Here is a 144,179-nt window from a genome sequence, read left to right on the forward strand (position 1 = left end):
TATATGTCCCATGGGCTTCAGAGGTTTTGATGCTGACAGCCAAATAATCTCTTCTGCTTACACAAGCAAATGGTAATGAACCCTTACTTCTGCTAAAGTCTTCACTGCAACAAAACAGTTTTCAGAGACTTAAACTGGGAATGTTGGGTTGTGTTCTGCATACTGTAAAGATACAGTTCTTCTGCAGCTCAGATGAAAACTACTTTGCTCTACTAACTTTGTAGAGGAACATACATTGAGTCAGTTCTAAAGCATCAAACTCAGCACCACTGTCCTCTTCCACCAAGGCTGTCTCCTGATGACACTTGAACAACATATTATGTCTTTGTGACTTGCAGGAGGACTATCGTATATGGGCTCTTGGTTCATACATCTTAGTATTGTCTATACTGCCCACAGTGGCTATCCAGGATTTCAGAGAGGGGACATTACCACTTCTGCCTAGAGACACCAGGGACTGAACCTGGCTCCTGCTTGCAAAGCCAATACTCTACCACTGAGTTATGGCCCTTCCCCAATAAGGGAAATATATTTATGGCACATATGGATCACTGACCTATGCACAGTTATCTTGGACACAGATACTGGACATCGTATCTTCAAGGTATTTATGTACCTTGAAGGTATGGTGAGGAAAGACTTCACAGTGGACCTTTCCTTTATTCTCTCTCTCCTCTACTTATATTCTTTTCTGTCTGCTGCATTTTGACCTTCTACATAGCCTGTTGCCAGTTGAAATTTCCCAGCTTACAATGTTCCTTTTCAGCCTTAGGCCCCTCTTAACTTGTGAACATCCTTAAAACCTGATCTTTGTTTGATTCGATGGCTTTTGAACATCTGCATGTTCTCTAGTTAGAGGTTCATTTGGAATGGATTCATCTCCCATCCGGTACAGATGACCAAGCTGAGATGTCTGAATGAGAAGAGTAATTGACTTGGCAATAGTGCTTTCTCAAGCATTTCAGCAGCGACTATTTTGGCTTCTCCTTTAATACACCGGATATGCTGAAGGCAGTCTGTTTAGAAGGTGCTGCATGATCTGTGATCAGTTCCAGGTTCTCCTGAATTAAAGACTGCTCTGATGATACAATTCACTATTATTATTGAATTATTAATCACCTTCTAAAGCAGCATCTCAGGGTGATTTATACATCAGATAATTATAAAGAGTTAAAAGCACAAAAGCAAAGCTTTTGAAACAAGACTAAAATGCTAACAAGTGGACACTTGTGCTAGACACATTTATCTAGCTGGGAAAGCCAGTCGGGACAAAAATTGCTTTCTGAAAGTATGGATAATATCTTGACAGCAATGTTGTTCCACAGCACAGAGGCAGCCACACTAAAAGCCCTGCTCTGAGTTACAGTGGAGCAGGCTGCTGAGATGTATAAGACAGGGGTCAGCAAACTTTTTCAGCAGGGGGCCGGTCCACTGTCCCTCAGACCTTGTGGGGGGCTGGACTATATTTTGGAAAAGAAAGAAAGATGCAAGAGCACCACGAGCTCCGGTGGCTGCTTACCTGTGTCTTGCTAGCAGCAGGGGCTGGCAGCGGCGGTGGAGGGATGATGAGTGGCACGCAAAAGGGCTGCTTAAAATGGAATCTGCTCAAGTGCTGCTGCTGCTGGCACCAACAAAGCCCAGTCCCCTTCCTCCTTTAGGCAGGGCGGAGAGAAGCCAGGAGGAGGGAGGGAGGAGGTGCCACTGCTGATGTGAGGGAGAGGGAGGGAGAGGGATGGAGAGGGAAAGAACGCATGCGCTGGCGATCCATGTGGCAATTCCCTGACTGTCCGTGGGCTGGATCCAGAAGGCAATTGGGCCTGATCTGGCCTGTGGACCTTAGTTTGCCGACCCATGGTATAATAAGAGATAAGACATTCTCTCAAGTAACCTGCTCCTGAGCTGCATAGGGACTTACATGTGAGTACCAACACCCTGAACTTGGCATGGTGTTTTTTTGCAGGGAGTTATTTGCTGGTGTTAGTTTGGCCCCACATGCAACCTACCCACTGTGCTTTGTGTCAGCTGCAGCCTCTGGAGCAAGACCTGCCTGCCCAGGAGGAAAACTGAGGCAGCTGCCATGGGGCCCCCTGCCATCTCCACCATCAGCTGAGAAATGGTGGGGGGGGTTTCTGGAGAGGTCTTCCCCAAAGTCTTGTGAGATCTCACCAGAACCCATTGTCTTCGCTGCCACTTTGCCACTGTGCAACCTGCAGAGGAAGCGGGGTGGCAGGGGAGCATCACCTTCCTGTTTTGCCTCAGGTGGCAAAAAGGGATGTGCAGCCTCTGCTCCGGACCTTCCCCAAGGCTAAGCCCATATCGAGCGCATTGCAGTAATCCAAATGTGAGGTTCACAATGCATGGAAAACTGTGGTTAAGTTATCCTGATCTAGGAATGCCTACAGTTGTCTTACCCACTGAAGTAGGAAAAAGGAGCTCCTAACTGCCAAGGTGTGCAACAATGGGAAAGGGTGTATTGCAACGAATCTGATGATAATTGTACTACCTGTTTATAGGAAGCTGTTTGCAATAAAATATTTTGATCTTACAGCCCAGTCCTTTGCATGGTGACTCTGAAATAAGTACTGATGAATTACATACAGCTTACTTCTAAGTACATGTGCATAGGATTAGATTGAAATCCCATGCTCACACCCTTAGAAGTAAGTCCTAGTTGCATCAGTGGGTCTTATTTCTGAGTGGATCTGGATTATACTTTAATTGTCAAACACATTTCCTCCAGGTAAGTCACACTGATTCTACAGGTTCTACAGAGATGATTTAAGAATTATGATCACCATATAACAACCATTTCTAAAATTTGCTATATCAAGCAATTGTCCAGGAACATTGTCTTTAAGTCCCCTCCCTGCTGATCTAATTCAATAATTCCTCCACATTGTTCCACTGTTAAATCTATTATTTCTATATACGCATATAAGTTAAAGCATGGTTAAGTGCACACTGGGATATAACAAACTCAATTAGAAATTTGAATAGTGCAGATTCAGATAATGATGGTTACTAGATGTATCTGCTGAGCTTCTCAAAACAGCACATAGTAATTGCTTTGACTGAATCTAATATATTTCATAACCCATCTTTTCTCATTCAGCCTGCACAGCTCTGGGTGGGTCATCAGTGTTAATCACTACAATCTGCATGCAAGTCCAATATTCAAAGCACACACTCACATGTCTTTGAATTCCTGCTACTGCACTTAACCAATCTGACCTTTATCCATTACATTTGAACACCAGAAGGCACCAGTTTGGATCACTTCCCTATTGGTACGTTTCCTGCCAAGAGAAGAGTTTATTTAACCTTCATTTCCCAGTAATCATGATGGCCTCTTGCGGGTATGTATTGCAAGAAAACAGTAATTCCTTTCCTTAAGAGTCTGTCTTGGGTAATGAGCATCCTGTTTTTCATTGTCTCGATTTTTATTTTTATTTTAAATCTTTTTATAAGAGGGAGTTTAAGAAAGTATTTTTAATACCCATGGCAGGTTTTGGCCCTCTCCCCATTTATAGAAGCCTAGTTTTAGAATTGCTAGCTATTACCTCCAGTTTTTGATGGCCAATTTAATGATTACACTATAATCATTCCTTTTCACATAGGAAGAATCTTGGCCAGTTTTGCTCTTTAAGCCCCAACTATCCAGCTGCAATACTGCCACTGGTTTATTATTATTATTATTATTATTATTATTATTATTATTAGTTCCAATACTACAGCTTTCCTTCTGGAATTGATTTTTGGTTTTTTTAAGTCAGTATCTTCAGAGACTGAGGAAGGATTTGGGCAGAAAGCTTATAAACTCTACTTTCATAATGTTCGTTTGGAGATGAGGATACCACATCCAAGAGGCAAGGTCAGCACCCCTGATGAAGATGTGGAATTGGAAAGATACAGATACACAGTTTATTGAAAGGACAGGAGTACTGGCAATAGCAGGACCAGCCTGTCCATGTGGCAGAGCAAGGCAGCTGCCTCAGGCAGAAAATTCTGAGGGGTAGAAAGTGGCTAGAAATGTGTGCCATGTGGTCTGCCCTGCAGCCTCTAAGCCAGCTTGCTGCCCTAAGGGTGTGGTGGAGGCCTCAGTTCCATCACCATCAACTACCAGTCTGGTTTCTACTTAGATTCTGTGGAGAGAATGGGGAATGCACCATCTTGCCCTTCACATCAGGCGGGAAAATGGCTTGGGCCGCCCTGGACAACTTTGTCAGAATCCACCCCTTAATTGTTCTAATGGAATCTGGAAAATAACAGTTGACTAGCGGGTTTAGAGGAGTGACAGCTCTCAGCACAGCCAGGGTGACTTTTGGGTAATTATTTTGGAATCATCTTCATCATAGCAACAGCAAAAATCCTAAATGGAGTTATAAGCTGTGAAAATGCAGACAGAGGGTAGTTGAAACAAAATAATAATAATAATAATAATAATAATAATAATAATAATAATATAATAAAAAATTCCTTCCAGTAGCACCTTAGAGACTGACTAAGTTACTTATTGGTATGAGCTTTCGTGTGCATGCACACTTTTTCGGATAGAGAGGATAGTTGCCACTCTTCCGAAATACAAAGGGGGCTCTAGAAAAGGCTTAATAACAACGCACGAATGATGAGCCAAAATGCTGAAGCCGGTGGGAACGGGAAGAGCAATCGTGCCTGTTAAATATTTACCATGCAACTCTCAGAAAAGCCACTGACTAGAAAGGTGAGTCGATGTATTAATCAAAGTAAAGCAAACAGGTGAGCAAGTCCCTGGGAAGCAGCCAAGAACAGAGATGGAGAGAGCGAGAGGAATCTGGCCCTGGGCGCACACGCACATCCCTCAGGATGACTTCAGGGCAGCCTGGTTTGCATCAGCTGAAGCGTCTCCTTCGTCCCCCCATTGTCAAGGCAATCACGTCTCTGCCTCTGGTGTCGCCTCTCCCAGCACTGTCGCCACCGGCCCGCATGGCCCTGCCTTCCCCATCATTCGCAACCCCTCCCCTTCCCCCCTCCTACCCCGGCAGCATCCGAATTCCCTCCTCTGCTTCCGATTGGAAGCCACGCTCCGGGCCGCCGTCGCGATTGGCTGCGTTCCGGTGACACTCAAGAGGGCGCATCGAGGGAGGCCGGCGCGAGAAGCCGCTGCTCGCCTGCTCGCCGCCGTCCTCGTCTTCCTCCTCGCCTGCCTATATCCCCTCACGGAGCTGCTGCTGAGGCGGCGTCACCGCGCGGTCGCAGAGAGGCGCTCCGGCAGGCGCGATGGTGAGTGCGAGGCGAGAGGCAGATGCGCCACAGGCTGCCGGGTCGCCTTTATTCGGGGAGGGGGAAAGCGGATATTTTGGCAGGGATGGGAAGGGAAGGATGCGCGATAAGAAGCGCGGCGCAGGGGACGGGAATAGCTTCGGAGTGCAAAGCGGGTCGCGAGCGGGGAGATGCGGCCGCAGTTGGGGCTCCCCCACAGCCGCGCGCTTTTCTTTCCTGGGCACAGTCCACCTGGAAGAGGAACGGGGGTGTGAAGGGGGAATATTGGCACTCCGCTCCTTTCCCTTGCAGAGGAAGTACCCGGGTTGGTACCCATCCCCAAACCCCCCTCCTTGGCTTTGTGGTTTTGCCTGAAGCTAGGCGCTCCTGTAAGCACCATCCACCTGGAGCAGGTGAAACGGGGGGGAGGCGGGGGAGAGAATAATCGCCGCCATCCCTACCTTTCTTCCCCGTTTCTCGAACCCAACCCGGATTCGTCCCCGTGTTTCCACGCACAAGCACATCACAAGCTTCGCCCCCTTTGCGCATTTGAGAGCTTTCCACCAACGCGGCTTTCCCGCTTTCCCCCCTCTTTGGCAGTACGGATTCGTCAATCACGCTCTGGAGCTTCTGGTGATCCGGAATTACGGCCCCGAGGTCTGGGAGGACATCAAGTAAGTGGGCGCCGCTTTCACCTGCCCGAAGGGCGCGCGCGCCGGCTCCCCTCTCCTTCTTCCCGCGCCCTGTGAGGGAACGGCGCGACCTTTCCCGCCGCCTTCCTCCTGAGGGGACTCTTTTTCCCCTCGCCGGGTTCTCACGCTCCGAAGGGGCGCCGGCAGGAGGCCGAGGGAGGGAAGCCTCTCCCGGGGGAGAGAGAGAACGAGACGAAGGGCCAGCAGGGCGGCCCTGGTCTCCCGGGTCTTCGCAGCCGGCAGCGGGCCCGTGGGAAGAGGCGAAGCCAGCCGCCTCCACGAGACCCGGCTCCGCAGCTGGTGGGAAAACGAAGTGGGCCGCGAGGAGGAGGAGGAGGAGCAGGAGGCCTGTGGACTTGCCGCACTTCCCACGGCGGCTGCCTTCCAGGAGATGAGGGCCGTCGACTACCCAATGTCTCGCCTCGGCCGCCAGACCGCAGGGCAGGCCCCAGGCTCCTATGGGGCGCGCAAGCCCCGCTGTGCTCGGTTGGAGAATCGTAGAGTTGGAAGGGACCCCCAGGGTCGTCTAGTCCAACTTCGTGCAATGCAGGAATCTCAGCTAAAGTATCCATGACAGATGGCCATCCATCTCATTTACAGCTGAGAAGGAAAATATGCCTTGAAAAGTCACAGTAAACTCATACCTTACTTATCAAAAACACAGGAAAGGTCATAAACACAAGGATTGCAGGGTCTCTGGAACTCTTCTTGAAGTTTTTAAAAGCAAAACGGGGAGCCGTATTTGCGTGTCCATTGTTTACTATGCACACAAAAAGGAGTTTGGGAGAATCTGAAAGCTTAATGATGTTTGAGTTGGTTCTGATCATGATTATTATCTTACTGTGGGCTCTTCATAGAACTGGCCTGTAAATTATTCTTCAGCAACCTCTCTGATTTCACACATGTTTTGTGAGTGTTGAAGATTAGCACCAAGACAATATAAGCATATAAGAGGATGCTTTTCAATCAAATCCACATTCCCTTCCATGTAGGTTGCACAGTTCACAGAAATTGAAAAGGGCTTTTAAATGTGAGATGAGTAATTGAAAGCGTGAGTTTGCTATGCATATATAAGGGTGAAGAGGTATTCTTGTGCTATATGCATTATGCTATCTGCACAGCCTTGCAGATTTGTTCTTTGTATTAATTCTCAAGAATGATCTCCATTTCCCCATTACTGAATTTAAAACAAAAACACCTCTTTGACATCATTCAGAAGCATATACTGAAACAGTGAACAAATATGGAATTTTGGAGCACATTGTCATCAGTATGCTGATGGCATACAGCTCTACATCTCCATAACATCTGACTCAGAGGCTGTGAAAGCTCTGGGCTGGTGTCTAAATGCAATGGTGGAATGGATGAGGGCCAATAACCTGCTTGAATTTTGCGAAGATATAGGCTCTTTCGATGGGTGGTTCCCATGTCCATCACGTTACCTGTTCCAGATGCTGACAACTTTTTTATTCCATCAGCCTCATGCAGACAATTAAGAATACATTTTCCCACCATGGTTTGTTGATTTCTGAATTTAATTTTTTACATGATATTTATTGTATGGTTTTATGTAAAGTTGTTATAAACTGCCCTGAATTTTTTTTTTATGAACAGTGATACAGAAATAGTTTTTTAAAATAAACACGTAATCTTGAATTCACACACAGATGCATCTAGCTTCTCAGAATCACCATTTTGTATTTAATCAGTGCCTTTGGTCATGTGCAGAATGCATGTCTAATACCAGTCAGCCACTATAGCACAGTCAGTCCAGGGGGCCAACCTTGCTTTACAAAAATATCAGCTTACTTTAAGTATCATGCAAGGAAAGTGTGTCAAAGAGAAGAACTTAAGTGATACATCCTCTCTCAAATCTACTCTGCTCACATTCACTTTTTTTTTCATCCAAAGGGATGGAAAAGAGGAATGGAAGAGCAATTACGCCATCCCAGTGCTTTTATTTCCTTCCCAGAATCTCAGCAGACTCCATTTATCAATCATGATCCTGCAAGAGAGTGGCAGGGGGTAAAGAGAGAATTTTTTTTTTAAAAAAAAGCAAAACGAAGTGCTATTCCTATTCCCATACAGTTCCATACATTCTAACGTTTGTAGCAGAAAAATGTACAGTGGTACCTCCGGTTGCGAATGGGATCCATTCCAGAGGTTAGGTTGCATCCCGAGGAATTCGCAACCAGAGGACCACTTCTGTGCATGCGCGCAGTGTGGTTTAGTGCTTCTGCGCATGTGCACTGCAAAACCCAGTAAAATACTTCTGGGTTTGCCGCGTTCACATCCCGAAGTTTACGTATCCAGAGGGATACGTAAGCGGAGATACAACTGTAGTTCTTCTCAGTCTGAAATCATTCTGATCCTCAGAATGTGCTGCTTTCAATCAAAATTGAGCTAGAGGCTGCTGGCAACAAGGGTGATGTGATTACTTGATATACATTTTATAACACTCACCTTGATTAGATTATCCATGCCTTTTCCTCCTTACGCATACCCCCGGTAAACGAAGAAGGAACTGGTGATTGCAGTCTTGGTATAGGCCCACCCACAACATCTTGGTTTATGCCCGCCAAAAATGCCTTTGGCCCATCTCCCGATGCTGAGACCCATAGCCTTAATTTGTTTTCAAATGGACACACTGTGGGGCAATCTGCAGTGAGCTTTTATTTTCAGAATGAAACTCATTTCTCAGTAAGTGCATTTCAGGGGCAAACTATGCAAGATTGTGTGTGGATTATGTAGGAAAAACAAGCACTCAGTCTCCATTGAGTCTAGAAAAAAACATGTGTATGCAGCCTCATGTCCTCCTGTTTCAGTTCCACCAAATGACTGCTTCTACTTACAGAGGTTCTTCAGAAGAGGGGAAAGAATAGGTGGATGCTGCTCCATCACATGCTTCCCTGATTCTGCCAGGCTTGCGCCTTGATTTGCATGGTGATCCAGTTGGGAACCTTGCTTTCTAAAGTCAGACTGCTCCCACCCTCCTTCATAAAGCGCAGTTACAATCTATCAAAAATTGTCAGGCCCCTGACACTGAAGGTGAGGTGAAAGAGAAGGAATTATGGAGAGAAGATGGAAGGATTTTGCCAGATTGTGCAGGAGTCAGGACAAGAGCAAAAGAAACACACTGTATTTATTATTTATTATATTTAATAGCATTTATATACTATTTACTGTGCCCCCCCTTTCTCACATGTGACTTTGGCAAACAAGGCAAATGTATTTCTCTTGTGATAGCATAACACCTATGTATTCTTGTAGCTGTGAGCAGTGTGCTGAATAAGCACCTTGGAGAGATTATTTCCCCCCCTGCAGTAAGTGAACTATGCTGTATATTTCTAATATGTAGTCTCTAACTCTTGTACTCTCATTTTCCTGACGTGAATTGTAATAGTGATGAAGTAGTGTGTATGGCTTTAATTCCTGCCAAGAACTGACATGTTTCTGATATATAGTTTTCTTAACTAAATTTGAGCTAAGCCTGGTATAAATTAGATTTGAATTATGCTACCTTAATTCTTGGAAGGAATGCATAGAGATGTCCATTTGGCTATAGCTGAATGTAGTCATTACAGTTGATAATATAATAATATTTTCAGCTGGTTAAGTCTGTCATTAGCATAAGAAATAACAATACAATCCTATGTATGTTTTCTCCGAAGTAACATTAATTCAGTGGGGCTTTCTTCCAGGTGGATGTGTAGTCTAAGTTTCATTAAAATTCTCAAAGTAATGCAGTTTTCAGGCTTCAGACATGACCAACCACAAGAACATATACTATATTGATGCTAACAAAGAATTTTTTTCCGCTAAGGCAGAAATTAAAAAATGTACTTAAAAAAAATCTATAACAGCCACTCCTTATACATCATGTTCAAACTGACTAAGTTAGGACTTACATCATGGTACCAGAATTACTTACCTTGAAATTACAATAAAGCAAGAATTTTATCTCTGTGCGCACACAGATAGATGGATACACACACACACACACAGATGATGATACCAAATTTTATTTCATATTGAATGTTTGTAGCCAAGTTGCAGCTTAGTTAGTTTTTATTAATTAGTAAATTTAATTTGTACTCTCACTCCACTGTCTCTTAGCCTTAATGGTCTCTCTCAAATTTCCATTTAGTGATGGGAGAAACCCCACAAAGTAGAAATGATTCTTCATGCAACTATTAAGTTAAGTCACAGTCTAGGTCAGGGGTAGTCAACCTTTTTATACCTACCGCCCACCTAGAATCTTGAAACACCCACTAGTGGGTGGTAGGGACCAGGTTGACAACTCCTGGTCTAGAGGTTCCCTGGCCCATTGTCCCCAAGAGCTGGAAAGTCATTTGGTCTTATAGTGCCATTACTTGTGCTTATGGAGTCCAAAAGCACATCTGATTTAGTAGCAATAGGATCCCATTACCAAGATGGCTGTCTCTGTATGGAATACCTTCAGTATTCTCCAGATTCATTCTTTGTTCCTTCTCTTCTACCTGACCACATCTGGTAATCAAGAACTCTGATGGCTTCTTCTAGACTTGACCTTGCTGCAAATAAATTTTTATTTATCTTATTCATAAAAAAATTATACACCACTTGATTGCCACCCCCTCAAACCTTTTCCATGATGTAAAACCATATTTGTAAAAGAAGGAATATCAGTGTATCTCTGTCTTTGAAGTGTTATATATGGAAGTTCATGACAAAACTACGTTTATTTATATCTTCATATTTATAGTCCACCTGATCTCACTGCATCAGGATGTAGCTGGATCAAAGGCTAGAGTTTCTCCTAGAATTTTCTAGCTGGACACAGTTAGCCATAGTCAAGAAGTGCCACATCAAGATCAAAGGCATGCAAGCAAAGGTCCAGAAAACAGATTAAATCCAGATGTGTGAAACCACAGAACAACCATTCTGCCAAGAAACAGTCTCAGAAAGGAAGGCTGGAAACAGCGGAGACATAGCAATCAGGTTTGGCTAGAGCAGTAGCATCCAGGGTTGAGTTTCATAACAGAATCCCTGAAGATTTCGTTTCATTTGGTACTCTGCTCTTTTTGACCATGAAACATGGCCAGCAAAGAGATCCCATCTTGTCCTAACTAGCTTATTTCAGTAAGCTATCTTCATATGTTCCTTCCCCTGCCATGTCTATGTGTCAGACAACTTAAAATATAGTTGAACCAGGAAGTGACTAACTTAGAGCCATTAATTTCAGTGTGTCTACTCTGTGTAGAACTTAGTTGGATACAACTATCTGAAAGTCCTATTCAGATAATTGGTCTGCATGTATTCAAAGAACACATGAAAGGAGACCAGGGCTGCATGCACCAGCCCTGTCACATACATTTAATCCTGTTGGTAGCTCCACTTCTGAATGCACAAAGATGTGAAGGAGGATTCTAAGCATGTTCAAAATCATCATGTGAATGTCGGGAGTGAAGCAGATGGAATTTTTTGGGGGTGGGGGCAGAGCATGCGTCCCTTGCATGTGTTATTTGAACATGAGTAGACCTAATACTTTGGTAGTCCTAAACTCATCATACTCGGGAATGGCCCTGATTCCATGTAGATTCTAGGGCTATTGCATATTTGGTACCAGTATCTGTTATTTTTGGCCTAAAGTTGCAGAATAGTGCACGCTGCTTATCCGGCACCAGTTGAGACTAGCTTAATTTACCACTTAGCGTAATGCAGTGGTACCTTGGCTCAAGAACAGCTTAGTTTATGAACAACTTGGATTAAGAACGCTGAAAACCCGGAAGTAGGTGTATCGGTTTGTGAACTTTGCCATGGAAGCAGAACATGTTCCTCTTCCTGTTGAGTGTGTTCCAGTTGTAAATTGAGTCCCCCGCTGCTATGAAAAAGCACGTCTTGGTTTAAAAACGGACTTCCAGAACAGATTAAGTTCGTAAACTAAGGTACCACTATATGTTGAATTTTGTTTTCATGCCTTTTTAAGTGATAAGGGCAAGCAATCAATTCTCTTCATTAAAAAATAAATCTGACCACAGTGAAAATGTAATGGTAATAAAAAGTGATTTAGCATCCTCTCCTGCTCACTTCCCAAAATAACAGAGATATGTATGATGGGATCTTTGTAGCTTGTTAAAGTACAGTTGTCATATTTAGTCTTTAGGAACTTGGGGAAATTTGCCCAGCTGTAATAGTCTGTAGGTTTAGGCTTCTATACATAGAAAACATTTTGCTTCTGCTGAAAATGCAAAAGAGTTCTGTGTTTAGATTTTCCAAGACTTGCTAACACAACTAACTGTGTTTTGTACAAACCTCAGCAATATGTAGATGACAAGGTGATGCTCTGCAGTAAGATGTGCATTTGGGGTTTGTGTGAAGGCTTGAGAACTTTCTTACCCGACGTGTCTCAAATGTTTTAGAAGCACACAGAAATTGACAGAAGCATAGTTGTCAACTTTTCACTTTTTTAAAGGGAGATTCCGTTATTCTGAATAGGATTCCTCGCAAGAAAAGGGAAAAGTTGACAGCTATGCAAAAGTGTGACAGCATATCCAATTTCTATTTACTAGAGTATACTCATCTGTATGCTGCAGCAATCTCCGAACTATGGAGGAAATACAACAGTGTTTATCAACCAATGGAGCAGACATTGTTGGTGGAATGGATTCCTGCCTGCGTATCCCCTGCAATCTTCTCCAGAGGGTGGGGGGAGGGATTGACTGGAGAGGTAGGAGAAGTCCCATTACACAAGTGAAAGTTTGCTCTTCCACTCAGTTGTGTGAATGGCTTTCTTAGAGTAAATTGCAAACACATGGGGAGGAATTTGTATCAGAACCCTCACATGGGAGTCAGAAGCTTTAGCCTTCAGGCCCCCATTGTTGTCCAAAATGGATTTGGCTCCCTGCATTTGCAATTTATTTGCATGGGGAGAAGCTCCCTTTTCTTGTGACTGGCATCTTGCATATTTGATAATTCAAAGATGCTAAAGGATACTAAAAAGATACAAAAACTATTCAATTTCTGATGTTTATAATATTGTTACAATTCTCATCTACAAAGGGGTATTTTTGGTGGGACCATAGAAGTCACTGTGTTTCAGCTGAATTTTAAAAAACTGCTCCATTTACTACTCCCCAGCATAATTTATCTGCACGCACTGGAAGAGTGAGTAGGATTTTTGCCTGTAGTCTTTTACTTTGTGCCCAACTTAAATGCAGTTTTAATGGCTATGAATAATCCATCCAGAATACATCAATAGAACAATTCATTTCTTCTCAGTGGCGGAAAGAAAGTAGATTTAAATTGCATTTCATTGTAGCAGTTAGCCAAAAAAGATGAAAATGTATATCTAGGCTCAATATAATGCATATTTTTGCTCTTTGGAAAAGAATATTACCTGTGGTCTTCCTTGACTTGTAATTATATTTACTAAACAGGTATATTAACTAATCAGTCATGTCCATAATGGCTAGAAAAGTTGCTAGGGTGTAACAAAGGAGCCACATTTTCTGATTCCTCAGCAATAAAAGATTGATTAAATTAATGTGGTTAATTCCATTTTTAAACTTTTAATACTTTAAATACTTAAACTTTGAACATTTAAAGATGTGCACTGCAACCTTATATATGTCTATTCAGAGCTAAGCACCATTGATTTCAGTGAGACTTACAGGTAAGTGTGTATAGGATTGCAGTCTTAAAGAGCTCAGTTGATACCATCAGTCGTTAGGTTCTTTCTGAACCATGTTCAGAGGTTCAAAATTCTTTGCAGAATCACAATGTGTAAAAACTAACAGCAAGAGCAGGGGAAATATTCCTCTTTCCCTCCGTGTTGGTACATGAAATTTAAATAGCTGAGTTGGACTTGGGGAGGACTGCATTTATGGTCTCTACTTTTTCACAACAGGTGATGTATCCTATGTGGCATCATTCAGAAATTCGGAATGTGGTATCAGTATGCTGATGACACCAAGTATTTTTGTTGCTGTCTTGATCCAGAAGCATTATTGGTAGTTCTAAGCCAGTACCTGGAGGCTATGATCAGATGAAAACTGAGCCAGAGAACGTACAGTTGCTGATAGCTTCCATTACGTAATATTAATGTGTTCAGCATTATATTAACATGCAGTTTTGAAGAGGTTGGGTTGCCCATTCTGGATGGGTCACACTGCCCTAGAAGCATCAAATTCATTCACATTTTAGAAGTGCTTGTCGACCCCATTCTGCTTCTGGATGTCTGTAACAAAGAGTGCTTTTAAGCAGCGGAGCTTTATTTGCTTGCTGCACGTGACTTGATCCTGTAGCACAAGAAACCTGCTATAAATATCCACAGTTTGGCAACCTCCTGTATTTTCACTGTAAGAGAACTCTCCATGGGGCTACAAGCCATGTACTAAATGGCTATCTAGCTTTTAACTTGTACAGACTGTAAAGAGCTGCTCTTGCTTGACTTAATTAGCTACTAGTGAGCATCTGTTAGGGGTAAGGTGTTAAACTTTACATTTATCTGTCTAATCAGTCTTACCCATGAGCATATTAATAGGGGATATTTTGCCAACTATCCAGTTCTTGCAGTTTATCATGGGCAAAGAAGGAATTGATGGATTCATACAGTTGACTCTCCCACAGATCAGGATACCCTCCCCCTATTTCCCCCCGACTGGATATATATATATATATATATATATATATATATATATATATATATGAGTCCACATTTTCCGTACTTGGGAATTTATACAGGAATAGAAACTGTACAAATAAATTCTTATGTAGCATTACTAGATTTTAAAGCACGTAGCTAACAAGGTGAATATTTTTCCATCCCTATCACTTGATTTATTCATTTCATATAATTTATATATGTCTTTTAACTAGAAATCCCAAAGCAGCATATAGCAATAGCAGTTTGAGATAACCTATATATACACAGCTTGTCTCTTGTTCATAGCAGCATTTATGAAGCTCTGAATCAGGACAGTTGGTTCAGTGAAATTTGGGATGAAAACACTCAGAAAGGGGTGCATTTGGGATGAAAACACCCAGAAAGGGGTGCATGAGATTGAAAGGTTTACCTACCAGCAGCCTCTCAAAACTTCCTTTTAGTATCTACCCAGGAGTTCTTAAAGAAGTCAAATGTGAAATTGCTGATCTTCTAACAAAAAATTGTAGCTTGTTCCTAAGATCAGCCTCTATACCTGAAAACTAGAAGGGACCTCAGAAATCACAGCCCAATTAATGCCTCTTTCAGGAAAACTGCTGAAAAGTACTGTATTAACAAAGACAAAACTCTCAAACATATAGAAGAACAAGTCTTGCTGAAGTCCTTTCTTGGTAACCTATTAGAGTTCTTTGATACTGTCAACCAGCGTATAGATAGAGGTGATCTACTTCACACCATCTGCTTAGACTTTCAAAAAGCTTTACACACACACACACACACACACACACACAATACCTTACCAAAGATTTCCCGAGTTAGCTTAGCAGTTGTGGAATATGAGGAAAGGCTATCTTTTAGCTCAGCAACTGGTTAAGAAATAGGAAGCAGAGAGTAGAAATAAATGGACAGTTTTCCCAGTTGGAAGGATTCTTGTAGAAAGTAGAGTCACCCAAGGGTGGATACTGGGACTTGTTCATAAATGAGCAGTGAGGTAGAAAATTTGCTTAGGGTGGATTAAACCAAAAGGGGTAGTGAAGAGCTTCAAAAAGATTCTTCTGACTAAGTGTAAACAAGTTTAAAGTGCTGCACACTGGGACAAAAAAAGAGAGAGCTAAATTTTCAATGCTCATGAAAATTTGGTGGTGTTGGACCAGGAATGAGACTTTGGGTCATAGTGAAGAGCTCAATAAAAATGTCAACCTAGTGTGCAGCAGATGTGAAAAAGGCAAATTGCATGCTCAGAATCATGAAGAAAGGGGTTGAAAATAAAATGCCAGTATTGTGATGCCATTATACAAATCTGTGGGGTGATTGCACTTGGAATACTGTGTACAGTTCTGGTTGCTTCACCTCAGAAAGGATCTTGGCAGTGTTGGGAAATAGCAACAAAAATGAGCAAGGGAATAGAGCAACTTCCCTGTGAGGAAAAGCAGCATCATTTGGGGGGGGGGTTAATTTAGAGAAAAGGAGTGTAAGATGAGTCATGAAATAGTGTGTATGCATGGTGGAGCAAGTGGACAGAGAAGTTTTTCATAACTCTAGAACCTGGGGACATCCCATAAAGCTGAATGTTAGAAGAGTCAGGGCAGATGAAAGTAAGTTCTTTATGCAGTGTGTATAAAATTATAGAATTCACTCCTACAAGAGGTAGTGATGGTCACCAGCTTAATGGCTCTAAACGGTTAGACAAATTCATGGATAATTAAGGCTACCAATGCCAATTATCCACAATGGTGAGCTTCTACCTCAAATGTTAGAGGTAGTGTGCTTCTGAAAACCAGTTGCTAGGAACCACTGGTGGAGAAAGTGCAGTTGCACTCAGGCCCTGGTTTTGCACTTCTCATTGGCTTCTGGTTGACCACAGCAGGAACAGGGGGCTGGGCCAGATGGGCCATTGGCTTCATCACAGGCTCTTCCTATATTCACCATGTTTGCAGACTGATTACTATTATTAAAGAAGAGTCATAAATATGGTTTCCAGTGTTGTGTAGTGGTTAAGAGCGGTGGACTCGTAATCTGGTGAACTGGGTTTGCTTCCCCACTCCTCCACATGCAGCTGCTGGGTGACCTTGGGCCAGTCACACTTCTCTGAAGTCTCTCAGCCTCACTCACTTCACAGAGTGTTTGTTTGTTGTGGGGAAAGAAGGGAAACAAGAATGTTAGCCGCTTTGAGACTCCTTCGGGTAGTGATAAAGCGGGATATCAAATCCAAACTCCTTCTCCTTCTTCTCTTCTTTTCTTTAATGAAGCATTCTTTTAAATTAATTTGTTTTATAAAGGAAGCTAATGTGTGTTAGGAATATTAACACACAGTTTATTTTATATGTTACATCTGATTTTTTAAAATACCGGTAATCAATAGATTATATGATTTTGAAAGCCAACATTAAGCACACTCATGCACAGTCCAGAGAACCAGCAAAAATAGCCATGCATTCTGAGTGTTATAAATAGAACTATTTACTTTATGCAGAAAGTCAGTTCCTTGGACAGATTCCCATTTTTATTTAATTTTGTTACTCATAATTTTTTCCACTAACTGAATGTTTACAATATTTACAGAACCTTTAAGAATGAGGCGGGCAATACACCCAGCTTATGAAACATATATGACCTTGTGTTTGACCTACCAGTGGGGAAACTGGAGGTGAAAGAGAACAGGGCTTCTGTAACAATTGTGTAAAGGGAGCTTTGGCTGGTGCAGTTTGTCATATCAAACTGATAGAAGTTGAATTCCCCTCTCCTACACAATACGGCAGGTACTGAAACCCTGCCATCCTTTGCTTTTGTCAGCATAATTCCCCAAGTGGTATTTATGGAGAGTCACCCATGGCATCGATTCAGGGCCACACTGTGACCTCCAGTATGTGTCTGCCATGTAGAATTCAGGCTTTACTCTCATATTTTAGTTGCAAGCAAAATGCCTGCCATTTTGACAGATGAGGCTTGCAATCCATTGGGCTTCTGTGCTCCCTGCCCATTGAGGTGTCCTTTTCATTGAAGTTGGGGAGCCCAGTGTTGAGAAGAGGTCAAGTTTTGTTCTCATCGCAAAAGCATCCAGACATGCAGCACTTTACTTTCTCACAGAAATGAATGAATGCAGTTTGTTCCTCTAGTAAGCAAGAAAAGGATGGTGACATGTCGTGGGCAGCTCACTCTACTCTGTACCTTGGTGATGCTAATCAGTGGATAGCCCTATTTTTGCTTTCCTTTTTGATGATGCTAAACTGGTGTTTTTTAAAAAAATAAAAATAAAAAATAGATTAAAATTGCATTCCATTCTTCATAGAAGGAGCTCAGAGCAGATATATGCTTTTTATCAGTTAGGCTGACAGACCTATTTGCCCAGTGTGAGCTTCTTCAAGTGGGGAATTGTGCCGAAGTTGCCCATGTGGAAACTCAGTGCCTTGGCTGCAGCAACATGTTGAGGAAGGTCTGGAACACTTGTGTTGTGGTGGCAGGAATAGAAGCTTTCTTTGTAACAGAATGACTAACCTTTAGACGTGTGTTATTGTTATGGTGTTAGCACTGGTATCATACTCCAGCACACTATATACAGAGATCACCAAATATTTCACAAAATATGTGAACCCAGAGAGAGATCTTAAGTGACCAACCTTAAAGTTTTTCAAATTCCATATCTTCCCATGGTTGATGACCTCTAAGTGCTGTGCCTCTATCGTTTTGCCTTCTGGATTACCATGCTGTTGGTAAGTCAGTGAGATCCAACTATAGTGCCATGCACATACAGTGAGATGCAAAGCTTTGTGCTTCTATACAAAGGAGGAAGATATTCAGCCAATGTGGTGAGTTTGGATTCTTCTGGCAGCCAGTCTGTAATACATGAGGTTATGTTACATGCATGCATCTGTGTCTGTTTGGGGTTTATTCAGAGGTGAACATTAATCTGAATTGAGGTGACTTTTAGAAACCTGATTTGAAATGGCTGCATGATAGTATCTGTTGAACAACAAGGTCTACTTACACACAATAGTGGCAAAAAGCCCAACAGAAACAATGCCTGACATATAAAAGCAACCTTGGATTTTTATTTTTTTTTAAGAACGTGTTTTAAGTGTCATACACATACGCAGGAAAAGTTTAATTGCAAGGGAATACAGTTCTGTGCTATATTTAATTGTTCATGGCAGCATAGTACGTAAGTTTTCCAGGGAAGCTTGAATATATTCACATCTATGAAGTTTGTAGCACTTTCTTTTACCCTTCTTACATTGTAGCCGTTCTATGTTGCAATTGCCCTCTTGGGAGCATTGCTACAAATGAGCTCTTCCTCTTTATATTAAACATTTATTGTAGGGAGTTTCATAGTGAATAGGAAATGTATTATAGATAAAATGTCAAGGTTATATGTCACAAGACTGAAAAGCTTCTAACATAACCATAAATCACAGTAAGGAGAAACACTGCAAGCTCTGAAGTTTGACAATGGTACGGCAAAAAACATGTATTGCGATCTGATTTGTGTGCTTGGATACTTGCAGTAAAGTTTTACTTTACAGTAAAACAACCAGAGTGGCTTGACCTCAGCTGAAAATTGTATTTTCACCCCCCCCCGCATGATTTCATCCGACCAAAGTTAAGAACTTTTATGTCCCATATTTACAATGTGAGAGTTGGTCACATATTTTAAAGCTCTCCCACTGACTTTAATACAGCTTAAATGAGCTTAGCTTTGTCTGAATTGTGTCCATTGAAGTGAGTTCTGCAAATTGATTTACATGTAATGCTAATCCAGACCTTGCCTTAGTACAAATGCACAAGCGTGATGGTTTCTGGAGAGGAGATCATGACCACTATGTGAACATGTAACCTCCAGCAGATAAAACACCCTCATGCTTTCTCTGCATTTTCCAGAGTAAGCTTCAAAACATCTAGAAGTAGGGGAGAAATCAGATAAATTGGAAGAAAATGAGGACAGCCCTATCATACAGTAAGAAGAAACAGTCTGCTACGTGTGATAAAATTTAGGGAACAGGTGAAGGTAGAAAGTGATGCTTGAACTTTTGAAAGTTTATCTTGGCTGTGGGGGTTGCCATTTGGAGCTCTGCTTCAAGCAGCAAAATCACCTGGGCACTGAGAGAAAAAGTGGTTGGATGCTGAGCAAATGATGTGGAGAAGGAGTGTCTCATTAGGTTATTTCCCAGGGTATGTACTTAGGGTTGAAACCTGAAGTCATCCTTTTTGCACATAGTGAAATTATGCTGCATATCCAAACTTGCAACTGAACTCTGTTGTCTCCAAATCCTCAGAGCTAAATGAACAATTCTTGCCCCCCCCCACTGTGGAGAGTGGGGGCCAAGAGAAAATGCCTTGATGAGTTAGACGTGGTCTGCAAGATGCCTAATTACTCTTGGCCTTGCTAGTCCTGTGTCCTTTTAATGGCTAATTCCTGTTAGCGTTTTAGCAGATACATTCTGCAAACTAGAAGGCAATGATGAAAATAATCAGTTCCTGTTACTTTTTTCATTCCCATGTTCTTGTGACATATAAAAGCATTACAGGGTTTGAAAACAGTTGTGAACTATTTATTCATGGTTGTAAATTAATACCTCCACTATATATATAGTCTAATACTTGGCAGATATTTTGTACATTGTGGAGAGCCAATACATTGTATTTAGTTACAGCACGGTTATCATAATAACATAGTATATTCTCAAAAATAGATGTGTTTTCAAAAGACAAGTTGATTATGTACAGAGATCTGGAGTTAAACTCGTTTGTTCGCCTTTCTAGAGCTGTTGTTAAGCTCCCTCCCCCTTCCATATACACTTACTGGTTTTTTTGTACTTTAATCTAGTTAAGCACTGAAGCACACCCTGTTTTGAAAAGAAAGATGACACCAATCATAAATCACATTGTTTTTCTATTTGTTTGACTTGGCAGCCATTTTAAAAGAAAACCTCCCACACGTAGACATTAAAAGCTTGCTACTATACTGGATGAACTTTATGAGAAACCAACCTCAGCTGCAGATGGGAGTTTTCCAAAGATTACTGCCCAAGGGTAGTTTTGAACCAGCATCTTAAGACAATCACAGTTACTGATCTTATTACCTCAGTGTATAAGGATTCCAATATTTCACCACAGTTATCACTAACTTTTGAAGATATTTTGCATTGAAAAGTATGGATGAAATCTCAGAAGACTATGACCCCCACAAAAGTTTCTATTTTGAGATTTCAGCCTTACTTTCTATGGCAAGTTTTTTTCATGTATCTTTCCATGTGGTAATATTGCGAATATTCTCTTTGTAATACAGTATTTAGGTTTGGATCCAGACTTCCCCTTCTGCAGGTTCAAGGGCTCCTTTCATTGCAAATGGCTTCAAGATCCATTAGAGCTTCCCTATGGAAGTAGGACCCAGGGAGGAGATGCTTTTCATAGATTGTTCCCTACTGCTCCTTCCATTACCTGTCAGACTGTTCTAGGGGTATTCCAATCATACAGAGGAGATTTTTAAGAGTTACTGGGGGCTTCAGGGAGAAGGAGAGATTGACAAGAATCACCTTCTCCTCTTCTGCCCTTGGAAGTGTCCACTCTCTGGTGTTCTGCCCCCAGTGAGTCTGCTTTTAATCCCGAGTGAACCAAATATGAGAGATACAATGTGGTTGTGGCCAAGCAAGGTTTTGAAAACTCTCTTCAGGCCTGAATAAAACACTCTGTTGTGCACGATATCTTGACTTATCCCTCTCAATTTCTTATGATTATATATCCATAACTGCTCCAATGTATTAATATCAACAGGACCACATGAGCCAACAGGCCAGATTGGCATTTTAGTCTGCAATTCCTATTATAATCAGTGGGAATTGCACCATGTTCCCAAGAGTAGCTTTTCAGAAACATTGCAATGTATTTCAAAACAAACAAAAATGCTTTTTCCCATGGAAAGTCCAAAGCAGACAGTACATGAAATAAAAATTAAAGGCTTTGCTGGGTTTAGCCATTGAATTTCTGTTGTGGGCCATTTTACACGTAAACAGGATGCTAGTACTATTATAGCCATACTTAACTAGTGTAAATGTATTTTAATTTAAGACCAAGGTTTTTTTTATGTTGCTCACAACCGAAGTCTCACAGCCACCTGGTCTTGCATTGGACTTATTTCGTATCCCAGATGGTATAATGAGAAAATGGTGGTGGGGTGGGAAGGAAGTTGAACATGTGTGCGTTTGTGTGTGTCCTGTTATTGATGTCCTGATGTGTGTGTGTTAGAACATGGGGGAGCCACACCCACTTTGGCACATAGCCTCCAGAAGGAGATGCAACCCTTTGCCAAAAAATGCTAACTCCCTCCTGTCCCTGTGTGCACACACACACAAATGCTTCCCCCTTGATCACTCTAATCCATGGACTAGATAGGATCGTTGAAGGGAAATCATATGTGTGCATGATTGTGTGGAAAGCAGAGGTGTTCAGTCATCCTTTACAAGTTTGCTTTCAGCAATCTGCAATGCCTGCCCTAAGTATTCTGCAGGATCTTGGTACACCCCCATTGTTTTTTATCTATGCAAACCCTTACTGCAAACAATTAATGCTTCTTGTCCCTGTACATGTTCCCACAATTTAAAAATATTTAGAAAGTGTGTATCTACTTCAGAAATAGTGCCCTTGATTCGTTGCATTGTGACGCTCATTCCAAAGCAGACACAATGATATGAAGGGTTGGCTAAATGATATGTTAGTCCCATATTCTTTGTGATGACGTAGGATGAGATTGTCTACAGTCTGCTAAGGTTCAGGAATCACTGAGAGAGGATAGACATAACCACCCTGCTTGTGATAACTGTTCATTCCTTCTCTTTTGTTTTACCCAATGCATTTTATTCTATTTTTTGGGCATAACAACAAACAGCTAAGGTCCACAACTCTTACTTTTTTTTTTTAGTGTGGAAAGATGCACACAGTAAAACATATCTGAATACCACTCTATATTTCTAAGAAGTTCTGTCCAGCCTATTCTGATGAGTTAATCATTCTGACAGTGTCAGTTGCCATGTCCTGGCAAGCCAGCCTGTAGCAGCATAACCTGCTTATACCTCTCAGTTACATGCTACCTCCATGCCCGCAACCTCTTAATAACACCAAATTCATGTAGAGATATGTTTTCAATGGCCCATGATATGCTAGCAAATATTCAGAGGTGAGCACTTGTTTAAATCGTATCTGAGAAACTCCTATAAACTGCAAACCACGATCTCTCTGGACATTCCCATCGCAAAGGAAAGGAAGCTCCTCTCATTCCACACTCCTGGCAACACTTGGAGGGCAGTGAATTATTTATGTCATGCATTCTTTGTGAGATCATATGTCAGCACTGATTTGTGTATTCTAGCTATTCTATAGAATTGTATTATATTTTCTACATGTATTCCTATTCTGCTTGGGGCATCGCTCATTTGTGCAGTTCTGCATGCAATTCCTCAGGCTTCACTGAGATGGTTTCTGGGCCAGCATTTTATCCAAGAAACTGAAATAATTTTTCCATTGACAATTTGCTCAAGCAATCTTTCCTTTTTGATGAGTACTTTCCAGCGATAACAACTTTTTGCTTGTCAGATGAGAGTTCTTTGATGCTCAAGTACTACATAGAAGTGAGTTGTATGAAATTACTGATGGAGCTTATTAGGCCCAAGGGCAATATGTTTGGAGGAGAGGGCATGCATCTACATGTTCCAGTCTCAAACAAAAAAGTTAGTTACTATGATTACAACTGATTCCTTTTCTTTGGGAGTGGCATGTTTTTCTGGGTTCATTGCTACCTTGCCTTACTTTCAGCCCAAATGTTTGCATAAATAAAGCTGTGGCTTTTCATGCCATGCTACTTGTGTGTTCTGATTTATTGGTTGAAAAAAACAATGGAAGCAGGTGCAGGAGCCTGCAAGTTAATAATTAACTCCATTTATGGTGGCTATTGTTTTTAACATTTGTTTTCTTAAAAGTATCTTTTTCTTTTTATATATGTATAAAAGGTCATTTCTGACCAAGATGAACATAATATGGCTTTTCTTAAATGGGATATGCAATGAGGCGAACATGTCTTTTTCCATCATAACACTCCTCTAGGAAAATAGCATTTCCCCAGCATTTTGTTGCTAGGAAAAAATGCAAGTTTCTTGCCCTGCACAGCTGATAAATGTGGAATGTCTGGGATATGGATGAGTGAAGCTCCTAAGCACATCTTGACATTTGTAATACTGCCAAGTGATTAAGGAAACAACTCCTCATACTGTAGTTTGGGGAAAGTTTTAGATTCTGTTACTCTGGTAATTCTCCTTAATGGTGAGGCTGAATGCTGTTGTGTTATAGCACCTGAAAAGAGGGGTGGCTCATATAACTATTCACACACACTAAAATGGGATATAGCCATTTCAGGACTTGCTTCTCTTCCTCCATTACTTCTTCAGTTGGTTGAAACCTGGATGTTTCTGAACAGACATCTTCCATGTGAGAGAATTAAGAAATTTGCCTTCCATCTGCAAAAAAACCCCTGCTTTCTGTCCACAGGATAGGGATGGATAATGATGTTAATAGTACCAAAGAACCGGGACTTGGCCTACTTTATTCTCTCCTTTTATCTGTTCATCAGCAGACAGAACAACAGTGCATTGCAGACTTCATTATACTTACAAAATTAGAAAATCAATCCAACTATTATACATTTCTCATTTCTATATTGAAAAAAAGTTATCTAAAATGTTATAGTATCAGTACACTATCTCTTTCACTATCTAAAGTTTTTAAAAATTTGTAAGATCAAAATAATTTCTCAAGGTATTATTGAGGGAGCATCTTCCAGTTTTGAGCAATTAGTATGTTAAAGGTAAAGGTACCCCTGACCATTACGTCCAGTCATGGCCGACTCTGGGGTTGCGGCGCTCATCTCGCTTTATTTGCCGAGGGAACCGGCGTACAGCTTCCAGGTCATGTGGCCAGCATGACTAAGCCGCTTCTGGTGAACCAGAGCAGCACACAGAAACGCCGTTTACCTTCCCACCGGAGCGGTACCTATTTAACTACTTGCACTTTGGCATGCTTTCGAACTGCTAGGTTGGCAGGAGCAGGGACCGAGCAATGGAAGCTCAACCCGTCACGGGGATTCGAACTGCCGACCTTCTGATCAGCAAGTCCTAGGCTCTGTGGTTTAACCCACAGCGCCACCCACATCCCAAATAGTATGTTAGCTGCTGATATAAAATGAAAACTGACTCTGTTTATTCCAGACTTCCTTCAAATAATTTAAGATTGCTGTCTCTGGATTGTATGGTATCTTTATACCTAGCATACTCTGAACCTTCTCAGCTAATAAGCTACTGCAATATTTATTATTTGGCTATGTTTCCCACATACATATATTTATTTTATATTTTTGCTGTGCTTTGTTTTAGGCGGGAGGCACAATTGGATGAAGAAGGGCAGTTTCTAGTTAGAATTATTTATGATGATTCAAAAACATACGATCTGGTTGCTGCGGCAAGCAAAGTCCTTAGTAAGTATATCTTTATTTCCTTCAGCACTGATGAACATTTAAGGAAAAACTGAAGTTTACATGTAGTTAGTTCACAGTGTTTGTTGATTTGCATTAATGCATTTATTGCGTTGTAGTTTTTCATACCACACAAGCATCATGGGAATGTCAGTTTTCATTGCTAAAAGAAAGAGAAGGTGCTTGCATTTCAAATGCTTCAAAACAAAATTGAAGTACACAAAAATAGAACTCAGAGAAGTCTATGACAGTGGAATCTTGCAATAAAATATTAAAAGCCCGATGCATTCATCTTCCTCAGTGCTGATTAGGAAGTATTAAATGTGATTTTTTTTTGTTCTGCATGGGGCTTCAGTGCCTTCATGTACTATATAATGCTTCATGTTTTCTTTAGACCTTAACGCTGGAGAAATCCTTCAGATGTTTGGGAAGATGTTTTTTGTGTTTTGTCAAGAATCTGGTTATGACACCATCTTGCGTGTGTTGGGCTCCAATGTCAGAGAATTTTTGCAGGTAAGAAATATGTGGCAAACCATTAATGGTCAAATTCCAGTGTAATTTCTCGATGACAGCAGCAGCTGTGGCCCAGTGTGGCCTTGGGCAAACTTGAGGTGAGGAGGCAAAAACCTTCCAAGCATCTGGTTGGTCAGCATCATCGGCCCCAGCCAGTAAAGGGGTCCAAGGGTTTGGTCCATATGCCCACATGACATGGTAACCTCCAAAGGCAATGCAATCCAAAGGCAAAACCTACAACCTCCAGTGACATGGTAACCTCCAAAGGTTACCATGTCATTTATTGTTTCCTAGACCCCTCAGGGTTGTTGCATTTGGACCAGCATGTTTAGTAAAACCAAGTCTGTTGAGTTCCATGGGACTTAACTCTTGCAGTACATGTTCATTGAATTTCAAATGAGAAATCTATTGATTTATGGCTATTCTCTTAGGCAATAATTAGTGCTTTGCTGCACTGACTACCTATTCCATAAAGAAACTGATTTTACAATTCACATTTAAGAACTGAATTAACACACTCATTCAGGAAAACCTACCTACCAGTTTGCATTTGTGCCATCTCAAGTTAAGGCTCCAGTTGCACACTAAATTATGCATGAACACATTCTTTAAATTAAAAGGAATACAAATATGTGAAACTTAATTTGAAAGGCAAGCAAAAAGAAAGAAAGAAATATAATTAGTATTTTAAAAAATATATACAATTCTGGAGCCAACTGACAATTCCCAGGTAAGATCCACCCTCTGTTGTGTGGGCAGGGCGGTCCCTCCCCCTACTTGGCTAATCCCCTGGCAACGCCTCCCCAGGTGGGATTGAGGTAGGTGGAGACCTCCAGGTTTCCAGCCTGGGGAGGGCGAAGCCAGCCCATACTGCCAGGAGCCGCATGGGATCTGGGGGGGGGGGCTGCATGTGACCATGCAAAAGTCGCCCCCATTTGATACAATTCTTCCTTTTTATATTATGTAGGGCTGAAAGCATTACTAATGGAAATACAAAGCAGAATGTTAAAGAGAGGCAGCTTTTAGATAAGTGCAATTTGAGAAATCCCAAGGGCATTATTATGTTATAACCACACACACAAAAATCAATCAGACACCAAGTGGTGCTTAACCTAAGATACTTTAGGGAGTAGTTTATTTGCCTTCTCATATTTTAAAATTAGCAATGCAGTATATGTTCTATGGCATTTTACAGCACTCAAAAGAATTGCTTGCAGAATATGTTCTACAATGTGCCCCAGAGCTTATTTTTCCATTTTACGCTGCATATACCCAAAACCTATCTACTTAAGGAACACACTGGCCAGTTTACATGTAACACGAACCCATGGCTAAGTGTGAACATGCAAGTAAAGTCATACCTCATGTTATGGATGCTTCAGGTTATGTGTTTTTGGGTTACGGACCATGGGAAACCTGGAAGTACCAGAATGGGTTACTTCCGGGGTTTGCTGCTTGCGCATGTGCAGAAGTGCCGAATTTCAGGATGTGAATGCTGCGGGTTGCGGACGTGCCTCCGTCATAGATTACGTCCGCAAACCAAGGTTCCACTGTACTCTTGCTTACTGGCAGCGAACTCTGTGTTGGGAAGCCAGGTAAGGAACATGACTTCACCCCACTGGCTGCTACTGTTTGGGGTGAGTTTTAGCCCAGATGATGTTCTAGCCATATCTTTGCCCTACTGGCTCCATTTAACACCAGCCAATAAGAGCATGGGGCACTGACTTCCTTCTCCTCCCCACATTTTCACCTTTCACTGATCATAATTTGCATTTGCTCAAAGAACTGTATCCAAAATATTCCATTGGTTTGTTACTAATGTCTCTTACATTACCCCCCTTCCAGACTCCTACTTCCCACTTCCTTTTTGCTTTCCCCCCTCCCCTTTTGATGGACAAGCTGCCTTTGGAAACTCAAGAGCAAAAGGAACAGGTGCTGCTTAACCCAACCCCTTTCCTGCCATTTTCCCATTCAAAATTTGCACCTTCCCAAGCTGCTTTTCCACCCATGGAGGAAAATATATCAGACCCCCGTATACTTTACCATTGTATGGGGAAAAGAAGCTAGCCTAAAGAGCTGCTATTATTTTGAGTGTTCAAATGGCAGAAAGGGAAACAGTTAATTAGCCCCTTCTCCCATCATTTCTCTGTTGAAGCTGGAAGTTGCTTTCCTGAAGTATTTACATGGCATGGTCATACATCTTTCACTTAAGCCCTAAGAAACTGTTAACATATCTTTCTGAGTGTCTATACACATGTGTACATGAACCTGTTATCTTAAACCCATGTCCATGTAGCTATTTCTTCATAGCATCTTGGAAAAATAGACCAATGAGCAGCTTAGTAAGCGTCCGATCCACAAGACTGAACTGGAAGGAAGCAGAGAATGAAACAGCCTGAGTTGGGAATACTGAGCAAATTGGGGGGCTGAGAAGTACCCAGTTACAGAAAATGGACTTCCTGGTTAGTGGGGAATCATGGTACCCAGGGTAATTTTATTAAGGGCAGAACTGGCTAAAAGGGAAATTGAATGGCAAAAAGGCATGTGATGAGCTATCATTAGTTACCAAAATGATTCTTCCTGCTAGAAAGTGGCAGGGAGGTTACAAGGGGTCTCTGGGCCAATGAGACTACGCTGTGGTCTGCATTGGGGCATTTTCACAGGAAATGTAAATTTAGGCAATCCAATTTCCAGGAAAGGGTTTTACTGAATGGTGCTCTTTGATTACTGCCCAGAATTAATTTAATGCTAAGTAAGGTTTCTTACTTAACATTAGATTTGACAAAAGTTTCAGGAACCAGTTAGAACCACATACACAAATTCTCCTGTACAGGCACCACTGTGAAGAGGATTCTTGAGAGGAGCCACTGGACTATCCCATAATACTAAGCTTGAGCTTTCTTTATTGTGAAAGGTTTAGCTTGAAATACGGTCACTTTCTCTGACTCCTTTGGAAGAGTGCCACGCTCCTTAGTCAGACAAAACCAAAATACAAGCGTAGTCTTGAGAGCGGAATTTCTCAGTAACAAAAGAGTCTTGAAACAGGCCTTTGGAATGGGTTGATCTTTCCCTACAGCCATCATAGTAATCCATTCAGACAAATGCATGGGTTAGTATGCTGGCTATTGATAAAAACCATCTCAATAAAATGTAAATTTCAAATAAGCAAATAAAGTAAACCAGGAAGCTCTAAGCTGAGTTTAGCCCAAGGAATTAATTTACAAGATACTCATTTCCTTTGGAGACCTCCCAAGAGAAGAAGCAGCTGTTGAGGCTTTTCATTTCTCACAGAAAATAAAGTTCAAGCTATTTCCAAAGTTTTGAGGATCTGCAGATGCTCTGTAATACAGCTTGCTCTTATAAAACATTGTCATTATTTATTATGTTTTAAAAACATCAGCGCCCATATGAACATTAATGGCATTAGAAAATGCAGAAGGACGAGACAGAGCAGGTAGCAGTGCTTGTGCTACTGTATAGAGCAGAATTTGGTACAAATATTCTTCAGGCAGTTATGTTGCCTTCAAACATCATTCACTTTTCCAGTGAAAATGCTGGAAAAATAGGTTTTAATCATTTTCTGTTATTAAATAATCTCCTTACAGAACCTTGATGCTCTTCATGACCACCTTGCTACAATATACCCAGGTATGCGTGCCCCTTCCTTTAGGTGTACTGATGCAGAAAAGGGGAAGGGACTTATTCTGCATTACTATTCCGAGAGAGAAGGGCTCCAAGACATTGTAATTGGAATCATCAAAACAGTCGCTCAACAAATTCATGGCACAGAAATAGACATGAAGGTAAGTTGTAGCATAAAGTTTCACCAACTTTTCACATGCCACAAATATATATTCCACAGGTGCTTTAATACTGTTTAACTTAAAATATTTTGTTCCCAAAGGGAAAAAGAATTAACACCACATTCTCAATGTGCTGTTCTCCCATTGTTAGACATAAAAATGCACTGTGTTATGTGTTACATGCCTGTTTCCATTGCTCTAATTATTATAGTCAAAAGTTCAAGAGCTGATTTATAGAAGCAGCAGTAGTCCTAGGTCATGATACAGAATATTTATTCATTCCACGCTCTTTTCACAATGTTAAAATTTTCTCCAGTATCCACTTTATGGCAGCTTGGCAACTCACCACAACCCACCACTGTAGAACTGTATACTTGGTTTTTTTTATGAAAGAGTGGATCAGAATGGTTTCAGCGTAGCCTAAACTAGTGTCCAAGTCAAAGGAATAGCAACAGGAATGTTAAAAAGTGAGATCTGCAACAAAGTGTTGCAGTGTATCCTCACCTGGTATCATAAAATGTGATACCAATAAGGAGGGAAAAGACACATGTTCGGATTTTTTTGTGGATTTTTCAGCAGGGCAATGCATATAAATGGATTTTATATATAGTCAAAATCATAGTGTGTCACAAAGAAGAGCGTTCAAATAGAGAATATAAGGCATTGGAGCTTGTATGATTGCAAGGCTCAAATTTTCCACGCTAGATGAACTGTGTACCAGACAGCTATGACAAAATCAAATTACAGCCTGCCACCAACACAGAGGCCATGTGAAAGTCAAAGTATGTCTAATAACTCAATCTATAGAATTGTGACACATAACTGTGAAAATACAAAAATACTAGCCAGTATGATCTGGAAGTAAACACACGCAGCCTTTTGAGTGGATAAGAAATTAAAGGAACCAAAAAAAGTCTACATTGGAGTGGTACAAAGATTGGAACATACTCCTATCTTTGTTGGTTTCCTATTTTTCTTCACGCAGTTGGCAAAGAGTTTGTTTTGTCTACAGCCTTCATAGATTTCTATTTTTAAAAGGTTGGGATTTATTCATTTCTTTTGCTAAATGTCAAGAAAATTATCACAATAGCACTAAACTCGGGGAAATTGCACAAAAAGTATTTAGCCTGATAAGACACCTAGAAATCAGAATCCTTGATACTCATTTCACCTTGATTGTCACATTTAGCTTCAGGCAAAATGAACAGAGGCGGCTGTAGGATGGGAGACATGCAAGGGCAAAAGGACAGGCTATCACAATGTAAGGAAGATTGCCAAAATAGTTGATTTTTTAAATCATTTGACTTTCTCTGCATATTTTGGGGGCTTGCTATGATTTACATAGGGAATATGGATGCCCGCCACCACAACATGGGCATGTGACATCACACACACTATGTGCAGTTGTGTGACATTGCACATTCACATTGCAGCGGCTGGCAGCAGCAGCAGTGGCTCCTCTTCGCAGCCAGCAAGGCACCCTTTTCCACAGGGAGGTGCTCAGATTCTGTCCCCATGTCTGAGTTTCCCCATTCAGAAAAGGGTACCTCGCTGGCTAACTCTGGAGGACAGAGCTGAACTTCTTCTCTCTTGGAGGCAACACCACTGCCACCTGCCGGCTTTTCTCAATGACTTTGTAGGTGCCCGGCTCCCACAATTATATTATTGCGGGTGCCCAGGCACCAACGGCCCCCTGGAGTTGGCTCTTATGGTAGGGACCCTGACCACCTTTGACCTGAAGCAAGCAGACAAACAAACAACAATTTATTGGCAAATGAGCCATAAACTATGGTTAATCATAACTAACATTTTTTTGAAACAAATCAGCTTCATAAATCAAGGTTTGTAGTTGGTTTGCTACAGTAAACCATAGTACAGACATAATGGTTTCAGACGTAATTGAAGTGAAAGCTTCTCTTCTTCAGGGTGTCTCTGGAAAAGGGGAAGAGAGTTTGTGAAGGTTCATTCCTATAGTGATAAACTGTAGTTTATTGTTACAGTATGTTTGAATGCCCTCTCACATTCCTTTCAGAGGAATACCACTGTCAGTCTGTTGCAGCTGAAACAACAGTCTTGTGGGACCATAATGTCCAAAGGATTTATTCTGATACAAGCAGTTGTGGACTAGAATCCACTTTATCCTATGTAGTGTTAAATCAATGATAAATCAATAAGTCTTTACGTCCCATAAGACAAAAACATCTGATGAGATGTTTTTGTCTCATCAAAGGACACCAATTTTGGTGAAGTGTTTCATTAGTGCTGGGTCTCTTTTGAAGCTGCCATTGATCTAAACTACTACAATTGTGCAGTGAGTTAAATTTAGCTTAGGAGCTTTGTTCTGGTTGTATAAGCCAGGAGCATAATGTCTCTTTCAAAATCTAGTTGGCATATCTGTTCTTTTAAACCATAAAAGCACACACACCACCATCGTTTGTTATTGAGCTGCCTTGGAGTATGTTAAGGAAAGGTGGGCTATAATTTTTATACATAAAAAAGTCTGACCTAAACAGGGCTCCTTCTTTGCAAGCGAATTCCCTCCACTGCAACACACACACACACACACTCAAAGGAAATGTATTCACGTAAAAATGCTGCTTCACATATATCCTTGCCTCTCCCACAAATCTCCAGTTCCATGACAGTAAACGATCACATACCTATCCTACTTAATGTGTTTTTCCTGAAAAAAGTGAAAACATAGGACATACTACACTATTGCTTAGCATTTTCAAAAGCTAACTTTAATGCAACACAATAGACATAAGCACAAAACAATATAAAACTATCAATGTTTCCCCAAAATCTAAAAATTGTTCTGAAGGCCTTTTGTAAAGAAGTTTGAAGGCATTTTCAAAACTCTCTCCCTTATAAATGCCACTTTTCACACAGCCAAGTGGGAACATCAGTTTTGCAGAAGATTTTATTGCAAAGCACAAGAGGAAGAATCTGCTAGATATCTCTTTGAGTGATTTGTCTTCATTTTTATTGCTGTTACCATGGTGAAAGAGTACGTACGCATGATTGGTTGACGTAACTTGGTAGCTAGGTCCACAGAGGGAAACAAAAATCAAACTTTATTCCTGGCTGTGTCGCTGCTGGTGATGCTCTTTCATTTATTTAATATTCCACAGTCGGGTGTTTAGCAAATTCCCGGACCTATTTGAAGTCATATAAAACTTGAGAAGCAAGGAGTTATCTAATTCTGCTTCTATGAACTTCAGATTTTTGTGTGTGTGTGTGTGTGTGTAACTTAAGTGTTTGATTTTATGTTTTTTTAAAAAGACAATGTTATAAGTTACTTGAACATCTTTGAATAACAAGCAAATAACAAGTCTAATAAAAATAATAGTGTCATGTGTTCTACATGAGGACGTTTGGGGCAGAAATTCAGTATTTGCAGGAGCAAGCCTCATTGGACTAAATGGAACTTGCTTCTGAGTAAACATGTAAGCAGCACAGGCACATATGTCTTGGTTTTAAGCGCCACCCCTCCTCAGCAGCATGTATTCTGCCAATCACATAATCTTTTTCAACAGACACTCAATTGCTTTCATTTTTTTCCAGAATACAACGGAAATGTTTCTATTGATTTCAGCTGTGCTTTGGATCAAGCACTCACTTATTTTTTAGTGTTCCGACTCCTTCATGTCCTTCCCTCTCCTCCTTTATCTCAATTGCTCTTATTCATTTCAATTCAGCTCTGTGAATTACAGTTGCAACTGTGCTATTATTGACACATACTCATTCGGTAGAGGTCATTGGAGACTGCAGAGCACTTGAACGAAACAGCAGATTGGTTTTCTGAAACTGTGGCGACTTGCTGCTGTTTAATAGTGGCAGTTTTTGAAACAGACTAGACAGTTTCATAAGTTTAGTGGCGGGGGGGGGATGCTGCTAGTATTCTGCAGGGACTTTTATAATGTACAAATCATTTGGCTTGCATGTTTTCTTTTGTTATATTTTCAGCATTGTCCCAGGAGGGAGGGACTTTGAATAGAAAGAGACCTCCCACCAATAAGCAATATTTGTTAACATTGCAGGCTAAGCACTTCAGCCATAATGTTTTTGTAAAACCTTTGTATTGTTTTTATTTTATTTTAATTAGGGCTGCAGTATTTAGTAAATTAATTAGTTGCATTAATAGAGTCAATAAACCTACGTCTTATCTAAAAAGGTGCAGCCGGTGAATTAGGCAGCAGATTATTTATATATTTTAAAACCCTTATTCATTTCCTGTTTTGATATTATTAAAAGCTGTGGGTGGCAGGCACCATCTTAGAAAAAACACCCCCCTTTTTATATCCCAGAATAATAAGATGGTGGAAGCTGTGACACGTGCATGTTTTCCTAAAAACTATCAAAGTGTGTTTCAGTAGCTTTGTTTTAATATACAAGTCTATGCAGATTTTATAAATTGATCAGTTAATAATCCCACTAATTTATAAAGTTAGTCATCTAAGATTCTGTTAATGAAGTGGCAGTCTATGTTTTAATGGATTATTAAAAGAGGGGTGAAAATATAATCAGGAAGTTTTTTTTTAAAGGCAGTTATATCTTGCCTGATAAGATGAATTGTTTGATTTTCAAAATCTTGGCATTTAAAAGGGCATTGTCTGCTTTTCCACAGTCCTAATTATGAGACTTAACTACGATGGAGTGAACCACAGGTGGAATTGGTTCAGTTAATTTTGGAACTGGTCTTGCCAGTTAATTGCTTCTGTAGCCTTCTGTGCTGTAAACTGGATCCCTACCCTTGGCTGCTCTCCATCTCGAGAAAGGAACTGAGAGTCTGACAAGACCTCAGAAGACTGGGGTAACTTTTAATCCACCTGGCCCTCATGCTATACCCTCCAGGACATGCATCTTCCCGGGCTTGCTCCCACTTGAGTCACATGACCCATGTGAGATCACAAATCTGTGAGCTCGCAATCTCATGTGTTTCAGGGTGCCATGCTGAGAGCACGATGTCCAAAACTCGCTTGTCCTGATTTGTCCCGGGGTAGTTGACAGGTGTGCCATGCATGGTGGTCAATACTTCTTAAAGTTGTGGCACTGCCTAGGGTTCCATTTCATTTCAAATCAGCCTTAGCCTTCAGATGGCCTGGAATGTATTTATTATTTCTTCTGCTGCTCAGTGGTCTGATGCTCTCACTGCTCTTTCTACATTTGAACATAAGTGTCAATCTTCTTTGTATATATTAATTTGTATGTTTATGTCAGGATTGATGGAGCATTTTTTTAGTATTAATGTCAGCTGGTGATATTTTTTTCTCTCTGCTATGTTTGCATTAAAAAATAAATAAAATGAACATATTTCTATATAGACATCCTGCTCAAAAAAACAATGAAACAGAGTTGTGGTCAATGGACCCTCAAATCCAGGGTCAAAATCTGGAATTATGAAAATCAAGAATAGCTCTTGTTCATTGCTATAGAAGAATAACCCTAAAAAAAATGTTTTAAAAAGTAAAATTGCCCATAATTGTTGTTGTAATTCGGGTTTTTTGTTGTTGTTATTCAGGTTATTCAACAGAGAAATGAAGAGTGTGACCATATTCAGTTTTTAATTGAAGAGAAGGAGTCTAAGGAAGAAGATTTTTATGAAGACCTGGACAGATTTGAAGAGAATGGCACTCAAGAGTCTCGCATCAGTCCTTATACTTTTTGCAAAGCTTTCCCTTTCCATATTATATTTGATAGGTATCTAGTTGTCACCCAGTGTGGCAATGCAATATACAGAGTCCTTCCACAGGTAAGAATTCTTATTTTACCTGAAAACCGTATACATTTTTATTCCTCGGTGCTCCCACTACACTCCTAGTATGCACTCCTAGAACTCTAAAAGACATTTCACATTAATGCCTTTAACTAATTCCATCTTTGTCTTCATAAAGTGTCATAGTCCTTCATTTCAACAGCCTTTTAACCAATATTTTAACATTTTTATTTTTAATTTATTTTACATCTGTTGGAATTGATCAAAGGTCTACATAGGTCCCAAATCCTTCCATATTTTGAGTCATATGACTCGTTAGTCAGATAGTTTATTAATGTGGTAAAATCTAGTACTGTGCATATGTGTTTGTGTGTCGGGGGGGGGGGTACTCCTCAACATTGTACTGATAAATTAGCATAGATAGAGCATTGGGAAACAGAATTCAAATGCTACACATGATATAGAGTATAAATAACTTCAGGTCTTTGAAATGAAATTTGTCTGTCTCATTTATATTTCAGCTCCAGCCAGGGTATTGCAATCTTTTGTCAGTGTTTTCATTGGTTCGGCCTCATATTGATATTAGTTTCCATGGAATCCTCTCACATATCAACACAGTCTTTGTGCTGAGGAGCAAGGTAACCATACTGTTCACCTGCCATTTTTCAATGATAATCATGTTTTACTTGGATAAACAATAGAACCTCAAATTTCTTTACCACATTTTGACATGTTTCTGCTTGGGTGAAACAGAAGTAAAAACAACCTTTGACTGCGGATAGCATTAAAGTAGTTTGTGGAAAGATATGAAAACATACAGACATAACTATGACACCTTTAGCTGCAGTTATGGGTTTTGGTTTTTTTCTTTACAAGGAAGGGCTGTTGGATGTGGAAAAGTTAGAGTGTGAAGATGAATTAACTGGAACAGAAATTAGCTGCTTACGCCTTAAGGGTCAAATGATCTACCTACCAGAAGCAGATAGTATTCTCTTTCTTTGTTCTCCAAGGTAAGCAAACACAGTTTGTGTATATTGCAGTGCATTGTTACAAAAACTTGTACAGTAACTCACATCTTACATGAGGGTTCGGTTCTAGGAGTCCACATGTATATCTAAAAATGCACAGGGGCGTGGGTGGTGCTGTGGTCTAAACCACTAAGCCTCTTGGGCTTGCCAATTGGAAGGTCGGCAGTTCAAATCCCCGCAATGGAGTGAGCTCCCATTGCTCTTTCCCAGCTCCTGCTATCCTAGCAGTTTGAAAGCATGCCAGTGCAAGTTGATAAATAGGTACTGCTGTGGCAGGAAGGTAAATGGTGTTTCCATGCGCTCTGGTTTCTGTCACCGTGTTCTGTTTTGCCAGAAGTGGTTTAGTCATGCTGGCCACATGACCCGGAAAGCTGTCTGTGGACAAACACTGGCTCCCTCAACCTGAAAGCGAGATGAGCGCTGCAACCCCATAGTTGCCTTTCACTGGACTTAACTGTCCAGGGGTTCTAAAAATGCATAAAGCCAGGAACCTAGAGTCCCTCCCCCACCTACTTTCCAATGCCCAGTAAGTTCTCGCCCAGATTTGGGGAGGAGGCTTTGCCTTACACTGCCTTCCCTAAGCCAAGTAAGCCCACAATCACAGCTCTGTGCAGGTGGGTCAGGGGGAAATGAATAAATGTAGGGTGGGCTTCCTCTGCTCTCCATTTGTTTATTTAACCCCCCCACCTGCTCCCCCCCCAAGGAGCTTCATGAAATGATTTAGATTGGGAAAATGGTCAAAGCCTCTTTCTCACCACCACTGCTTTGATGGGAGGTCTAGACATGGATCTCCTTAATCACCTCTGTTTTGGCCGTTTGGCTTAAACATTTCCAGGACAACATTCTTCTGGCACAGTAACATAAGCCCATTAATGGCAGAACTTGCTAGTTTCAGATATAGTGATCTGCATCTGCTCTGTGCCTTCTTATTCCCTATAATCCTCTGTTATGATATGTGAAAGAAGGTCTTTGAGTAGCAGGCAAACTCACAGCACTATCACATCATGGTGTTTCTGTAGTGATTTTAATTGTTTGATCGCACTTCTCCATTCTCAGCTTTATCTCTCCTCCCTGTGTTGACAGGGTAGAAAAGGCGGCATATTCAGTGCATATTAAATAGTGAGGTAGAGGTTCTCTCTTACTTTGGAGTAGTGTCAAAATATATTTGCAAATTAACTTGATCAGTGTTTTTAATGGCTGTGCAAGACAAATCTGAGTGCCAGGTTTAACCCACCATTTCCCCAACTGGTCTTTTGATTATTTGTATTACAGTGTGATGAATTTGGATGACTTAACTAGAAGAGGGCTATATCTGAGTGACATTCCACTGCATGATGCTACCCGTGATTTGGTCCTTTTGGGAGAGCAGTTCAGAGAGGAATACAAGCTGACTCAAGAGCTGGAGATACTAACAGACAGGCTTCAGCACACATTAAGAGCACTGGAAGATGAGAAGAAAAAGACAGACACGTAAGAGTTTATCTCTCAAGTTTACATGAGAAATGGTGGAAGTAGTGGAATTATTTTCCGTCTTAACCTGTATTTTGAGGCTTCACAAACACATCTGATTTTGAATTGTCCTGTTAGTCAGTGACTCTTTACCGCATGCATTATTGCCATAATTCTTGTATAATTATTAATGAACTTCTTGAATGGATGTCCCTGTCAACCTCTGTCTAAGATCTGATTCTGACCTATTAAAAGTTTTATATCATGCATGTCCCTGTATTATTCCTCCCACCTTCTGTATTATGAGGCTGCCATTCACCTAATGATTACCAGTTTAACTTAGTGGAATAGTTAATATTTTATGAATCACTATTATGAAACTATGGTGTTTCGTTTTAGAAATGTTGACATTTTGGTTTAAGAAGTTCCTACCTTGGACAGGATAGCCTTCTCAGTCTTGGTATCAGTGATGTGGGGCTGACTCACACATCACACTGATTGTAGAGATACCAGCCACCAGAAGATTCCAGCAGGTGCATGCAGGTCCTTATTGTAATGGCGGCTGTCCACATTCTAAGCTGTTCTGAATGTCATAGGTAGGCCAGGAATCACTGTTTACAGTAGCGAGCATCTGACATAGTCACTGACCCTCTTTAATAGTTTTATGCCTTCTGACAATCTGAATATGATTACAAATTGGAGCTGGTATGTGAAAATAAGGACACAAACAAGTTAAATGAAAATTAATACCTATTAACTCATTCAGAATACTATATTAAGTCACTGAATAGCTGTGTAAACTGTATTTCAGTGGGCTCAAAATGAAAGCATTCTGGAAGGCTTCATGTACTAATCTTTGAAGGAAAGCATCCCCTTTTATTGTTATCTCCCTTCATTATCTTTCTTTTCTCTGTTTTCTTCCCTCTGTCTGTTTTCCCTCAACGTCTCATTAGCTTTTATGTCTTGGATCCTAATGTTTGTTTACTGGCACATAATCTATCTATCACAACCTGAATCAGTTGAGCTTTCAGAATAATAAAATATTTCTGGACACCACAAAAACTTAGGAAAAAGCTGGCTCGGGAGATCTTTGTTTAATTTGCGTGCACATAACTTAAGGGCTAAACAAGATTCACACAATTAGCAATTATTAGGGGTAAAAGGTTAACGCTGCATGTCAGGATTCTGATCTGTATCAGGGCCCACACACTTCCAATTTGCTTTTAAAAAGCCATTCACATAATTCCTAATTGTGTGAATGGCATCTCATCTAGTCTGAACCATACAAACTAAGTACCTTTTATGTGTAGTCTTTAGAATGAAACATTTCGCTTTTTGTGAATATTGTGCTTTGCAATTTTTTTGGGTGGTGGTGGGGAAACAGTAAATAATAAAATGTGAGCATATAACCCTCTAGCTGATAATGGATATCTCTGCTGAAATATCAATTTATCCAGACTGGAAGTGCTTGTGGGTGTGTATATTCATCTCACTGTTGCTTGTTTGACCATAGGCATTGGTGACAAGCGAAATGAATACATATAACATGGTTAACTCTGTCTCTGTTGGGCCATTTTCATTTTTCTTAAAGCTATTGCCTGTCCCCAACCATTCTCCAGATAAATCTAGAGTATGTGACTTCTTTGCAAAAGATTAAGGGCACATTCCATGGAACATTACGTATTTTTATGTACCATCAATTTCAACTACAGAGATTTAAGCACACGTCCTTAAGAGTTTAGCAGTGCTTTCTCATACCTATATAGTTTTGCCCATTTTATCTTTCAGTATTCTAGGAACATTTTTAATGCACACCAATGTCTGGTGCTTAAAGAGTATTACTTCTGCCATTAATAATTTTTTTAATAAGTGACTGTTGGAAACCTAAAATGTAAAAAATCCGCTTTCACATGAAAACCTCATTACACAAAAAAATGACTCATGTTTTTCTCTTCCTTTTTCTTTCTTTACTATTACTATCCAACATTATGTAGCTTGCTGTATTCTGTCCTTCCTCCATCTGTGGCCAATGAGCTGAGGCACAAGCGCCCTGTGCCAGCAAAGCGCTATGATAATGTGACCATACTTTTTAGTGGCATTGTTGGGTTTAATGCCTTCTGTAGTAAACATGCCTCTGGAGAGGGAGCCATGAAAATTGTCAATCTCTTAAATGACCTTTACACAAGATTTGATATCCTGACTGATTCACGAAGGAACCCCTTTGTTTATAAGGTAAGCACCACTGCTTCATTTCTTATTTTTTGTTTGTTTGAGATAATGCTGCATTAAATGAAAATTAATGTAGAAACAGCCCTGTAATGATGAAATTATGAAAGAGGTGTATTATCTGAGCTCAGTTCTATGGAGTATTAGAATTTCCCATTGATGCAATAATGGTTTAATTCTTGGCAAGAGAAAACATTGCACTGAAATAAATTTATTCTGAAGACAAAATAGCTGCATCAATGTTGATTACAGAAATTGGGGAAAGTGAGCTCCTGACTCCAAAACACTTTACTGATGCTTCTTTCTGAATCCAAATACCTGAGGCTAAGCTGTGATTTGTCTTAGTGTCATGTCCAAGTCGTGATTTGTCTCACTTGAGACAAGAAATCAGCTGTAGCCAAGGTTTGTTCTTTGTTTACTACTCATGTTTTGAGAAACAAACCATAAGCCCATGTTCAGATGCTAAGCCAAACCATGGCTTACCTCTGGATAGTGTGCTAGTAGGAGGACTGAGAGAGGAATGCAGCCACTACAGTCTTTGCTCCAGGAACCTGCATGTTTACTTGTTCACAATTTGTTTGGGCCTCTCCCCACCCCTGATTTATTTTGTTTGTTTGATGCAACAATAGCTAGAACAGTCTCCAAGTGTTTTAGCTGATAGCGAGTTAGATAGATCAAGACTCTTGCCCCTGAAGAAGTTTGTCTTCTAAATGTATTTGGCTGGGTATATCATATGCTATAATCAATTATATTTTCCAATCTGAAATTTTGCTTGGGTTTCCTTTTTTGTTTATTTTTTGGTGCCACCCTTCCTTTCCTTCTTCATTAAGCTTTCTACACTAGGCCTCTACACTTGCTACCTATCTAAAAAATAATGTACTTTTCTCTGATTCTTCTATATTTATACCATACATTACTTTTAGAAAGCATCCTGTGATGGGGCACAGATCAATGGGCTTCATCCAATGGAGTGCTAAGTTAAAGTCACTTGGCAGTATACTTGTGCTGCCGGAACATTGATACACATGGGAAAACACAAGCACATTACTAAAGATGGTTGCACAACAGATTGCACAACAAACGTTTATTAGTGCAACTGTTGTGTTGGATTCCTTTGTTGTGCAACCTTTAAACTGTACCATCTCCTAGTGCAAGGGCCCTTTCTGTTTCAAAGGTATGGCTAGTGTTTGTAATAACACTGTTTCCATGTAACCAAGAAAATGGAATAACTTCCAACTTCACATTTTATTAGGTTGAGACAGTTGGAGACAAGTATATGACAGTAAGTGGCTTGCCAGAGCCATGCATTCACCATGCACGTTCTATCTGCCACTTAGCATTGGATATGATGGAAATTGCCGGACAGGTTCAAGTTGATGGAGAGTCTGTACAGGTTAGTAATTGACAACATGCTACTGGTCCAACTTACAAGTATGTGTAGCCTAGAAACCATGGGGCAAGATCGTACAAGACCAGTATTGGGCACTGATGCAGAATGCAACAGGGAATGGTTGAGGAATACCACCAAACTAAATATACTTCCATGTGAGAATTAGTCCATATTTCTTCCCACCATTCTCATCAGTGCTTCCCCTTGATAGTGTGCATTGAGATTGGTGGTCTGGATCATGCTGAGGTTGTAAGGTTGTTCCTTCCCTCAAGACTGGTGCTTGGGACAGATGAAGGGGACATTTGGAGAATGTGGGTTGAGATAATACAGCAACATTGTTCCATCCTCTTGTAGGATAACTCTGTCTTTTGAAAGCTCTTTTGCTTAACAAGCACTCAGGTAGTGGCTTCACTTGTTTTATTTTTTTTAACAAAGTTTTATATATCCCTTTGTTGTAGTGAAGCTTCTAAGTCGTTTACAGAAATATTAAAATTACCAGGAAAACAATTTAGAAGTAGTTGTGCAATGGTTACATTCATCTCCCCACAAATGCTAAGCCACCTACCCACTACTTATGTAATTGTTTATTGTGCAAATGCAAAATTGCAATGCTGTATGCATTTCACTTCAAACAACTTGGTAACATCTTTTTATTATTGTTACTGTTCATCTTTATTTTTGTTCATTTTAAAAGATAACAATAGGCATCCACACAGGAGAAGTAGTCACAGGTGTAATTGGCCAAAGGATGCCCCGTTACTGTCTTTTTGGAAACACTGTTAATCTAACAAGCAGAACAGAAACCACTGGAGAGAAAGGAAGAATCAATGTCTCTGAATATACTTACAGGTGAGAAACTGAGTGCACAGATGGCTTATAGCAATATCCAGAAAACAGCTTTCTTAGAACAATGGGCTCACTTTTTCATTTTTCATAACCACCTTATATCAGCTGGTTTTTTGGGGGGGGCACACTGCCAATACTTACCTGCATCACAGAGCAATTATAACCCCTGGCTGGGGAACAGTCAGAGTGGAGAGAGTATATCTGACAGGGTGGGAGATTTTTCTTTTTTGCTGTACCAACTCTAGGCTGCCACGATTGAGAGGTACATAGATTGTGACCTTTGGGAGATCTATAAGACTTTGGATCAGGCAGATACAAAATTGCTGGCAATTTGGGCCTTCCCAAAGGCTACCACAAGCAGGAAAAATGCTGCTGGAGGCTTCCTGTCTGACTGGGTACAATGAGGATCTCCGTAGTGATGGAGCTCTCCCCTGTCATCAGAGATAATAAGAAGGTCAACTCTTCCAAATCCTAAAACCCTCCAGCTGCAAAGATCAGGGGGTTACAGTTGCATTGTTAGTGTGAGCAATTATTCCATATGGAGAAAGACAATCACCTTCAGATACTCTGGGTGTTATAGTCTCTTTAAGACATATTCTGACATCTTTAGTGTATTGCAAGTCTTGGCCCGAAAGCACTTCATGAAAGTGTATTTTGCAATTAATCATTTAGTTATATCTCTTTTTATTTGCAGGTGTCTAATGGCTCCTGAAAATTCAGACCCACAATTCCATCTGGAACACAGAGGTCCCGTTTCCATGAAGGGTAAAAAAGAACCAATGCAAGTTTGGTTTTTGTCCAGAAAGTGCACAGAGACAGAGGTATGACTAATCAAAAAGTGCTTTTAAAAAGAAGATGCACAGAATATGTATGAACAGTCAGACTCATGACAGACATTATTTTTCTTGCAAAATTCAATGTTCCCTCGAAGAAATTAACCTTCTTTTTTAAACCCATTAATATATTTCTTGACAATATATTAATTTGTCCCTGGTGTTTATGCATTTGTTAGAAATCAGGCTTTCTGCTTCAAAAAGTCAACGAGAGAGCACTAAGTCTTTAAATTTTAATCTCACACACTTTCTATGTCCTACTTTGCTGGAACTGGTATTATGCAATGTCTGTGCCTAGGAGTAGCAGAAATTTCTGACCTTGCTTCTCTTCATTTAAAATGATATTGCTGTCAGTCACCTGTAATATGCACACAACATCCCCTTAGTATTTGTTTTCAGAAATGGATTGATTTTACCAAAACATATTTGCAATTTAGCCTTACGTAAAATTGAAAGCCACTATTTGCTGAAGCTCTAAAGTTGAAAACTCTTCACTCCAAATAAATTGCTTTAAAGTGGTAAAGTGCATAGTAATTATGGCATCCTAATGAGCAGGCTTTACTATAGAGCAATAGATTTATATTCTAACAGATTGTGAACTGCTAGCAGAAGTAGCTAACTAATTGCTTTAGTGCGCAGTCCTAACCCCTGCCTTGCTGGGATGGAGCTTGAAGAAGCTGCACAGCCAGTGCTCCATCCCTAGTGCTCATGCCATCCAAGGCAAAAGAAGGGGGTGGCAGGAATAAAATGTCCCTCTCAGAGAACCTGCCTGAATTGGGCCTATTGCTGCCCTACTGCTGGCATATGACAGCAGCAGAGTCCTGTTTTAAAATGGGAATTTTCTCAAACATCAATATTGTGGAATGTTCCAGATTCCACAAGGCAATTGGAGACCTCCATGAGGAGGTATTTTCTTATTTTATAGGAATTGAAACTATCAAGTGCGCTTGAGAGTAACTCCCATGGTTAAATATGGGTTAGTGTCACTACCAAGATACATAAAGTATGTGCTTCCTCAAACACCGTTTTAATTTGTTGCACCCATGTGAGAATATATTTTAACTTTTCACACATTATTACCACAAGCTCAACTGTTTCCTTTTCAAACTTTTCTCGCATGCCTTCAAGGATGTAACGCATGATGCTAACTGAGCCAGGCGAAATGCAAGAGGACAAAGAACAGAGTGGAACACTGTGTCCTGCCACTAATACAGCCTGTTTGTAATTAGATGTGACTGCTGTTGCTACATTTGTGTCTCTTCTGTTTGTTCATCCGAACTGTGCCAAACAATAACATTTTCACTAAGCTCCTCTGCCCCCCCCACCGTGTTGCTTTTTGGTCACTCCCCTTTTGATATTGTAGTAGGTCTTCTGTGGGTCTGTGTATCTCAATGTCTTTGGTCTCCCATTCTTTATCTAACACAAACTTTTTCACATGCCATAAGGGATATAGTGCTTCACACATATGCTTCTCATCTACATCTTTAGTGACTAATCACCACGATCTTTATGATGCTGTAACTCAAACTGTTTCTGCGAGGGAAAAAATTCCAATTGATAGCAAGCATCATGAGCTCAGAGAACTGATATTTTTATAGCCGTGATTTGGCATTTTGTTGTAAAGTTTATACTAATCCATCTGCTTTCCTCCAATCTGCTATTGTGAAATATTGCAGTTTGTTCTAGAAGGTAGCTTCAGTACGCTGGTGGTTGCTCTTTTACTATGTATTGACTGTCTGCTGATACAACATACGCATTTTGTACATGGAAGAGAAGGGTAGGTTGTTTAATATTATGTTATAGTAGGAAATGTGAGTCAATTTCTGTTCTAAATCTAATTGTGTTCTGTCCTATTTCTCCTACTGAATTCTGGGGGTAAAGATGATTCATGCATACTTGCATAATAGGTTGTTGGACAACTTTTAATATAATGCATAATGATATTATTACTTTTTAGACCAGGGGACATTTCAAAGAAAAAATTGGATACCCAACCTTGAGGTCCATAATAATGAAGAATTTGGGGGGGGGGGGCTTTATTCTGAAATTCAGAAGTTTATTCTGAAATTAGGAGACCTATAATAAGTCACAGGTCTCTGTCATTCTGCTTCTTGCAAGGCCCATACAGAGGCATTGGCAGAGTGTCCCATGTGACATATACAGTATAGGCATGTGCAAAATGACCCTGAATGCACAGCATGGTTAGGCTACAAAGCATGGATTAGGCAAATAGCTGTTCCTCCCCACAAAAGTATCCAAGAATACAAGTAAGATTGTTATTGAAGAAAATGTCATGCTTTGTACTTTTTAAAGGAAGAAGTCACTCTCCAAAGGCACTAGGAATTTTAAAACATTAGGCTTCTACCATACAGTCTTTTCTGTTGCCCTGTCCCTTTGGGCAGAGCACCAGGAATGGTCAGATGTTCACTATGCAAGAAGCCTATTTCCACAATTAGCATGGTGGCAAAACCCGCTGTGCATTCTTGAAGATTCCCCTTGAAATTTGCTTTCCCCAGGATCTGGTCAGAATGCTCTCTTGGGTGAAATTGAGGCAACGGTATTATTTTATAGTATTTCCCGATAAGTGAAAGATATGTTTTGGATATAGTTACCAAGCCTTGTTTTATTGCTTGAAAAAAAAAGTATGTCCATTATTATATAAAGAACCTTCATTATCCAGGTTCATCATATGTGTGCCTACATAGACCCGTGTAAATGTGAGCTGCACTTGTATTTTTATGAACTTCTGATTATCTTGTATTCCAAACCTGTCAGAACTAATGAGCTCAGTTTAGATATATTGTAGGAATAATAAAATGACTCCTAATTCATTTCATATTTTTTGATGATGCCTTTATAAGATATGAACATGTACATATATGTATATATACATAAATATGAATGTAATGTATAAAATTTGTCAGTCTCTAGTTTATATACATATATATATCTAATCAACATAAAATATATGTATAAATGTTTTATGTTAAGGTGTATACGGAAGGTCTTTAAATTATGGGCTTTTTCTCACTGAAAGGGTTTCTCCCTGTGGAAAACCATATGTTAATATTGGAAATGGTATAATAAATACAATTTATCCCCTATCTTCTGAATTAAGTCTCCCTTATTTAAGTAGATCATAATCCAAGGGTGTGGAGTCTTAGGCCCTGCCTCACATATGAAGAGTTTTTGCCTGGCCAGAATGTGTCCTTGAGTGATGCCTCTTGCTTGTTCGGATGGCGTTTGTGAGTTCGCATAGAAGCTAGCCTGCTATAGAATGGTGAATGTTTACATGTATTGCTCCTCCCACTTTTGCCTCTGCCCCCACCAACCATTGGCACATGATGCATAGAAGATTGGACAGAAGTGAATGTGGCCCTCAGGCTGAAGAAGGTTATATTCACCCTTGTTGTAGCCCATGGCTTGATTGCAGACTCACTGAATCCGTAGGCTGCATTCCATTGCAAACTATAGAGCTGAGATTTTGATGGTTGATTTCCAGAAATCTATGAATCACGCACCCAAAAAATCTCAAGAATTTTATAGGCCAGATTGGGCCTGCTAGTGTATGACATGCTGCATTTGCTTTAGGGTCTATTTGGATGCTCTGCTAAGTGAGAAGAAAGTGTATGTGAGCCCTGCTTTCTCTGTCACCACTTTTGCATCTCCTAGGAAGGGGAGGTTTCCCTCCTCGCTACTTTAGTAGAATCTTCAAAGCCAGCCTGTTTATAATAGAGCTTAAATTTGTACTGTAATAGCACACATCTTTTCATTTTGCATTATTCATTTAGGTTCCAGCCCCAAACACACTTACTTAGGGGACTGATGCCTGAGTGTTCAAATTTGTGTGCTATGTTGGCTGAGGTCCATATTTTCATTGAACTTTATGTTCCAAAGGAAAACCTTATTAGAACCAAATACTAGAATTTTCCACACCTGCAAAACAAGCAAACAAAAAAGAAACTCACATAAGGTTAGTTTCCATAAAAGTTAAAGCAGCTCAGTATATTTTATTTTCTTCCAGCATTGCAATCTATAATACTGCATCAGAACTGCAGAGCTGATTAATGCCAGAAACAGCTGCTATCAACAACAGTTCAAAGTCTTTAAAATGACAGGAATGGTAGCTGCTAGAGACAAATCATGGTGGGTACAAGATACGAAGAGCCTTAAGGTTTCCAGCACCATCGTTCCTTTAACATTGGTGCAAATCTATTACACACTTCTTAATTATAACCATGCTTCTGGGGGCACTAAATGGCTTTTGAAAAAAAGATGCTCCGCGCTCTCATTTTAAATTCCTGTTTGCAACTGTCTGAACCATGCCATCGATAGAGCTAACAGTACAATCCTATGAATAATCCCTTAAAAATAAATCATTTTGAGTGCAATGGGGCCAACTCCGAACTACGTGTATATAGAAATGCACTGTTAATCAGATTCATTGTAGCATGGCATAACAAGTAGCTTAGGTTGTGCAGTGCTGCCCATGTTACACACTCAGTTCTGTCCTCTTAAGACCACCACTAACTCATCACTGCTTGATGACTTGTTCTTCAGCAGGCAATTGAGTGAGATAGCCAGCCAGTTCCGGCCAGCAACAAGTAAGAATTGCTGCTATCAGGACACTAGTCCACAAGCACAAGAGTTGCTAGAGGATGACCCCAGGAGGACCAGCCAGGGGAAAGCTGCCACTGCCTTCAACCCCCCAAAATCTGCCTCACTCTGCCTAATGGTACAGTTGGCTGAGTTGTTTGCACTATAAAAACTGAAGTGGGTCTTTCCCTCATTTCTGTAAAAATTCACAGGTATCCACTTGTCTATAAATTAATAGCCAATGTGAAAATGCTGAATGTGAGTGGGTTGTAAAGTTAGAAATAAAACAATAACTGACATACAGGGTTTAAATAGAAGTCATGTCAAGATACTGGGATTCCACCAACTTTGTGCTGAGCTAAAACAGTACACTTCACAGAACGGAAGAAAAGGATATGCATAGCAGCAAATGGGGAGAGCTTGTGCATACTTGTGAACACTTTTTTAAAAAAATGGAGCATATCTAACTTCCCAGTAATAATTAGGTTCTTGCAATGAAAATGCAAGTTAAGTTTAGAGGTATGGGGAAGCCTGATACTGAGAATAGCTGATATCAATTCACAACATATTTGAATTTTTTGAAAGGTCATTTCCTCACTGCTTTCGAGAAGTTCTGTGAAAAACCACATGCAGACATATGTTCCAGAGTTCACACTCTGAGGTGAGATCAGGCAGTTGCAATGAAGATGGTTGCTAAGCCAAAACAAAAACAAAACAAAACAAAAAACTCAGTTTCATTTCTAAATAAGGAAGGATATATTATTGTCCTGAAGCCATAATATTGTATAATTAACGGGATTTTAAAAAGTCAGTAAAAGACCCAGCAGACAATCTATTCAAAGCATATTGGCATTTTAGAATGGAGGACCGGCTAGAATCAATACCTATTGTAAAAGTCATGTTCTCTCTTATTCAGCTGGCCTGTTTGAGTTGTCATTATGGTATTTAACCATTAGTTGATGTGTCCTTCTGCTGTGTGCTCTTGCTGGCATAATCAATTCTGCTGTACAATGTTTGTACCTCAAAACTGGCATGACATAATTAAAACTATTTTGAAGTGGTGAGGTGTTTACTGGTGACTCAGATTTTGGTGCTGATATTACAAACTGTGTCATAAAGACAATTCTTCATATAAACAGAACTGTGCAGTGGCTTGTTTAAAACCTGAAAGTATTTAAATAAATGGATGCTCTACTAGACTGAAGCCTTCCTGCATATTTCCCAACAGCCCCTGTGTGCACCTATAGCATCTGCATGCATACAGGGACTTTTTTGATCTTTGTTTTTGACTTGCACTTGATGCCACTCTTGGAGTTACCCTGACTTTCAGGAGCAACATTTCAGGGTATGTAAATAGCTTCTGTGGGAAACCTGGCCTTTGGATCCCAATCTGTTTATTTTAACTGAACAGTAAACAGTAAGCTCCACTGATCACTGGTTATGTTTGTGTGACTTTTTGAGTTAGCTAAACTATGGCAGAAAGTCACAGACTGTGCTGTTACATTTCAAGAGGTGGCAGTGTCCTCCACAGGCTAACTGTTGTACAAGTGCCGTAGGCTGTCATGATGTTTCCCTTCAGTCCTTAAGGATTTCAAAGAACTAATTGTTCAGCTGAAAAACAGCAAAGCCAAACCACTTACTAGTTCAAAATAAGTCGCACATCCTACATGCCATCATCATGTTGTGCTCCTTCAGGAGAAAGTAATGGAAAATATAATAATAATCCTCAAATTAAGGTAAAGTGGGTGGCACTGTGGTCTAAACCACTGAGCCTCTTGGAAGGTCAGTGGTTCAAATCCTCGTGATGGGGTGAACTTCTGTTACTCTGTCTGTCGCAGCTTCTGCCAACCTAGCAGTTCAAAAGCATACCCGTGTGAGCAGATAGGTACCACTGTGGTTGGAAGGTTAACGGTGTTTCCATGTGCTCTGGCACTTGTCACTGTCCTCCGTGCACCAGTAATGGTTTAGTCATGCTGGCCACATGACCTGGAAAGCTGTCTGTGGACAAACGCCGGCTCCCTTGGCCTGAAAAGCGAGACAAGTGCCGCACCCCATAGCTGCTTTTGACTGGACTTAACCATCCAGGGGTCCTTCACCTTTACCTAATCCTCTTGAAGGGGATGTAGCTGCTTTGCATACAGGTTTAGTTCCGTGTCTGGTAATTTAAGGCAGGAGTGCGAAAGGCTCATTCATGAAACCCTGGAGGGCTACTTCCAGTCAGCATAGTTATAGTCTTATGGGTGCTAGAATTTAGTAATTAAGGTTTGGGGTGTGAAAGCTAATTTGCTTGGAGGTGATACCTAGACTCGTGTGTATTTAAGCCAGAGCCAGTGTGTATCTAAGCATGTGCTAGACCTTGTTAATCCTTTAACTGAGCCAAGTGTAAAAGCTAATTAAGGAAAATTATTTTATTTTGAGATGATAGCCTGGGGATGAGCTGTTTAGGCGACTCAAAGGATCAAAAGCAAATCTCATTTGCAAATGAGTGGGTTTTGTCCCTCCCTCAACTTGAGGGTTTAGTTTAAAAGAAAATGCCAGTGTTTTGGGAAACAGTAGAGTTCAGAATGGCAGCAGAGTTACTAAGCAGGGGCTGGAGAGAGAGTCAAAAAGTAGGATGCTGATGTCTGTTTTGAATCCAATGCTATGGCTGTGGGAGAAGCCAAAGTCTCTTCGAATGTAATGCTCCATGGTAGACTTAGGTTGTGTATATGTGTAAATAAATCATAAAGACACCACAATCTCCACTGTGCCTCATTGTCCAAAAGGAAACACAGACCCTGGGTTGAAGTGCATCTGCAACTCCTGGAATCTTGCACCACTCAGAGATTGGGGTGGCTTATAATGGTGTAGCGTTAGCCTTGTATGTTCTTGATTAAATTCTGTGTTTGAAGCTATGTGGGTTTGACAGGCTTGCATGCACCTGGAACATCGCAGAGGTCCATGGAGAAATAGCGGGGTACAAGGAAATATCTACAGTGGTACCTTGGGTTACATACGCTTCAGGTTACATACGCTTCAGGTTACAGACTCCGCTAACCCAGAAATAGTACCTCAGGTTAAGAACTTTGCTTCAGGATGAGAACAGAAATCGTGCTCCAGCGGCATGGCGGCACCAGGAGGCCCCATTAGCTAAAGTGGTGCTTCAGGTTAAGAACGGACTTCTGGAACGAATTAAATACTTAACCCGTGGTACCACTGTATTTGGGAAGATCACAGCAAAAATGGTACCTAGGTACAGCAAATGGACCATGTTCACTTTGAGGAATGGTGCCATCTCCAGAGTCCCTTGTACGGTCGGTGGTATTGAACAAAGTCCTTGTGCTTCTTGAAATTAATCACAAGATAGTCTCGTGTCTTGGGCCTCTTTTGTTGCCCAATGATTTTGGAATTCAGTATAAAAATGGTTTTCTTAAAGGAAAGAGGTAGTTAGAGCCACTAGGTTGGACAAGTTGCGCAAACAAATATAAGGTTATCAGTAGTTGCTTCCACTGCTGAAGGCAATATGTCTACAGCTGCAACAATATTTACACAGCATTAATAACCCAGGCTTTAACTTTTTAAAGAAATGCCTTCTTAAATTTAATGTGTCATGGTATTACTGAGACTGAAGAAATGTTGCTTTAAAACAGCTCCCTTAAGCAGCTGCATGCATTTTGGTAGATACTCATCAACACAGATCAAAATGAAGAGGACTGATGGTTGTGATATCAATAAAAGACACCATGTTTTACATATCTGTAAGTTTGGGGAAACAGCTGTTTCTTTCTCCCCCCCTCCACCCAGCCTTTGTGTGTATGTGCTTTCCGGCAAGGAATGTGATCTAACACTTGGTATTCTAAACAGATAATAAAAATTAGGATCCAAATCCAAGCAACTAAAAATGTCAACCGCTCTCAAGAAAATGTGTTCCTGTGAGTATTACCTAACACTCTTAAAAAGAGTTCCAGTGAAACCTGAATCATGGAAGTATTTTGAAACTTCAGTATTTCAGACAAATATCACGACAGGAAAGATGTTCAGAATTAGCAAGATGTCCATCAAATGGTGAGGATACACAAAGAAAGGTGTAGATATGTAGACTGAGTTTAGGTGAGATGGAAATGGAAGCGCCTTATCATTTGGTCAGCATACTGTACCCATTTCTGCTCACTGGAGCATTTCAGTTGATGGTAAAATATGATAGCTGAATCCAGGTGTGTGCACACGCATGCACACACCTTTCTCCTGCCCCAGGTCCATATGCACCTGGCTATTCAGAAGAAATGTGTCTTTTAGAGCCCAGAGCAAGACGCCACTCTGATTGTTTGGATCAAATGTTAATAAGTATTAAAGATATTACAACTCAAGCTGGGCCAGATACACACCCACACCCACTCTGTGAAATAATATTTATTTTTTGTGGGAGAGGAGGAATTGAAGAACTTTCAAGTGAAGGTGTGCCTGTCCTCGAAGATGAGGTAGTTGAGGGATTTGTTTTTCCTTTTTAACAGAAAAAAGCTGTATCACTATTTCAGCTGCTCCCTGAGGCATACCTTTTGTAATTCAGGACAGAATTCCGCATGTGAACAGGGCTATATAGCTTGATGCTATTGGTCCTTCTAGCTCAGCACTGTCTACACAGATTGGCGGAGGCACTCCAGGATTTCAGGTAAGAGTCTTTCCTAGCTCTTTCAGAAGACAGTGGGTATTAAACCTAAGGCCCTTTTGGATGCAGAACAGATGCTCTACTACTGAATTAAAGCCTTCTGGCAGGCGGGTGTGGGAACCCTCAGCCACATTGTCTTTAAAGCACGCCCAGGCATTCCTGGAAGTTCTTTGATTTTGCATACCCCAAAGATTAATGCAGTCTGGGGGGTGGATGAGGTGTGTGTGTTCATGTCCTTACAAATGCTGAGCACTAAATACAATGCTAAAATAAAATGTCAGAGCCACAGGATGGGAAAAAGGAGATGACAACAATGAGACAACACATGAATGGACATCCTCAGTTCAGTTTAGGCACCTTGGACAGTTTTGTTTGAACTTTGTGTATACAGATATGGTATGTCCCCTGTGAATCTTCATACACTGTCAGTTTGATATTGTGTCTGTGGAACAAAATACTAGTAATGCAGTTTGTTTAAGCTAGTAGGTTTCAGAGTTACCTCAGGGTTGAGTTGGCAATACCTGTCAACACAAACAAGGACATTTAGGCCATATAAACACATTGAGTCCAATGGATCATGCACTGATGTTTCTTTGAAGAAAAGTCATTGCAAAATCACAATTCTGCTACCATTTACATCGTCACTTTTCTCTCAGTGAAAGCAGAGAATGGCAAAAATCCATATTTCTGAGTAACATGGGCTACATTGCGCATAGGGTGGGTTGGGTCCTACTTTACAGAGTTGAGCCTTGATTTGAAGGGCTGTCGGAGGACAGTCCTCTATTTGAATAAGTCATTTATTTGGCCCAAGTCCAGTTTAAAATTAAGAACTATATGGAGGGAGACTAGGCCCCTTGGCAGTGAGCACCAGGACATCAGACTAAGAAGACTCACAGCTCACCTGATCTTCCCCTTACTGAACACCATAAATGTGGCTTCACTGGACTGCAGTGTCAGTAGTGAGCACAAAAAAGTACCTATGGATATTGTGTGTTTTAAAGATTATTCTTTACATAAAAATATCTCATTTTATTCTGGAAAAAGAGAAAGCTAAGTAGGACATCTGCTGGTCATAAATTGCAATTAGGGATTCTCCAATCTAAAGCAAACACTTCCCCTCAGCTATATATTTCCCTGTTGGGGTGTGGATGAGTTGGCCGTCTATAACAATATATTTTAAATTCTCTCTAACAAAAGGGTTTTTGCATTATGTGAAATGTTGCAGCCATGTCCCTTTTTTAAACCTTTGATTAAAGTATTACTATTTTTATAATGTCTATAGTTTCTACTTTATATTATTCACTTGCTTCAGAGATTAATTTCCTAAAATTGTTGAGGTCTGGTTCTAGAACTCAAACCTGCTTTGAAGCAATACCCTTTGACTTGGAAGGCCTGTGACCATGCCACCATCTTCCATATATCTAGAAAATCTCTTTAGGAAGCTTTTCAAGGATTTGCTGTCTGCAGTGCAAGGCGGAATGGGAAAACTGAAGCATTCTGAAGCTGACTATAATGCTGCAATGCAACTCTAAAATATGGAAGGGCTTTCTTTCCGGAGTAGAACACCCAGGTCCAATCCCTGGTGTCTCCAGGTAGAGCTAGGAACAGCTCCTGCCTGAATCCCTGGAGAGAGCTGCAGCCACCAGTGTGGACAATACTGAGTTATATGGACAAAAGGTCTGACTCAATATAAGGCTTCTAAGGAAAGGCAGGAGGAGAAAAAAGGCAGCAGGTGGAGATGCCTGAGGTCCTATATCTCTATGGAAGCATGAGCACATAGCATTTAGTAGTGGCAGAGTGATTTAGTGGGAAACCCTCGCTCCAAATCATTCTTCCTTCTGTGTAGAATCATGACCTTCACCCAACAGCGAGCATTATTGGTCTGCAGTTTGCTATGCTAGTCCAACTTGACTTTTGCATGCGAAAATTAGCAGCCTATCCCAAATGAAGCAGAATTCACAGTGGATTATAATTTCAGTTTGCACCTTTATCAGGTTCATTAGTACAGTCTTGCATCATCAAATACACACTCATGTGCCAATCATGCTCACATGTGCATATGCCTATTATGTGTTCAGCTGTACATCTAATAATCATGAATTTACTACATGACTACATCTCATGCCCATCTTGACTACTGAATGAAAAGGAACTTCCTTACCGAAGGATGGAGGTAGAGGCATCCTTTTGAACACCCGCTAGCCTTTAAGTGGCAGGATACATGGAAGTTGTGTCATAAATACATCTTCAGAAATAAAAATGGCCATTTCAAGAACTCCTATCAACATGGGCATTCTCAGATGCCTTCATTTGAGACGAGAACCAAGGTAATTCATATTGAATCCATGACCTCCATCAGTCTTGTCTTGGCCAATTTTGGCTCTTCAGTTGAGAAATTTCTGGAAAGGAGCAGGGCAGGTGGGGAAGGAAGCTACCACCCAGAGGGATAGCAATGGTGGAGGACCTTTCCAAGCTTAGGAGAATTCTAGGACACCCCTCCCCACTCAGTTTCCTATGAAAGTTATCCAATAAAACTTAGAGAGAGTGAACCAATTATAAGTTGGGATGGGGGAAGTGTCATTTTGTGCACTCCAATGAGAATTAGGCACACCTACATCCCCTGACATAAATGTGGACTAATGTGAATTCTATTGCACACGAGGTAATTCTGTGTTCTCCGTGACGGTGCAGACTACCAGGATAAGTAAGCCCTGCATTCATAAATACTTGCCTTCCCTAATATCTGTTTTCTGGACTTGCATCAGAGAAATAAGTATGAACTGAATACTGTTTTATCTTGCATTATTTTCAGAAGGAAATGCCATTTACTGAAAATAAAACTTCACCTTCTTCCATTCCCTTTCTGCAAGCCCTTAACATTCTTGTATTCTTCGTTTGTGTGTTTGTGCATTCTGATCTGTTGTATTCCAGTTGGGCACTTCTGGTGCTTTCAGTAGAAGAAAGACACACATCCAACAGAAGTTGGTGAAAATATATTCCACAACCTCTATGATCGTAATCATACTGGCTCCACAAAACAAACCAAGTTGGCCACCAACATCAGCTGTAATGAAAGAAATAGAGAGATTGGTCCAGCTATTCTGTGCCTCTATATTCTATCTACATTAGTATGATTTAATTCTATCTAAATGTGTTCAGGATTGGGATGCTAGCCTTCAGTCTTGAAATCACTGACACACTGAGTGAAAGCCAACTGTGGCTGCCCTCTAATGAAATGGACTTATGTCATCACAATGGGACTTCCCCTTCCTATCCTCCCTCCTGTAACCCCAACATGCCCCCCAAATATGCTCCAGAACATTCCAGAAAGCATTTGGATGGTGGGGCAGAGAGCAAGGGGAAGTCCCTTGCTGAAACAGAAATGTACTTGCACAATGTTGAATAAGATCCATTTCAAAACTCAATAAATTTTGTGCTTCAGATACAAAATACTCACCAGAATGACCACTTCCGTTATGCAACCCTGTTGAAATCTATTAATAACTTCTGTGGGCCCAAAGTGAAACTAAAATACTATACACACTTACTTATTGAACATAGTGGAAATTACTTCTAAATAAATATTATTGTGCTGTAACCTAGTGTAATACAAGACTTGATTCTTCTGTTAGCAAACAAATAGAAACGTATTATATAGAAATACTGGGTGATATTCAACTGTTTTTTTTTACTCAGAGTAGACCCACTGAAATTAATGACCCTAACTTAGTAATGTTTATTGATTCTATTCTGAGTAAAAACAAACAAACTATCCACTATATACTGCCCACTGTTGAATACCATCCGCTGGTAAAGATAGTTATATCTCATGATCCAAATAATGCTAATTAAGAAAACAGTGATAGTGTGATGCAGCATAGAAGTAATTATGTCAACAACTACTTCATTACTGTGATCACACAGAAATGTAGGGTTTTTGTTGTTGTTGTTTTAAGTGCATTTGGGTCACTTACCAAGTAGCTCAGATACACTCAATGCCTTCTGCTGCCGGGTCATTTTGTAATTCAAATCATGATATCTAATGTCAATATATACAAGGTTACGCCTATGGATAATAAAGGCACACTTTTATTATGCAATTGTATTACTATTTATTATCATCATGATGATCAATCTAGCCATCACCATCTGCAGAAAATACTATTCATGCTTTAAACAAAGTAACAATAATCCAAAATCGTGGGGAGGTGGAGAGAACATAGAATTTGATTCTGCAGCACACTCAGGAGTGTTTTCACATATTATAAAGTCAGCCTAAACAGTTCTTACGAGCCCCTGTGTCTTCTCATAAGAAATATCTCAATGGGAAGAAGGGTAACTTCCAATGGGAAGCAGGCAACTCTTATGCATAGAACCGATTATCCAGGTAGGCAGGAAGACTGAATAATGTCCTTGGTTTTTTTTAGCACACATCTACAGGTTTTTAAAAAAATAAATATGAATCTAAAAATATAATGTCTGGATATGACAAACAGATAAATGCCTGGGAACATGAATGTTTCATTTAGGTACATGTGCCAAAGAGATAAGGTCAGCAGAAACTCTGGGCTGAGTGTACACTTAGTGGCAACCCTCATTGGTTGCTGCAAAATGTACTAAAATTCCTAGGATCACTAGATAACAATGAAAAATGACACCATTGAAACAGTAAGTATTTACTTACTCAGTTCAAATGATTGCTGATGACCAGCTTTGAGTGCTTCATCTTGGCCTAGCTATTTCTTAAATTCTGAGCTAATAGTTTTCTTTTTTATGACCGTTTAGTTGAACCATTAAATTTTGTTTAATAAATCAGTGTTAGGCAATCCTAGCTCTAAAAATGAAGGCTCAACTCACTCCTTTCTTCAAGGACCTTCTCCATTTTAAACCTGTTGCATTATAATTACCATAATGACCCTGCTAATGGATCCCACAGTTTGGGCTTCCTGAGGTAGCTGAGGCAATACCACAATACATATTTGGAATAGGGCTGTAAATAGTTGAAACTACCTTTTAAAGTTTCTGAAAAATCAATGGATGACTATTAGTTAATTTATGATGTTAAACTCATTAATATGTTTGTTTGATCCTGACTGGTTAATCACTTGGGAACAGAAACATTTCCCTGTAATTTGTCATGCTTCAGTGACTAATTGCTAGATAGTACCCCATTTGTGAACAGTAATCAAATGTCAGAAGGAGTAAAATTAAAATGTTGTTATGAAGACACCATCGCACAGGGTGGGGAAGATCCATAGCATTTCTAACTTTCATGAAAACAGCTGCAATTTTGATCAGTGGGAAAAAGACAGTCACAGAACCAAGAAATTACACAAAACGAATGAAATGCCGTGAAAATCCCTGAAAGGAGAAGTAATCGACTATAGAATTAAGCTAAATAACAAAAATCAAAAAGTTTAAGGAAAAAATTAACCTAGAATTCTAGGCATTTCATATGTTTTGTGCAATTTTGATCAGAGCAGTGGCAATGGGGGGGCATTCCTCTACTCCCACCCGCTGCCAAGTAGAGCTAATAGTAGATTAGAAAATGTCACAGGAGGAACAGAGTTAATAACTTTCCCCCAAGCCATAGCCTCCTCTAGCTCCATTAAATTTACATTAGGGGGAAATGTGAGATCTAAGCACAGATCTACTGTAGTTTGATCTTCACAAGATTAATATAACATAATCATTAATAAAACTTCTTTTAGTGTTGATAAAATCAGAGACCTTTCCAGTGATGATGAAGATAAACTAAGGAGTCCTCATCTATAGAAGAGTGAACTTTAAAATTTATATTGGATTATAAACATTTTTAAAGAGGCTGTGATTTATAAGCTTATGTTACCATAAATCTATTAGCTTTTTTCAAAGGTGCCTCTGTGTTTTTGCTGTTGCAGGGCAACATAACTACCCTTGCAGAAGTGATATGTTTTTTGCTTTTGTGGGGGGTGGGGATATTGGGTGAAGAGATCAGAGATCCCTGACTCAAAACGTTTTCAAAAAGTGCTGCTATATGTTTTACTTTTGGGAGATTTTATTGTTTTATATTGTACTATATTGTAGTTTTGTATTATATTGTACACACAGGTCCTGCTTTCCAAACACAATGTGTTGCCTGGAAATCATTCGTTAGGCAAGCATTCACATAATGAGTCCACAATTTCCAAAGATTCCTATGGGAGCATTTCTAATCTGGATTTTTTTCTGATCTCTCCCCTGCTTTTTCAATGGGTTCTTTCTGTAATGGCTGCAGGCAACCAGCAAAAGAAAGGCAAAGAAAAAACAATTGTCCTGCTGTCTGATCTTGCTTGCTCCCTACTTGTCACCAACCAGCAAAGCAAGGAAGAAAAGAAGTAGGCAAACTCTGGCTATTCAGATATCTGAATCTGTGGTGTGTGTATAGCAAGGTTTGGGCATAATTATTTATGTTTGGATAAGTGAATTTTCATATAGCGAAAAGGCAGATATTGGGACTTGCATACCTTGTAGTTCTCCCAGTTTATTGTTTAAAGGTAAAGGGACCCCTGACCATTAGGTCCAGTCATGGACGACTTGGGTTGCGGCGCTCATCTCACTTTACTGGCCGAGGGAACCGACATTTGTCTGCAGACAGTTTTTCCGGGTCATGTGGCCAACATGACTAAGCCGCTTCTGGAGAACCAGAACAGCACACAGAAATGCTGTTTACCTTTCTGTTGGAGCGGTACCTATTTATCTACTTGCACTTGATGTGCTTTCGAACTGCTGCTTTAGTATTAAGCAGTATATAGATATATGAAATAAATAATAAAATAGAAGCCTTTGAACTAGTAATTCTTTGGGTTCAACATCTCTTGAATATGTCTTCAGTTTGGTTAATAAAGGTTGCTCTTGTGTAAAACACATTTCTTGACAGCATGACAATGAAGAAGAAAAGTACCTGATATATTCTGGACGTTTCTTCAGCTTTGTAGAAAGAAATTTCAAAGCCTTTTCACTTTCGAAAGTTGAATAGGAAATGGTGGTTGGATAATCTGTTTCCTCACAAGGCACAGGGCAAGTGGAATTATGTGTTCCTGCTGTACACAATCCTGCGAGCTCAATTTTATCTAAAATGGGAACCAATTTCAAACATAAATGCCCACTCTAGGCGACTTTCATGTTCACCACCAACTGCAAACAGCCGTAGTGAAATCAACAAAAAATAGACTGAGTTTATCATCCCAAGCAAATGAGTTAATAAAGCATAATAAATATTATATTATATTGCAGGATTTGGTGATAATTTGAATCTATGTCAGCAGCCTTACATTCTAAGTCGCAGAAAGATGGTAGTGTGTGATTTCCCACTAAAAATAGGTGCCTGTATTTTACACTGAATTTCTTCAGCATTTGGAACTTATGAAATCAAACCAAAACTGTACAGATGATTGGAAGAGTACATTTAGAATGTTATTTATGGTTTGTCTAAACACAACTTTCAGCTGAGATCATTTAAAGTATTCGAGAAAAATCAAGTCCTCTCCTGTCCCTAATAAACTGTTGCAGAGGCTAGCCATTGCAGAGGCTAGCCTTGCTTCCCATTAGCAGAATATCCCAGGCTATGGGATTTCCCCCTAAGCCTGACTATCCTGGTGCAAATGATGCTTTTGTGTGACTGGGATTCCACAGGTTGGTAAAAATGTGAGACATGCCCCCAACCCCACTGGTCCAGCTGGTTGCCAGTTGCAGACGTAATCACTGTGACATGGCCCTGTCTGGTACCTATGAAACAGGCTCTAGTATTTGACTTTGGCTTTACTTACACAGTTCAGGAGAAACACAATTGTAAAATTTGTCCAAGTCACATTCTGTACCATTTCCTTTTCAACAGGTATGAAGAAGAGGGAGTGGGGAAGGAGAGAAAAACACAAAGACAAAGGTATCAAAACACACATTTGAATCCATCTGTTTGGTAAACCAATAATAACCAATAAGCAAGTGATCCCAGCAAGTAAAGCAAAGAATTCGATACCTGTATGTATCAACCTGAAGCTCATGTAGAAACACTCAAAGCACCTGAGCTGAGGATGGGCAATCTTTTTGCTATTTGAGGCTGCATTAATTTTACCCTGGCTTTTGACACCTGAGAAATATATCTTTAGTACCCATCCTCTTAGCAATTTTAATGTTGTGTTTTTATATGGCTGTATCTCACCCCGGACACCTTTGGGCAGGTAAGAAATGCAATTCATCATCATATCATCATCATGACATCATCTGATGGTAGTATGTTAGGGACTGGATACGCAGAGCTGAACCTCTGGTGGGCAGGCTAGCTCCTTGATTCACCTATTGCCAACTCCTTTTCTCTCTGTTCCACAGGAGGACTGCTTTGGCAGAGACAGAACATTCTTGCTGAGAGCTTTTGAAAATAAGGTGAGGGGTACATGAGAGCTATATTAAACCCTTAGGCTGCAGGTGGCCTGTTTCTATCCTAATGGTTTCGTTATTCAGCTGTCATTTATGCACGAGGTGATTCCTTAAGCAGTTAAGGACTTATCTTTGAAACTAAGCTTTCTGAGACTACATTTCAATCCCTCCCCCTTATGCCGAGCAGCACTGATTGCTTCTGCTGGTTCAGCTGTCCTTCCTCTGGCCACCACTGATGGAGTGATACTTTTGTCACTCTGCCAGTGCAGAACATTTGGGTGGGTGAAAGGCATGTTGGTGGTATTCCTGCTAGCAGAGCCTGCCAGAAAGCCTCCAAATGGGCCATTCCAACTGCAGGGATGAAACTGAGCTGGCTCTGGATCCATTGGATCCCAAGCTGCTCTCCCAGCTGATACTAGCTGGCATTGGTCCTAATCTTGGCCTGGATCTGCAGTAACCTGAAGCTGATACAGGGATTGGGCCTGATCTGCCTGCCCTTTTGCCTTCTGCTACCATCGCTGTGAGCAGCCAGGCTGTGGATGTGGCAGTACCTCCACCGCTCTGCAGAGGCTCAGAGGCAGCAGGCAAAAGTTTGGGATGCTCTGCCTGCATAGAAAGTAATCCATAAAGACTCTACAGCAATGTCATATGCTTGCATGCTGTGCAAGGGGAGCAGGGATGGGAGCACTAAGCCCCACCTCCCATTGCCCTACAAGTCAGGGAGGGTGAAAGGGTGAACCGGGGAGTTCTTTCTCCTTGTACTGTTAGGAACCCTGCACAATAAGGGTTCCAAATTGTGTGAGGAGCTGCCGCGAGTCACTTCAGACCTTTGCCTTTTTTCCGCCCTCCCTGCTTGTGCATAGGTTTTACTAGTGAGCAGATAGCTCAAAATTGGCTAAAGGCAGCACTTTTTTTCTGGGGGGATGCATACCCCTAAACATTTTGGGAATCTTTGTACTTTTGTCCATTTACTGTATTTAAAATATAAAATGGTGATTTTCTTGAGTCAAAATGAGAGTACCCCTAAACATTTTTAAGAAAAAAAGCAGTGGCTAAAGGAGTCCCACCAAGCTGTGATCCGCACACTCTTGTTGGATTTCTTTGAACACTGCAAACAAATAAAGCAACTTATACCTGCCCAGTTATACCTGGGAGCATGAACGGTAAGCATCCACACTGGTTTTGAATATGGCGTGCTTTGCATTCTTGTAGGCATCCGTAGGTGCTATAGAGCTTGTGGTGCTGAAGTTTGATGTTTGGCTTGCATTCTCCCCAAGGGTATTCTTGAATAATTGTCTTGAATGAAAGAAATGGCGCGACATACATTATATACATTGCTACTGTCAAGTTTTAATTGAACAAAAACCACCTCCATTCCCACCTCCACACATACACAGATTGCTGCAAAAGATTTGTTGTTGTTGTTGCTGGACCAGACCAAACTGAATTAAATTAAAAGACTTGGTAGTAAACTTGATTGTTGTTCTGCAGGGCTGCCCCCAGAGGACAGCCTGACTGCCCCCATCTAGCTTCAATTTCTCCTGATTCAAGATGGATGCTCAGTGTGCAACTGAATGGGTAAGATTTTCTGGGTAGGAAGCTCTAGGTATACATTGGAGTTTGAACATAGAACTGAGCTGGAGTACTATATCAAATTAAATTTTTACTCTGCTTTTTTATCCTTCCTGTGTGCCTTGTCATTTTAAAGTCTTGCTTATATTTTAAAGCTGTCAATCATTAGGGGTTAATTGCTTTAATTGATTTTTAATATTGTATTTTAATATTCACTCTCAGTCTCAGTCAGTTTTATTGCACGTAGCCAAAGGCTGCCGCAATGTACACAGAATTATTTGACAATTAAAAGAAAATATATATTTTAATATTGTTAAATATTGTTATTATCAATAATGATGATTGCATATGCAGTTTATTGGACTTTAAAGTGGCTAGACATACAGTGGTATCTCGGGTTACATACGCTTCAGGTTACATACACTTCAGGTTACAGACTCCGCTAACCCAGAAATAGTACCTCAGGTTAAGAACTTTGCTTCAGGATGAGAACAGAAATTGGACAGCGGTGGCGTGGTGGCAGCAGGAGGCCCCATTAGCTAAAGTGGTGCTTCAGGTTAAGAACAGTTTCAGGTTAAGAACAGACCTCTGGAACGAATTAAGTACTTAACCCGAGGTACCATTGTACTTCCATTTCTCTGTGTCTTACTCTAATGCTTACCTTCACCTGTTGGATTGCAGCATGAGCATGCATTCCTACTGGGGTAGATATACCTAAACCATCAAATCGGGGAGGCGCTTTAGGTGAGTGGATAGCAAATGTGATGCCAACATCAACAAAACCAAGAGCAGGGTCGTCGGTGAACTCTGCCTGGGACACAAAGCATTGAAGGGTTACAGTAAAATTACAGAAGATAATTTTCAGATCACTGTCACACTGAACTGCGAATTGCCTTGGCAAAAAATTATCTACTACCATAATTAACATTAAGAGAAAAATAAGGGCATATATGCAGCATCTCCGTTTTGTAATCCATGATGTATCACCATATCACTTATAATCTGACTCTACATCAGATTTCACACCAATTCAAAATCTGTCAACTCAAATTCAGTTTCAGGATGCAGATTATATTCTAGGGCTTTCATAAGTTTTACTTATGAAATTTGACTTTGTGGGAAACGTCAATCATGTATGTATTACTATTTTTTTGCTTTGTTTTCAAAGAACTTGTACCATTAAAGTGACCCACATGCCCTGTCCTTTATCATCAAGGTTTTGCGGTTGCATTGTAGAAACATTTTGAATATCTCTACCTGTTTGACATCGAAAAGCAAACTCAAGCCCCTTCCAGAGGCACTCACTCTTCTTTTTGCTGGAATGTTAATGTGATTAAAGGTGAAGCAGTTTCCATATTCAGTGAAGACATGTTCAAAGTTCTTCCATGAAGAAAGTAAAAGAAAATAAGAAATTGAATTAGCTCACCTAATATTAAGTAAGTATGTTCACAGAGAACCGCAGCTATAGATTTGGATTTATTTTGGATGAAAATGTGAAATGCAACCCATTTAACCTCTCGGCTGCAATTCCTCATAGTTCCTAGGGTCGTACCTGAGGTAAAAACTGGCCTTACCAATAGGTGAGGCAGAATGAGGAGGATGTCCCAGGCATCTGATTTAGGGTGTCATGAAGGAACATAAAACTGTTATTTATTTATTTATTATCATTGTATTTTTTACTGCCAGGTGGGGGAAGGAAGTCTATACCATATTTTCAGCCTCAGGTAACAAGCATTTTGATTGGTGTCCTGGGAACTATTTATAATTTTGCCCAAAGCAACAAAATGCCTCAGAGCAGTGTCTGTCAACAGTTTATTTATTTATTCCATTTACTATTGAAAAGATCTGAAAGAGATTTACACGAACAATAAGTACAATAAGCAAATGATTCACAAAATACACAAACAGTATCCGCTTTTTGGTTTTTGTTTTACATAAAACCAGAGGGCATTACAGTGCAGAATAATATAGAATTTCAAAGTACACAATATATATATATACAACCATGCATACACTCTCACTCACCAGCTGTTTCACACAACCAATACAATTCACTATCTCAAACATTACCTTTGTCAACCATGCATACTCGAGAATATTACAACCTACAGGTTGTATGACATATACTTGTCTCAGTACTGACGGAACATTTGGAAAAGTGTATGATGAATTCCTCCCAAAGAAACAAAACAATGAAGAATTCTGAGTGCCTTATTCCCACTTTCAAACCAGGTCAAGTCATTCAGAATTTTAAAACATGGGATGAAATTCATAGGTGTAGACTTTCTGAAGCATCCTTTTGATTTTTGTCACATTAAGCTTTATCTAGCCTTAGACAAGCAATTACAGACCTATTTTCTGGTCTTTGAGGCACACAATTGGTGGATGTCCACTGAGGAAATAAAATTTGTATCATAATAATAGGTCCCAACAAAACGTATGTGATCTAGTCCTTTGTACATACATGCAGTCTCCTCTCCATATGAAAGTTATACATTCCAGATCACTAGATTGTGATCACTAGATTGTGAGTTTCCATACTCAGATGCCCTCACAATGTCTATGTTACCTCTGATAATAGAAACAAAAATATTACCTCTGGATAACACGGCTCTCCAAAATATTCACAATCCAACAATGTACTGTTGTTGAGATAGAAACCATTATTCCTTGTGAATTCTTTGATGCTGAAATTTTGATTCCCCTGAAGGAAGTCTTTTATCTCTTGGCCAAATGTTTCTCTAGTATCGAACAAATGTAGCACTCCCGACACTATGCTCCACAGGAAGAAAATGGCGCTCAGGTTAGCTACTGCTTGGGTTTGGAACCTGTGAGCATAAACCATAAAAGCAGGTTTAAGTCTGAATTCCAAGGGATAATTCCAAAGCAGCTCTTAAAACTTTTAAAAGAAACAGAGTAAGGAGCACAAGTCAGGTATTTGGTCATAGCATTGCATTTTATGGAAGACCTATGTATATTATATATACCTTAATAGAAAATCTAGCAGAAGGATAGAAATTAAGGGGAAATTCAATGTAATTTGCATTTTAAGGTGGGCTTATTTAATTTGCACCTTCCAACACAACATGTAAACCAACACACATAGAGTCTTCCAAATTCACACTTTTCTGAATTTTGCAATGCAGTTCTCCAACCAACTAAAGTGTACAAAAATGAATATATTAAAGTGTATCAGTGAAAATAACATACAGAAATGCATATAAAATTGTATATTAAAAGGTGTATAGAGGAAATAATTTTCATAAATTTTTCAATATAACTCAAAAAAAGAAGAAGAAGATCTTCAGAAACTGATGTAGAAAATTGGGCTGAAGATGGGAAGAATGAGAAACTGAGAGAAACCAAAATTAACACATTTGCCCATTCCTACTGGAAGTAAACGGTGCCTTACCTGTTCAGATTACAAAAAGTTACAGCAGGAAACTCTATGTTTTCCACATACTGAACTACCACCGATGTTGTTGTGGGCCAGCTGAAATAATAGGCGAAACGACTGCCGATTTGCCAGGCAACCAAACAAATGGAGCCCATGACTACTGCCATCCACAGTGCCTTACGGCTCTTGCTCCTTGTACGAACAATATTGTGCACTCCATGGAATGAGGTGGAAGTTGCAAATTCATAATCATACTTCTTCCTTTCTTCCAGAGACGGCAGTGGTTTTCTGGTTAAATAGAGCCTGGCTTTTTCCAACAATCCTTAACATTTGACAAGAAGAAAAATTATTGGCACATAGGTTCCCTACAAAACCAAATGAAAAGGATGCTTCAAGGTGGATCCGAATGGCAGGGAAAAGCCATAATGTAGCACTGCCAGATTTAATTCATTTGTTACAGAGCTTTACATTTCTAGAATATGCCTCTAAGCATTGAGATAAAATATCGGTTAAAGCAGTAATGACAAATATTAGCATTTATTACTCAAAATTTTACAGGAAGTAGCACTAACAGACATTTCCCCTATTTTAATGTATAGTGCCTTGCTTCACTGTTTACTTCTAGACCAAGTACAGCACAGCGTCTTACTAGATGTTACTGCGAAATGGTAAGTGTGCCTAGGATTGCAGTCATTATCTACTGATAAAGTATGCTCAAAAGATTCATAAACTCATGCCTCTTTTCATAAGAAAAGTATTTGTATCTGCAGAAAATTTAAATTATCACCTCCCCCAAAGAATACCACATAGACAAGGATGCATCGCATTGTAGTAGCTACTGTTACATACCTCTGTCATGAAATCCACTTAATTTCCTAAGCTTCTCCATTGGGCATATATTATTTGAAAAGGAAAATTCAGCTATAGAAGACTGGCAGTTAATAGCTTATATAAAATGAGGAAAGGGGTGGGGATTACATTTTATACACATCAAGAGGCAATTCACATGCCTCTGTTGCTATACTCATAGCATTTTTTAAAGTGAGCAACAGGATTCAACACAGATAATGTATGGCAGGCTAGATAAAAGTGGAGAATTCCTGGAATTTAAAAATAATTGAGTCGGTTAATTTTCCAAAGTAGCAGGATGCAGAGGGTTTATATCAAAGTGGGGACTTTTGAGCAACCAATGGGATTTTTGACTTTCCTCTCCCTCTTTAAATAACATAGAATGGAATTGTATGAACTGTGCTGCACATGCTGGCAGACATCTGTGAACACAGAGTTTGTAGCTGCTGAAAATTAGCTAGCATGGTCATAGAGATGCCTGTCATTTAGAGGATATTATAAATAGATGATATCAGACCTTTAGCTGAAGAAACAACATCTATTTATAATATCCTCTAAATGCCAGTTTTGGATGCCATGCTACCCTGTGTATGGGGGTGGGAGAATGGGAGAGGAATCTTTGTCAGAAAATTATTGGCACAGTACTTGAACCTCTTCCATAACTTTATCTATCAATTAGGATAAAAATAAATAAATAAAGCACAATAAAATGTTATCTGTCGGTGGCACATTACCCCTGCATGCCTCAATTCAAACTCAGTCCAAAGTAGACAGTATTGCTCAAGCAGGGGGTGACAGATTGCTTCACATTTTCATCTTTGGTGGGACTCTCGAAAAACTTGTTAATAATATAATTAAATGTTGCAATTGGGTGGAAATTTGACGAAGGTACTTGTTAGGATCGTAGTCCTCAAAGTTACCTTGGAGAATGAGATCTAATGAGTTTAACATTTGTTTCTTATCTTGAAAAACTTGTATTTAATGGGTCCATAGTGCTTCTCTTTTAGTTACTCTCTGAAAAATCCACCTATTTCCAGAAAGCAAATCAAGAATTAAAGTTTATTTCCATGGCTAACACTAGAGGGTGCACAGCACCGATGCACTGACAAACCAGATCTCTCTTCTGCTAATAGAGGCAAGGAACTCAGCAAAGTAATTTATTGCTAGAACTGATTTATTCAGCAAATGCTTCATTCTACTGAACAGCTTCATTAGTATTTGTGAAATGGTTTACACCGATGCCCAGACATCAGTAGCCTCATTACTGCCCCTCTGCACCTAATGTGTTGTGAAAGAGTCTCCTTGCTATTTAGCAAGATGATATAGATGACTGCTGGGTTGCATCAGAATTGCATGCAGTTTTGTTCTTTAGCAATCATAACCAAGTACAAAATGCAAAGTGATAACCGGTCCTCTATAACTACGGTATTCAGGGATCTTTCTGTTTCAAGGGAGTAGAATATGAAGCCAAGTTCAAGAGAAATATCTCTGGAGAGAATTCTGGGCCACGCTCTTTTAAGGTTGTGTCTATTGAAGTCGCAAAGGATGCCCTCCCAGGTTGCAGGCTTGAAGTCATGTCACGTACATATATATTTTTAAGCTAGAGTACTATTTTAAAAACACACACCCTCCCCTGCTGCCTTTCTTTGCTACAAACTAGTTTGCAGTTTGTTAAACCTTGAACTCTATTCCTCCCACTGAGAATGAGTATCTGATTGGATTATTAATATTGCATAACTGCTATCCGTATTTGCTTAACCTTGAGTAAATGGATCTCCCATTTACTTAAAGCAGACTATTAATTACAAATGGAGGTTAAACGTAAAGGGCACCGTGTCTGCGGAAATTACAAAATGCTCAGGGAACATAGGAAGCATTTAAACTTAACCACAGAGTAGATATATATATATATATATAGATATTAATATTTTTAAGACATAACATAACTCAAAATAGTCCATGCTGACTATCCAGATTTGATAATGGATTTGTCTAAGTAGCCCATGAGAGACCCTGATAAATACCCACAATTTAATGTTATTAATTTCTTTCTTTTCTTTTTTTTAAAAAAAATATAATCAAAAGGTAAGTGGAAGTGTACAAATTAAAGGATTAGTATGAGTTGCAAAAATGCAATTTTCACTGCGGTCAAGAAGTTGCCGGGATGCATAATAGTAAATTGCTCCAACAAGTGTTGATAGCAGATGGAGGCCTTTTAAGTTTTATCACCTGAGTACTCCTCCCTGGAATAGTATGGCTAATTTCACACATACCAAGCAGAAGGATGAAGAATAGAAAATGAGTACCAGATGTTTCTACCTAATGGGAAACTGAAAGAAAAAGGTATGTTGCAGAAGTAAACTAATATGTGGCTGTGAAAAAGAATTTCTGATAATGGGGGCTCTATTCATGGGATGCATCCAGTGTGACTGTATTGCACCCAGTGGCCGTACTTTAATCTGCCTCCTGGGCCTGTGTCCATGTCCACACATTCAAGTGTCAATTCTGATCAAAACTGTATGTGCATTTATACCTAAATGCATGTAGGCTTGACAGCATCTTTAGGCACCCCCCAAAAGAGGTGCTGTTGTCATCCTAAAATATACTCAGAACCTGAGGATGAAGAGACATACAAAGCACTATAATTGGATAAAGCTAAGGAGAAAAGAAAGGTGAACAGAACAATCAGTTGAGGCACATCCAATGGAGTACTATGTACCTTTATATGTAAATTATTGTCACCAAGAAGCTCAGCCATCTAAGAACTTGACAAAAGGGCCAAATTATCCCTTCAGTTTTCCCTAATCCCACACCATTCTATTCAGTCCATGTGTGCTGAGTCGTACTGAAGTGCCTCTGTTGATTGTCACATTCTCCTTTCCTTTCCTTTCCTTTCCTTTCCTTTCCTTTCCTTTCCTTTCCTTTCCTTTCCTTATCAAATCAGAATGGCTTGCTGAAGCATATCCTTTCACACTTGCACGATTCCAATAGTCTTAGGACGGCCATCTCATCTTCCACATTTGCCAACATAGTGCAGCTATAGGCTCCAAACTGTTAAAGATGGACTGAAGCATGAATTTCTAAAGTAGAAATTAGATGGAAATTACATCCTATTCTGCCCACCCATCCGAGAATGATTGCTTCAGATATAAAATTGCTGAATACTGTTCAAAACATTTGGGGCTGGCAGTCAAACCCCTGCCCCACACACATAGGTTGCCCCAGCTCTCCAAACAGCTCTACAGCGTCCATGATCAATCTGAAGCCCTGCACATGGACAGCGGCGGAGCAAGCCGATCTGGTGCCTGGTCGGTGTGAGCTGGGGCTGGACACTCCATGGGGCCTCCAAGGAGCCTGCCTCCTCCTCCCACTCAGCCGCCCTACAGCTGAGGGGGAGGCAGCGGGCAGACCATTTGGGGCAGTGCAGAGCCTGCGGGTGCCAAAGCCATCACATCACTCCCAGGAGAGATGCATGGCTCGAGCACACTGCATTCCCCGCGGTGAGTGCCGCCCAGCATTTTGTCACCCTCCTCAGCAGTGACACCTGGGGAAAACCACCCACACCGCACACCCCTTTCTCTGCCAGTGCACATGGATCCTTCTGGAAAGGGGACTACTGAGACCCCCAATAATAACCACTCCCAGCCCTGAGTACTATGTGATGTGGATCTTGCCCATTGGGCCCCCGAGATACATTGAGAAAGATAAGGGGCTGCAAGTTGTGGGGATGCCCCATTGCCACCCTCCTGCTTGTTTGCCTTGCAGACATACAGCTATGGAGATGGAGGAGGAGGTGAAGGAGGAGGAAGGTTTTTTAAAACAACAAGCAAGCAAACAAACAAACCATTTCTGACATTTATAGTACTATTCTAGGTATATCTATGCAGAATTAGCCCTACTGAGTCCAGGAGGACTCATAGGTAAGCATATATAGAACTGCTGCCTAAATTGCTTTCTGATAAGATAACGCTTCAACTGCCTTGCGTAAAATGTACTAGGAGTTTTTACCTTTCCCTAACACAGAGCTAGCATGTCTGCTATTGGTTTGACTAGAAGGAGGCTCCTTTCTCCATTTTTTACTTAATGAGCTGGTCAGACAAGAATGTTTGTTTTGGTTGGATGTCATCAGAAACCGTGTGACATACGCAGACCATCCAATCAAGCATTGCCACGTTCAGAGGCTGAGCAAACTGGACCTCAGCTCAGGACCCATATTGCAAGGGGTGACCCAGAGCCAGCTGTTTGCTTTCTGCTATGATGCAATCACAGCCACTACCAGTAAGAGGAGGAGACGTAAGCTGCTTTCTAGCTCATAGAAACTTTTCATTTTTCATCACACCCTATCGTGCGTTGTGGTGTGAGTGAACAAGCAATGAGCATGTTCTGGATACCTCAGATGAGGGTAAAACTCAATACCCTATGCACTTTTAAGAATCTTTGGGAAATGTTCTCTCCAATGCTGAGGCTGACAATGGTTGGGGGCAGGCAGGAGGCAGATGATGTTTCAAAGCCCTTTCCCTCTTGTTCAGCTTAACCCCTGGAAATCGCCCTTCAAGCTGCTCTAACCTACTTGGGAGAAAAATATATCTGTAGTCCAATGCTATTTTTCTAGAAAAAGAGGTGCGGGAACTCACTATGAACTCCTCCCTTGTTCGCTTATAATGGCAATGGTGCTCACCTGGAGGTGCTGGAACTGAGTTCTGGCGACTTCTGGCTGGGGAAAAAAATGCCCTGGAGAAAAATGTCTTTTCTCCAGCAGGGGTAAAATCAGTTGGGTGTGGCAATATTCAGAGGAAAAATCGGAGAGGGTTACAAATCCCTCCCCCCCCCCCAAAAAATCAGCCATATAAACACAGCCTCAGGCTGCACGGTCTTCCCAAGGAATCATGATTCATCCCAAGTTAATTAGCAAACATATGCAGAGCAAAGCCAAATGAACACAGTGAGAGCAAACAGGATGTACCCAGATAGGAAGCAAGGCTACAGCAAGGCTGGGATGCTAAGCCAGGAAGTGACCTTGGTAGAGGGACTTGAAGCTACTGAACGGGAAGAGGCCTGTGGCCGTGACATAACCCTTTTGTCTTCACAGCAGACAGGGAGATGTTCCATCTCCCTCTGCCCTGATATTCAAGGTTGCAAAGTCCACAGTCCAGGGTATGACATCTCAGCAGCTACAAGGGTGGACCTAGCTCCATTCCGGCAGGTCAAACTGTTGTTTGGCTCCAGTGCCATGTTTTCTGTAGGGCAGCTTGATGCCTCTTCCTCTAACAGTCTCTCCGTGTAGTGTGAAGCAGAGAGACCCACACCCACCCACACCACAAAATTGTGTGAAAGTACAAAATTATAAAATCAAATTCTCGCCCATTAAACCATAACATGCAACCGGATGGACTTTTCCTTTCTGGCTGGTAGAAAGTAAAGCACTATAGAAGCACTCAGCTTCTGGAGCCTGCCATTTGCTCCTCTCCTCTTGTCTTGCATTTGGTCTAAAAGTTCAATCCCCCAAGGCAAAGGATTCTCCTGAAATAATAATGGAATATCCTGGAAAAATAAAGGAGACTCCTACAGAAAAGCCACCTATTTGGATGAAATTGGAGTCCTTAAATGGAACTGCTGAAATGGGAGAGTACTCTGGCTATGACAACTGCATTTACTGGTTATCGAAGGAAGAGAGGTTTGTATTCCTGCTTGCGTTTGGTGTGTGTGTGCTACCACCTTTCAGCTTGGTAGTTTTCTGGGGGGTTGCTGCCTGTGTAAGGGAACGTGGTTTGGAAAGTTAGCAGGGTGCTTTCAAGGGATGGTGTGAGTGTCGCTTTTGCAGCAGTGTTTAAAAGCCGCAGACAATATCGGAGTAAAACCCAATTTTTGAAAGTTTGCAAATATAAGCTGCACTTTAACTGTTCACGGACAGGATTTGGAAAAAAAGGTGCGTCTTATATTCAGGCCAGTACAGTATTTTATGTTTTGTCCCCCCCCCCATCAAATGGTATTCTGTATTCTATTTTCTTGAATAATTGTTTCATATAGAACTGATTATTTTAAAATAAGTTTACTAAGAAAAGGAATGTTCTATCATTGGGATTATACTCATCTTTCCCTTTTTTATATGACTATGTTGTATACCAAAGATACAACAGAAGCACAGTGAGAAGACACTGTCACTTACTTCAACAGTACTCTGTTAATGATTAGATGGAATTGAGTAACAATGTTTAACAAATAAAACCAGGACTTGGGAAACTTACTGTGAAAGTTCAAAGCTCTTTTAAAGTTAAGCTCTCTCTCCCCCCCCCCAAGTCTTAACAAGTCCTCAAAACAGGTTTCATTTTAATTTAAAATGTGGACGTTTGATTGCCTTAATTATAGGGTTATTGCTAGAAAGTATTTCTTGTTACCTTCATAATATGCATTTCATTAGTTTCTTTTTTCAGAATTGCTTTCAGAATTTGAACTCTTAAACATGGCATTCTTCTTTCAACAATTAAGGATGTTCTTGACTCCATGAAAAAGACACCAATCCGTTTGTCTGTCATTTCACTCAACTTTGATTTCAAACTTTGTGCGTGGCTGAAAATGATCAGTTGGGTGCAACTGCAGCACAAGTTGCTCACTGTGACCCCTTGACCTTTATGACCATTTCTTCAGTTCTTCTTTGGGTTGAACCAAGGTCAGTCGACAAAACAAATATTTCATGGAGTTTGTTTCAGGATATACTCTATGATTGTAGATGAATGACAAGAGGAATGGCTATTGAATAGGGGGATTGGCTTAAATCATGGGATCAGGTTACACAAAAACGGTTCTGCTAGCATTTAGGAAATGTCAATATATTTTACCTCCAGGTGATTCTGACTCAGTGTGTTATTAGATTCTGGAGTCATGAGTGGGTGTCCATTTTGGGAGAACAAATACCAGTAAGTACATTTCTCTCTTTAAAGAATAAGGAAGTAATTTAGATAGGCACAGAACAGAATGTTCCTGTTTTCTGAGGAATGTTGGAGGGTATGTTATGAATGACCAAACTTTAAGAGGACAAAAAGAAAGAATAAAATACTGCCTAATGGGTAGATAATCAACTTTTAAAAGGGTATATTTTTTAAACAAACCACAAGAAGCTACTTTTTGGGATCTTAGCAATTGATGTGGCATATTTTATATTGCTTTTTACATGAAAAGATGGAACTGCTGAATCAGTATTTTTCAGCTATGTTAAAAACGTGAACCATTATAATGTCAGAACAAGTCACTTTGGTCACTTCCATTAGTATATATAATATGAATATATGTAATCACTCTAAGGCAAATTTGAATGATCTGAACTATGTTACTCTTGCTAACATTGAATACTTTCTATAAGTGATCTTTAGACTGTATACACGCAATATCACTTTTACCGGTATTAGGAATGTCTGTTGTTTATTCCTAGATTTAATTTTAAGAAGCTGTCACTGGAGGATGAGGAAGGCGACAAATCACAAGAAGGGCTAAACAAAGCTAGCAAAGGTGGCCTCATCTATGGAGACTATCTGCAGGTAAGTGTGACTTAGTGGCGCAGCTTCAGCAATGACAGCTGGACCTTTTGCAAATAGTCAATTGCAAACATACTGAACATTTGTGGCTACGCAAAATAATTACCCACATCTTCAATGGTAGCTAATATATCCTTCATAATAGTGAGGTATTTAACAGTACATTCATATACGTATCTACTCAGAAGCAAGTTCCACCAAGTTCATTGGCAATTAGGGCTTTTCCACACTTCTGCCTGACCCATGCCTAAAAAAGCTTGGGTCTGAAGTGTTTCCCACTTGACCCACACTTTCTAGGCATGGGTCTGAGCGGTTTTTCCTTTTCCCCACCACTTCCCCCTGGAAAACCCACTCTTTGGCGCAAAATTGGAACAAACAGCAATCCATGGAAAACACAACTGCCAATTCAGCGTTAAAAAATTGGATTCCCGGGGGGAGGGGAGGAAAAGCAAACGGAGGTGTCGATAAGCCCTTACTTTCACATAAGTGGGTATAGGATTGCAGCCTTTATGTATTCTAACTTTGGGTTCGGAAAATTGTTCCCCCCAGGCATTTCTAATTTTCTGTGAATTTTGCTGGGGTGGGGGTGATCAGAATGCCCTTTGCAAACAAACAAATTACAGTACCAATTTTTTTTAAAAAAATTAGTAAGTATGATAACAATTGTTAATGCAACTATAATAATAGGTAATAAAAAGTTTTAAAATTATAATGGTTTTCACTAAGCTATGCTTTCTAAATGGGACGTGGGTGGCGCTGTGGGTTAAACCACAGAGCCTAGGACTTGCCAATCAGAAGGTCGGTGGTTCGAATCCCCGCGACCGGATGAGCTCCCGTTGCTTGGTCCCAGCTCCTGCCCACCTAGCAGTTCGAAAGCACGTCAAAGTGCAAGTAGATAAATAGGTACCACTCTGGCGGGAAGGAAAACGGCGTTTCCGTGCGCTGCTCTGGTTCGCCAGAAGCAGCTTAGTCATGCCGGCCACATGACCCGGAAGCTGTATGCCGGCTCCCTTGGCCAATAAAGCGAGATGAGCGCCGCAACCCCAGAGTCGGTTATGACTGGACCTAATGGTCAGGGGTCCCTTTACCTTTACCTATGCTTTCTAAAAGTTTAACTCTATTTCACTTTTTTGTTTTTGAGATGGGGATCTGAATATAGAAAATGGTTAAGAGTTGAAGGTGTTGTTAGTACTAGCAGTTCTGTTACTCTGTGTCAGCTGAGATGCTTTATTTGGCAGAAGTCAGATGATGATTTTACATTACATTACAAAAGCCTGCATAGGCCACTAATCCTGCCTGACAATAAGTCATCATGGGGCAAATTTGTGTGTCTGTATGCCTGGCTACCACAGACAATGATTAGGGACAGGGTTTTCTGAATACCTTGATGTTAATCTTATCTGTTTAGTCCCCCTCCCAATTCCTGTCTCATTGATGAGAAATGGACTTTTCCCCAAGCTTAAAGTGCTCACTTATGGGCTTGTTGATATTTATAACATTTCTCTTCCAAGGGGCATTGCTTAGTGTTAGTGTTACATGTGAAAGGTTCCCCTGTTCAATTTCCAGCATCTCCAGTTAAAAGGATGAGGTGATGGAAATGCCCTTTTCCTGAGACTCTGGCAAGCACTTGCCAATCAGAGTGATAATACCAGGTTAAATGGACCAGTGGCTCAGTTTTCTTCAACTTCATATGACCTAGGGCATATTTGTGACCATTTCTCCTTTCTATTAAAGAGTGACCAGCCAGGCCTAGGTAGACAGCTGCAAGACAACGGTATCAACAGATAATTCAAACAATTGTCCTTCTTCTCATTTATTTGCAGGGTTTAAGAGCAACCTTTTGACAAGTGCTTAAAGATGGCTTACAAAACAAAGCCCTATGAAAACATTAACTCAGTAGCATTTGCAGGCAGGGCTGAGGAAATAAGACTCTGGAGAGCTGCTGTTATTCAGTATAGACTATAATGGACAGTACTGAATCAAAACAGCTTTTGGGAATGACATCTCAGATAAGAACAAAAAAAACCTACGAAAGCTACAATAGCAAAACAATTAATGTTGTTTTTCAGTTCCTTCTAGTTTCTGACACATGTGCTCTGATACCACTTTAAATAGTTATGGCTTTGCCCAAATAATTCTGGGAGTTTCCTAAGGATGCTGAGAGTTGTTAGGAGACCTCTGTTCTCCCTCATGGAGTTACAGTGCTCAGAGTGCTCAGAGTGGTTTAACAGTCCATCCTTCCTCACAGAGAACTCTGAAAATTGTAGGTCTGTGAACAGAACAGGGGTCTCCTACCAGTTCTCAGCACCCTTAACGAAGTACAGATCCCAGAATTATTAACACACATATTTTTGAATGCAGTTTTGACTAATGCACACATTTTGGGAAGTGGTTTCTCCTTAAATTGCATTTTTGTATGTTACTTTCACTAATAGATTCATTTGATGCACACTTTACCGTAATACGTGCATTTTTGCAAACATTCTTTGGTTGGAGAAATGCTTCACAAAATTCGGATATGTATGAATTGCAAAGGATGGCTGCCCTTTGGTTATCATATTGTTTTGGAAAGTGCAAATTTGCTAGATTCAGCTTTAAACGCAAACCGAATCAAATTTATCCCCCAAACCAAACCAATGAGTATGACTCATTTGGATATTACTCTTATTTGGGGGGGGCAGCGGTGGGGGAGGGGGGAAATCTGTGAAGCTTCAACACAGTTCTGAACTTAAAAGTTGTTCAGGTTGATTGTTCAATATATTTTTTAAGCCAAACCGAGAAAAGTTTTGTGAGAATTAATTATACTATTTCAATGTCTTACTTTTAAAGCTGGACAAAATACTGAATGCTCAGGAGCTTCAGAGTGAAAAGAAGGGGAACAAAATCCATGATGAGCATCTTTTTATTGTGACCCATCAAGGTAACCTTTCAGAAGAAGCAGGAGCAGAACAAATGCTGTTCAGGCAGCCCCACTGGACTATCGGATGATGAAATTATTGTCATATTTATTATATTGGTCAGAGTTATGAATGAATAATAATAATAATACATGAATACAGTGAGAGCACATGGACATATATTATCCATTCCTCAGAAACCTTGTCCCATTTTAAAATTTTGATGAGAAAGATGTGGTGGAGCATGATTCAGTTTGGGGGAGAATTTCCTAGATGTCTTGGTACCAAACTATTTTAGATGAGTATCAAGGAAAGCTGCTTGATTGGTTGATGTTTTGAAAAAACATCATTAAGTGAAATATATATGCTCTAGACATCGGACACACATATATTTTACTCTAGATGCATATGAGGGCCAATTCAGGGGTCTTTTGCTAACTACCCAGAGGCCATCCTGTTAAACTGCCTTATGGCTGCAAAAGTCATTGAAGTGGAAGGGCAGAGAGAGCCCAGATAAGGCAACTACGAAGGATACTTGAGGCCAGCAAAAACTGGAGTCAGTATGTATAAGCATTTTATTTACGGATTCTATCTTTCAGCAATGATAGCAACTTTTCCATATGACAGTTTCATAATAGATATGGTGATGATCAACCCCTGATATTTCAGCTTAGCTCATTGTCAATGTCCCAAAGAAGCAAAACCAAAAACAGTGTCTTTTGATTTCAGCTTATGAACTGTGGTTCAAGCAGATTCTGTGGGAACTGGATTCAGTTCGAGTGATTTTTCAAAATGGTCACGTAAGTAAGAGAGAGATATAAGATATCTAATGAAAAAACCCTCTTATTTCTATTTTTCACCAAATAATTACTGAATATTTTAAATTCAACCCCTGTTCAGGCATCTTATTCTAAAGACCTATTTATGGGAGGAAGGAGAGAAGGCTCTCACCATTGTGCTCCACTCTTGCTCCTTCCCCAGTGATATCTGTGTATTTATTTGGGAGAATATCTGCAGTAGGACAGCTGAAAACATGTAGAGGCTGCATCAGTTGAAACCTTAAGGTTCCTGTTCACAAGGACAGTTTACATGCATTTGTTTGGCTGCCCGTATCTTCCCAAAAGCATGGACAGCAGTAGGGATATGCCAGTGGGAAGTGCAGGGCAAACAGAGAAATCCCAAACAGAGTTTATGATGATCCTCAGTGTGACACATTCATGCATCATCTAAACAAAATGAAAGTGTGCACCCCCCCCCCCAAGAACAATTGTTTTGTTTCCTCATATGCAGATTCAATTGATTGGGCTATCATTCAAATTAAGACTCAGGTGATTAAAACATATCTGAGTGACACAGCCCTAATTAGAATAACCTATAGAGGCCCTGCTCTCCCTTGCCAGTTGAGTCATGATAATGATGTCTTTTTCTACTAAGGTGAGAGATGAGAGAAACATGCTTAAGGTTGTCACTCGAATGAACAGGATAACAATGATCCTTAAACTACTTGTGGAACAGTTTTCTGTTCTGGAAACAATGACTGCCCTGGACTTTTTTGATTTCAGGTAAACACTGTATTTGATTATTTGATTTCTCATTCTTAGCTGTGTTCACAAGTAATTGAGCATCTCACAGGGTTGCCATATGTCCTCTTTTTCCTGTACTTGTCCTATTTTTCATGGGTAGAGTCGTGATAGAGATCCATAATTAAAAGTAGAAGTTGGCAAATGTGCCCCCCCTTTTTTTGCCTTTGAAAATATGGCAACCCTAGGTCGCCCGTTTCACAGCTCAAGGGAAGCATTCAATTATTTTAATGTTCACACTGCCAACAGAGAAGTGGTTATGTGGCCTCAGCCCAGTATACCTGAAGGAGCATCTCCACCCCCATCATTCTGCCCAGAGGCTGAGGTCCAGCGCCGAGGGCCTTCTAGCGGTTCCCTCATTGCGAGAAGCAAAGCTACAGGGAACCAGGCAGAGGGCCTTCTCGGTAGTGGCGCCTGCCCTGTGGAACGCCCTCCCATCAGATGTCAAAGAGAAAAACAACTACAGTACCAGACTTTTAGAAGACATCCGAAGGCAGCCCTGTTTATGGAAGTTTCTAATGTGTGACATTTTGATGTATTTTTAATCTTTGTTGGAGGCCACTCAGAGTGGGTGGGGTACAAATAATAAATTATTATTATTATTATTAAGCTAAGAAGCTGTACCACACTCCATTATTATTGTGGTCATTATGAACGTTGGAGACCTGCTGGATAAAGCCAAGGGCTTATCAACTCCAGCAGTCTGTTCTCACATGGCCATAGAGATGCCCATGTGGTTCCCAGCAACTGGTATGAAGAGGCATACTGCTTCGACAAGCAGCCATGGATAGCCTTATCTTCCATGAATTTATCTAATCCTCTTTTAAAACCATCCAAGTGGGTGGCCATCACTACCTTTTGTGGGAGCAAATTCCATCGTTGTACCATCACTGTCTGAGACACTTTATGAAGCACAAGAAGGCAGGCCTCAGCACCAGAAACTTATAATTTAAAATCCAACACAGAGTAAACAGCAGACAAAAGGGAGAGAAGTGCAGGGTAATCAAGAGACAAATGTGCAATAATTCCATGTACTTATACTCAGTGCCAAACTTGAAATTCACTTGGTATGTAGCAGGCAACTGTTTTGAGTTGCAATTTCCTCCCCTAATTACAGGTTTTTGGAAGGGGGCAATCCGGATCAGGAAGTAGCAATGAGGTAGAAATTTGATTCTGTTTGCATTTAGAGAAAAACTTCCTTAGTTTGCACTTTCCAAAACAATATGTGAACTGGAACACAGCCATCTTTTGAAATCTGCACTTCTCAGAATTTTGCAGTGCCATTTTGCAGACAAAATTCATATAATTTTGGTAATGTGTTCATATAAAAACACATGTTAGCAAAAAAACAACAACATACAAAAATGTTATATTAGGCCAAATTGCTTTGAAAAAATGTGAATGTTAGGCAAAATTACCTGAAAATATGTATAATTAGGAGAAATTTGCACTAAAATGCTGATGGCAGCTTCCTGCATTGAATATCTCATTGTTTTTAATAAATTTGTGATCAAAAATAGAAATACATTTGGACTGTGGGACTGGGTTGCTAAAAAGTGTCTATTAACACTATTTGTATATTACTACTACTACTTCTACTAGATTTACTTATACCTTGCCTTTCCCCCTGATTAACTCAATGTGGCTTACAGGTAAAATGAAAACGTGTTTTTACAATCTATTCTCAATTGTATTTTTTTTTAATCTATCCCCAAAGAGATTATTTGAGTCCAGCTTCAGGATTTCAGAGCTTACAGTTTCGACTGCTGGAGAACAAGATTGGTGTCCCTCAAAGTCTGAGAGTCCCGTATAACAGAAGACATTATCGAGATAACTTCAAGGGAAAAGAGAACGAATTATTGCTTAAATCTGAACAGGAGCCGACTCTATTGCAGCTAGTGGAAGTAAGAGTTTGCTGGGGGGGGGGTACCAATAAAGCAGTCCCTATCCCAATAGGAACTGTTACATTCAAATATAAACACTGTGCTATTTTTAAGCCCACACATTTCCATAAGTCTTTCTTAAGATCGTCACTGCCACTTCACATACTAAAATATCAAATATTACCAGTACAGGCTATGTAACCTACATAATAGTGAATCTATTTCATTTTGCAAGGCATGGTTGGAGAGAACGCCAGGACTTGAACCAGAAGGATTTAATTTCTGGGGGAAATTTGAAGTGAATGTACTGAAGGGACTGGAAGAAGAATTTGCAATGGTGCAGGTAAACATAATTTCTCACAGATCCATCCATGCCTGTATGTTGCAAGAGAACTTCCTGGGTGCAGTTCCACGAGAGAGCCCATCTATATGAACAATTCTCCGTGCATTTTGGAGGAAGGGAAATCTAAGCATGCCTGTGTGATCCATTTTATCTATGTTAGAATATATGGTTCTAACATAGCTGAAAATCACACACTCTATAAGGAATCATTTATGATTGTATTATCATGTGGATCACGTGGTGATGCACACACAAAGGTGTGTGGATATATATAGCTTGTGTGTGTGTGTGCTCATTGCCAATTCAGTGATTTGGAATAAGGGATATATTTCCTACAAAGGTTCTGTGGGCAGTTGTGTCAGTACCAGGAGTACTTTCTTAGGGTTCCTTAACCTCTTCAAAGAACTTCCCAAAGTCCATTGAGTGGTAATTAGGAGCCATGACTGTTTTGTTCTCTCATGACAGTTAAGGCTCTCTCAAGTCGAGTCACTGAACTTGTTATCAGAAGTCTAATTCCCATGTTGCCCCATGGGATGTTAAACAGAGATTTAATATTCACATATGAAAAAAAAATTGTGAATAAATTAATGGAAGAATTAGCAGGTGGGTGCATGTTTTGTTCCCTATTCACAAGGATGAGGAAGACTGAGAATGAGAGTTCATGAAGAAAGCTGAGACTGATTGGATGACGTTGAGTGCATCTTGGGTCAGCATAACTGAGTTCTTAAGGAAAATTTTGGAACTTAGGACATATTCCATTTTATGCAAATCAATGAAAAAAGTGAAGCTTTTAGTATGTTTTTAAAATAAATAATTGGTGTGACTTCAAAAGGCCAAACAAGACTTGGAGGAAAAAGAAGATCAACTGGCAGAACTTCAGAAACAAAAAGAAGTGCTCATGTCATTGTTTGATGAAAAACGCCACGAACATCTCCTTAGTAAAGGTAGGTAGGCTCATTAGAGTGTGCAGATGTGAACTGCCAGTTTCTAGCATACCAGATGGAACTAAGCTGTAATAAAACTGATATATTATTTAACATGCATTACAATTTGCAGGTGAAAGACGGCTGTCTTACAAAGCAATGAAAGGAGCTCTAATGATCTACTTCTACAGGTACATTAAAGGGTGACTCATCCCTGTAAAATCTCTCTCTTAAAGGGTGACTCATCCCCGTAAAATCTCTCCCACTAGCAATCTTGTTTTCTTCCTCAGAGTGTATTTTTTTATTAAAACTTTTTTTAAAAAAAAACACTTTCCTGCTGTCTTTCCCAAGTGTGGTTGCTGGTTTCGAGAGTGAAATATTCTTAGTACAGCCGTAGCTTGGTTCTCAAACAAAATCTGTTCTGGAAGTCCATTCAACTTCTGAAAACATTTGAAAACTAAGGCACAGCTTCCGATTGGCTGCAGGAGCTTCTTGCACTCAATCGGAAGCCGCATCAGATGTTCAGGTTCCAAAGAACGTTTGAAAACCAGAACACTCACTTCTGGGTTTGCAGCGTTCAGGAGCCAAAACGTTCAAGCCACAAGGTGTTTGACAACCAAGGTATGACTGTATTTGGATTTTTGCAAGTAGATGCCCCCTGCAGACTTTGCCTGGGTGAATTGTAGAAGGTTGGGAAGGGGCTTGGATTTCAGAATGAAACATTCTAGGATTTCACATTATGTTTCAATTACTATTGGCAAATAAAGTGTAAGGCTAAGCGTTCTTAAAGCTGGGGTGTGGAAGTGGCAAGTCTGCCTTTTCAAATATGCTCCAAGGGATCATAGAACTGTGCCGTAAGTATACTTCCTAGGGAGTAAACCCCACTGAACACAGTGGGATTTACTTCTCAGAAAACATGCACAGGAATGCACTCTACATCTTTCTATCTTGTGTGGAAGCTGGTTATAATTTACCTGCTGAATGCCACGTGATCTAGAGTCAATAAACAACTGTGCCTTTACGCTTACAGAACCATCAGCATGAAACTCCCCTCTCCAGCTCCTCTTAACTCATATATATGTCAGTAGAAAGAATAGAAGCAGGAACCATATAATCTTGTGAGACGCCAATTACGAATGTTATCTTTGTTATCAATTTACTGCTGTTTTTGAAATGGCAACATTTCAACCATAGCAGGCCATTAAACTACTTTTGCAAAGTTTAGTATAAAATATAGCATAGCATGTATTTACCAATGTGCCTTTTCCTCTGATGCATACAGTAAAAAAATGATAATTTTAGTACATTGATGAGTTTTTCCTTTGTCCTCCCCACCTCCTTAAGAGAGGAGCCTCGTTTTCAGGTTCCTTTTCAGCTCCTCACTTCTCTGATGGATATTGATGTGCTGATGACTAAATGGAGATGTAAGTTTCCTCTCCTGTGCTATGACTGCCACAACACACTAACGGACAGTGCTTGTTTTCTAAAAAAATGTTTAGGGGCACTCTCATTTTGACTCAAGAAAATCACCATTTTATAGTTCAAATCGGTAAAAATAAATATAGTAAATGGACAAAAGTACAAAGATTCACAAAATGTTTAGGGGTATGTGTCCCCCTGCATCCCCCCAGGCTGTTAACGCACATTGCTACTATAACAGTACTGAAACCCCAAGAGGTTGTACAGAGAACTGACTGATGAAATGTGTGGCTAATTAATTCATGCTTGTCCTGCAAAACATGGGAAATCACATAACTACCTACTCCCTGCTGTTACATGTGGATGACACCTGTCAGCTTTGCACACAGACCACAAACTAACACTGTTGTGGCGTGATAGGATTGAGAGCAAAGATGCATTACAGATTCCTGAAATATGTGTACCACTGACTCATGGTGAACAAATACTGCAGACAAACCCTTTGTCTCTCAGTAAGTACATATCTGCAGTTTTCTACTTGGTATTTGGGGATCTATCCTTTCTATTAGATCTACCTTATCTATTAGAAAAAATATTCACCCCTATCTTCTTCTTCTTTTTTACCTGAACTAGTTACGGTAACTGAATAAAATTGCCTTATAACTAGATGCACAGTGGAAAAACATTGAGCTACACATCAGGAAGTCTCCCAATTCAAATCTTGCCTTTCCCATGAAATCACATTCAGCAGGCCATTCAGTTTCAGCTTCATCTGTAATATGATACTGAACTGCCTTAGACAAGACACTTTAAAAACTCTAAAGATGCAATCCTATACTCGCTTACCTCCGTGGGACTTACCTCTGAATAGGCAGGTATTGCAAAGCATGATCTGTGCCAATATTGTGTAATTATATAGTTGGGGAAAATATGTTAATGTAAAGACACTCAAATTTGCAATACAGAGAAGCCAAGCTATCCATTATATCACTTTTTAAAGGACTATTCCACTTGTAATAGGATAGCCTTTTTAATGAGATATGCACTAAAAAAAAAGTTCATCTATTTAGATAACCATGTATGTATGGTGCACCGAATGATTGGCAGCAAGGCTGGGACTGGAGGATCCTCAGGATATCAATATTTACGCTCAACTGTGAGGTGAGTCTATAGGAAATAGAGTTCCACTTTATACTCATGTTTCATAAATGGCAATGCACAAGGACAAGTCAAAAAACGATGATGATATGAAAAAAGAAAGAAGAGAGCCATTCTTTTAACATAGAACATATTTGCTTTAACACTGTTTCAAAATTTGTGTCTGAGGGTTTTCTTTTAAATAAATAAAAAAAATGACACTGCTACTAACAAATATGATTTTAACAGTTTACAGGGAGAGTAAAGATGGAGAAATAAGCTTATTTTCCTATTTCAAAACATTAGAATTTTCCCCCCACCCAGTGAAAGTGACTGGTAGCAGGTTCAGGACCAACAAAGGTATCTTTAATTAGTGTAGTAAATTCATTGCTATAAACCAGTCTTGTAAAATCTGGTACCTTCCACATCGCTTGGACTGCAACTCTCACCTGCCCCAGCCAACACTTGTGAGGATGTGATCCAAAATATCTTGAAGGTGCTAGATTGGGGAAGGCTGCTATAAGCTAGGACAAGGATGTTGCCTGCCAGCTATGAATGCAGGAATGTGAAAAATGTGGCTACATAAAGATGGTGTCCATAAGTACTGGTGTGGTTGCTCTTGCGGTCAAAATTACCCTAATTTTCCTCTGGTTTATCATAAGTTCATCTGGTTACATTTCATACTGCAATCCATGCAGCTGCTTGAATCAGGCCACAGCAGACTTTAAAGGGGACCCACCACTTCAGAAGCCATGTTGTTGGCACTGCAGAATTTGTAGCATAAGATCATAGCACTGTCACGGCCCTAGTTCACCACTTTCTATCCAGCTTACCCCCTCAAGCCTTAGCTGATGACACCCAGCCCTCAAGCATTAGTGTTGGAGGCTGGTACAACATGAAAATTCCTGATAACAGGACCATCTATGTCAAAAGCACACTCCATCATGACATACAGAACTAGAAAATAATATGGAATATTTAAAAATATGAATGCATTTCTTTTTCCTTGGCAGCGACCGATACAAAGTGTTTGTTGATTTGTTCAACCTTTCAACATATTTGGTGCCTCGTCACTGGATCCCCAGGATGAACCCTACTCTTCACAAGTTCCTTTACACAGCAGAATATTGTGACAGTTCCTACTTCAGCAGTGATGATTCAGACTGAAAATCTTCCATGTCGATTCCCTGTAAATAACTGAATGAAGCTCGGTCCTTTTACATTATACTTTATGCATACAGTATGTAGCAGTATAGAAATCTATATCTATTTATGTGCAATGTACTATAGCATCTAAAGCACAATAATCAGCTCCATAATTTACAAATAAAATTTAGAGATGATGAGGCAAACAACTCAGATCCATTTATTTTAATGCTTTGAACTGTTGTTGTTGTTGTCCCTGTTTAACAATGTTCTGTCTGATTTGCTAAGCTTGCTCAGATAACTATTTTAGGCTGCTGTCCTATACCCATTTACTTGGGAGGAAGCTCTACTGCACTCATTGAGGCTTTTGCTTAGACATGTATTTCGGTTGTACTATTGAGTTTTGTGATTGTGAAGACAATGTTTTAATGTGACATGCCTTGGGAGGTGGTATAGAAATAATTGTAAATAAAATAAAAATAAAAATCTACCCTGTAGTATTGAGTAACTGAAGAAATAAGGTAGCAAAATCTATATAATCCTCTTTTCAGCGATAATAACATGTAGTACCACTTACCACATTGATCTTCTATACTGCACAGAGACAATCAATTCCACATTATGTTATTAAGGTAATAGAGTAATGTTATGAGAGACTCCAGGACTCCTTACTGAGGGACTGAGCTAATATTTGACTTGGCTTAGGAAGACACAACATCATTTTGTACATAATGCTTGGCATATATTATGAAGCAATCACAGCTGAATTTCATCCTTCTCCAATTATAAGTGACTAAAAAAAAAAGGATGCCAGCCTTTATAATTATAGATACAAATAAGAAACAGTGATTTTATTCATGATTCTTTACTATAAAAATCAGAAATGACTAATGTTCAATTCAGGTAACTTTTATTCATATTTTAATCCAAATTGATTGCTAAGCCACCACAGTTTTTCTTAAGCTTGGAAATTCTGGCATTTTGTGATCAAATGTTAATTTTAAGCATTTCAAAATACTATTCATTTGTGCATGTGAATCCAGTGTAGAACCAAAGAGAAGGGAACACCTGACAATTAAAAGAGAAGTCAGATTGCCAATATTAAATGGATAGGCAAAGACTTAAATATGCTACTTTAGGGCCTCTACTAAACAGAAGTGATGTCATTTCCCCAGAGAACATAAATGCTTAAGAACAGAAGCAGAAGGAGAGCTCAGCAGTAGCAGAAAATCAGAGAAAACACAGCTGCTGACTGGATGCCTCTAGGGGTTGATTCACAATTTCTGCAGCACTGATAAAGTTACAAAGTATATTGCTAGGTGGAAAAACATGCACCCTATGCATTCAACACTCACCTAATTCTGACTTTGATTTGTAAAGTGCTTTGCAACTTTGTATTTTGCCTACATGACAATCTTGTGAGATGAATTATTGTTGTTCCCATTTTATAGACAGGGAACCAAGGTAGAGAGTGTGATTTGCCCAAGACCACACAGCAGGTACTTGGTATTTGATGAACTCTAGTCTCCCAGATACAAACCCAGATCTCTTACCTAATGGGTCACAATAGCTCAACTCTTATTTGAAATATTTTACTAAGCATGAGTAAGGTCAGGGTTTTGAAAACCGAGGCATGAACTTGTAATATATAAAATGCCTTCCTTTTCCATAAGTGATGGTCTGGAGTACACTGCAGAGCTGTTGTTCAGCTCCTAAAAATAAATGTTTATGGCAATGACTGGAAGAGGATGTTTTGATTTGTTATGGTCTCAGGGCACACAGGTCTCTTCCTGAAAGTAAAACTCCGTCATCCTGTGGAAAGCAGTGGCTGAAATGTGTGCCACAAAGCTTTTACTTAGAGCAGCCACTTCACATAAACACATCAGAAACTTCACCAGCAATACCTAGGAGGCAGCAAAATCAAGGCTACCATTTGATTGTCAGAGAAATCCTTCTTTAAGTATTCTTGCAACACCTTCTCTTACTCCTTAGCCCCTGCCCTGCCCATTTTAGATCGGAAATATTTCTAATAGGGGGTTAAATGATGGGGGATTGCAGGGGGGTCACAAGATATGAGATGCTGTTCTGAGTAACTTTATTCACTGCATTTGAAGTCTGTGGCAACTGGCTCCAGAGGAATACACAGGGTTTTCATCATCATATATACTTGAGAATTAATTTCCCCAGCTTTTTCCTCACTGCTAAGTGGGAAGGTAAATGGTGTTCCCGTGCGCTGCTCTGGTTTGCCAGAAGCGGCTTAGTCATGCTGGCCACATGACCCGGAAGCTGTACGTCGGCTCCCTCGGCCAATAAAGTGAGATGAGCACCGCAACCCCAGAGTCGGTCATGACTGGACCTGATGGTCAGGGGTCCCTTTACCTTTAATCTGCTCATGGGCCATTTGCTTTAACAGTGTGTATCTTAGCATATAAGCAAACAGCCAGACAGGCAGGTAGGACAGCCCTCAAGATGACTGAACCACACCAGCTTTCCTCATGCTAAGATACTGGTTCCCCACAACCCCACAACTTCTGCACCCCAAGACAACAAAACTGAGAGGAGGAATGTGAAATCTGTCTGCTTGAAATTACATACAGGCTCTCGGAATGCAGGCATCTAATCTATGTCTGCAAGCTTACTTGTGCTTGTATCCAGCAAAGCCAATTGCAATGTCTTTTGCTCAACTTACCACAGATATTGGAACCCATTTTAATTTGTCTAATTTTAAGCTGTCTATTCCCCAGGGGTTCCATACAATCCAATACAGAGTGCTAATCAAAAAATGTGTTTCAGAAAGGTCAAGTTTCACAAACTTTTGTGGCCATTTCCTGGACTGTCGTGGAGGGGCTAAAAACAAAACCTCATGTGAACAAAGCAGGACCTGGAATCTTGTACAGAATCCGGCTCTTTATCCAGCTTCTAGCACTTCAGTATGCACAAAGGTGTGTTAGCTGCACAGACACAATGAGCGCATGATGCCAGAGAATAAGCAATGCAAAAGGTGGATTATAATTTGGCCTCATACACAGCAATGACAGCGGTTGTGTATATGTTTTGTGAATGTAAATGGAGTCACCAGTGAGTTCCATTATGAACTCCTTGGGGCAGCAGCAGGCTATCTTCCATTGATGCAAAAGTCTTCACTGGAATGCCTGTGGCTCAGCAAAGAGCAGGTTCTCTCAAAATGGCGTGTAGTGAATCTAGCAGCTGGGACTTGAAAAAGTAAATGGACACTTATTGGATTGCATGTATTCCTACAGCTATATCCAATAGCACTAACCCCCCCCCCCAAGTTGTGTATGTGGATGCTGAGGCCTCTCATGGTACCTACAAAGCTCTTGCCAAGAGTGGGAGGTGGAAACCTATTCCTTACTTTCCCCCCTTCTGTGGAAAACTGAGCTGGCATGCACATTTCCCCTCCTTTGGGTCCACAGTTGCCATTTTGTTGTCACACTCATGAGACTTAGCTGAAAATCCGAATGCCCCCATAGGCACAACACTCTGGGGGTACTGCAATTCAGTTAGCTGATTTCAGAGTTTGTACTGTGTGTGTAAAAAGCAGGCATTCCTGCTTGTTACTAAATGTGAAGAATGTTACTAATTTTAAAATTGTTGCTCAATTTAGTCCCAGCTACCAAGCATGCTTATGCAGAAGAAAATTCCACTGAAATCTGGGGGTTATACTTCTGAGCAAACATGGTTGGAATGGCACTGTGAGTCTCTGAACTGATACATAATAATAATTTAACTGGCAGATGAACATTTACTTGTCCTATCAAAACCAGTAATTAGAACAGCACGACTTGTCTCTCCACTGGAACTGTGATACTATATGATAACCACTAAATAGCATCTTGACAGCGAAGTGCATTCACAATTACTGTCAAAGGACCTTATTTAAGCAGCATTTTCATATTTGTTTTTTCTTGACCATTGGAAGATAGAGAAATAGTCCCTCAGCATCAAAATGCAATCTACCATCAACATAGCTTGAAAAAATCCAGCTGCAAAGCAGCTTTTGATTGGAAAGTATCTGGCTGTTAAGGATGGAGTAACTGTCTGATTCTAGTCCAAGAAATGTTTGCTGTTTTAAGTAGAAGTCCTTGCCAGATAACAGCATGCCAACTATGTTGTTCACAAACACTGAAAATCAGGAATGGCTGGTGGAAATAATAATTAGTAAAATCTGCTATTGCTACAGAAATTATTATGTGGGAATTGATCAGGAAATATGGATATGATACACTCCCTGGTTTTGATCTAACAGTATGCTTGTGTAGCCTGGAGCAAAATCCCTGTCTAATAACATGCAGCCTCAATCTGTTTGCCTGCTGATCACTTGCTTATAAGGCGGCAGAGGACCTTGGTTCCACCTGATCAGCTGCAAGCATGCAATGGGCTGGTAAGTAAAGGTATAGATTGGTGCCTAACTCCCACCTGGGGATCTGGACAGAAGCATCTCCTTCCAGATGGCTTTAATAGGATACCCCTTTTTCCTTTGAGAGGGATGTGGGTGGTGCTGTGGTCTAAACCACTGAGCCTCTTGGGCTTGCTAATCAGAAGGTTGGCAGTTTGAATCCCTGCGATGGGGTGAGCTCCTGTTGCTCGGTCCCAGCTCCTGCCAACCTAACAGTTCAAAAGCATGCTAAAAAAGTGCAAGTAGATAAATAGGTTCCGCTCCAGCAGGAAGGTAAATGGCATTTCCATGCACTGCTCTGGTTTCGCAAGAAGCGGCTTAGTCATGCTGGCCACATGACCCAGAAAAACCTGCAGACAAACGCCAGCTCCCTCGGCCTGTAAAGCAAGATGGGTTCCGCAACCCCAGAGTCATCTGCAACTGGACTTAACTGTCAGGGGTCCTTTACCTTTACCTTTTTTTTCCTTTGGAGGGGCAGGCAGATGCTACAACCTCTCCTCCAAGACGAAGGCTTACCAATGCCTAAGCCTGCTTGGACTACTGCAATGCACTCTACATGGGGCTACCTTTGAAGGTGACCCGGAAACTACAACTAATCCAGAATGCAGCATCTAGACTGGTGACTGGGAGTGGCCACTGAGACCACATAACACCTGTCTTGAAAGACCTTCATTGACTCCCAGTACATTTCCGAGCACAATTCAAAGTGTTGGTGCTGACCTTTAAAGCCCTAAACAGCCTTGGCCCCGTATACCTGAAGGAGCGTCTCCACCCCCATCATTCAGCCCGGACACTGAGATCCAGCGCCGAGGGCCTTCTGGCAGTTCCCTCCCTGTGAGGAGTGAGGTTACAGGGAACCAGGCAGAGGGCCTTCTCGGGAGTGGCGCCCACCCTGTGGAACGCCCTCCCACCAGGTGTCAAGGAAATAAACAACTATCTGACTTTTAGAAGACATCTGAAGGCAGCCCTGTTTAGTGAAGTTTTTAATGACTGATGTTTTAATGTATTTTTAATATGATGTTGGGAGCGACCCAGAGTGGCTGGGGAAACCCAGCCAGATGGGTGGGGTATAAAGAAATATTATTATTATTATTATTATTATTATTATTATTATTATTATTATTATTATTATTATTATCTGCCAAAATTGTGTTGATTGCTGTAAGACAGGCAAACCCACAAGGCGGGAGTCAATTTGCCAGGTGGGAAATTCCATCCCTGGTGACCAAGGATGCTCATAGCAAGGTCAAAGGCAGGGAGAGTGGGAGATCTTACAAGAGTGGATGAGGTCAGGGTTGGTGGACCTTCTTATATACCCCTGGAATGGACCCAAGCCAAGCCTGTGAGCTCAGTTGGCCAGTCCCTAAGCCTGCTTGCAGTAGGCCAATCTTCAGGGAAGCTAGTATCTACAGCCTGGGCCATCAAGATAGGCTGCAAGCCTCTGATGGCTGGTGGCTGCCACCAAAAGGGAGCCCTGTCATCAGATTGCGGCAGGCAGGTGGCACCAGCCTGTAACACCACCATGAAAGGTAAGGGCAAGTGTACTTCTAGCTATTTGCAAACCTCCCTTCACTCCTTTTTTTCTAATTCTAGTTATTCACAAGAATTTTCTCTGTAGTACTCAGTTAGATAACCTCAAATAAGAGCATACCTTGTTGCTTGTACAAGTTGTACTCAGTGTCACTGTTTGCCCAGGTCACATGACAAAAACAGTGCAAAGGATAGACAAACACTACCGATGCCCTTTTACATATCCCGTATCTCCTTTGTGCATCCCATCCACTTGTCATAGAAGGCATGCTACTTTCTGACATTAAAAAGTCATTCTGCTCTACAGTCAATATCTGCTATGCACTGGTCTGCATTTGGAATGTAAAGGAGAATTGTAGATGCATTTAACACACAGTGGGCAGAATTCTCTGCACCTGGAGCTCCTACATTTGTGTATGCTATTCAAATTCCAGAAAGGAGGCTGAAGGGGCTGGTTCGTCCAGTCTTTACCTAAGGTTGTCACTTATTAACAGAACCTGTGGATTTCTACAAAATTAATACTGGTCCAGCTAACTCAGAGCTTGAACAGCGGAGCCACCACCACCACAACAAGTATTGTAGGAACAGTCAATGACATATTGCCTACTGAAATCTTCCAAAACATTCACTTGGAAAAAACCCAAAACAATCTAGTTTCCCTTTATGCATTTCTGCTTTATTTCTTTAAAATAAAGTAATTCAAAATAGCTTGTTGGTCACATATATTTTATAGTTCTGTACAGACAGGGTAGGATCCAGTGATGTCACACAGTTGACAGGAAGGCTTCTGTCAGTGGAATGGGGAGGGAAGAAATTTTTAGCCATTTCTTGTCACCCTAAATCTCCCTAAATCTGCTGTGGAGGGTTCCCCGAATGTCCAGAGCAGATTTAAGGTGGCATGGGCACACTAGAGGGAGAGGAATTGCTGCAAAACCATACCTCAGCTGAACAACACCACTGGATACAAACCAGTGTGCTCCTCCACATGCAGCTGCTGGGTGACCTTGGGCCAGTCACACTTCTGTGAAGTCTCTCAGCCCCACTCACCTCACAGAGTGTTTGTTGTGCGGGAGGAAGGGAAAGGAGAATATTAGCCGCTTTGAGACTCCTTAGGGTAGTGATCAAGCGGGATATCAAATCCAAACTCTTCTTTTTCTATACGGTCCCTTCCAACTCTGCAATTCTATGGTTCTATGACATAATTCTCAGTTATATGGTAATCTTATTTCCTTTTCAGATTTCTCATTTGTGTCCCTTCAGTCAACCCTTGCTGGTACAAATGTTTCCATTGACCAAACATTGTCCTGTCACACGTAATTAGCTGAAATGGTGGTGGTACAGGTGATTTTAAAATCCCCTCAGTTGTTAGCAACCACCAAATATAAAGAGGGACTTCCAAAGTCCAATGATTACACTTCCACAAAATTAGTTATCTGTGTGATTTTAAAAATACAAAACACACAAACAAAACCTCTCTTGCGTTTACATGTCTTGGTGGTAAGAAAGGAATTCATCACCACACCACAGGGGGAAGTGACCCACAAATTATGGGGGATAATTCATGGGTTGACAGTGAGGTAGCCCTGTTCATCTGTGTTACTTTCCTGGAGTAGAGTCCATTTCCAAGATTCATTGTTTCAGTGCTGACGCCCTGTGGTGAAAATGAAGAATGCAAAAACTTCCTATTTCCAGTTTAGAACTGTTAGAACTGTTATGAAGATTCACTGAAAGGGGTTTGTTGAAAATAGTCTACCAGCAGCTGATTTTCACTGTGAGTCAATTTTACACCAGTCCATGGAAATACATGTTAAAGTTGGCTTATTTTACTCCTTTTGGATCTATATCAAAACCCACTTTTCCTGCATGTCTTTTGGCTTAGCCCTTGAATCCTACTTCCAAACTTCTAGCAAACTATATATCTGCCTGCACTGATCACATTCTTCTCTTCTCTCCCCCACCCTTTTGTTTTTGTTGCTCTCCAGTGTCTGTTTTAAAAGGCAGGCTCATTGAGAGTAGGGACCTATTTGTCCTACGCTGAAAAAAATTTCTCACCTTCAATGGTGTCTATACATGTGTCTGAATGTATTGGTGCTTTGATGCCATTGAAACTGGTATAAAAACTAGAATCTGTCCATACAATTTTTAGGATCCACTGAGTGAAACGATATCCTGCAGCTGAAAGCCTGATTCAGCTTTTGTCCAGACAGTTTCAGGCTTTTAACACTATCAGACTAAACACTTCAGATAATCAAGGGTTTCCTGCTGACTCTCAATTCATCTGCTAGTGTGCTCCTTTGTGGTCCTGATGCACAGAAAATAATAAAATTCAATGTAAAGAGATTATCTCCCTGCTGGCCGCTTGGGGGCAGCAACGTACCACAGCCAGTGTTAGGTAGAAGGCTGTAGCAGATAAAATAAATGAATCTGTAGCAGATAAAATATCTGTAGCAGATAAAATAAATGAATTGAGGGGAAGATCTAGCGGCCAAAGCCAATGTTTCTATGAGGTTGGACCTAAGTATGAATAAAATAGGTGTATCAAATTTATTTTTTGCTTGTGTGACCAGAGAGGACAGCATTAGGACTTTGCATCCAGAATTATTATTGACGACATTTTGTCAGGATGGAAGAGCAGAGCATGCATGCATTCCTTGTATGGAATTAAGATTTCATCAGAAAACAGATTAATATTTAGCAGTTGAATGCAGCAGGAATCTCTGTATCCATGGATGCCTGGCCAGTTTAAAATGCATGCACAAAAATAAGATCTAGATTTTGGCTAGGCTACACAGCCGCACAATTGCGTACAATTGTATAACTAATAACATTATTATTTTCTTTATTTTTGTGTACCCCTTCATGCCTATAAATAGTATGTTTCTGAGCGCAATTCAAAGTGTTGGTGCTGATCTTTAAAGCACTAAATGACCTGAAGGAGTGTCTCCACCCCCATCATCCAGTCTGCACACTGAGGTCCAGCACCAAGAGCCTTCTGGCGGTTCTCTTCTGCAAGAAGAGAAGTTCAGGAACCAGGCAGAGGGCCTTCTTGGTAGTGGCACCTGCACTGTGGGACACTGTCCCATCATATGTCAAAGAAATAAACAACTATCTGATGTTTAGAAGACACCTGAAGGCAGCCCTGTTTAGGAAAGTTTTTAATGTTTCAACGTATTTTTAATGTTTTGTTGGAAGCCGCCCAGAATGCCTGGGGAAACCCAGCCAGATGGGTGGGGTGTAAACAATAAATTGTTGTTGTTGTTGTTGTATAATCCAAATTTATAGACAGTTTGTGGCCCAGTTGGCAATTTGCTATGGAACTGATACCATTGTGGAATACCATTGCATGAGAATGGTAGCCTGGACGTCTTTAGTGAGGTTGTCATGAGTTGGTGGCGAAGACATGCATTTGTTATGTCAACACTGTGCATGGTGCATGGCACCTGAACAACTCAAATTTAATATGACACCAGTGACCTGGTTGTTGGGTGCTGCAGTATCCTCTCACTACCCATACGTCTTAGCCCTGGAATGCACACCATTATGGGCACTGAGTTCTGTTCCTTCTCTGCTGTGGACTTCAGGATTAGATACCTGGGAGCCAAAATAAAAAGCAGCACCAGAAAATGTGATGTACGGTAACTTCAGAGAAATCAGAAGAGTTCAGAGGAAGCTGCTAAGCCCACAACCAGAAGCAGGACTAAAATGTCTGGGAAAAGCCACAGTGGGGAAAAGTTTGAGAGGGAAGTTCTTATTTTTTTTTGCTCTGCTTCTTTCACAAATTTCAACTGGAGGAGAAGGATTTCTGCCACTGAGATGGCACTGTTTCCAAATTCCAGAATATTTCACCCCTGCTGATTGTGGCTCATCACACCTTTCTTCACCCCTGAAAGAACCAAAACGAACACTGTTTCCGCTTTAGAATGTTAAAATACGACGACAACAGAAAATAACTAAACTTAAAGCAAAACTCTTGGAGAAGATTTTTCAAGTCATTTCATGCATAGTCGCCGACTGTCTCTTGCCAAGAAAGACAAATGGGCAAAATGACCCATGGGGCATCTTCACCTCCTAATTTCTATGGTTCAGCTACTGTCCTCTCAACCGAATCCCATCTTTATTTGCAGCTATTAATTATTCAGCTGCATACACCGAATATTAATATTTAGGGGGAAATTAATAATATTTCACCGCCTACAGAGATCTCCAAGTTATCAACAGGGATTAAAAATCTGGAGTCAAAAATAAAAGGCAGTATCACAAAACAGGGTTTCCACAATAATGTTGTGAACTTTAATAGAAATTAACTTTGTTGTAAACAAATATCTATCTCTGACTGGATAGAATTGACTGGTACTAGTGTACAGGAAAATGATGTTAATCTCTGTGGCATGTTGGGTTTCCAGTTCTATGCTCTAAAGCAAAGGGAAGGGGCTTTTTGGGGCAGAGAACTGCATCCCCACCTGGTCAAATGTGTGTGTTTGGTTGTGTGTGTCAAATGCCAGAGACAGGCAGGGCCAGAGGCTTCATGTTTTCCCTTGGGAATTTTTCCATTTCATAAGCTCATAATTAACAATGTATGAATGGCCACTGCAAATACAGTATTAGTGCAGTTTCAAGCTTTGTTGACTAAACATGGGTAAAATAAACATGCTAAATTAGATCACTCTTCTACAGAATCAATCCCCCCCCCCCAATGCAAACTGAAAATGTGCTGGTACACATCACCACATGCAAAACAGCCCAATTTGCATATTAATTGTTTATTTATTTATCCTTCGAAACTTTTCCAACTCACATTTCTCTCTCTCTGCTAAACTCACATCTCTTCTCAGCTTCTTGAATCTCTGGAACTCTGCAGTCCTATGAACTGTTTGTTCTGCAAGCAGAAGTAGCATCACAGTACGAAACCTATGGAAGGTTAACACTTCTGCCCAGTTCCGGATTTACGTATAAGCTAAACAAGCTATAGCATAGGGCCCCACTCTCTTCGGGGCCCCCAAAAAATTAAAGGAAAAAACACCTGGATGTATATTTCCAAAATATAAGATAAAAAACAAATAAAATAAAACCTACATACAACAACAATCTTTTGTATTGTGTAGGCTCCTATGATGCAAGTACTGGGCCGTGGCTGCTAGCCTGCTCCCTAAAATATCACTGGTTTGCTCATTTTTATATATAGGGTGCCTACATTCTTCATGGACCGGTTGCATGGCAACATGTGCAAATGGCTTTAGATACCTATTAGGTCTATCAATGACCATATAGGATATATTCAACACAAAACAGTGAGAATTTGTTATTGACAAACAACAGCTGGACATATAAAGGGCCCCATTACCTTCAGTAGCTTAGGGCCTCATCAAACCTAAATCCGGCCCTGCTTCTACCCAATAGATTTGTCTGTTGCACTACGTTAAGGGCAGGGCTCTCCCTTGTGGAATGATTGCTCTGTTAGCAGCCTGGATCTCACCCATGGGTTCATTTATAAAAGTGAGAGTCTGCTGGACTTTAAATACATTATACCTACAAAGTACAGAAGCATTTTTGTTCAATGAAGGCAATATTTTTGAGTAACTGTCATGGTGAAGTAGTGAAAAATATTCAGTTTAATAAAAACATGCAAGCAGCCACAAATGAATTGGAAGAGTGCATTGTCTAAAAGAAAAAAAATAATTCCAAGGTTTACATGCACAGAGTAAGAGGTTAGAAGGTAGCTAGCCTTGCCTGCTGCTGACATAGTCCAGCAGAATAGAGTGCTTATGACTTTAATCATTGTATAGAAGTATTAATTTTGGCAGTGTAGCTTCTTGTAGCAATCAAGCTTTATGATGGGGGAGAGCCTCACTTGCCAACTTGGCTTTATGAGAGATTTTGAAAAAGTGTGTTTGTAACGTCCCTGGTTCAAAGAAAGAAGCAACTCCCCCGGAAAAGAAACAAGCTGAAACAAAGAGCAAAAAGATGGTTCAGTGTTTAGGTGAGTACACACATAGGTGCTCGTCACTCAACAACTGCCACAACTGGCAATGTGAATGTGAAACAGCCACCGCAGATCACATATCACCGAGCTTTCCAGACACAATGCTTTTCAGTGGAGCGGCTCATGTATTCAGTTGCAAGTCAACAACTGATGAGATATTGAGTGATAAGCATGAATTTTTGAATCAATATTCCAGGAGCACAGAAGAAGGAAAAGGGGAGTGAGTCATGTCATTCAGGACCACCAGAAAAGCAAATGAATATTAGAAGGACTCTAGTACAGAACTGGTCAGAAAAGGGGTTCAGGTGTAACTGTTTCTGATTAGGAAGAGTGTGCTTGCACTTAGTCCCTCCCCCCCCCAGTGAAGACATACATTGGGTAGAGCTTGCACCCCTTGTCATAGCCACTCATGTTTTCGTTCCATTCTGAGAACCATTATCTTAAAGACACCAAGGAATTGTCAAGCTATAACACTGTTGGTATTAAATAAATAAATACAAAACAAATGCATGCATTCTTATTCATGCTGCGGGATGTTTTGCCTGTGCAAAATCATTTGTGAGGGTCATAGAAATAAGATTCAGACAGATGTTAAGGATGAGTACACATTCCTGCTACCTGTAAAACGAAGCATTTTGACAGGGTTTTTGTTTTTTTCACCACTGTTATCTGGCCTAGCTTTGGATATTATTCTGTTTGCTGACTGATTGTAATGCATGAGTTAAAATTATTTCATTTTCATTAAAAGTCCTAACTTAAATCTTAATCGGAATTGCTTAACCACAAGCTGCAGCGTAATGCAATAGCAGATAAGAGTTGACGTCAGTGAGCGACATGGAAACGAAATTGTTGGTTCTTTCTGTGCATGACGTGACATTTCCTGTTTAGGGAAGTTTTTAGTGTTTGAACTTTTATTCTGTTTTTAGTCCTCCGTTGAGAGCTGCCCAGAGTGGCTGGGGGAACCCAGCCAGATGGGCAGGGTATAAATGAGACAACAACAACAACAAGAAGAAGATTAATCATTCATTTGATTAAGGTTACATCTGAACCTTTCCCCATAAATATTGGACAGACTAAGCCACAAGACAGGAAGCTGTTATGCATAGGGCAAAGCAGGAGATGGATCTTGATCAAAATTACAGAGGATGTCCTTGGTGTTGCCAGGGATTTACAGTGGTACCTCGGGTTACATACGCTTCCGGTTATATATGCTTCAGGTTACATACTCCACTAACCCAGAAATAGTACCTCGGGTTAAGAACTTTGCTTCGGGATGAAAACAGAAAACGCAGGAGGCCCCATTAGCTAAAGTGGTGCATCAGGTTAAGAACAGTTTCAGGTTAAGAACGGACCTCCAGAACGAATTAAGTACTTAACCCGAGGTACCACTGTGTTCCATATGTACATTGATGCAAAGTGTTCACAAAACAAAGGAGCAAACATGGTAGGACGGGGAGATGAACACCAGAATATACCTGAGAGCGAAAGGAGAGATCTTGCTATTGGGATATGCTTTGGTCTCGTCTGCCGTTCATATGGAAGGAACAGTAATCCATTTCCTGTTCTCCTCAGCAACCTCCTCACCAGGCCCAGTTTTTATGTGGCCAGCAGCTACTGGGTGCTGTGAACTTGCTGTTATGGAATCTGATTCCACTGCAATGTAAACACACAATGTAATTGAAACCAGACAGAATAACAAGTATAAAATGTATCCTCCCATCTTTTCAACAAAAACCAAAGATATGCATCAGTTTAAACAAAGTACAAACCCACGGCGTTTATTTTATTTGATAAAAACATGACTCTTGGCCTTCACCAGTGTGACAAGAGTTGACAATAGCTGCTTACTTGAAAATTACCTTTAGTAATGCCTTAATGTCATGCTTTATAAAACCTCAAGCATGAAGAAGCCATGGGCTTTTATTGACACACGCTGACAACAAGATCATCAAACCCAACAAACACTGTGATTTATATTTGCTCAAGGCAGGGCATATAGCACTTTACTTCATTAAATACAGAACTCCCCCCTCAAAAAAGAGAGTCATATGTTGATTTTCCTAATGCTGGGTGGGAGGTCTTAAGATGTTGGCCAAGATAAACAGTCTACTGTCACTTATTTTGCAGCTGATCTTCTTGTCATCAGCTCAGATGTAGCATATGATTTGTAGAAAGAGTTTTTAGAAGTCACATAACTCCGCTTTCCTGCAGGAATTCACAAAAAATGTTTCCGAATTAGATGATTAGGTGCTTTATTTTACTTTTAATGAAGCTGCCACTTATACAAATATTAGCCTAATAAATTGAAGACGTGAACTCTAATATGCACATAATCCTTTGGTCTGGATACAGCTACAGCTAAGTTCTTATAACATAAGAAAAATCAAACTTAATTCTCAGGCTAAAATGAGTTAGATCCAAACTTTGTCATCCTTAAAAATGACCCATTAAAATCATTAGGAATTAAGCTAGTCATGACTAACTTAAGTTCCCTTGATTAAGCGGGCTTTTTCAAAGCATGGCTAGGGTCACATCCACACAATGCATTTAAAGCATGCTTAATCGTTATGGAAAATCATGGGAACTGTAGTTTGCTAAGTGTGCTGGCCTCATAGATCTATAATTCCCAGTACCCTTAGCAAGTTATAGTTCTCAGAATTCTTCATGACTGTTAAAGTGGAAAAAGAATACTTTATGGTATGGATGTGACCTAGGTCAGGACCCGATTTATGTGTCAAGGGATTTGGATAGCCTTTGAGCACTTCAACTGAAACATGTTTTGGATAAAATTATTTCCGATGTACTTGGGAACAACTCTTTCTTCCTGTATGCCCTTCAGTGTATCTCCTCGGTTTAGGCTCTCCCCAGTCTCACCACATAGTCTTTGGTTTGTGTAGGTTGGTGAAACCTACTTAACAAATAAACTGGTAAAGTGTTAAGTTGTGGGTGGACATAGCAGACGACGCAGTGATTTCTCCAAAGCAGCTCTTTATTTGTAAGCTGGAACAGAACTGAACTGAAGGGTTCAGCCAGCCTGCTTATATAGAGCTCCACTAGAATGCAACAGTAACCATTTTCTGCAACTATCCAATCACTGAACGTCACTTTTGATCCCTTATTTGCATATGTGGACCTGAACTAGCTACAGTATCCCCCTGCTGGCCCAGGGTGAGAACTTCAGTACATAACATAAAGTTTATTTGTTCTTGCCTTGTGCAAGAAAACGGGATGTCCCTTTTTGGGGGACTCTTGTGGGGTATGCAGCAGCAAACAGGGTGCTCTTCTTCTGGGGAATGGTCTTCAAAGGGCTCTAGGCACCGTGAGGTGGCTATTCTCAGCATACAAACTTCTGTTACCCCATGCCTTTCATGGGTAAATGAAAAATAAGTTTGCCTTGTATAAATTTTCCCCATTAAGTGATTATATGACTACACAAAAAGGACCGCTTTAAAATAACCCAATAATGGATTAGATCAGAAACCCCACCCCCTCATATATTCCCCCAGAAAATGTGTAACGTTATAACTATTTTTAAGTCTCCTAGGATTCAGGACCAAGCAGCAACCTTGCATGGTAAAGCAGTGATGGCAGATGGATGCTCAAAAGTATGTAAAGCTAGCACCCAGAAAAGTTTGTATCCAGGAATATTGCCTGAAATTTAATTATTTTAAAGTAGTAAGATTGTGTTCTTCTACATTGTTGGCCTTTCTTAATTATATAGCAGCTTGTTTTTAAATGCAGCCATAATGCTTAAGTGTTATGCGAGCTTTTTTACATCTAACTTTGTGCTCATGTTCCAGCTAAGATACACTTCATATTGTATAATAGTTAATTAAGAACTCAGTTTTAGTATTCCAGCTGTTTTAGTCAGTTAGAAAGGGTCGGCCATTCCATTTGCAGCAGTAAGATCTTGGCCACGCTAATGGGAATGAAGAAATGTGCAACATGTTTATGCTAAAACTAGGCATGTCTAGTTATCCAGGGTTTGCTATATAGATTTCATTATCTTGGTTTAATGTAGTGCACAATTACATTTTCTGCTTTCAATATTGTTAATCCAACCAGCACAATGGTTTGATTGCACATGTTAGCTGTAGCTCCGAATGATGCAGTGTGCCTTTTTTAAGCTTTTATGCCTTCACAGTCATGAGGGTGTTATGGCTGCTACCCAAATCACACACAAATTCTATGCAAAGTTGCAAGTTCTGCCTCACCATATAGCAAATCTTTAATGTTTTCCTTTCTCGTAGGCCAACAGTTATTCTGGACTGATGACTTCCTTGCATAGTCAGTCTGTAGGAACTTCAAATGTCAGCTGAAATGTTACTGCACACCCACAATTCAGTTATGAAATGACGAATTTCCCACACTCAAATCTGTTAGCTTGGAGGTAATATTTATCTTCCAACTGAAAATTCTGTTTTCTCCTTCCCAATGATACTATCCTAAATTTATTGTGGTAATCAAATTGATAATAGTTGGTAATCTAATTGATACTAGGGGGGAAAGGAATTGCATTTACCTTTTATGGTTATTTGCTTATTATATGTGTAATGGTCACAAAATAACTCAGGATATGAAACCATGTAATAGAAGAGCAGTAGAGAATTTTGAAAGGAAACAAGTTGATGGACGACATTTAGTTCCTGACTGTGTGTGTGTGTGTGTGTGTGTGTGTGTGAGATATATATATCAATATTATATATATATATATATATATATATATATATATATATATATATGTATATATATATATATATATAATCTCACATACAGATACAGAAATAAGAAATTCTATTGTGATTGTAGGTTGTTCCTTTATCTTCAGTCACCTTGGCAGTATCTAATTAGTTTTATGTGTCACATTTGTATGTTAATTGAATTCTGCTGCATGCATCTGAAAGTAATATACTCTAGTGGTACTTTCATTCCTTTTCACTTGGAAAGAATCTGGTTGTCTATTTTACTCCATGCCTATGATGAGCAGAGAATTGTTTCATGGGAACAGAATTGCTCTTCTAAATGAGACTCTAGTACATTCATCTATAAAGCAGATAAAAACCTTTCCCTCTCATTATCCTCCTGGCTGTTCTATTTATGACCATTTTCTCCAGTCTCTGATGTTTAATACAGTAAAATGGAAGGCTTGGTCTCTGCCGTGCTGGTGACTAGAAATAGTCTATTGAGTGCAACTTTCACCTCTATACTTTTCTGTTTCTGATCGTTCCCATTTCAGCATATCCTTTGTTATAGATTCCCATATGATTTTCTCTGTTTACGTCCTTTTTTCTTCCTCTCTCCCTGCATGACCTGTCAAAGAGTCTAGCTTTGGAGCCGTCTCTTCCATTTAGAGAACTTCAAGAGCAATTTTCACTTCATGAGAAGGTCTAATGTTTCCATCCTTTCAGAAAGTGCCTTTGAATATTATTTCTGAAAACATCAAGAAGAGATGGCCATGCCATGTTTATGCTGGCCATTATGGCAGGAGGTCTTTCAGGAACAATCTATTGAATCCTGTACTTCAAAACTTTTTTTTTTTTTTAAGAGAGCTGTAATTTAGCTTGTGATAATTCATATAAAATGCGAACAATTAATCATTGTTCTGGTATATGAGAAGTGACATCCCTGTGTTTTAACATCAGTGGGATGTTTCCATTTGGTGGGAAGATGATCTCCCCCCCCTGAGATTTCCTTAGAGGAAAATTGGCCTTAAATTAACATGTGCATTTAAGCTTGGGCTGTTTTAATAATGTGAATTCAACAATATGAGGAATGATTAGTGGGTATTTTATTTATATCCTATAACTTCTAGGGCAGCATTACAATATGTTCTCTTTGTGGGAGTTTCAGGATAATTTTAATATCAGTTATAGGTTGCTCTGTTTTCATTATGTTTTTAATGCTGCTTTGTGTTGGCTTCTGAATTTTTGCATCTTCTAAACCAGGAACCCCCAAACTTCAGATATTTTGGAACTACAACTCCCATCATCCCTAGCTAACAGGACCCGTGGTTAGGGATGATGGGAATTGTAGTCCCAAAACATTTGGAGGGCCGAGTTTGGGGATGCCTGTTCTAAACCGATGAATGAACTTGGATTGACAGGAGATCTAGAAATAGAACAAATTAAATAAGCATAACAAAAGCTAACAATGAAAATGGGATTAACAAGTGTTATTAACATAGCTAACAGTAAAGTGGACCAACAGAGTAACATCAGCAGATTTCATAAAAATTATCGGCAAAGTGAAAGCAAACTTAAGTGATACGATAGAAGGCATGGTCAAATAAAATGACATCAAATAAAAATTCTGATACTGAGAGAATATAATTTCTGGTACCAGACAAACATAACAGGGTAGAGTATCCAAGAGAGTGGGCACCACAAATTGCCCATTTCACCTATGAATGCAGGGGACTTGGAGATGATGTTAGTAGTGAGGCAGATCAATGGTGGACCTACACTTTTGGGGGCCCCCTTGCAACCAGAAACAAGCTCTGGGTAACCACTGTTATCTTCTTCTATAGGTTTGTTCCATGACAGATCACCAAACCTTTACAACATCTGTGCTATTGACTCTCAAACTTTGGGATTGTTGCAATACTTACAACAAAAAATTAATCAGTCTGAGTCGTGCGACTCAAGTTGAGTCTATTAGTGCCATAAATTTTAAGCAATGTGGACTAAATTCAGTTCTGGGGCCCCTCCAGGATTAGGGGACCTGAAACTTAAGCTTCATTAGTTTCATAGTACAGTGGTACCTTGGGTTAAGAACTTAATTTGTTCTGGAGGTCTGTTCTTAACCTGAAACTGTTCTTAACCTGAGGTACCGCTTTAGCTAATGAGGCTTCCCGCTGTTGCTGCGCCGCCGCCACATGATTTCTGTTCTCATCCTGAAGCAAAGTTCTTAACCCAAGGTACTATTCCTGGGTTAATAGAGTCTGTAACCTGAAGCATCTGTAACCTGAGGTACCACTGTAAATCTGCCCCTGAGGCAGATTCATGCAGGAGAGGGTGGTTTTTACAATATGGAAGTCACAAAGGGCTTTAAAATAGAGGTGTGCATTGGCAATGTGTGAAGAGTGGACAACATGGTGAATCAGGATGATTGAGGGTTTCACCCTTGCTCTTGAGTCAAATGGCAATGTCAGTTCTGGGCCCCCACAAAGACTCTTTTTGCTCTGTTGCTCTGTTGTACCTGCTCTTTTCTGGATGTTATAGCTCAATTGCTGTCTATATTTATGTTTTTCTAGATCCATGGGCTTTGCAAGAAGGCAGGACTGTCCAAAGTATCTTGCCTGTGGAGCACTGAAGAGCTCTGGATGATGATGGTGGCGGTGGTGATTAAAAGCAACTCAGCAATGGAGGATCCATGCGCATACATCTCAAAACGCACCTAGCAAGCCTCATGAAATTGAGCAAATCATTCAGTGGTTTCTTCATACATGCTTTCCTGGGATGCATCCCATATGACACGAGGCAAAAGACACTGACTACACTGAGTTGCCCATCCATCTATATGCTGTGCCCTCATCAACTAGCTGGTTCAACCATGTTCAAGAGAGAAGGGAAACTCTCTATGCTGCATGGCAGAATACAGTTTTCAAGAAACTTAATTGCCAGTCATCATGGGAAATTATGCATGGCATAAGTTGCAAAAATTTCTTCTCTCATTTTCTCTATCTCCCAGTTTTGTCCTTAGAGGAGAAGAGATATAGCTGTTTCATGTCTTTTAAACAAAGCCCACTTGTCCAAACTCATTATTGAGTTTCCCCTTTTATAGTAGGTAACTTTGAAATGCAAATGGTTTAAATTTAATTAAAGGGAGAAAATATGAATATAAAAATAAAACAGAAAAAAAAGGAAAAAAAATGCTAATTGTTTTATAACTACTACCTGGAACTCCTGAATATTTCATTATTCCTTTACAGGTTATCGGCAACCTGCAATGCATCTATCATTTTTCCTCTCCCTTTAAGGTCATGTAGCAATTCAGTCCACTGTCATGCCATTTACTTACCTTTTAAACAGCCCATCAAGTAGGACAGACTTGTTTTCCAAAAATGACCCTCTCCCAGCAAATTGACATAGGCATCGTTAATCACAGTGAAGCTGTTAATTAATAATATTTAACTTTGATTTGTTTTGTTTTTCCTTAAATATGATAAATACCACCCTGCTACATGGTTAACAGCACCAGATCAAAAGGAGAGACGTAGCTGTTTATTATAAATAAATTTATCTTTCTATTTTATTTGTCATCTACTTCCTACAGCTTTTTTTAGGAGCTAAAACAGCTATGAAACATTGAGTTGTATATTGGACAAGGCTTTTAACAACATACAACTGATTAAACTCTCAGATATTTTGATAGTTTTGCAGTACACCCAATTTGAACAGGCTAAATTAAAGTGGGAAGTGGTGCCCTTGGAATAGACCACAAAGGCGCTGGGAAGCTTTATAATGAAAGTCATCCTAAATATATTGAGAAGGGGAGGTTTCCACAATAAACCTACCCAGAAACAGCTTTTGTGGGCACCCCTCACATAGCATTTTATAGGCCTCTATGGTTTATTTGGACAAATTTTGACCTCTTCAAATTGTCCCTCCAGGGCAACAACAGCAGCTGGGATGGGGGAGAAATGGTTCAGGTAAGATTTCCTCCTCCGCTGCTACTGCTGCAGTGAGCAAATTCTACATCCCTGCATTTCAGTTTTCAAAGGTCAGTCTTCCCTGTGATGTGTAGCTTGGCCCTCAGGAAGTGTTCTATCCTGGACACCCACCCACCAGTCACACTGATTCTGCAGTACATCAGGTACTTGTCAGCAAAGAACAGTAAAGTGCAACAACACTGTGGCAGAGATGGAGAGCCTGCGAGTGATGTATTCCTCTTGCCACTGGCAGTATCCATATCCTGATTTGTTGAAAGCTAGTAGTAGGCTTCCAGAAAGGAGGGAGCAGGCAATAGTCAGGACTGCATAGCATCATTAAAATGCTACCAATTTGAATGTGCCTCGTTGCAACAAGTGATGTGAAACAGAAATGCTCCCCCACCTCTCGTTGCAATGCAAAACCCTTGCTACCGATTAATATTCCCAAGCCATAGATGTTTTTGATCTCTTTCAGCACACTCAAAAGTGAATATGATAGCTGGATGTATTTGCATTTGGAACACGGGCTGGACTGGAATGCGGGTCACACTTCCTAGCTGCTTTGAATAATCTGCAAATTGGCTAGGTTTTAACACGGCATTTTAATCATTAGGGCTATGTATCTTCCACGGACATCTTGCACGGAAGCTGCTTTGGATTTTCATGCATACATACACGCTAGATTATCTGTCCTTCTTCAGTCTAGCCTTCCTGGATATTCCAAATTGTTTATGTATCTTTTTATTTTTTTCCCACTCAGATTTGCAAAGCCCAACTCTTGAGGCCTCCCCCCCCCCCCGTGAGACTGCAAAACTAGGAATAATGTAGCTGAGGCGGCAGTACGTTGCTCCATGTGAATGGTGCCTGAGGATCCGACAGTAGTTTCTGCAATCTTGTCTGCTGTTAAAAGGATAATGTGACCTTATCACATTCAAGATCAAGGATATCTGAGAGAAAGAGAACGCCATGAGGATGAAAGATGGCCCTTGGCATTCAAATGCCGGTTTGGGTTTTTTGTTTTAATTATAAAAAATCTTAAGTTATTCATGTTGAAGTCTCCCTTTCTCAGATAAAATAGAAGCCAGTATAAATTGTGTGCAAGTTTAGGAAGTAGAGCTTTCCAGGAATAATATTTCATATGGACATGTATGCTTCCTTCACTTCTGGATGTGGTTCTGTTACTTCCTACCTAAATGTGCTAAAATGTCAAACTCAGTTGTAGAAAGAAAGTCATAGTTTGGGGTATGCAGCCTTCATTTCACTATATGAAATACCCCTCCCCATCCACTGGTCATGGTTTTATAAGCAGGAAACTGCTTTATTCTTCTGATTTTCCAGTGATTCTCTTTCTTCCATAGCAAGCTTCAAAACAACCGAAGGTTCTGCTATTACTTATTAAAGGGATAAAAAACAACCCAATGGCAAGGGGCTCGGGAGGAACAGTTAGGGTACCTGCCACCAAGTACCTGCCACCAAGCAGTTGTCCAGGAGCTGAGACATGTATGTAAATTCTGCTCTTTTCCATGTGAAGAACAGCATGGGCTTCCTCTTATGATAAAACTCAGGCCTTTGTCTTAGAGTGGGAGACTGGGGCCGTGTCCATTGGCCAGATCTCTCATACCACATTCCCTACCAGCTCTACCCACCCTCCAAGTGCTTGGGGAAGATCTAAAGAGGTGAACCTACATGGGTAGGCTGCCCCATGACAGAGAGCCCTATACAATCAGGTTTCTTAATTGGGTGCGGGTGAGTGATAGCCGGCTCCCCTCCTCAAATGATAGGCCATTGCATGGGCTGCAAGTGGGTGTGGTCAACATGGGATGTAGCAATGGCAGTGGGGGATGCAGTCCACTGTAATCATGTGGAGGAGAATGCTCAGGTGGTGTCATGGGCTTTGCCTGCTGAAGAGCAGCCTGAAGGGGGAGAAGGCAGAATGACTCCACCTGCAGCTGATCAGCCTTCAAGGACACAGAGGAGAAGGCACTGATGAGAACCAGCTAGATTGAGCCTTCTCAAGCAGAGCTTCCAGCAGCAGCTAGATGCTGGTAACAATGTTTGTAGTTCCTGGTCCTTCTTTGCTGCTTCCTGCTCGTCCTGATCTTGACCCCATGATCATTGGAATCCCTGACCCTTGGACCATCTGACCATGTGGACTTCTGTTTGCCTGACCCTAGGACTGGACCCAACTTTGTATGCTGTTTCTGCCTCCAGGCAAGTACACCTCAGAGACTCTTCTGGTTGGCTGGCCTCCCACTCCACTGAGCTCTGCACGTTGTTGCTCAGCAACAAGACTATAACAGATGGGACTCTAGTTTATGGTCTTAGCTCACCTGAATTCAGTGGTTGCGTACACTAAACTATGCAGAGAACAGCAGCCTTTCTCTTTACTTTTCAATCTGGTATCATGCCTTTATTGATTACTTTGGTTCTCCATGTCTGCTAAGGGAGCTTTGCAGTAAACAACCTAGATAGGGCACAAAGACCATATTACAACTGGTTTGTTTCTTATCACACACTTCTCTGGGCACATTTTAGCCTACCCCCCTCTTCTGTGAAGCCGTAGCTTCTGAACTTTCTGACAGATTAGGTTTGCTTGAGCACTGTGGTGCCCAAGTGTTTTCTGCAGAGAAGGTGAATTGCCTTCATAGCTTGAGTGAACAAGATGCTCACTCTGTTTTCTAATCCTGCCACAGCCAATGACGGCAGATTTAGAACAACTAAACTATTTTGCAATGTAATAGTACAAGGAATTGAGAATTGTAGGCAAAAGATAACCCACGGAATCAAGATATAATAAGGCAATTGCTGTTCACTTTTTCTTCTGCTCAGGCTCTGAATTAAGTGCTAGTTAATTAAAACCTCAGATGAAAAACTAGGAGTAGAAATCCTTGAAAGGAAACAGCAAAGGAAATACAAGTGTTTCAAAATCCTTTATATTTGGATAAACTTTTTAAATGGAAAATGCAGCTATGCATCACATATAAATGCTGCATTTAAGCTTGACCTGGATGGAGGCAGAACAATGATGAATCACTCAACTGATGTTTAGTTAAAAGCAGATAAAAAGGCTGGGGTCTGCTGTTCATGCTGAATAAGAGTGGGTTTCAACCAAGGGTGTGGGACCAGTGGCCCTCAGCTACAATACCCACCATCCCTGACTATTGGCTATGCTGGCAGAAGCTGATGGGAATTGGAGTCTGAAGGACCACAAGTCGCTCCTCCTCCAACTTAATCCTTCTCTTTACACAATTTCTTCCATTCACTGTTTCCCTGATTTAAATTGTTCCTCCTATTATTTGTCTCATGCCACATTGTACAACTATTCCCCCCACCCTGGAAACCTCATGTATCAACTACTTGATGTGGGTCTGCAGTTGAAAAGTATTAGGAAGTAGCAGCTGGTCTGGAATGTGGAGTTAAAATTTGAGTGTATATTTAAAAGTCTGAAGAATAACCACAATTCTGCAGAGATTTACTCCAAAGCTCATCCATTTATTTCTCTAGTGTTACTCTGCGGTAAGTTGTTTTAGGGGATTATAGGCTGTAATCAAGAAAGCCCTTATGCTTGTGTAATTGTGGATTATATCCGCTCACTCCAGATGGATTTATTCTGGGTTTGTTTAAGAACCACAACTTCTATGTAATAAGCTATAAATTAAATTAAGCTCAGATATTTTCTTCAGAGTTTTCCACATGATTCACACTCTTCCCTACAAATTATAGACTAAAGACATAAAGCTCACGGGAAAACTAAGTATCATTTATTACTCATAATTTTAAATGCAATAACAAGTCTGATTTCTTTATGCTTAGAGGAATGGTTTAAAGAGGCAATGAAGGATAATGAGCCGATAGCAGACATAAGGTAAGTGAGAACATATGCATTTTCTTCCAGTAATGAGACATCATTAAAGCAAAATTAAGACTCTTCCAAAATGAAAAAATGAAATAGTAATGGTATTAGCAATGTAACTCGAAAGGTTGTTAAACACTGAAGATATAGGCCCTCAGTAAAATGTCATAATGGACTATGCTAATATGTGAGAAGTTAAGGTCCAGACATGTATGCAGGTCCAAACATTTCTTTTGCTTTTTGTAGGGAGACGGGAATTGGGTCAGCCATATTTCCCTTCTTTTAAATTGACCAGTAACGAAGGGATGTTTTGGGGTGGCAAATTAAGGAGGGCAGGTATGCCGAATTGAGCCCATGCATGATGTCACACACACGATGGTCCCCCATCTGGTCAGGCCTGCCAGGATGTGAAGGCGATTCTGGTGGGGAGCGTAGAGGGTGAAAATTGCCCTCCATACCTTCTGCCCCTGCCTGGTGGGCTGGCACTCGCTGGAGGTGATGGGATGGTGGCCACCTTAATATGGGGAGGGGGCTCAGCTCCCTGCTTAGAAATATTGAGGGGGCTGGAACCCCTTCAGCCTCCTGTAGCTGGTGTCCCTAGAGGTGGGACAAATTCCCCTTCCTTCTTTCTTGCCATCATGCTGGCCAGCAACGTATTGAGGAACAGGGGGCAATTATAATTTCTCAAAGGCCTCTGCAATTGTAGGAGTCCATGGAAGAATGGTAGCTCCCATTGTCCTCTACATCCAGGCACACTGTTAACCAGTATGGCCTTGCTAATAATGAGCTACAGTACAGAGGGCTATGAAAATCATAGGGTTGTATTCAATATAGCACCAAGGTGAACGTTCTGTCACTTCAAGAATTTCTTTTTTTAAAAAATGTTTTTATTAACAATTTCAACAAATTATCAAAACATATCATATTCATTATTCCCCCCTTTCCCCACCCCTTCAAACCCTTCCTCCCCCCAAGACTTCCCTCAGCTTCTCTCTCTGATTTCTCAGCACATATTATTCTCTGCATGTTATAAAATTATACATATCCTTACATTATCTATCTACCATGTTATCAACTAATAAATTTGTGTATGTTTATTCAAAACCTGCCAAGGAGTCCAATTCATTTTGTTGTCTTTTTAGATAAATTGTAAAAAGCTCCCATTCTTCCTTAAAGTCACAGTTGTCCTTGTCCCGCAATTTGTATGTCAATTTAGCCAGCTCTGCCAAGCTCATCAACTTTTCTGGCCACTGTTCTTTCATTGATATTTCCTCATTCTTCCATCCTTGTGCTATCAAGACTCTTGCCGCTGTTGTAGCATACATAAATAAGTTCTTTGTTTTTCTTGGCAGGTCTTGTCCTAGTCACTTCAAGAATTTCTTCTTGCATGACAGAATGCTCTCCCTGCTCCTCCTCCCTGTCTTAAGTTTCATAGAATCACAGAATTTTATACTTGGAAGGGACCATGAGGGTCATTTAGTATAAACCCTGCAATGCAGGGATCTTTTGTCCAACATGGAGCAAAAACCCACGACCTTGATGCTAAGTGCATCATACTCTAAAAGAAACATATTTCTTTTCTGAATTGTTACTTTTAATTATGAAAATAACTCTTCTGAATTGCAGCCAAGTATTCCTAAAAACTCTTTGCCAAATTTGATCATTTTTTTCTTTATAAATTACCAGGAATGAACTTATGGTTGAAAACAGAGATACATTTGATTCTTTCTCAGTTTACTTTTCTATTTAAGGTTTTCAAGTCACAACTATCCCTTTTATTTCTACCTTTTTTAAAAAAACCTGCTTCCTCTTTTTCACCGAAAACATTAAAAACAAAAACAAAATGTTAACACAGAGAAGCCCATTCCTTGAAGCAGCTTACAAAGTTTGCATTAAGATGTAGGAGCAAGTTCAGCAAAACAAATTAAACCTAGATAGCGACAACATATATAGTAAAACAATGAAAAATCCATCACAGAAACTTTAACTAAAAGCAGAGTGAAATAAAAGAGTTTCAAGGCTTACTGAAAAGCTGATGAGGATGGAGCCAAACATATATTATTTAGGAAGGAGTTCACAAATAAGGGGGCCTCCACTGAGATAGCCCTGTCTCTAGAGCTTGTCAATATAATTGATCTTACTAGAAGGGCTACAACCAGAGCCTGTGAGGCCAATCTTAAGAGCATGGGCAAAGTCACAGGAGTGTCACCCGTCCTTCAGATAACCTGGTCCAATAACCATAAATTCAGCACTAATTAAAAATATGAAAAGGAAGCTGAATATGAAAGATCCATAAAGCAATTATTCTTCATTTATGTTATAAAACTGAACACTTTTAATGCTTCAGTGGAGGACAGAAATCAATGGGCTTAATACTTAGACTTTGGCTGCGTTGTGCAAATAGTTTGATGTATGCTGAATAATAAATAAATAAAAATCAGTACATTTGCATTCATTAAAATCGCCTTTAAGGCAAATGCAATGAAATACTTCTTGTTTTAACTTTTAAAATGTTATATCTGTGTGCTTTTCAAATGAACGGTGAAGAAACTTGGAAATTCCTTGTTCTGGGGTCTCCTTGATGCCCCTCAGCACTATTACTGAACTGCAAAATCTTTATTGTACTTCTCACTTAATTCCTGATTCTCCACTAATGAAAGAGATCTGGTTTCCACAGCTGCTAATTATTGCATCAGAGCCATTATTCAGAAAACTATTTAAATAATTACAGTTTCCTTGGGATTTTACTCTTTCCACATCAACTTGGCATGAATAATATTTTTCATCTGTGATACTATGAACTATTTTTATATCCGCCTGATATGATCAAAAGGTCAATCCTACTTTGCTCTAATATCCACCAGTACATGCTTTAATTGGTTGGATGTGAATTATCTCTGCAAATAGAGGGTTAATTTATGAAGTACTCTTTCACTGTTCCCCTCCACCCCACTACAAACCATATAGTTTCCTGGGTGTTTTGATGCATACACAGAACTCTGCTTCCCACAAGCATGCTCCATTAGCTAGCACTGTTGTGGTTGATTTCTCAAATATTAAGAGTTTTCCACTGCAGACAGTGAGGTGAAGTGATGGGAGGATTTCAACTCTTCCACCTCCAGAGCCAGCTGCCAGCCACACACTGGGATCACACAGCAAGGCTCAAAGAAACTTTCCCTCCTCTCTGTGTGCTCCTTGGGTATATGAATCTGACATGCACACTGCGGCCCCATTAGCCAATGTTCGCCCTGATGACCTGACAGGCCCAAACACAGATCTGGTGGCAAGATTAGTCTGATATGTTCCAAAATCCACTCATCCACCTGGACCAAATGCCAATTAGCCAGATTGTAACAAAACATCACTCCGCTCATGCAGATGATGCCCAACAGTGAAGTTGGCAAAAAAAAAAAAGATGTGACAAAGGCCAATTAAAGTCATCCCAAAAAAATCCTACTCAGTCACCTTAATGAAGCCCACACTGAAAAAGCAGTAGGGGGGTTGTCTCAATGAGAAGAGGGGAGCATGTGGTGTTATATGGTCTTAAATAACCTGATCTCTGCTTCTCTCCCCTTCAGGAGAGTCAATCTCCCTTCTTCTTGCAAGGGAAGAGAGTGTGGCAAATGCGCCACTCTCCCCTATGGGGAAGGAAGAGAATTGCCATTAATCAAACTCACAGTGTTATTTATTTAGATTAGTCATTTACTGCTTCACAGGTTTCCCCTCCAGATGTATCATTATAACTGATCATATATTAACCACACATTGGAGACAGGAGCTGAAGCAAAAATTATTTATTAATTAAGCCATCCCTTGTTTCACACACCTTGAAATTGATGCAAAGAGCAGCAGTGTGGGAGAGGTTTCATTACAGCCCTGTTGCAGTCTGAGGTCAAATCAGTCAGTTTTCCAATTTTCTGTAATGAAATTGTAGAATATTAACATCTCTCCAATTCATTAGTCCCATTCTCTTATCTGGCATCAGCCACTCCTTTTAAAGAAATGCTACCTGAAAGGCTAAATCATACAATTTGGGTCAGGAGAATATTCCAAGGGAAAGCATTTTATATGGAGCATGTAAGACCTGAATATGCTCAAAAATGGGAAAGTTTGTGGCCATCTTAACAGCTACATAACAATGTTTTGGTTGGCCTTTCCTGAAGCTCTTGAACGGGAGATGTTTAGTTTTTACCCTATCATAAAAAATATGCTGAGGAAATCAAAAGCTTTATTCAGGATGTCATTAATCTTTACTTTCTTGCTCTGAGTTTAAAAAGCGGCTTTGATTCTGTTCCACTGTGCAAGAAAAAGAAGGATATATTTTAGCACGTTGTGGAGACCCTTTGCATCTGCTCAGCTTGTATCCAATATCTCAGAAGGAATTTGGAACACTCAAGTACACAACTATGTGTAGCAGACCCAGTTATAAGGCCATGGTCTCCAAAGGGACCACTACATAACTTCCACTTACCCCTTTGGCTGAGGTTGTAGGCCCAAGTGCCTTAGCAACTACCCATGGACAGAGATTTGCAGTTTGCCCATTCCAAGTCACAGCATACATGGTTGGGACCAAGTAAAAATGCCTTCCCAAAACTTATCCATCCTATTTGAAGAGAATCCACCACATATTACACAATGGTTTGAGGATATCCTAAGAAGAAAACCCTCTGAAAATTCACCAGTAAACCTTTAGAGAAGACGAATCTCCACTCACTTTGTACTGAATGAAGTTGAGTTGTTGGTTTATACTGATTGGGAGCGAGGAGAGGGTACCACTGCCACAAGGCCTCCCAGCAATAGTCACTCCCACTCCCCAGGAGGGTGAAGGGAAAGGACAGGTGGCAGAGAAGATGGCACTATGTGGGTGCAACAATGGGAGCATGGGATTGGCTCTACTGATGCACTCACACAGCACTGACCTCCATGCCACCTCTTGGCAAGTAGCAGAAACTCTGGTGCCAGGAGGTCATCTGTGTGGCGGCAACACTTCTCTCTAACCATTCCTGATACTGATGGATGAAGCCATGGTCTAAGAGAGGAGGTCCAGATGGAGTGAGGGGCCAAGCCTATTGCTTCTTGCAACAATACTAAAATGTTACTAAACAATAATTAAAAATGGATCCACAGCTGTGTCAGGCAGTCTCGTATTTGTTCATGGACAGATAACTTTGGCAGGGGGAAGACGTTTTTATTTTATTTTAGCTTCTATTGAACTTTTATCCTGCCCTTCCTCCTGAAGGATCTCAGTATCACTGAATATTCTCCAGCAGCAGGGGGGCTGGGCATGCGTATGAAAATCTCTTAACAGTTTGGAGAGAGTCCAAAAAACATTTTAGTTGTCAGCATTGTTCTTTACTCCCCCCTCCCAATGAGCATGGCATTCTTTATAAACTGATTCCGCTTACGTGTGGATGTTAAATTTGGACCAGTATGTTTTCCTAACATCTGACAGGTGGAAGACATTTAATTTCCCTCATAAACCCTGCATTTGTTTTCTACCCATTTGCCTGATTCTGTCATTCTCTGTAAAGGGAATGTTGCTTGCTTTCACTTTTTTCTTCTTCTTTTTTTTAAAAAAATTGAGTTTAGAAAAAAGGAAAAAATGGAACACCAAGTTCCCAGTTATGCTCTGTCATCCACGCTTGAAGAATGTTCTGTACACAGTGCAATTGTTTATTTTTCTCTTATTAATGTTTAAAAATGCCAACAAAATATATAAATAGGTGCAGTGTAGCATTAAGGCTCCTTAATACAGAGTTCATTTAATCACTGCCTTTGATTTCATTGATTTATTTCCAAAAGGATTAAATCAAGTTTAAGGAGAAAACAAAGAAATGTAGGCAAAAACACAAAGGAACATAAATATGATATAGTTTCTGAAGGATGCAGTGCTAGAATGGGATTTGATTAACACTTGAAGAAAAAAATCTGGCTTGAACATAAATCTGTGAAGTATTTTATCTGAGAAGTTATTTTTTAAAATTGCAACCCTGAAAACTGTGTGTGCTGAATGACAGTAGAATCTTCTCCTCCACCCACCAAATTAAGTTATATTTATTTTGTACAATAGGAATTCCCTGCCTGGCTGTACCTCACAGCTTTATGATTGATCACAGATAGCAATCAGCTTGTGGGAAACTGGGATATGCCTGATTCTCTTCAGAACCACATTTTGTACTGTTCCTTTGCACAGCACTCTATCATTTTCCACGATAAATAATTCTTTTTTTATGATCGATAGTGAATGCCTCACAGTTCCGTACAGAAACTAGCAATAAGAGTGGTAAGCCTCAATTGGTCCCTGAGGGAAGAATTATTGGTTCAAATTCAAATGCACTGTTCAACTCATTTCAACAAATGAGGCAGCTGTAAACACAGATTAATGCAGAATAAAATCAATAGAGGAACAACAGCACTTTATGAAAGATGAAGGTATTTAATACTCATAAAAAAACTCCCAAGTACAAAATGGATTGAAGAAGGGCATGCCATTTAACTATAACATAGATTGTGATAATATACATAATTAGTTGCACAAACTAGGTAATTGAATCAATAGATTATCCTTTAGTTTCTCTCTCTCTTTGCTTCTCCAACCATTTTTGGCTGACTTTTTTCATTTCTACTTATACATTTGTATAGGCTAGTGGCCCTCCAGATGCTGTTGGACTACAATTCCCATCACCCCTGGCTATTGGTCATGCTGGCTGGGCTGATGGGAGTTGGAGTCCAGCAACATCTTGGGGTCCAAAAGTTTACCACCCCACATACAGACCATCATCAGACCAACTATTTGAACTTGGCAGGAAAAAAAAGTTATGAGGTAAACTTGTATTCCGTACTCTAATCAAAACTGTACCCTGACTTTTTCACCTTAACCTTCACCTTCACCTTTTCTTTTCTTTTCTTTTCTTTCTTCCTTTGAGATAAATTTCATCTTTCATTTTAGCTGTTCCAAAGAATTTGTTTTACAGTTATATATAGAAATCCCATTAGAGTAGGTAAAAGTCCTGGGTTTAGGAAGATTCATTAAAAATTCAGCCATAATTATTCATACCACAATGGCCACAGTGTTTTTACAATACGTTTTATAAACCAGCAGCAAAATTTATTCATATCCAGTCCAAGGTTTATGAGTTTGATCACCCAGTTGTTGGATCTTATGAGTCTGAGCAGTTTCCTTCCTTCAGTAGCAATTTACAACCTGGCTCAATATTGTACAATATGTGTGGGGTGGTTTTTTTGCTAGACAAGGAAAGCAAGAATAATAATAAAGTAGGATGTGGAAGAAAAAGATATTCAAGTGAATACAAGCTTTAGATGCTGTTGCCAATTTGAGTTTTTGAGCTTATCCCAGGTAGGTAGGTAAGTTAGCATAGGGTCTATTCAGTGTGATGAGTTTATGAAATTACCTGAAAAATTAAGGAATCAATTTGAATCTTAAACCTGCAATGCTAAAGTACAAGGATGCATTATTTGTTGTTGTTGTTTAGTCGTTTAGTCGTGTCCAGCTCTTCGTGACCCCATGGACCAGAGCACGCCAGGCACGCCTCTCCTCCACTGCCTCCTGCAGTTTGGTCAGACTCATGTTTGTGGCTTCGAGAACACTGTCCAACCATCTCGTCCTCTGTCGTCCCCTTCTCCTTGTGCCCTCAATCTTTTCCAACATCAGGGTCTTTTCCAGGGAGTCTTCTCTTCTCATGAGGTGGCCAAAGTATTGGAGCCTCAGCTTCAGGATCTGTCCTTCCAATGAGCACTCAGGGCTGATTTCCTTAAGAATGGATGCATTTGATCTTCTTGCAGTCCATGGGACTCTCAAGAGTTTCCTCCAGCACCATAATTCAAAAGCATCAATTCTTCAGCGATCAGCCTTCTTTATGGTCCAGCTCTCACTTCCATACATCACTACTGGGAAAACCCAAGGATGCATTAGGTTTGTGCGAATATGTGCTTTAGGCACCAGGCAACTTCTCTGGGGAGCATTCCACAAATGGGGATACCTATCTGGATCTGCTTGCAGTAAATTCATTCCACTGTCTGGCCCAGGCATAACAAAGTATGAGAGCAGTTTGTGTCCTAAGCTGCTACACTTCTTAATCTTCTATGTGAAATCTACCTACTTATCTACCGTGTGCGTACATAATTTTTAAAGCATCAAACAGCAAATATTCTCTGGATCTTGGAAAGATGAAATTAAACATTAAAGCAATATGTCTAGTACATCAAATAATATAACAGATGATAAAGTATTTTGCCTTCCTCAGATGCTCTGATGTAAATCAAAGCATGCTGTGTAGTCAAGCTGGCAGTTATAGAACAATGAGGATGGAATATTTGAGAGGGTGGCATTTTGTTGTAGGTGCTGTCCTCCAGGTTGAAGCCATGTTATGTTGTCTAAATATGCAGAGGTTTGCTCTTGCTCCCAGTGTACTTGGATCAAATCACATCTGAAATGAAATAAGTGTCAGAGCAGGAAGGTGCAATCATCTCAACTGAGCTGCTCTACAACTGGTTCTTCTTATTTCTCTGTCATGACTGGTTAGTTGTTGTTTTACCCCTGTATGAATATCTACCTGGATATCCTGAATATCTGTACTCAGTGATGCATATTATATTGCAGGATCTGCAAGTGGTGCTTTGTTTGATATAACAACTACCGCCAGTCATAGTGTTATTGATGGCAACTGCCTCCCTGAGATAAATACAGGTGATTTGAAATTACAAGGATGTGCTTCGGGTTTACAAATGGATAGTTTAAACACAAATGCCATTTGTAATCTGTGTAGATTGAAAGGCTGGTGGAATTCTATAGCGGAAGCTTGATAATTGCTTAAGCAAGATGTTCAGAGTGGGCTATAGATAGTTTTCTCTGATTGGCAAGTGATACAAAATGCAAGGTGGAAATAGATTTTATTGTTGTTGCTGGAGTCTTTACTTTCATGGAGAACAGTTTCTCTAGAATGGGTGCCAAATGCACCCTTTTAGGCCTATATTTCTCACCCCCCAGAACTCTCCCCAGACTCAGTAATTTGGACTGGCTGCTGTGTGTCCTTTGATAACAACTCTTGCTTTATCTGAGAGGGGAATAGAGAGGGCTGTGTGAGAATGTGTAGGAATTAGTTTTTGTACAAAGGCATAACTTATATTTGTAGTTCCACACATTTTTGCCTATGCCACAACCCATCATTGGCATGTGGCCCTTGAAATATTGCCCAGAATAGAATGTGGCCCCCAGGCTAAAAATTGTTCCCTATCCCTGCTTCAGAAGATTCATGTCTCTTGGTTGTTGTGCCCAGTAACACGTGGAAGATTTTCTTTGTGTGGAAGGTAAATAATGTTTTAATTGACTCTTCTATAGTCATTTTCTTTGCGGAGGCATTTAATTCTGAGATCAATCTGTAGATGACGTTCCTCTAGCTTATGTCTGGAATGACAAGAATTCCAATTTAGGTAGCAGTGGGTTTGTTGTGAAGAACAGTGACTATTTTGTTGTTGTTGATAAGCAAGGAGGACACTGAGTAAAGGAATGTGTAGATTTTTCAGTGACACTGCTGCGTGTAAACTAGCTTGCAGGATGAATAGAGTTGAGGTAATATTCATATTGCTTGAAGCTTTCCATGCCATTTGTTCTGACCACAAAGTTATTCACATCAGTGCATTGCCATCATACATGTGGTTTGTCAGTGGACCATTTTAGGATGTCCTGTTCACGTTTTTCCATGAATAGATTTGCATAAGATGGAGACATGTGAACCCACATAGTTGCAACTTATAGATATTGTTCCCCATTGTGCACACATATAGATAGTGTGTTCCAATGAATGTAATTTTGCACATAAGTTTGTAAATGTAGTTTGCTTACCCTAGCTACATCAGGGGAATCACAAGCCTAACTAAGTCTGGCAGGGCCCCAGATTTGGCCTGTGCCTCTCATTCCTCCAACCCATGCCAACTTGCACCACTTCTGATGTTGTATGTCATGGCAAGTGTGAGGGAGGTATAAGTGCAACTACCAACACTTTGGAGTCTGTTTGCAAGGAGCATGTATTGAAATTGTTTGCAAATGGACTTCAAAGTGTCCTTTCTCCATGCCCATCAGCTGACCCATGGTGAAAGATGCCTTTGAAGCCCATTTGCAAGCAGTTTCAATGCAAACCACTTGCAAATGGACTTCAAAGGTGCTATCTCTCAGCGCCAGTCAGCTGATGGGTGCTGAGTGAGATCACTTTGAAGTCTGCTTGCAAGTGGTTCCCATTGAAACTGCTTGCAAATGGGCTTCAAAGGTGAGGCCCTTTCAAGTTGTCACCTGATTGACAGGTGTGCAGTCATGGCCCCAATCCAATTCTGATGGGTTCCCCCCCCCCTCCCAGAAGAAATATGGAATAATCTAGTCATAGCTCTCTACCTTCACATTGACTTTAGACAGCATTATCATACGTCTGGAATTTCCCAGACATGGCTGGGATTAGGGTGTTCTTAACAGTGCCTGGGTGGAAATCACTTAAATGTCTGGGAAAATCTGGATGTATGACAACCCATGTTGGTGTAGATTTTGGTGAATTTCCTAAAAAATAGCTCAAAAACATCATATTTTTGAAATATGGTAGCCCTACATTGGCATAAATAGTTTGGAGGATAACTTTTTTTATGGTTCTTGCCCTCAAATGAAAATTGGATAAACCCATTTAACGATAAGCCTGAGAATTTAAGCACACAATTTTGTTGTAGTCAATTTTGTCTCAAGTATAATTACAGCACTTTGTGACCCTCAGCTTTTCGACATTCTTTGGATTTGGAAGTTCTAAATGACTTGATGTCCCTTGCACTCTTTTTCCTGTTGTCCATCTGAGTAGGATGACTAGCTATGTTGCCTTCTGTCTTGCTGTCTGACCTTATGAAAGTTGGCAGGAGCTCACTGATGCACATTTTGGTGTTTTGGGAGCAGATAAGAGTTAGGCACACAAGCTGATGGAGAATTTTGGATTTCGCTTCTGGACAGAATGCCTGATGGAACAAATTACTTAAGTAAACCCCCCCATCAAGAGGGGGGTCACTTCTATACCACTGCAGACATGTTGTAGATGATAGACTTACCTTCTTATTGATTCATTCAAGGCATCAAATGAATTAATAAAGATTTATTTGAAAAACAGGATCCCTGTTACAGAAAGAAAAGCGTTACACTAGACACTTCCCAGCCTGCCCCGCTGATCTGAAGATTGATTAGCTGACTGGTGATGTCATAAGTCTGTCGGCCACATAGGAGGTGTTCCCCCCCCCCCAACAGAATAGCCATTGTTGGCCAACTTTAAAGTATACTTATATGAAAATTGATGAGAATAATCATATTTATGATTTTGGACCCAGGGTCCAGAACTTACTTTATTTATTTATTTATTTATTTATTAGCTAGCTAGCTAGCTAGCTAGCTAGATGATAGATAGAGAGTCACTAGCAATGGATTGGAACAAAATGGGTACCATTTTAAATTCTTATTCGTTTCCAGTCAAGTGACTTAGTTATCAGACCTTCATGATGCATGAGAGTTTCCATTATGTAAAAATGATTTTTCATGAAGCTGTGAAGCCGTAACACTAATAACTAATAATGTATTCTCCAAAATCAGTAAGGGAGCTGTATGCAGCATGCAGGCTTAGATCTTACCTTGCTCAATCCCAAATGGAGAAGCAATCCTCTCTCACCAGCATTAGGAGTATTATATCATTTATTTTCTTCTGATTATTTTAAAGTCTGGCATAGCAACTGGGATAATGCAAAGACTATATTTATTTTGACAAAGTCTCCCATGAGTGTTTGTTTCCTTTTGTCTGTGGCTACAATGATCTCAGATGTCTGACATATAATATATGGTTATTTATATATGAGGTTGTCCTTTACCATTAGAATAACATTTCATTCTATTGTGATATATATGTCACAATGTACCTTGCGATCACACCCCCATGGTGATGTAGATTTAAAGAAGCTGCTCTTTTATTTCAGAGGTAACATATAGTTTAAGCAATGAGGTATAGCAGTTGCTATGGTAACTGTTCTTTTTGCAAAATAACGGAGAACTAACAGTTGCCTGGATATATGAAGCAATTGACCAGCAGCTCTAGAGTATCAGAAAAATCATATGAATTTGAATCAAAGGATTGCTTATGGAAAAATCATGTTATGTTTCTGAACAAGTAGTTGGTGATCTTTCAATTGTATTCCAGGGCATGCAGTGATGCACAATCGCTCATATCCACAGGAAATCTGTTTGTTTGTCTATATCATTTCCAGGCACCAGTCCCAACAAATATGCTCAAGATACCATGCAAAAATCTAAACATGTTAAGTTGCAATAAAATACCAGTTCAGTACTGAAATCCTAATAATGTCTATAAATCATCACCAGAAGAAATACCCAGCTCGACCCAGAAAAAAAATGCTTAATAAGGAAATCCTTGGCTGGTGATATGAATCCTAAGCTCTGTAGGAAGGGCGTTGGAAGAGTGGACATGGGCATTAAAACTGTGAAGAACTTATTCGGGCTTTGAAGGAATGCTTCTAAGACCAGATTCAGCCCTGGTGTGAATAAAGTCCATGCACAGTAAAGGTATGGCACAGGGATCTGTTTTGAAGTCCAGACAAGGTTGTTCAGGTGCTTCCCGTCCGTCAGAAAAACTGGGCAACATCTGAGGGCTGTAGCCCTTTTCCTCCACCTCAGCAGTGCCCTGGAATTGTGCTACTTTGCGAAACAAAAAAGTTATAAGGCTGCTGCCAAAGGAACTCTGCTGTTGCTGCTACCTGCCGTGGCAGTGGTGAAGTTAGAAAGGAAAGAGCCACCACTGCTGCTCTTTCTGAGAGGGTATCTTGCCGTATCGAGGTACTTTGCAATTGCATTACATACACAAGCAGTGGAGGCCCTCCAGCCTGCAGGCCTAATTTGGCCTTTGAGATCTCTGGATTTGGTTCACCAGGCCATTTTGGAGAAAACGAGCCCAACTGACTGTCACCCGATGTCTCAGGTGCAGAGATCTGTAATTTCAAGGCAAAGCGCCAGGTGGCCAGTTCACCAGTCAAAAGTGGCCTGTGGCAGGTAGGCCAGTTCTGAATCCGGTCATCATTATGAAAATGGTTCCTCACCACTGTTATATAGAGCTTGTGCACATGTACCTCCATTGAACTGAACTTTGAAGCCTTTGGAGATAGGAAAACTGTATTGATGTTCTAGGGCCCAAGCAAAAAGGGGTAGTTGAGCAATTCTGTATTTGAAAATCCCAGTACAAGCTGATTTGATCGTCGCCACCTGATTGGCATGTAGCTGCCATTTTGATTTGCATATTTCTAGAAACTGTAACAACTTTTGGTTCAAAAATACATCGGCATACACTAGAAAAGAATATTTGGAAAGGAAAATATGCTTAGAGACAAAATGTATTTAAACATTTGTATTTAAATGTGAATTTTTAATGCAGGCCGTTTCCCCAATACTACTTTTATCTGTCAGCTGGTAGATATCACTGAGTGACATCAGGTGATGGGTAGGGTTCAATCCTGAAGGGTGTGAATGCACTGGTGAAGAAGACCGCAGAAGAGAGAAGGACTGAACCTGCTGATCATCAGCTGGTGAGAGCAGAATTCAGTCCTATTGGGTGTTGCCTCACCAGTGCATTTCCTGGCAATGGGGATGCCATGGCAAAGGAGACCCCTGTCCCTATCTCCCATTATCCTCTGTGTAAAGCAGAAGGAGCCAACATGGTTCCCTGCAGATGTTTTAGACGGTAGCTCTCATCATCCTTTACCCTTGGCTATGCTGGCTGGGGCTGATGGGAGTTGGATTCCAACAACCTCTTGAGGTGATCATGTTTGCTACCTCTTGTGTTAAACAGTACATCTTATTACAGATAGGTAGCCGTGTTGGTCTGCCGTAGTCAAAACAAAAAAAAAAATTCCTTCCAGTAGCACCTTAAAGACCAACTAAGTTAGTTCTTGGTATGAGCTTTCGTGTGCATGCACACTTCTCATACCAAGAACTCATACCAAGAACTAACTTAGTTGGTCATACCAAGAAAGCTCATACCAAGAACTAACTTACCGTAGTTGGTCTTTAAGGTGCTACTGGATGGAATTTTTTTTGTTTTGAGTACATCTTATGCAGCTGTCAAACAACTATGTAACTTTAGCTTATTAGCCATCTGCATGTTAACAAATTGATCGATTGCACAAATTTAAATAAAGGTGCCAATCATCAGCACTGCAATAATGGTGCATTTTTGAGATGCTGAAAGATATGTAAAATAATTTGCACATTAATGAGGAAAAGCCATCTCACTTTAAAAGGAGCCAATATTTTCATTTTCTTCCATCGCAAGAACATACTGGAACTGAGCTAGCCACAACATTTAAACAAGTATGCCCTTAACTCTCAGCCATACCGATTAGAATGTGCACTTAAAAACTAAAACTGCCCCACTGCAATGAAAATATTATGATGTGCTGTCAGTCTTATGCATGCTGCCTTGGAAGTAAGAGCCACTGAACTCTAGGGTGTAAGTCTTCTTGAACCAAGTGTTTACTTCCAAGCAAACATGCATAACATGTTAGTTTGATTATTAATCCCTTCATACAGTGTAGCCCAACTAATCAATTATTGCAGGCCTTCTAATAATCCATTTTCCCAATCTGACACATAAATAGCTCTTGGTATAAAAATGTGCAAAGCTTTGAAGAGCAGAAAGCTTCTTTACTGAGTTTAAAAAACCACACACTCTGAATTTTACAATTACAGAACAAATTGTTTGGAAAAGGTAATACTTTCATGGTTAAACAAACAGAACCAGTTCTAATATGAACGATTTATAACTGAAAATCTAATTTTATTGGTTGTAAGAAAGTAATAGCTGCTGGGGAGCTCGTAGAAATTTTGGAAATAAATGTACATGTCACATTAATATCTTATTATGAGGACACAGAAACAGCTTTGTGATGTGCCAAACCACCCAGTTCACAAGATACTACTGGCTAGCAGCATGATATTACAGTCCTTGTTCACCATATCACTTGGGTGTAACTTAAGCTACCACAGGTATTTAGCAACTGTTATGCAAATTTACATAAGAATGCTGGACTTTGCATAGTTCTTTTTCCACAATAGTGCCTTGATTGTTAAATGCGGGATACTGACTTTTTTGTGTCTGACCGGTTAGATGATTAGGGAAAATGAGAGGTACGTAATCATCTATTGCAAAGAGCAGTAGTTTGAAAAGCATTCAGAAGGTATTTAGGATTTGATGGTTTGTTCCTAGTACTAATCAAATATTCATTGTGAGTGTTTGTTTCCCCTTTCAATCATATTTCCAGGGTGGTTAACAAAAAGAGCAGAACAATGCAATGTTGCAATGTAAATGCTGAATAACAAACCCTGTTGGAAACTTCACTGGGGAACCCACATTACTGACCTTTCAGCCCTAGGCAAAGACCATTTTATTTTCCTGAGCATTTTAGATACAGCTTTAATCCCACTTTGAAATGTTGCTTTTATGACTTTGCAGCTTGTAGTTTAAATGAACTCGTGCTCCAATCTGGGTCGAGAGCTGCACAGATTGAATCAGTGGAGTCTGTTTTGGAATCTGAGTTATATGGATTCAATCTTTCAAGTTATTTCTGTGAGTGACCAGAGCATGAGCTACTAGAGGAAAGAGAATGATTACCGGTAGTTAGGAAGAACCCATGCCCACATAAAGTGAGGTTAACAGGCTTGTCTACATTCACTGCATTGATTTCATTGCAGGTTATGCCTATTTTGAAAGATAAGCAGTCAGCATCTAGGGGAGTCTAGCAGAAGTAAAATATCCTAGCTAAACCTCAGAGGAAGAGACTCTAGTTAGATCTCTGTCAAAAGGGGGTTAATAACTTCAGCAGGTGACAAGGCTTGTGACAGAATTATCAGTAGAAATACAGCAAATATTTCATGACTTCATTGGCTATAAATATATGTTGTTTATATGCGTTATAGTGTTTTCTTAACTGAGATATCTAAATAAACTGAAGTCGCAATGTGCAGAATGCATTTCCCTGTTGAGCTCCTGTGCAATGTTATTACACCGCTTAACGTTTCCCATAAGGCTTAACCGAGGACTTATGTAGTACATAGAAAGGGATTCTTGTATGCACAGAGGTTAATTGAATTCAACCTAATATGAAAATTCATCATTACATTTTGGAAAACAACCTCAGACTCTACACAGAGGAACTTAATTCAATCCAGGCATTTATGAGTGCAGATGGTGATTTTAGCCAGCTGCACTATTTGTGATGTAAAAGGAATTCCTTGTTATATGGTCGGGCACCTCATCAGCTGAGGGGAATGTAAGGCTAAGCAGGCTAAATGAGCCAGCAGAAACATCTGTTGCACTCATAAATTTATATGAAGCGGTTCAGCTGAACAGAATTAAAAGTATTCTTTACTAACACTTATTTTAATAAACCATAAATGAGATGGTGTTGCAAATTATAGCAGCTGCTGGAATTCTCAAGGCAAGCTCAATGCTTATTTTTAAACTGAAACACTGATTCCTCCCCACCCACCCAAATCCATCATAACACTTTGCTTCCCTTAGTAAAATTATAAATAATTTACATAGCCTCTTTTAGTTCATCTGACATATCCATAGTTACCTAAAAACTAACCAGACTGGGTGATTATAGCAACAGGTTCCTATGTTAAATTCTAAGTGGGGAACCTCTGACCTATGGACCTAATTAGGCCTGGCAGGGGTTCTCATTCATTGCCCCCAAATCACACCCACCTACCCCATGCATGTTGTCAACTGCGACTAGGTGTAGACAAGGAGTTCAGTAATGATATTGAATGCATATCTTAGTCAAGATGGTACTATTGAAGCCGATTTTCTAACTACAGATTGCAGACATGGAGCAAAAGGAGGAGCATCAGGAACCCAGGAGCAGCACCAGGCTGGGTACTTAACTCATTCTCCACCAGCCACATCTCCCTATCCCCAAGCCCAAAACTGGTTTCTTCCAAGGGGCTTCACAGAATGGAAAAGCGGCAGGGGTTAAGTCCCCTCTCTTAGCTCCAATTGCCCTCCTGAAACTTTCCTATAAGAAAAGCATCTGCCATATCAAGCTTTTGCTCCATGTATTTACTGCACGTGACATAGTTCTGCCCTCATTTGTAAGGTGCAATTCCATTTTATTATCTGAGTAAACATAAATCACCAACTCTTATGGAAATATAGCGAATGATAAAATAATTAAAACCCTGTAGGCTTATAAAACAATAAAATGCAGAACAAAATGACCAATGTTGAATCAAATTAATTCCCTGAAAATGTCTGGTGACCCAAAAAATATTCTGAGCAGGTGACAAAGTGTCAAAATTGTAGATGCCTGTTTGACTGGTTCCAAATTACTGGTACCACTATGCTAAAAGCCTTAGAAATTAAACAAATATGAGATAAAACTGAGATAATCAAGAGGGCTGTATAGGCTTTGTACACTCACAGTCATACCTTGAACTTATTTCTGTAATACGTCTCAAATAATTTGCTTCATGTTTCCTTCCATCTTCCTCAAGATGGGGCTGTTTTCTTTTGAGTGGAAGGGAAAGAACCGAAAAACATTTTCCTTCCCCTAGAATTTCGTGTCTGATCCTGGAACAGATTTATAGGTCCTGCTTGCAGTGAGAGATGGTAAGCTATCCTCCCCCCGCCCCCCTTTTTCAAGATGAAAAGTTCATAGAAAGGTAGAGCAGACAATGTGTCATGTATTTGGATAGATTTAGACACTGAGCAATTTTTATTGAAGCCAACGCTACCTTCCGTAGGTGGAGGAAGAAGTGTACTTTCCAGTGATAATAGGCATCTTCTGAGGGATTATACAAGCACGTGCACAATGCCTGTCAAACCGTCTTGTTTGTGCAGCATCTTCTATTCTTTCTTTTCTCACAACTGGCAGTGTTTTCGAGAAGGCTTCTGAATGCGCTTTGCGTACCAATTAGACCTATTATGGCAGGTTGTCAAATCAGTGTGGTGCTAGGTATATTTTAGTCTCATCTGTCGCAGTCTTAATAACCCTTCTTTCAATGCTCTCCAAATCTGGAACCATCTATGCATTGTTGGCCTTTGAGCAATGGCACAATTGCAGCAATGAAATGTTTGTCAGTAAATAGGAAAATGTCAGCATGGGGTTGTTTTGCTAACATGCCTTGCCTTAGAAAGGCAGAAATCTGTATGTTCAGCATGCCTGTTATTTATTGGAAGGGGGAGGGGAAACTGATAATTTTATAGCAGCTTGAATATTATTTAACTTTGGTTTCTGAATTTATGCATATAGGAGTGGAACAGGTGATGAAGCAGTCCTGGGGCTTTTTGTTCAGCTGGAACTCACTGCAACTCATTTCTGGCACCTCTCAAGTGGACACCACTGCCATTAGAGGATGAGGAGAGGAGTTCATGGTGAGTTCTGGTACCGCTTTTTCTATAAAAACAGCACTGGATAGTCCTATGGATACATCCATAGAATACCCCCATAAGCTCTTTAGGATGGGCCACGACTCAATGGAAAAAGATCTCTTTTGTATGCAGAAGGTTCCATGTTCAATCCCTGATATCTCCAGGTCTGACTGGGAAGAGGAGGTGCCAACTTGAATAAAATATCAGGGGGAGGGGAGCCCATGAAAGCCCCACCCCACATAATCACAAGATGTGGCACATGCACACCATTTGAATGGCAATGCCTATCAACTTTGGGAGGGCTCAGCCTCCTCAAATATTTTATTGGGAGTAGTGCGTCCTTTGACTGGGAAACAATTCAGCTTGGAACCCTGCCAGGCTATGTAGACAATGCCAATGGCTCAATATAGTGCAGCTTCTTATATCATCATCAGTTGGAAGGTCCTTAGCATTCTGTGCGGAGCGAGTGGGCTGTCTTTAGTCTCCTTTAGTGATTTCTGAGTAACCCTCTGCTTGAAATATTGCTAATTTAAAACTTATTTTTATTTATAATATTTCTTACCCACCCTTCACTGTAAGGTCCCAGGGTGAGTTACAACAATAGAAGAGCTCCTTTAATTGGAGAAACTGGAAGCTGAACTGGAAGCTGGTTCTGTAGATAATCCAAAGCATGTTGCTCTATAGCCAAGCTGTAGCTCTACCAAATTTGTTACGGTTTCTATATTAACATTCACAGAAGATGGATAGTAGTCTTTCGAACTCCCATTTCATTTAAATGGCTTAGATTATTCATTGTTTCAGGATAGGTGTTTATCTCTCTGCAAGGGAATATAAATATTCTCTATTACTCTGAAATCCTTCCCCCCCTGCCATGCTGTCTTTCCACAAAGGAAAGGAGAGTCACAGATGGTGGTTCTGATTGCCTATAGTGTGCTTTGTGTTTTATCTGTGAACAAATAAGCTGCCAAACGAAGAGAAGGTTATTGAATTTCTGATGCTACAGTTGGCCTCTCGCTCTTGGTGGCCATTTGAATAGAAAGGGCCTACCTGTACACAAAAGCATGGCATACTGTTTCCTGGTCTGACAGGATACCTGGGATGAGCTTCCATTGTTCTGCTCATCTTTTTAAATTTAAACTTAAATGGCACCTACAGTATGTTTGTCTAAAGAGAACCTGCACCTGTAGGCCAAAGAGAGAAAATACCTACATTTAATGATCTTTTGCAGACAAATTGTTTCCTACTGTCAAGTCTTCCTACTGATTCTTGTCACATCTTTCCAGCAAGTAAAAGGTCAGAAAAAGAGATTAACTCTAATGCAACCCTTTGGATATACCAATACAGTTGGGAACCAGAGTAAAGTCTTTACCAAATGCATCATGACAACAGGATCATTTCTTCTTTTCTCCTATGCAAGTTACTTGAGAGATTACCTACTCTATTCCGAACATAAATAATGGAAAGCGTAATGCTGGTGGTCAACGAAAGAGGTTTAAAGGCTGTCTCAAGGCAAATAAATGTAGTATAAACACTGACAACTGGGAAACACTGGCCTGTGAGTGCTCCAGGTAGAGAACAGCCTTTACCAAAGGTTTCATGGGCTTTGAAGACACTCGATCTCAGGGAGCAAGGGAGAAATGTGCTAGGAGGAAGGCACGCTTGGCAAATCCACACCATGATCAACTCCCACCTGAAACCAATGTCCCCACTGTGGAAGGATGTGTGGGTCCAGAATTGGCCTCCACAGTCACTTACGGACTCATTGTTAAAACCATGTTTATGGAAGACAATCTTACTCGGCTATGAGTGATTGACAAAGAAGACTTGAGAGATTGCTCCATTAACTGACACTGGAGTTGCATATGTTCCTCTACCCAGGGCTTTTTCTTCCCCAGCAGGAACTCATGAGAAATCAATTCTGGGACTTCTCAGGTGGGTGCCATTGCCATTATAAGAGAACAAGGGACGTGATCATGGTAAATTCCGGCACCTCTTTTTCTAGAAAAATAGCACTGCATGTACCCAAGTAAAAAAAGACACTTAAGCACACTCTTTATTGCCCTTTGCAGTGGCATGTCACTTTGAATGGCATAATAAACAAGGGAATTACAGTTTTGTATTCCATTCCATGTTCCCCATGAACAGCAACTGTGTATGCAAAGAAACCCCAATAGAACGTTGCCTTGCAAATGAAATGGGCTTCAGTGCAAATCCTCCCCCTTTCCTGCTTATTTTTGCTGACGGATTCAGCACATTAATCTGACTTTCTACAGCAGCTGTAGGTTTCCAGTGATACGGCATCTATAATAGGTTAACAGAAACTATTTCACAACCAAGTAGGGAAGTACCTGCTGATATTCTCATTTTTTTTGCAAAGAACTAGATACCCTGAAATTCTTAACCAAAATTGCACAGCCAGAGCTAATATATTTCAAAAAAAGTGCACTTCTTTCGGTAGAATAATTGATAGCGCGCACACAGAACATGATCTAGAAAAGCTACAACCCAACAAGAGCAAAACATGGGTTGTAACAAGTGATTGTACAAGTGGAAGGCAGCTTGCTCAACTGATCTATCTCTTCTGTTCCTCCTATTACAGCTGCTCTTTGAACCCCTCTGTGGCCGCTCTGGGGAGCCTGAACAATGGGGAATCTGTTGCACAGGCTAGCAGTGGGAGGGAGAAGTGCCTCAAATTGCTCAGAGGAATCTTATTCCAGCAGAGGTCCCATTGGACATAGATCCCCTTGTCTGAGGCATTTAAGAAAATACATGTGAAGTCTTTATTCAAATTTTCTGTATGTAAATCATTGTTTAATGTTTTTATACGTGTGCAATGACCACAAAAGGAAGTGACTGCTATTTGTCTTCCACTTCTCCAGCCTGCAACTCCTTGAATCCTTGGGGCTGGGGAAGCCTCTCCAGGGGGGGGGGGATTTGTTGTATAATGCTTGCCCACCAATACGCCGGCTGTAGTCTTCAAGTGACTACATCCTAATTAGTAGTGGGTAAGCCCCACAATGGAGAAGGAACTGGCAACCTACTCCAGTATTTTGCCAAGAAAACTCCATGGACATAAAAAAGGAGAAGCTTTGAGAAGAAAATGAGAGTTTCCAAGGCATGCTCTGGTTCATGGGGTCACGGAGAGTCAAACACAACTAAGATGACTAAACAACAACCACAACAAAGTCCCACAAAACACAGCCCCCACTCTCCAAGGCAATACTGTCTTTTTAGGAGTTTGGATTAACCATGTGGTACAATTATTCTCCACCTTCTTTTGAACATTCTTTTGGTAGCAGAACTTTTTCAATATTACGTTGCTCTCTCATTCCACGGTAGAAGGATGATTGGGCATTTTGTTGCTTATTAGACCTTCGTTAGAGCTTGTCGTTGACTTTATTGTTTTAGCATGTGTACATCTTAGCCTTCATTCCTGTTCAGAAAACGACTTCCCTGTAGCACATTCTTTGGAAATATAAACCTATTTTAATTGCATTAATTATTCAGTAGGCATTGCTATTTAATCCCCCCCCCCCCGAGGTAATCTTATGAGAAACACATTTCATTTCCTAAGAGACTATTGAAAGTGAAGTATTCTTCTACACAGAAATATTCCATAGGAACATAGGAAGCTGGCTTATACTGAGCCAAACCATTGGATCATCTAGCTCTGATTTGTCTAACTGGCAGCATCTCTTCAGGCACTGTGGCTGTTTGCAAGGAGTTCCCTTCATGTCACATTTGCAGACCTCTTTGCAACGCAGAGTTGGCCTGGTGCCTGAAGCCAGCTCCCTAGAGAGCACGTCCTTGGGGATCCTGCCCTCTTCCATTCTGTAGACATGTCCAAGCCAGCATAGACATTATTGAGACAGGAGCACAAACATTCTGGGAATGTGGGCTTGGGAGAGCACCTCTTCATTTGAGACTCTGTCCTGCCATGTGATGCCCAAAATCTTCCTGACATGATACATGTGGAAGGCACTGAGGTATGGCTTTTGATGATTGTAAGTTGCCCATGACTCACTTCCATAAAGCAGTATGCAAGTCTGGTAGACCTTTATCTTGGTGTTGGATATTAGCACCACATTCTCTAGCATCACGTTGCCCCAGGGTTGTGTGGCTTTTGCCATCCCCTTGGCAAGCCTGTGTGTTTTGAGTTGTGGTGCTGCAACTTGTGGGGGGCGGCATTGGGCAGGATCCATACCTTACAAGAGAATGGCACATTAAGGCCTTGACCCTATGTTGAGGGACTATTGCCAGCTGCCACATACCCAGGTTGCTGATAGACCCACCACAGCCTGGGTTATTCCTATGGGTGCTAAGAGTTTAGCAACTCCTTCCTGGTTCATCAGCAGGTTGCCAAGCATATGGTCTGCCCAACAGATGATGAGAACATCAGGCCAATGACCCATCTAGTCCAGCATCCTGTTATCACAGATACCCATGAGAAACTCTCAAGCAGGACCTGAGTGTAGCAATGCTCCCCTCCCCAATTGTGATTCCTAGCAATTGAAATTCAGAGGCACACTGCCCCCAGTGATGTAGGTAGAACATAGCCATCAGGACTACTGGCCATTCATAGCCATATGCTCCTTGAGAGGATCATTGCCCTATGCCATGCCAAGCTCTGATATGCTGCAACCCCAGTAAAGCTGCAGACATCTTTAACAGACATTCATCTCATTCTAGTCATTCATTGCTCCCAAACAACACACCTGAATGTGTGTTGAGCACAAAGAGGCACTTTCCAAGTTGTAGTAGAGGACTTCTTCTTCCTGTCTCCCACTCATGATGATGTATTTCATGGTCTAACTTACTAGTGATGAGCCAAAACGGAAAATGCTACCTATACGCCAAAAAACATATCCTCACCCACATTTGTTTTTCATTTGGAAGAAAGGTTTTTGAAGTGACTCTCCCTGCTAAAAAAAGAGAATGCATTGATTCATGGATCTGGCACAATTCCCGAGCAGTCTGTATGAATATCAGAATCTTGTAGGTTACATATTATGGACTTAAGAACCAAGGTAGAAAGCTTTTAAAGATGAGCTGTTGAGGTACAATCAACCAAGGGTGAGAACATGTTGTGTCCAATGATTTTCAGCAGCGACATCTAAGCATATGCATACCAATTACATTGAAATCAATGTGATTTTAAAGAATGCTGCTTTGACTGGAGATAGGATAGAGAAGTGTGTGCCCTAATTGCTCTACTGCACAAATGTCACTTTCTACATTGGTCCTCCATCAATTTTCTCCTCTGGCCTTGCCCACCTCTGGCACGTGGCTCTCAGAAGGTTGCCCAAAAGGAAATGCAACCGTTGGGTTGAATATGCTTCCTCTGTCCCTTGCTAGATTGTGGATAGACTGCAGACATATGCATGCATAGCAAAAAGATCATCACTGGAAAACTGTTGGAATCACCAGAAGCTGCATCCTGCGAAACGGTTTCCCAATATTGTGTATCATCTTCCTTCAGATTCCATCACTAAAGCAGTTAAGTACTTTTAGAATAAATACATAAATCATTCGTGTATCAGAGTAAGAATGTCTTACTCCCAATCCTCAAATGATCTGTTTGCTTTGGAGATAAGAATTATAGTGACAGTCTGGGAGATATGTGCCAGTTTTCCTAACTTCCACAGCAAACTTTCTAGTGAAATTGCATTTGAAAGTGAAATCTTTCAGAAGTATTTCTCTTAACAGAACTCAAGAGGACTTCAGAACTGTCCAGTAGTTTGAATTTTTTCTTGAGTTGATGGAATATGATGTGTGCTGCCACTGAGCAATTTAACAGATGTGAAACTCGAGTCCCAGTTGCATTCTGAACATCAGCATTGGTTTTTACCAACTCCAGAAATAAATCCTTCCCCAATGAGTATTATTTTCTAATTCCAAAGATTGCTCCAGTATGATAACAGTACTTGTTATATTACACTCTGTGTGAATCTGTAAAGAGGATTGTACAAAGGTTTACCAGCTAACTAGGGGAATGGAGCAATGGGTGATGGGTGTCTGTTGTAAAATATTACTAGATAACTAGATTAAATTATACAGCTAGAGTTGCCTGTGTTCCAGGCAGTTACCGGTATTTCCAAACTGGGAAGAGAAGATAAAAAGCGTAGCCTTAATGCCATCAAAAGGATATATCTCTTACTCTTGCAATTCATGCAGAGGTAACTCTTCAAGACCTCCATCAAGATCCTTTGCATCTAATATTGAATTAAATTGAGCTTTTATTGCCATAATAATGTAAACAAGAAAAGAAAAGCTGATGGACAACACTGCAAAAACCAGTTCCATACAAAACCCAGCTTCCACCATCTTCATTGAATTTTTTTCAAAGCACTTAAAGTGTACTGCAAATGATAAAGAATTGAAGCGGTCAGATCTATGAGTTTATAGTGTAACCTGTGGCCCTCCAGCTATTGTTGGACTCCAAATCCCATTAGCCCCAGGCAGTATAGCTAAAGACCAGGGATGATGGAAGCTGTAGCATCTGGAAGGCAACAAGTTTTCCTGTCCTGATCTGAACAAGCAAGCCCAAATGCAGTGGTACCTTGGTTTAAGAACAGTCCTGTGTATGAACAATTCGGTTTATGAACTCCGCAAAACTAGAAGTAGTGTCCTGGTTTGCGAACTTTACCTCGGTCTAAGAACGGAATCCAAACAGTGGAAGGGCACCGGCAGTGGGAGGCCTCATTAGAGAAAGCGTGCCTCGGTTTAAGAATGGTTTTGGTTTAAGAACGGATTTATGGAACGGATTAAGTTCGTAAACCGAGGTACCACTGTATGTAAATTAGCAGTAGACCCTCTGCTGTGTTGAGTCTGTAATGAAACAATGCAGAATATAGTGTGCCTCCTATCCCTCCATCATGATTATGGTTGAAAATGGTCCTGAAGAGAATGTGTTTCATTCATTCATTCATTCATTCATTCATTCAAAGTGCTTATAAACCACCACCAGAGGAGACTAAGAGGAGATATAATGTTGTTGTTGTTGTTTAGTCGTTTAGTCGTGTTCGACTCTTTGTGACCCCATGGATCACAGCACGCCAGGCACTCTTCTCTTCCACTGCCTACTGCAGTTTGGCCAAACTCATGCTGGTAGCCTCGAGAACACTGTCCAACCTTCTCGTCCTCTGTCGTTCCCTTCTCCTTGTGCCCTCCATCCTTCCCAGCATGAGGGTCTTTTCCAGGGAGTCTTCTCTTCTCATGAAGTGGCCAAAGTATTGGAGCCTCAGCTTCAGGATCTGTCCTTCCAGTGAGCACTCAGGGCTGGTTTCCTTAAGAATGGAGAGGTTTGATCTTCTTGCAGTCCATGGGACTCTCAAGAGTCTCCTCCAGCACCATAATTCAAAAGCATCAATTCTTCGGTGATCAGCCTTCTTTATGGTCCAGCTCTCACTTCTATACATTACTACTGGGAAAACCATAGCTTTAATTATACGGACCTTTGTTGGCAAGGTGATGAAGAGGAGATATAATAGCCATCTTTAAATACCTTCAGGGCTGTGGAGGGTAGGACTCGAGCCATTGACTTCAAGATACAAGAAAGGAGATTCCAACTAAACATTTGGAAAAACTCTGTTAGAAGTTAAAGAGACTCCCATGAGAGATAGTGATAATAATAATAATAATAATAATAATAATAATAATAATAATAATAATAATTTATTTGTACCCTGCCCATCTGGCTGGGTTTCCCCAGCCACTCTGGGCGGCTTCCAACAAAGATTAAAAATACATTAAAATGTCACACATTAAAAACTTCCCTGAACAAGGAGATGGTGGACTCTCCTTCCTTGGAAGTTTTTAAGCCTTCTGTCATGGATGCTTTAGCTGAGATTCCTGCATTGCAGGGGGTTGGACTAGATGACTCTGGGGTCCCTTCTACCTCTGATTCTTGTCATAATAAGCTGGTGACGTTCTGTCATTTTCCCCAGGGAAGCTAAGAAATAAAAAAGGACATTTAAAGATGAAGCATCTCTGTCTATTTCTAGCTGCTACTGTTTGTAAACAGAACTGAGGCAGACTGAGATTGCTTAGTGACCTTTATGTTTATCTGCAGCCCAGGAAAGGTAGGGCCAGTCTATGTTCCTTCTGCCCATCTGCCACAATTCCAGAGCGCAACTTTTCAATTGGCAAAAGCGGAAAGAATCTCTCATCCAAGTGAGGTGTTTGTGACACGTAGTTTGTTATTGTAAGTAAATGGTAGGGGAAGCAGGCAAACTTTCATCTTCCATTGATTCCACTCTCTTGTTTTTCTTCATAACATCCCAGTTCCTGTTCAGACTTGTTTGTGTTGGTTTACTTATCCTGTGACACCAAGTTAACAAATTAGGGATGGGCTAATTTCCATTTTTCATTTTTCTAGTTCAGTTCTCCACATTAGATATCAGCCTGAGAAATTTGTTTTTTTAAAAAAAGCTTATCATGAAAACTCATTAGTATTTTAGTGCCAGTTTCTCTCAAAATGCACGTTTTTGTATGCAATTTCCCCTAATATGTGTGCCTCTTTGTACACAATTTTGCCAAGTATACATATCTTTGCAATTTTCCCTGAATAATGCATGTTTTGTATGCTATTTTCACTAATATATGCATTTTTAATCACACTCTACCCTAGCATATGCATTTTTGTATACATGCACTTCAAAATTTGGAAATGTGTGAAATTCAAAGGATGGTTATGTTTTGGTTTAAATCATGGCTGTCAACTTTTCTCTTTTCTTGAGAGGAATCCTATTCGGAATAAGGGAATTTCCCTTAAAAAAGGAGAAATGTTGACAGCTATGGTTTAAGTGTGGTTTCAGGAATGTTGAGATTAGGTAGGTTCACCTTTAAATGTGAAATGAACTGAATCTCTCCCCTCTCCCTACTCAAATCTCTATCCCTATCGCTTATTAACATAAATGTTGGGTATTAAGAGTTGCTCAGTTGCTCAGCCTCTATGTATTTATTCCAAGAATTACCCCCTCCCCTCCCTCTCCTCTCATCCTGCATCCTTGCACACACACCATATCTGCTCCAGAGGGTTGGGAAAAACACCAGAACTGATGGGGAAAGAGAAGGGGTGAAGTTCCTTTGTGCATGTGGCAGTCCTTGTGCGAACAGGACACCTTCATTGCATATGCAGCCCTAGGTATGTAAATCAGCAAATGTTTGGTTAAAAAAATATGTCTTTAACAGATGCAAAACCCAACACAAGGCGAAACCTTTTGTATTTCAGGAGGGGGGAGCATTCCAAAAGCTGGGGGCAACGTTCCTTCCTATCTCTTTTTATAACTTCATGCAAGATTCATGCTAGTAGAGAAATAAATAACGGTGTTTATATTTTAAGGCATGGCTGATTCTCTGCTTCAGGCTTGGCTATAGGATCAAGGGGACAGAATAATATACCCCTATGTGTTTCACTTGAAAATTAACAGGGTCATCATAATATAAAAAACCCCATCAGTGCAAATTATTCAGGTAATTTCCAGATGAATGAGAGACGGGGGGGGGGGGACGGGGACGGAATGTGTGGTGAGTTCAGAATCAACACAAGCAAAGTTTTACGATGTTGATTTAAAAGTGCTTCACCTTTTTAACTTCCCCCAAAATGTTTGCCCCTCTGAAACCTCATGAATTATTTATTGCTTACTTTTCGGATGATCAGAGAAACTGAGTGGGCTAGGGAAGAAAGCTATCCAGTTCAAATCATTAATTAATATTATGGTAACCTCTACTGTTTTTCATGTATAGTATAAAAGCCATCTGTGTGTGAGAGAGAGGGGGAGAAGAGTTCTTTTGAGCAATATATATGTTTCTCTGTGTAGCTTTACTATTTGCTATTTATTTGTTAGCATTATGTACGAGTTTACTATATCTATTTAACAACAAGTGTTGTTCAACACTTAAAAATTCCACAAAGCTATTCTGTACACCACTCAGCTGTACGAATGCATGGCTCATTGAACAAAGCAACTTTGGGGCAGAAATAGAATGCATTATGTGAAATTCTTCAAATGTGTCATCTGCTACCTGCAGGGACACACGGAATCGTGACCACCATTTTCATGCTATCCAGTTTATTTGCACAAAGGGAATGAAAATCTTTTGCAATGAAAAACAGAGAGCTTCAGTAGTTTGGCATGAGACAACACACAGCAGTTCTTGAAAGCTTACTCACATGAAGATGAAAAAAGTCTGCACAGGTGATTCCTGATACATTTTAGCACAAGACATGCCTGCTGAATCAGGCCAGTGGCCCATCTGGTCCAGCTCTCAGAGTGGTCAACCGGATGACCGGGGAAAACCTGCAAGCAGGATTGGAGGACTGCGCTCTCCTCCTGGGATTTGTAGCAACTGGTATTCAAAAGCATTTTGAGATATGTTCTTTAGCAAGGAAATTTCTTCCAGGGCTTCTAGAGGAAAATGCTTGGAACTTACTTCCATTTCAGCTCACCTAAGCAAACCCTGAAGAGAAGCAGTCTCAAACAAGCATTGTTGTTTTTAGGACAGTCTTTGTCTGCACTTCTGCTCTGGAACAGAGACGTTGGTGTGGATTAGAGAGCCAATGTGGTGTAGTGGTTAAGAGCGGTAGACTCGTAATCTGGGGAACCGGGTTCGCGTCTCCGCTCCTCCACATGCAGCCGCTGGGTGACCTGGGGCCAGTCACACTTCTGTGAAGTCTCTCAACCCCACTCACCTCACAGAGTGTTTGTTGTGGGGGAGGAAGGGAAAGGAGAATGTTAGTTGCTTTGAGGCTCCTTAGGGTAGTGATAAAGTGAGATATCAAATCCAAACTCTTCTCTTCTTCTTAGAAAAGAAGGTACAGAACAAATCATTTGCTTACCCTCTTACAAGCATAGATGTTTGCCTCCACATTACAATCATATCCAAAATGTGCAGTATAAGTGCAGGTCTCCTGAATTGTCTCAGTACTAAAGAACATGGAAAGATGCCTTGTGCTCAGTCCAACCACTGGTTCATCTGGCTCAGTATTGTCTCTACACCATGAGCTTCTAACCTTTTAATGTCCCTAGGCACATTTGGATTTTTGAGAACATGCCGTGAGACCATCTCCTCTGATCACTTCCTCCATTTCCTCTTCCCTAGATCCACCCATTCCAATTCCTGAAGAAAGACCACGAGACAAAATGTGTGCACACATTTTGCTTTTCCCATGGATCTTGGTAAAATAGCCTGAGCCTTGGGAAGCACAAAAATGAAGTGAAAAGCATGTCACTCATTCAGCTTCCTTCAGTTCGGTGATTTAATATGACCCATAGGAGCTTCAGTGTTCTTTATAGATTATAAAAATGGCACCTGTTGAATGAACAACATAAAATTGGCACCTATCATTTACCTGATGAGGTAATTATTTTTATCTAATTTTTTTTCCACATGTACAGTGAATTTAACATTGCTGAGAGCTGACAATTCTGTCATCTTCTCCAATTTTTAAGCAGTCATATGCATATCATATAGTTCTTTCCAAATTTGGGGAAAACTACTAATGTACTTTACTCAGGTTTGTCAAGGAAGGCAATCCTTCATTAATTATATTGATTTCTGAGCAGCAGTTCAAAAGTTAAGGTATTTCTTCTTCATTGAAGTTTATGACAGTGATTAAAGCCAACATAAGGAAGGATATGCCAAGACTGGTTTTTGAAGTGAACATTTTGCCGGTACCACGTTTGCTGAGGGAGGGCCTATTGGATGCTATGTGCAATGTTTATTCCTTTAGTTATGGGGCATGACATTGTGATGCAGTGGTTAACTGAAACTTCATCAACTTTTGGGGGACCATGGGTACATCTGGAAATCTAGGAAATTGTAATGGGGGACAGCAACACAGCCACACATGCAGCTTTCCCTGCATCTTTGCTGGCCTCAGTCACTTTATCCTCCGCATCTGAATTTCAGTTTAAAATACCATAGAAAAGTGCAGGTGCCTTTGTGACATTGCACAACATCATTTCTAATCATGGGACACATCTGTAAAGGCAGCAACCTTAGCTTCCAGTTTCCAGTCTTTGTGGCACTTGAGCCAAGGTAAGAGAGCCTTAACTCTAGTCTTGAACTGGCAGGTTATTTTAAATCACTGAATTTGCCACTTCTTCAAGGCCAAGACTTGAACTCTGGTTTGTTGTGTTTATTCATGGATCTCAGCCTAGATTTGTGAAAGCTGAGAGCTGTTTGCACAGCTGGAAAGCTGGTGAAAATTGATGTCATTAATCACTCTGTATACTTTCCATCCTTTCTCCAATAAGTATCCAGAAGATGTGTTAATGATTAACAATGCAAAACATTCTGGAATCTTTTGGAGATAAAAATCATGAGGCATCACCAGGTTCCTTTAAAGGCTTGATAAGTAGGAATATTTGTTTTTAGATGTAATGGTTGTAAAATTATGCTCACCAATACACTTCTTCCTATTTGTGAAGCACTATGCATTCTCCATTGTAAAATACAGGCAACCCCTGATTTGCATGGGGGTTACATTCTAGGTCATTGTGTGTGGTGGCAGAACGCATATAAGTCTGCTCTGCCCCATTACGTCCATTATGGCCCTATCCCCATTCCATCCCCTTTCCATGCCACTTCCTTGCAGTGATGCATGTGTGCATGGTCACATGTGCTTTGAATGCACACAAAATTAAAACTTCCAAATTCAAACTCCATCTTGCTTCAGAGCCAAATTAGATGCTAAGTTACATATATGCATGCATTTAATGTGTGTTGCTTAAACCTTTCCCCTGCACTGGTGAGAATTGTCAACTCCACCATCTCAGAAACCATTGGGATGAAAGCACACTTTGATTGCCTTGTGCTTCATGAGTGGAAGAAGGTCTAGGAGTGATCATACCTTGACAATGAGTTCATTCTGTGAGACTCCTAAACACTGAACAGGTTTTTATTAGTCCTTTATGCATTGAAAACCTTTGGAATAGTAGTTCTGTGCACTCACTTTTATAGCAATGGTTATTATCTCCTTAATAATGTATGCAGATAGAAGTTTAATAATGACACAATTACTTATTCATAAGATTGCATCTAAAGGCTTATTACTAGACTATTTTATTCTATTTTAATATCATAAAGTGTTGTGATTGGAGTGCCCATGTAATTTGCTTAGTATAAAGACACCTTTGTCTCCTGAAATAAACATTCCAGGTATTGTCTAATTGTGAAAGTAAAATAAATGTGAAGAAATAAAAACTGCGGCTGTGCCCACATAAGCAGTGCCCTCCTCTATTTTAGACACGCCAATGGAAATGTTCAGTGCCTGATCCAGACATCTTTATCTTGCCTTTGGGGCTCTATCCAAGCCACAGCCGCCATAAGCCCTGCTCCATCTCCTGAAGGGCTTTTGACTAGGTGGAATGTGCCCTTGAGCTCAAATATTGCTTCTTGCTTGCCTGGATGGTGGGTGGAAGGAAGTGCATATAGAAACCTGTGAGTTCTGCATGGCTGGAATGTAGCCTCCTCTACAAAGGCAAGAGCCACATTAGTTGCTCCACCTACTTTTTGCCTCTGGCCCTGCTCACCACTACCATTCAACCCATGGAAGGTTGCTGGTGGAGCAAATGATTCCCCACTTCTGATCTAGTATCTCAGAAAGGAATGGCCATTCCATGTAATACAAGGGGCAAAGTTAGTCCCAACTTAGCTGATAACCTATAGATATCAGTGTTTTGAACTGGATTTTCGTAGGTGGTTATTTTTGTGGAACACAAGTGTGAGTCATTCAGAACCTGTTTCCTTTCCTATCTTGCATTGTTTTATTTCTTTTTTCCTGTGGCCAGAGGGCCAGTTAATATATCCAAGCATATCTGAGGTGACAAAGTCTTCAAATGGTGACTTGGCCCTGCAATATTTATGTGAGGAGCCTTTTGACCAGAAGTCACTCCCATACGAAAATTACCAAGTTAGAATGTCACAGAAAATCTTCCAAAGCCAAGGTGCATTTTGACAATGAACTGCACTTCTTCTACCATTATTATCATCAACAGACTGGCAGGCTAGAAGATGCCTTCTTAGTTGGAAATTAACCTTTGAAAATTGTGTCGTGATTCACTCCACTTTACAATGGCAGAAAGTGATTACAATCTCTTTTACACCATATTTCAGGCTTCATTTAACCTTAGGAAAGCAAATCATTTTTTTCAACACCACAGTCAACTTTGATTAGAGAATTTCACTTTAGCCAGTTTCAAACTGGGGTGGCTGTATTGTTTTAGCCATGTGGGAGTTCTCCAATATGAAGAGTGTGGGCACTTTATCCCTGGCCTGTGCTACTGGCTCTTTTAAATGTGCTCTGGTGATCAGAAACCAGTATCCATCGCCTTAAAAGAAGATAGTGTATTTTCCTAGTGGAAGACTGTAAAAAATTAACTAACTGGGGAAATAAAACATATTCTGCATTGTAGAAAAGATTTTGCACTGAATAAGATGAACATATATGTCTGCACCAATTTTTGCAGGGGAGAAATGAATACGGCTGAATGAGTAGGTATTGCTTATGAGCCATAGGCACACAGATATTTTTTGGGTGTGTGTGGAGAATACACACATTTTAAAAAACAAAAATACCCAACACATTATTGTGAAGTGGTCTGCCTTTCAAAACTTTCTATGTTTCAATCTGCTCATCAGTCTACGATATAAATATCAGGTGAGTCTACTTTGGAATTTGAATTGACCAATCGCCTTGAACATGCTCCCCTTCTGCTAACTTGGAGGTCTCTCTCTGATTCTGTCTGTTTCTATAGTACCATGTGCTGTTTCTTCACACATGTACTTTACTTCACTCTCTCTCCTTAGCCATGGAGGAAGATGTACTTTCTCCAAGCTCACGAAAAAGAGAAAGGGAGTGAGAGAATGCCAATTTTCTCCCAAGCATGAGCATAAGTTGCCTAGCAAAAGAACAGAAGAGCTTGCTGAATCATGCCAATGGCCCATCTACTCCAGCACCCTGTTCTCAGAGTGGCCACACAGATACCTGTGGAAAACCTGCAAGCATGAACCAAACACAAGAAAATTCTCTTCTCCTGTGATTTCCAGTACCTGGTATACAGAAACATTACTGCCTCTGACCATGGAGGCAGATCATAGCCATTAAAGCTAGTAGCTATTGACCATCCTCTTTGAATTTGTCCAATCTTCTTTTAAAGTCTTTCAAGTTGGTGGCCATCACTTCCTCCTGTTGGAGCGGGTTCCGTAATGTCAGGGAACTGACATTGGAGCCGAGTGGAGAGGTAAGGCTCCCTAATGATGCCGGAGAGGGAACCAGCAAGGAGAGAGAGAGAGCTTCCGCTGGGGAAGGAAACCAAGGTGACACCAGGAAGAAAGGAGAGTCTGAGAGTACTTCGGAGGGGAGGCTCCGAGACTCTTCCAGTGAGATCAGTGAGGAGAGTGCAGGACCACTGCTTGGCACGCCCACTCTGCGCAGAAGGCTTCCGCGCAGAGAAGCGAGGAGGAGATTGGCTGTTAAGGAATTCTTATGTTGGAAGAAGTTTAGGAAACGCCCACTGACGGATTCTGCCAGTGACTGAGACAGTCGCGCTGTTAGGGCTGTCAAACCGGGGAAAGATCCAGCTATACAACCAGCTCGGAGCAGTTTGGAATTTACGCACAAGCAACCCCAATTCCCATTACACGTAATTTAACTATGTGCTGTGTGAAAAAGTACTTCCTTTTATCCAGTGCTATTTTTCTAGAATAAGCAGTGCTGGAACTCACAATGAATGCCTCTCTTGTTCTCTTATAGTGGTAATGGCGCCCACCTGAGAGATGACAGAACTGAGTTCCGGCAAGTTCTGACTGAAAAAAAGCCCTGCTTTTTACCTTTATCTGTCCTGATTCTCCCAACATTCAGCTTCATTCCACAAGTTCTAGTGTTACATGAACAGAAGAAAGACTTTTTCTATCCATGTTCTCCATATCATGCACAATTTTTTAAACTTCTTTCATGTCACCTGTTATTCACCTGTTTTCAAAACTGAAAAGTTGCAAATGCTGCAACCTTTCCTCCTAGGGGAGCTTCCTCAGATATTAACTCTCCCCTTGTTCTGTAAGGCTTACTTCCAGG

At 40.4% G+C, this 144,179-nt stretch overlaps 3 protein-coding genes across 6 annotated transcripts; 2 read left to right on the forward strand and 1 right to left on the reverse strand.

Moving 5' to 3' along the window:
- The first annotated feature begins 5,093 nt into the window (after positions 1-5,093).
- On the forward strand, positions 5,094-45,995 carry GUCY1B1 (guanylate cyclase 1 soluble subunit beta 1). The gene is made up of 14 exons (XM_081926063.1): positions 5,094-5,259; positions 5,839-5,912; positions 24,987-25,087; positions 25,479-25,597; positions 29,203-29,400; positions 34,925-35,155; positions 35,641-35,757; positions 35,996-36,129; positions 37,420-37,617; positions 39,591-39,828; positions 41,075-41,215; positions 41,907-42,061; positions 42,753-42,879; positions 44,020-45,995. Exons 1-14 carry the CDS (start codon positions 5,257-5,259, stop codon positions 44,041-44,043), a joined length of 1,860 nt encoding a protein of 619 aa, XP_081782189.1. The 5' UTR covers positions 5,094-5,256; the 3' UTR covers positions 44,044-45,995.
- Positions 45,996-54,373: 8,378 nt separating this feature from the next.
- ASIC5 (acid sensing ion channel subunit family member 5) lies at positions 54,374-72,877 on the reverse strand (the record flags this gene model as incomplete). 3 transcript variants are annotated; one of them, XM_081926088.1, is made up of 11 exons in its annotated part: positions 54,374-55,196; positions 56,107-56,171; positions 59,055-59,223; positions 59,920-59,976; positions 61,675-61,822; positions 62,760-62,909; positions 63,356-63,478; positions 64,695-64,926; positions 65,511-65,817; positions 71,023-71,089; positions 72,740-72,877. In XM_081926088.1, the coding sequence occupies 11 exons, from the start codon at positions 72,875-72,877 to the stop codon at positions 55,006-55,008; spliced, it is 1,647 nt and encodes a 548-aa protein (XP_081782214.1). In that variant the 3' UTR covers positions 54,374-55,005. The 3 variants fall into 3 exon arrangements, with proteins under 3 accessions (XP_081782214.1, XP_081782213.1, XP_081782215.1); XM_081926087.1 differs by having other exon boundaries at positions 56,107-56,198; XM_081926089.1 differs by lacking the exons at positions 54,374-55,196; positions 56,107-56,171 and adding an exon at positions 58,262-58,382.
- Positions 72,878-72,958: 81 nt separating this feature from the next.
- TDO2 (tryptophan 2,3-dioxygenase) lies at positions 72,959-86,939 on the forward strand. 2 transcript variants are annotated; one of them, XM_081926152.1, is made up of 12 exons: positions 72,959-73,011; positions 73,771-73,876; positions 76,703-76,793; positions 77,500-77,570; positions 78,205-78,332; positions 80,068-80,254; positions 80,469-80,576; positions 81,409-81,520; positions 81,633-81,690; positions 82,844-82,923; positions 83,989-84,079; positions 85,069-86,939. In XM_081926152.1, the coding sequence occupies exons 1-12, from the start codon at positions 72,974-72,976 to the stop codon at positions 85,220-85,222; spliced, it is 1,224 nt and encodes a 407-aa protein (XP_081782278.1). In that variant the 5' UTR covers positions 72,959-72,973; the 3' UTR covers positions 85,223-86,939. The 2 variants fall into 2 exon arrangements, with proteins under 2 accessions (XP_081782278.1, XP_081782279.1); XM_081926153.1 differs by lacking the exon at positions 72,959-73,011 and adding an exon at positions 73,122-73,258.
- The last annotated feature ends 57,240 nt before the right edge of the window (positions 86,940-144,179 follow it).

The sequence above is a fragment of the Podarcis melisellensis genome, assembly GCF_964234715.1.
Source record: "Podarcis melisellensis genome assembly, chromosome: 9".
Classification (NCBI taxonomy): Eukaryota; Metazoa; Chordata; class Lepidosauria; order Squamata; family Lacertidae; genus Podarcis; species Podarcis melisellensis.

What these genes read in the sequence shown, in the direction of transcription:
- GUCY1B1 (XM_081926063.1), top strand. An exon ending in ATGTCAGAGAATTTTTGCAG is followed by an intron (nt 25,598 to 29,202) that starts GTAAGAAATATG and finishes ATCTCCTTACAG; the next exon opens with AACCTTGATGCTCTTCATGA. An exon ending in GGAACCCCTTTGTTTATAAG is followed by an intron (nt 39,829 to 41,074) that starts GTAAGCACCACT and finishes ACATTTTATTAG; the next exon opens with GTTGAGACAGTTGGAGACAA.
- TDO2 (XM_081926152.1), top strand. Translation starts at nt 72,974, where the DNA reads ATGACCATTTCTTCAGTTCTTCTTTGGGTTGAACCAAG. An exon ending in TCTATGGAGACTATCTGCAG is followed by an intron (nt 73,877 to 76,702) that starts GTAAGTGTGACT and finishes TTACTTTTAAAG; the next exon opens with CTGGACAAAATACTGAATGC. An exon ending in TATTTACGCTCAACTGTGAG is followed by an intron (nt 84,080 to 85,068) that starts GTGAGTCTATAG and finishes TTTCCTTGGCAG; the next exon opens with CGACCGATACAAAGTGTTTG.